Below are 137,869 nucleotides of genomic sequence, written 5' to 3'. Positions count from 1 at the left end.
CCATAACAAAACAAATTTGAGTTCCTGGCATTTAATGCAAAGCAAAGGCCATTTAATGCTTTTCTTCTCCATCAAGATAAATCTTGGCATGGCGGCTTCTTTTAGTCTTCACCTGCTTCTTAAGTTTTTCATTTTTTGGTCACAGGCCAGGATTAAGATGAAGGGAAGCCTACTGTACATTAGGTTCAATTCTTACCCCCGGTTCTGGCTCTTAAGTGTTTGGAATCGAAACCTAACGGTTCCCAAAAATTGGAATCGGAACCTACCTAAGGTAGGTCAATTCCGGTTCTTACCCGGAACTGAAATCCAGGTACCCAATGGTTTCGGTTTCAATTCAGTCATTTCGCTCATCCCTAATGTTAACTAATATTCTTTCTTGCTACAAGCTCTTTTCCAAGAAGCTAACAAGTAAAACCATTAATGCAAGATATTTTCTATATGGTAATGTTATATATACATACTTTTATACATAATTTGAATGCATAAATAATATATCATCATATGATTAGATGTTATTTTATCTTTAATTCAAAATAGTTTAATCATACAACGACACATTATCTATGTATCTAAATTATATATAAAAAAATATGTACACATAATTTAATTGTTTTTTATTATATATGAATTAGTTGAAGTTTTCCACTTAAAGAAGCTAAAACTATTTATAAAAATATTTATGAAGTAATAAATATTATATTGCCATTTAAGATTTAAAATGTGTCCAATATATAACTGACTATATTCTAAATATTAAGGCGATAATGTCTGTCCGCGGTGGGTATAAAAGTATTTTGCTGCATTGCACTGAGATAAAAAAAAAAATCATTAGAGTAAAAGAACTTTTAATTAAGCGGAGGATTTTGGGACTGAAAAATTATTAAGATACTCTGGATTAAATGCATATATTTAAATACAAAAAATTCTAAAAATAAAAAATAAAAAATCTCCTCATATAAAGGATTTCCTAAAGACTTGGTTCTCAGCACTCATTTTTTATTTCTACCCTAACAACATACTTTGCACGCTAGAGGATTTATCAGCAGCCCATGTTAACATAATGTTAGAACTGCTTAAGTGTATAAGTGTTTATTTATTTATGTATTTAAAATAAGTATATATAGTATTATTTAAAATGATATGAGTAAGGAAAGTAAACGCGGGGAAAATGCATGGGCAAAGTCCTTAAAATTACTTAGTATTGCTTGACACGTTTGCATGCGTTGCCTGCACTGCAAGATAGAATGAGCTTGTCCAGGGAAAGAGCACTGACACTTTCAGATTTCAGAACCTTCTCCTTGTTTGAGAATAGGGTCCATTTAGTTCATCAACAAAATATAATGACCAAGAAATTAAGTCTCAGTCTACATATGTCTACGAGGAAGGTTTACTGGAATATCTTAGAAATTTTTTATCCAAATCCTGTGTAATAAGATTGATGCATATTTAAGAGTAAACATTCCTTGTAAAAACATTTTGTCTTGAATTGGCACTTTGCATCCCAATCCAACAAGAGACGACTTGCCTTCAACTTTCTTAATCAATTCAAACATAGATTTCAACTTTGAGATTGGCAAGTGCCCTAATCCAGTGCTCTTCTTTAACTTCCGGAATCATGCATGTTTATTTTTAAGGGTAGCAATGTCTCTGGAGTAAAGAGAAATTTCCCCATTGATGTTTTTGGTTTAGAGTTGGAAGTGGGCCGTGCTCACTTTTTCTTGGATAGGTCCAGCCTTGGCACGGCCTACAAATTTACAAGTCGTGCTAAAGCCTGCAAACATAACAAGCACTAAAAAATACACAAGTCCATAAATACATTTTTGCAAGTCAATCTATCAAAAAGCCCATAAATGCACAAGTTCCCATGTTTTGAGTTGTGTTAGAGTATTTATGAGTCTTGATCTGAGATAACTCTTGACATATTGGGCTTAGCCATTTTTGACTTGACTTGGCCTAACATGGCGCACATTGGTGGTTTATTTACAAATTAAAATAGGCCTTTTCAATATCAAAAATTATTTTCATTCTTCGAAGTCACTTATTACAATTTTAGATGTATTTACAGAGTCAGTGTGAAATTTTAAATATGGAAGAATGACCACTTTGACTTTAAAAAAATATTTTAGTATACGAAAATTATAACACAACCCATTAAATTTTTTTTTCATCCTTGAATTTTATTATGTCTTTATTGATCTCATATATTTGACTTTTATTTAACTAAGCCTCTCTAAATTTTGTTTCCCGGTTCAAAATTGTGCAGAGTTAGAGAAACCAAATTTGACTCCACACCCCCACAAATAGATTTAAATACACAAACTAGCACCTTTTGATATGTTTGCATTGAAGTTGAATGATCATGCTCTACCAAATATGGTTCCTAGTTAAAAAAGAGTGATTACAAAGGATTATAATTGATAAAATTATATCAATTAGAAACTCAAAAACAACTACTTCGGAATCAAGTCTTCTAAAAGTCACATACCCAAAAAAAAAAAAAAGGTCTCCTCAAAGTCTTGAAATTTGAAAATTCTACAATATATAAAATGTTAGAAGTTTAGTCTTTTGTTTAGGGTTTAGAGTGCATTAGATAAACTCGATGCCTACATGTCTCTGGTGTGTGCTAATGTTTCACTGCAATGAGTGGTGCCTAACGTGGGTTGTGCCTGCTCAGGGTGGAACAAATGTCTTTCTAGGGAGTGTCGATGCAAAGGGAATATTTGATCGTGTTGCCCGGCATAAGATAACCCGCTTAGGCAGTGCTTCTACAATTCTGTCAATGCACCAGCTAGTGAAAGAAGGCCTCGCCCTGGGAAGGTAGTAGTGATGACAGGAGATGCCCCTCCTCCTCCACAAATACTATTTAGTATGGAAGAGCTTGATTTTATGGTGAAACACTTGTATGGTTTAACAGAAGCCTACGGTCTTGCAACAGTTAGTACCAAGAAACTAAGAATGACAACAAGGAAGGGCAGGGAGGGGATTGATATCCTTGTCCCCATCTCCATAAGGAATATCAATCCCAGTCTCTAACCCATTCTCGTTGCAGAGATAACAAGGATTCTTCGTCTTCTCCTTACGAAGAAAAATTCTCTCTCCATTCTCTCCCCGTCCTTGCAGGGAAAAATCTTTTCCTCGTATCCTTTAGACACACTATATATATATTAAATAACAAAATTAAGTAAAATTAAAATCAACTCACTATTTCAAATGTCATAAATATCATATATTAACCACCTTAATATGTATAACAAAAATATAAATAAATTTGAAAAACGTATAGAATCTAAAACTATAAAAATATATTAATATTATAAGCAAAGTTATTAATATAAAAGGAACATAAATATATTAAATAATAAAATTAAGTAAAATTAAAATCAATTCGTTATTTCAATTGTCACAAATATCATATATTAACCACTTTAATATACATAATAAAAACATAAATAAATTTGAAAAACATATATAATCTAAAATTATAAAGATATGTCAATTTTTTAAATAAAATATTAATACAAAAGGATGGAAATGAAGACAGGGATGGGGACGGTGCGAGGACAAGGTAGGGTGGGGAGAAGAGGGGGCATATATATCCTTGTCTCTAATTGCGGAGATTTTTTTTATCTATATTCTAGTCTCTTTTTCTGTTTTTATTAGAGAATCTCGTCCCGTTAAAGCTGAGGGCCTAAAATTTAGTCTAAAATTATCATCTCTACTGGAAACCTAAATGGGATTAATTGCCTCTGGATGCACTGGCCAAGGTCATGGCCCGTCAAGGATTGCATCATCTTGGAGTGGAAGAAGTGGATATCAAAGATCCTGTAACCATGAAGAGTGTGCCGCCAGATGCTAAAACAATAGGTGACGTCATGTTTAGAGGCAACACTGTGATGAAAGGTTATTTGCAAAACTCCGAAGCACCAAAGGATGCCTTTAAAGGTGGATGGCACGAAGTGGGGACTTGGGGGTGAAACATCCTGACGGTTATACGGAATTAAAAGACAGGTCAAAAGACATTATTATTTCCAGGGGAGAAAATATTAGCACAACTGAGGTGGAATCTGTGCTTCTTTAGTCATCCATCAGTGCTTTAAGCAACTGTGGTAGGACGCCCAGAAGACCATTGAGGGGAGACGCCATGCGCTTTTGTGAAGTTAATGGATGGCTCTGATGCTAGCTCTGAGGAACTTATAAAGTATTTCGGGACTTGTTTGCCTCATTTCATGGCACCTCGCACAGTCGTTTTCCAAGATCTTCCGAAGACTTCCACAGGAAAAAGACGAAAATTTGTTCTGAGGGAGAAGTCCAAGGCCATGGGGAGCATATCAAAACAGAGAAGCAGCAAACTGTAAATCAACTTTGATTGTGTTGCGTATAAAATAATTACATGGCTAGGCGAAGCTATGAATGGTATCATTGTGCTGTGAATAAAAACTGGCTATCATCATCTCATGAAAATGTTTTATAGCTTTACAATTCCCAGCAAACTTATCACCCTACAGAGGTACCAATACCAATTTTTGGAGAACTATACTTCAAAAGGTTAAAATTTGAGAGCAGAAGGTTATACTTTCTTATGTGGTTCTGATACTGAATGATATAAACCATTAGAAAACCAAACCCTTAAAGCTAGTTGATGAGATTGGACCGCATAAACTCATATAAATCTTATACCAAAAGTTTATACTTTCTAATATGAAATACAAATCCCATACATTGTAATTAGTATATTAACAATTAACTACATTAGTGTCAAAAACAATAACGGGTATTGACTGCTATTTACTACTATAAAATCACTCTCCCTTATCAAAAATAGGAATACAAAGTTTTACAAAGTGTTTTGTGGTAGATTTAATTTCGGAGAATATCCTAAGGAGGAAACTTTCTCCTTTGTTGTTTAGTTTCAGTTAATTGATTGGGCACATGATTTCATAGCTGAAAATTACTATATTATATATTGAACTAAAAAGTGATACAACGTAAAAATCAAATAAATAAAGTTTCTTATTACAAAGAATGGATTGAATTTAGGTTCTAATTACAAGAATGGAATAATGATTGACACCTATGTGGATATAGGATATCTATTTCTTCCACTTGAGATAGCTGAAAAATGGTCTCTCTGGAACAGGTATGCACTTGATAAGCCAACCTATCGGCCAAGATGTAGCCGCAAGACTAATACAAACACCCCATTGGCCCCAATTTAGCCTCTCTGTATCTGCAAACTTCTTCAGAAATTCTACCATTAATACTTGAAGAATGACAGTTATAGCGATGATCCCCAAAAACAACTTGCTCTTATGTATCCCTTTAAACACATTTTTCTTTTCAAGCTTCCTTGCATTGAATTCATTGAAGACTTGGCAAAGGACAAATGTGTTGAAGATCAAGGTATCCTTCACCTTCTCATTGACACCAAAAATTGATTCACCTCTGAACTGTAAGATCAGCAAGATGGCTATCTGATACAAAGCTTGAGCTAGAAGATTTCTCCACATAACATTGGTGATAAGTGGCTTAGTACGACCCACAGGTGGTTTATCCATAAGCTCCCCCGTTGGCTTCTCTGTGGCTAGAGCCAAGGCGCCTAATGTGTCCATGATCAAATTCACCCACAGCAACTGAACTGCTGTTAGAGGCACTTCACCTGCAGAAACTGCTGCTACAAAGTTTATTACAAGAGCAGCAACATTTACTGTAAGCTGAAATTGAATGAATTTTTGGATATTGGTGTAAACACACCTTCCCCATTTTACAACTGTGGCTACAGAAGCAAAATTATCATCCATGATAACAATATCTGAGCTCTCCTTAGCCACTTCAGTGCCTTGAATTCCCATAGAAAGTCCTATATCTGCTTCCTTTAGAGCCGGTGCATCGTTTGTACCATCCCCGGTGACTGCAACTACATGACCTTTCTGTTTCAAGCACTGCACCATGAGCAATTTATCAAAAGGAGAAGATCTTGCCATCACACATATTTTATCAACTTTCTCCATTCTCTGCTCTGGTGTGTAGTTTCTAAACTCCCCACCTTCCACGACTAATCCGTTTGGCCTAAGGATTCCACATTCAGTGGCTATGGCTTTTGCAGTGAAAACATTGTCACCAGTGATCATCTTGATATTCACACCAGCATGTTGGCAATCATCCACAGCATTCTTTACCCCTGGACGACATGGGTCCTTAATACCCACCAGTCCTACTAGGCTCAAGCTGTCTTCAGTTAACATTTTATCATCTTCTTGCACTTCTTCAGAAATACTTTTATGTGCAAAAGCAATGCATCGAAGGCTGCTAGCTGCCATACCTTCAATAATGTGCTCAAATATTTCCCTTGCATCATGATCCAGATTCTTGACAGTTCCAGAAGCATCATAGTAACTCGAACACTTTGCTAAAATCATCTCTGCTGCTCCTTTCCAGTGCACATTGATTGTGTTGTCTATCTTCTTCCTCATCATAACCCCACTCCTTTTTTTTTTTGAATTGAAGGCATCAACTTGGAGAATAATGCAGCTCTGTTTTATCTTCTCCATATCCATGCTGAGATCTTGAGCAGCCCAAGAAAGAATAGCTTTTTCAGTGGGACTGCCCGAGATTTCAAATTCAGATCCTGTAGTAGCCTTGTAGACAGTACCAGTTGTATTTAAAGCAACTCCTTCATGAAGCAATTCAACAACCCTGGGAGAAATTGAAGAAGGTGAACCCTCTTTGATATATTCCTGGCCAAGCCAAAACTTTGTTACCTTCATCTGGTTAAGAGTTAGAGTCCCCGTTTTATCAGTACAAATGACAGTGGCAGAGCCCATTGTTTCACAGGCAGAGAGCTTTCTCACCATAGCTTGATCCATCATCATTCTCTTCATCGAATAAGCAAGAGTTAGCGTAACTGCTAATGGAAGACCTTCTGGTATTGCAACTACAACAATTGTAACTGCAGAAGCTACAATCGCCACCACAGCATTGACAATTTTGTCAACCTTAGTTTTGCTTCCAATGAATTCTTGGTTTCCGTTCTCGTCTGTTGTATTTCCAGTGAAGTAGCGAGTCAGCAAGACTATAAGAACCAAGAAAGCAACTGTCAATCCAACCTTGCCTATTGATGAAGTTAGCTTATTGAGCCTTGCTTGCAAAGGCGTCTGTTCGCCATTGTCCCGGCTTATTTGACTCATCATTTGGCCCCATAGAGTATTCATACCAACTGAGGTGACAATCATATGACCATACCCGTCAGCAACTTTTGTGCCGGAAAACAAGAATGGATTCTGGCTGCTGTTTATCTCCACATGATCACTCTCCCCTGTCATGCTTGATTCATCTACTTGTAAGGATTGGCCGTTCAGGAACAACCCATCAGCAGGAACTTGATCACCAATTTTTAAACAAACAACATCTCCAACAACTATTTCAAAAATTGAAATTTGTTGCCGTCGACCATTCCTGATGACTTCAATTTGGATATTGTTGCTCACTTTAGATAGCTTGTCAAATTGTCTGCTTTGCCTGTAATTACTCACAGCTGAAACCCCGATGACAAGAAAGACAGCCACAAAAATGCTTCCACCGTCATACCAACCTTCTTTGAGGCCATGCTCTTTTATTCCAAAAGCAAGAGAAAGAGCTGCACAGCCTGAAAGAATCAATATAGTAACATCTTTGAATGCTTCCACCATAAAATGAAAGAAGCTTTTTGATGGCGGTTTCTTGTAAGTGTTTGAACCAAACGTCTCACGTCGCCGAGCAAAATCTTCTTCATCGCCGCTGCATATCCCTCCATCAATATCTGTTTTAAGAGCAGAAGCTACGCCATGAACCTCATCAAACTCGTGAAGTCTGTCTAGATTTTTCTCCTTCACAAGCTCTGTAAGGCTTCTGGGATCAACCTTGAAGTATTGATCATTATTATCAAGTGGAACATCGACAATACTCAAAACAGTATATGAAGAGGAGCGGGGAACTCTTTTACTAGTATTTTTGGTGGTTGTTTTGCGCAGAGACAGAAGAGCTCTGGAGCAGTAAATTTTAGCAAACGCTGAATGCCATTTTTTGCTGAGAGGAGCATCAAGTAAAAACTCAATGCAAGGGAAGCTTGCATGGAGAATAGTAGAGACGGACATGGTGTTTTAACTAGAATCAAGAAGGGATCGAAAGTGTAATACGAAATGGTTTGTCAGCAACAAATGCTTGCTGGGATGAGATGTGAGAATATTTCCATTGTTATTGTTACATATATATAGAGCCATCCGGTGCCTATAGCGGTGCTGGGGGATTTCTAGGTTACTTCTTGTTAGAGTAACAAAAATATCATGAGAGGTCTCGAAAATTCTCCCCCAGAATGCTCCGTTTCAAACACTATACCGCGTTGACTGAAATTGGGGGATTGGATAAGAAAAATACTGATTTATTAAGACGTCGGTGTGTGTTCGGTTTTGCGTATGAAATATTATTCTAGTAATTCGATTTTACAGATAGCTTGGTAGGAATTGGATTTGTTTGAGTTCAATCTGAATTATTTAATTTTGAATTATACCGTGAGCAAATTTATCAAAATATAAGTTTAAATTTGACTCAAATTTAAAATTAAATTACTTCCAAATTTAGTTCAAATTTTAATTTATCGATTTTGCATTAACCTCTATTCAAGTGTAGATTCAAATAAAACCCCAACCCTAGTTTAATCTTTATTAAATTTTTTATTATTAAAACTAAAATATTTTAAGAGAAAAAAAAGTTATCTTAAAATTTAATGAGCATAAATTAATAATGTGTTTAAAAAAATTAGTATACATAAAATAATTATTATGTTGTGTAGTAAAAATTAGTATATATTATTTTATATATTAAACTAAATTTATTAAGTAGAGATAAAATTGTAATAAAATTTATAGCATTACTCAATTTTTTTAGAGCAATATTATGTGTATATATATTTAGTACATAATTAAATATATAAATAATGTGTTATTATGTAATTAAATATATTTTATTTTTAATTTAAAATTATTCAGTTACATTAAAATATATTACTTATATATTCAATTATATATTTAAAAGTACATATATATTATATGATAATATGTTATTATTGATGCTTAAAATTATATATATAAATTATGCACAGAATTTTAGTTTTTCTTTAAGAGTAATTAATATTTTTTTAACTCTCAGGTAACATTAATAACAATTTTTTATCCAAACACTAACTCCGTTAACGGAAAAATTAGAATTAAAGGGCAAATATGTAATTTTGTTTTGAATTAAAAACTCTATCCAAATTCTCTTTTTTCTCTCTCTCTCTCTTTCGTTGCAAACTTTTCTTCTTCTGGATTCATCTGGTTATTTCCTTGAGAATTTTTTTGTGATTTTATTCTTCTTATTTTCTTCTTCCATTTTTCTTTTTGATTTTCTTCATGTCTGGGTGTTGCTTGGTTCATAAACCCCAATCTAAGTTCTACAAAAACAAGTTGTATCCTGTCGATTCGTGGCTAATGTTACAAGTTTTCAAAGATGGCTGTGGAGGACAGTATACGATATCCAAAGAGGCCGTAACAAGCTCTTCAACGGTGACAAGAAGACATGAATATATATACATAGCCGGTTTCTAGGTGAGATTCCCTCTCTTGAATGTGGTTGAATACCTTTGCCTCTGTGTAATGTTAGCCAAAATCGACAAAGCCCCGAACGGCTATCAGGCGGTGCTAGCAAACTTAATGCATACACCATAGAATTTCCATGAGGAACAGTTGTAATTCTATGGTGTATGCACTAAGTTTGCTAGCACCACCTGCTAGCATAATAATCAGTTTTTGTTTCCTTGCCTGCAGGGTCTCACTGTGAGAAGAGGCTGCTGACGAATGACATTATGACAGGTTTACCGGATACACGAATTAAGGGTATATAAGTAATTTTATACTAATAAAAATATAGAATAATAAGAAGCCAATCCAAAAGGGTATTATAGTCATTGTATATTTTAATGTTTATTTCTGTTAACGGAGTTACTATTTAGGTGAAAAATGTTATTAATACTAATTAAAGGTGGATAATTGTTTTAGCATCAAACCTCGGGTGGGAAAATGTCAATTATTCATTTTTTAACTATATGTATAATTTTATATAGAAATAATAATGTATTATTATATAATTAAGTATTATTTTATTTATAATTTAAATTTAATCAATTACATACTGATATATTATTATTTATGTCTAAAATTATACATATAATTTTACTGTTTCATTAATACTTATGATAATTATATTTTCAACTTAATAATAAAAAAATAAAAAGGTTCCTACGCTCTTGGATTCCCTACAAAATAAACCAGATAATATCATAAATAAATTAATAAAATATTTTTTTATTAACTTATTCCACACTATCAATACGCGGCTAGTACAAAGTTGTGCCAGGTAAGCATTTTAAATTAGTACACGTGGCCACACCACTAAAATATAAACACGTGTAAATCCACCAATTTTATTTAATTTTTTAATTTTAAAATTATTCAAATCATCTCCCTTGCAGGCCAGCCGTTATATTCATCTCAGCTTGCTTCTTAAATATAATCAAATTCATACCCAACAAATTTCTGTCATTGTATTGTAAACAGAATATGAATAGTACCCAACGAAGAAATTGAAAAACAAAGTGGGAATGAAGAAATTTCTGTTCGTCTTCCTGTTTTGTGTAAATAGTTCTTTATTGGCGGTGGTGGTTGTAAGGATTACGTTGCTTGCCGGCATGGTAGACGCGTTTTGGTTGGTCGGCACCGGTGTCAGGCTGCAAAGTCCAACAGCGCTGTAGTGTTAGTAGAGCTGGTAGTTGACCTAAATATGTGTGTATCAATGAGATGTCTGAAAACATTTAATCTATTGGAAAATGCCACCTGGTCATCAGGGAAGACGTGCTGTCCCAATTTCCTGCTTATGTTTCCTGTGCAGCAGCTTCTTCGCACGGGACAAGCCTTTATCTTTGCTGCTTGGTTCACACTATCTTGGAAAGTTCTTACAGCATACTCCTTTTTGTCAAAGGCTACAGATCATTGGATGACTCTTGATCTCTTGTTTCAGACCAATCCCAGTGGCTGTCATCCACCCGTTCTTCAAGTGATCTCAATTTGTCCTAGCATTGCCAATGACGTTGTCATTTCATAGTTGTTTGGCCAAAGAACCATTTCCAACCCATAGTATGTTGTTACCTCAAATTTTCTTTCATTAACTTTGAAGATATCATTTATCTACTCATGAGTAGTTAAAATTAACAGTTTCAAAAGCAAAATTATAATTTTATCTATAATATTAAAAATAAAATAAAATTTAATCTCTTTTTTTCTCCTAAAACCCTAAAAACTAATCATTTCCCCCTAGGTCAAGTCTTAAAAAATCATGTTCCCCCTTTACGGTTTAGTTTTCAATCCCCCACTCCAAATCCTAAGTCATCACAGGCAACGAAGCTTTTTTGATGCATCACCATGCTTTGGCGGTCTCTCTCCTCTCCTTTGGAATGTCAGTCCACATGAATCTGGCCTAGAAAAATAAAGAGTTTTGTCGAGAGATAAAGCTTTTTGTCTTCCCAGAAGAAGACGATCATCTTTCCAGAAGAAGACGTTTAGGAAGAATCATCTTCCCAGAGGAAGATGAGGTCTTCATCTTCGTCTAGGAAGACAAAGAATTCCATCTCTCGACGAAGCTTTTCGTCTAGGAAGACAAAGAGTTTTATCTCCAGACAAAGTTCTTCGTCTTTCTAGGCTAAATTCATGTCAGTTGGTGTTCCAGAGGAAGGGAAAGAGACCGTCAGAGCATGGTGATGCATCAAGGAAGTTTTGTCGTTGGCGATAGCATTTGATTTGGCGTCAGGGATTGAAAACTCAACCCTAGGTGGGGAATGTCATTTTTTAAAACTTGGTCTAAAAGGAAATGATTAGTTTTTAGGGTTTAAGAGGAAAAATGGGATAAAATTTTAAGAGATTAGGGTTCCGTTAATTTTAACAGTCCATAGATGGGTATATAGGATTTTCAAAGTCAACAAGGGGAAACTTGAGATAACAATATACTTTGAGTGGGAAATGGTCCTTTGGCCTAGTTGTTTTCGCTTTGCAATATGATATAAATGATTTTTTTTATAGGTTGAGCGTGAGGAACTGGCTTAGAACCTCTTTTGGTTTTTTGATACTATTAGTTCTTGTAGGGATTCTCTCTTGAACCCTATCATTATCACAACCTTGATAGACTTTCAAGAGAAGACGTCCCTACCATTGTATAGCCTCTTATTGGGTAGTGGTGTCAGTCTTAACTTGCCTCTGTTATCTTGCTGTTAGGTAGAATGAGCTTAGTTTGTTCTCAAACATTTTTCTGTTATCTTGTTGTTCCGCAAGATGAGCTTAGTTTGTTTTCGGACCTTTTTCTGTAGGTATATTGTTTTTGTCCATGTATACATTATTTACTAAAAGAAAAAAAATTGAGTGGTAAAACTTTTAGAATTCCCAAGGGAAGAGGTTTCCAGAACTTCTGCTAACGAATTTGTGATTTGGAAACTTCCTGCATGAGTCATTGAACATGCAAATCCCACTTGACACCTTTCTTCTCCTTGGGATCTATTGGGTGTTGAATTGTTTTTGCTCGTTAATTCATACGAATGGTGTTGGCAGCTATGTACTGGAATGGGATGTGCCATTCTTTGATTAACTCCGAGGTTTTCTTGTTTTGCAGATTAAGAGCGTAAGACTGCCGATGAAGTTTTGAAATCATAGAGGTTTTGCATTTGTGGAGTTCGTTACAAAGCAAGAGGCACAAAATGCATTCCAAGCACTTTCAAGCACCCATCTTTATGGCCGGCATCTTGTATGTTATTTACCAATTTCAAAGAATATTTTCACATAGACACACATGATCAGATTACAGTTAAAGGTTCCAATCCAAAGGATGTTACCCATTTGGGTCGTTTTTGTCCAATACAACATCCACTACGATATAAGATAAGAAAAAAGTTTAGAAATGGAACTAGATTTCAATGTTAAAAAAAAAAAAACTTAAATAATACTTTAATATAACTAAGTTCAAGGATCTTTAGAAGGCAAAGGTAAAAAAGCAAGAGAAGGTAAACACTGTGAAAATGCATTGACAAAGTCCTTTGGATTACTATGAATATATAGTAATACGTGTTTGCATGCACATGCACTTCCCATGCTATAGAATGGGCATGCAATTCCCATGCAAAATGGAATGAAGTTATACAGATATTCAGAATCTTGTCTTTTTAGAATTTTTTGTAGGCCAAAACACGTATTCCCACCCAAGGTTTAATGCAAACCCAAAGTGATACCAGTTATGTATTGAAAACTCACACTCCTACCTATAAGATGTTAAAATTAATTGAAACAGTTAGTTACAAAGATAAAATTGTTATTTAGTAATATATTAAAAATAATAAAATATTATCTATTTCACACCTAAGTTTAGAAAACTAACGTTTTCCTTCAAAAATTAAACTTTGAAAAATCATATTTTTCTCCGATTAGATTTGGCAATTTCCAATGAGTTTCTCTAGCGAACTTATCTCCCTCCGACAATCGTCCCTCCATTCTCCATCTTCCCTCAAGTCTTCATCTTTGATGAAGATATTGTCTTCATCATCGATGAAGACAACGTCTTTGTCATAGTCTCTGTGCTTGTTTTGGATCAACGACGACAATCTGTGCTTGTGATATGTAGCTCGGTCCCTTGACAATATGGGTTTTCTTCATCGATCTGATTTGCTCACACCTTCATCGACTATAGATGAACAGAGTAGTCCTTGGAGTTCTTTTGATTTCTTCATCAGTCAGAGAGAAGGGGAGAAATCACCAGCGTTGTTTGTGAAATAGGTGGAAACAAGGGTATAAGTGTAATGTTTCAATTATTTATTTATTTTTTTTGGGGGGAGGTAGCTAAAGATAAAATTTTGAATGAAAATAGTAATTTCTAATTAAATTAACAAATTTAGATGATTTCAAAAGTTAGCAGGTATGAGTTTGAGGTTTCAACAAACCTTGGGTGGAAATAAGTCTTTTGGCCTTTTCTGTATTTGAGGATATATATTCAATCAAGATTATATCAATAATTTTCCTATTCTAAAATCCTTGTCTTTCTTAAAATTTGCTATTTTCGTGCAATACAACAACACTTACTAAGATATAAGATAAAAATGTTTAGAAATGAAATTAGATTTCGATATTGAAAAAAAAAAAAAAACTTATATAAGATTTTAATATAATAAAGTTTAAAGTTTTTTACAAGGCAAAAGTCATAAAGCAAGTGAAGATAAACATGGGAAAATGCATTGGCAAATTCCTTTTGGATTCCTGTGAATATATAGTAATATACGCTTGCATGCACATGCACTTCCCATGCAGACTAGATTGACCTTAGATACATTCGGAATCTTGTCCCCATCATCGTCTATTTAGAATTTTTTGCTTTTGAGGATATGTATTAAATCAAGATTATATCAATAATTTCCAAGTTCCAAAATCTTTTTTTGTAAGACCGTTAGACAAATCTCATATCAATAAAACATGAGAAAGATATTGGGTTTATCTGTATATCCCACATCATTTGGGAATGAACAGATTTGACTGGTTAAATAACTTATAAGTTTTTTAAGTTGTTAAGATGTGTTTTGGATTGTAAAGTCAAAAGCAAAACTGTAATAGACTTTGTGCCCAGAATAGACAATACTTTTGAGCGATGGTGAGGTAATCCTCATTGTTTTTTTTATATAATTTAAGGATATATATTAATTAGAAATTTTTGTCTGAATTTAAGGTTTTTGACCCTAACGGAGAGGAAATTTCTAGATAAAAATTGGAACGGGGACGAGGACAAAAAAATCCCCGCAATCGAGGATAGGCGAAAGATAGAGATATATGTATCTTTTTCCCACCCCGCCCCGCCCTCGCCCTCGCTCTCGCCCCCGCCCCCATCTCCGTCTCTTTATATTAATACATTTACTTAAAATACTAATATATTTTTATAGTTTTAGATTGTTTATATTTTTCAAGTTTATTTCGGTTTTTATTATGCATATATCAAAGTGGTTAATATATGATATTTGAAATAGTAGGCTTATTTTAATTTTATTTAATTTTACTATTTAATATACTTATATTATGTTCAGAGGGTATAAGAAGGGATAGAGAATCCTTATCATCCTCGTAACAAGAACAAGAATTGATATTTCTTATACAGACAGAGATTAAGATTAAGATCCCCTCCTGTAATCCCTAATATTAATTAATCGAGGTTATATCAATAATATTCTAGTTCCAAAATTCTAGTCTTTCTTAACAGTTCTTTGGCTGTAATAGTTTTTTGTTTTCTGTGCTGTTTCTCCGCAATACAACGAAACCAACTATTTAAAGTTTTTTAGAGGACAAAAGTCATAAAGAAGGGAAGGTAAACACGGCGAAAAGACATTTGCGAATTCCTTTAGATTCTCATGCACTTCCCATGCAAAATAGAATAAAGTTATAAGGACATTTAATGAAGAATCATGTCCTTATTTAACATTTAATTCTATTATATAAAAAAAGGCCAAACGACTATTTCCCACCCAAGGTTTGATGTTTTCTCAAATGTGCTCTCTTTAATTATAGAAACACCAAATACTCACCCATGACTGGTTAGATTTAACAAAATTCTAATGCCTAAAATTTTTATCTCTTTTTACCCCCCTAAACTTTAAAAACTAAAATTTTTCTTCAGCCTAAGTTTTAAAAAATGACAGTTTCACCTTAGGGTTTGGTTTTGAAATCTCCAACGATCGTTCTGGCTCTATTACCGATGACCTCTCCCTCCCGAAGCAGCCTCTCCTTCCGGTGAATACTTTCCTCCCATTTAGAGGCTCAATCGGCTTCGGAGACGCCTTGGGAGACGAAGAACTTCGTTGGGGAAGACGAAGTTCTTCGTCTTCCCAGGCAAAGACGAAGTCGTCGTCTTCGTCTGGGAAGACGGTCATCTTCCCAGAGGTCTTCTTCTGGGAAGACGATCGTCTTCCCAGACGAAGACGACGGCTTCGTCTTCGTCTAGGGAGACGAAGAACTTCATCTTCCCCGACGAAGTTCTTCGTCTCCCAAGACATCTCCGACGTCGATCGGGCGTTCAAATGGGAGGAAAACATTCGTCGAAAGGAAAGGCTGCTTCGGGAGAGAGAGGTCGTTTGCAATAGAGTCGGAACGGTCGTCGAAGATTTCAAAACCAAACCCTAGGGTGAAACTGCCATTTTTTAAAACTTAGGCTGGGAAAAAATTAGATTCTATTTTAGTTTATTTTTAATATTATAGCAAAAATGACGATTTTACCTTTACCACCATTAGGGTTTTGTTAAATCTAACCAGTCATAGGTGGGTGTTTGATGTTTCCATAGTTAAAGGGCAGAAACTTGAGAAAACATCAAACCTTGGGTGGGAAATAGTTGTTTGGCCTAAAATAAATGACTAAGAAAAGTCTTAGTCTATCAATATATGCACGAATCATTAGAAAAGTCCTAGTCTATCTATATATGCATGAATCATAGAAAAGTTAATATACAAAGTTTAATCTTTGAAAATTCGGCTCCAATGTTAACATACAAGAATGGAAACATTTCCCTGCAAAAACATTTTGTCTTATTTGTTTATGTGGTGCATGTTTCTACTGTTTAATTTGTGAAATTGAATCAAATTATTCAAAATTTGTAGTTTGATTTAATTTAAATTTGAAAACGGTTTAAGTTTAAAAAAAATTTTAAAATAATTTACAATTTAGGTTATAAATTTTATGATTTCGATCAAACCATAACCTATTTTTTCTATATGTATATATACATGTGTTTTTTATATATTTGATATGTATTTGTACCTCGAATTAAAATGATTGATAGCTATAATTTTGTTTTTTATGAATATTCATCTAATATGTAATACTTTAATACGGCAAAATAAGAAACTCTTATTAATAAAAACAAAATGAATTGTCAGGATGGGCTGGTTGTACATTATAGAAGGACCCAATTTGCTTGAGTTAATCTAATAATTTAATAGATAAATCAACAACATATTAACCAAAATTGAATACGAAAACTATGTCATTGTTATGCAAGATTCAAAGTTCCCATTACGTATATTAATGAATACTTCACTTTTTTTTTTCATAATTAGCAATATATTTAATTATGTAGACAACAATTAACATTTGTAATTATAGGTGCATCAAGTAGAAAATGTGATTGACAACACATAATATTATATTTTATCTATATAAATCTAAATTGTAAACTAAACCATATCAAACTATAATTTTTTAATTTGATTTGTTTTGATTTAAGATCTTGTTAAACTTTCTTAGTTTAATTTGAAAATTTTCCCGAACTAGATCAAAATGGACCATATGCACCCCTTGAAAGAATATATACATATATATATATATATATATATATAAAGTATTGTTTTTTCCGCGAAGCATCAACTTTCTGCTACATTGACTAAGACCTCCATGTTAGACGTGTCAAGCATTACTAAGGAATTCTAAGGACTTTGCCGATGCATTTTCTAAGAAGCTAGTTAAGAATCTGATTCAATTTCTAGCTACAAGCTTTTTTCCAAGAGGAATCTGATTCAATTTCTAGCTTTTGAGTCTTTTGGAAAATAAAGAAGAATATGAGACTTTGCCAATGCATTTTCTAAGAATCTGATTCAATTTCTAGCTTTTAAATCTTTTGGAAATTAAAGAAGAATCTGATTCAATTTTCAAGAGTTTAATTTTGACATATTATTAGAAGGGATTTGAACTCATATTCTCTTATATATAGAACATTCTCTTTTATCACTCAAACTATCTTTAGAATAATTATATATTACTTATTGTTATTTGGTAAAGCTTCTCCTTAACTAAGTTTGTCATGACTTATAGTGAATTATAATCAATAACTAATTATAATAATAGCAATTACGTCTCATATCTGCCGATAATTTAGAACCATTGATAAGTTTTTTACTTGGAGATAACAAGAAGAAGTTCATAAGACAGTTCATCAAATTTTTAAGCATTTATGAGATTCTTTTCTTATTTTTTTCTCATACCTACGAGGAAAAGCTATTGTTCTCTATCAAATTTGGATCATGTTGTTAATATAATATTTATGTTCACTTATAATAAGAATATATCTTAAGAATCCATTTTAAATTTGGAACATTTAGATTTGATTATTTAAATGTAATTTCTCTGGTCGTCACATATATATGCAGAGAGGCTAAGAAGGAGACCTAGAATTCTTCTAGGGCTTTTGTCATATACACACAAAGAGTGATATTATTCATCTTAAGTTTATATATTATCCTTACGGTTTTTTTTCCAAAAACTAAATCTTTCTTCAAACATACTTCATTGTATCAATGTTGACTAAAAACATGTTGTAGATATAGCTTACCGACCATCAGAGTAAACCATGTTACAAATATTTTGCATTCAAGTTTTCTTGGCATTTATTATTTATCATACTGTAGTAGATATTAGGATTTGATTATTATATCTTCAATGTCACTACCATAGTACATCTTGTGTAAGATTTTGAATTGCACATTAGCTAGTGATAATGAGAAATATCCTCAAGGATGATTTTCTTTCATGTTGTAAATTTTAGCATGTCACATCTAAAAGTGTTAAATGGGTCGGGCTAGATAAAGCACGGGAAAATGCCCTTGCCTGTAAGGGCCTAGCCTATTACTGTAGCAAGTTAGGCCCTGGGCTTAGATACAAGACCCGTGGGTTAGCCCATTACTATTTTCATATTTATTTAAAATATTAATTAATAATTATAATATAAACAATTATTTTTTATTAAAATTAACGGACCAATCCATTATTATAGGGCTCGAGCCTTTTACCATACCAACCTTAGGCCAAGCCCAACCTATAGGCCTAGTGGGCTTAGCCAGAGCCAATATGATCCACCGTCACCTCTAGTGGCAAGTTAATATATACTAATTCACCTATGATAAATATGGTAAACTATGACTCTTATTAGTGTTTAAAACTTAAAAGAGGTGTAAATTTTAGCTAATTGATGATAAATTGATCCATGAACCTGATATGAATTAAAATAAATCTACAACTAGATTTGGCTTCTAATGTGGCCTTAATGACATAACGTTTAATAATTTAAATATTTTGTTATTTATTTATTCCTATATTTTAATATAATCACATGTGATTAAATAATTTTGTATAGATTTACTCGAAAAAAAAAAAAACCACGTTAGCTTCTATTTCCGATAAAACAACACAATGATCTTTGAATTGTTATGGTGGTCCGTCAATCATACTGACTAAATGTTTTATCCAACAGTAATCATCATCTTGACGAATTCATCATAATTAACTTGGCCATCACCGTCCAAATCCGCCTGGTTGATCATCTGCTCTAGTTCTTCGTCCGTCAATTTTTCACCTAGATTGATCATGACGTGCCTCAGCTACACAGAAACCACCGAGAATAGTTACGTTCATGCATGAATACTGATGTACGGACAGCCATTTTCAGAAACATGTGAGTTTGAGATTTTTATGATAATTTCCACTCAGGAATTTATTCTTCTTTATTGGAAATGCCCAGAAAAAAAAAACAAAAAAACCCATATCTAATTATTTACAATTTAGCCTTTTGTTGGCAATAGGGCGGTCATACTTTGCGCATTAAGTTCAAGATTGTTAATCAAAATTGAATATGACAATTGTGTGGATGTTATTCAAGATTCAAAGTTCCTAACACTTCACTCTATTTATTCATACTTAACAATATATTTAATTATATAAATACTAGTTCATATGTGTAAATCGAGTTGCATTGAATAAATAGGGAAAATTATAATAAATATACAAAACTAAATAATGTTAAAAAAATTATCCAAAACTTTAAGGATTAAGCAAAAATGTCTTCCATTTAAAAAATAACTAAACTGCCCTTAATATAAACCCCACATTTTTCACATATTTATTGTTTAAATTTAGTGAAAAATTCAAATCTCCCACAGATCTCTCACAGGTGTAACGAGTTTGATCTTTTTTATCGAATTTTTGTGTTTTCTGATAACCGAAAATAACAAATAAAGATAGTACATCATCTCACTTTTTGTTTGAATCAATTTATTGTTAAGAGTATTGAGATTTAAGCGAGATTTTGAGGTTTGAATGTTTAGGGTTCCGATTTTAAACAATACATAAAATGTTTTAATTCTTGGTTGTTTTACTTGAATTTCTTAAGGGGTTTTGTGTTAAAATTAGAGGCTGAAATGACGATTTTTGACCGAAAAATAGATTAGATATGTCGGCGTTACAACAATCTCTCAGGGGCACCCGTGGAGTGAGAGAAAATTTAGCATTTTCAAAATTTTAGGGGAAGGGGGAAGAGGAGGATATCCATAGGGGTCTGTGGGAAATTTTACACTAAACCGTGAAAACCATGGGTGGGGTGAAAATTGACTTTTTTAAAACTATAGGGCTTGTAAGAGATAGACTTTGAACAGTCATAACATTTGATGCGAGAAGAGTTACGAGGCCTATAATATATCAACGCAAAGTTCGTTTCGAGTTCTATAACGACAACTATCTTTGTTGGTTGTGCCCAATTTGGAGGGCCAAATAAAACTGTTTCAGTGTGTATAATACAGTTTTTTTAAACCAAATTTAGAATTTTCGGTTTTTATGATTTTGCGCTTGTTTGTAATCGAACTAGACTTTTTTGATATGTAGTTTTCAAATTTGATATCTGTCTCTTTAGTTTTGTGCTTTTCTAAACACGTTTTACGATGTAATTACGAAATTTTAAATTGATTTTTCGGTTTTCTTGTTCCTAAGTTATTTGAACGTGTAGTTTTCAAAATTCATATCTATTTTTTTAGATTTTTTATTGTTGATATTCTAAGGTATTTCAATATATCTATTTATTCTTAACATGTTATTTAAATCATTTATATATTATGTATTATCAAAATGTCTTCCACGTTTTTCTAACATTTCATTTAACCCCTAAATTATTATCAAATATCCAAATACCCCTTTACATGACATACAAACTAAATTTAACAAATTAAATTAAATTTTTAGTTAAAATTCATATAAATACTTTTTTTCATGAATTGATTTTTTTCGATTCGAATTCAGAAATACGAACTTCTTCCTTCTGAACGAATCCATATTAATTAATATTAAGCAAAAATGAGAATGAGAGTGAGTATTTAAGTGATATAAGAAGTGTATGTAATGAGAGTGAGAGTGAGAGAGTTTATATATATGTGGTAAAAGGTAATTTTGGTATTTTAAAAAAATTAGAGCATTCTTGCTTAGGAAGAGGGAAAATAGGCATTTTTGCTTAGGAATAAGAGAAATGGGCATTTTTACTTAATAAAAAGGTAAAATAGATATTTAATATAATTTCCCAATAAAAAATATGATTGGTAACATATCATTTATTGATAATATTATATTATATTTATATAGACTTAAACTGTAAATTAAACCAAACAAAATTATAATAAACTACTTTGATTTGATTTAAGATTTTGTTAAATTTTTTTTGTTTGGTTTGAATTTTTTTTTTTTATTCAATACAAAATAGACTATATACACCCCTTTGAAAGGGAATAAAAAAATGATAAAGCTATTGTATTTTCCACGAAGCATCAACTTCCTGCTACATTAACTAAGTCAGTATGCACTACAAGAACGTTTTTATTTTAAAGAACAAAAATTTTGCCCACCTTATACGAAATTTGTTATAGTGACATCATTTAAAGTTCCCCACCTCCATGTTAGCTAATATTCTTTACAAGCTCTTTTCCAAGAAGCTAGCTAATATATGCGTGTGTGTGTGTTAAGATTTAAGATTTAACATGTTCCCACATCTTTAAAATGGGAAACCTTATCACCAGTAAATTCCAGCTAGAAATTGAATCAGATTCTTAACTAGGGAACTTGTAAAAATGAAGTCAAAACGTGTCTTGCTGGGAAAAATGATATGAGTAAAGGAAGGTAAACGTAGGGAAAATGCATTGGCAAAAGCCCTTGGAATTCTTTAGTATTGCTTGACACGTTTGCATGCGTTGCCTGCACTGCAAAATAGAATAAGTTTGTCCAGGGAAAGAGCATTGACGCATTCAGATTTCAAAACCTTCTTCTTATTTCAGATAAGGGTGTTGAGTAAGAATGGTGATTATAAAATAATAATTTTATTAAAATACAACTATTTAATGGATATTGTTGAAAATTGACTGTGGCTAAGTCAAAAAATTTAGAAAAGGATGATGCATTGTATTATAAGTTGTGCCTGAGTCTTTACATTTTGTGGACCAATTCGGTTCATTAGGATCCATACTTTAACGAGCTTTGACACAACATGACCTGTGACACTTCAGACTATTCATTTTTCATCTATGTCAGCCCTAGTCTCGCAGAGGAATATAGTCTTTAATCTTTCTCAATAGCATATAAATGGCTGCAATTAGGGTTGGACTCGAGCCAAGCCAATTCGAACTCGGCTCAATCGAGCCTGAAATGAGCCGGGCTTAGTCGAGCTCGAGCTACTCATCAGATTTTCTAATTAAAATTTTTGATACAAAACGACGTCGTTTTGATCAATATATACTAAAAACGATGTCGTTTTGATAATGAAAAACGAGTTAAACTGAATTCAAACCCGAAACGAGCCGGCCTTAGCCGAGCTCGAACTCGAGCCACCCATATATGAACCGAGTCGAGCTCGAGCTCGGCTCGGCTCGAATCTAACCCTAGTTGCAATCAAAGTATCAGGGAGTATATCAATGTTTCTTTGCTAAGGTTTATTTTCTCATTGAAATAGGTTATTTAGTATTAAAAATATTTCCATTCTCTAATGTCACTTATTACAATTTAAAAAGTGCTTATAAAGCCGATATTAGTAGAACAATTGGTTAAGAAATCGAATTTTAGAGGTGGAGTCAAAAGTGAATCCAAGAGAGTTGAAGAGAGTCCATTCACCCTTTGACAAAAAATAGTTTATTATACGTAAAATATTAATATAACCCCTAGATTTTGTTATGTCTTTATTGCCTTCCTTTGTATTGTACTTTTTATTTAACCTTGCCCTCTTTAAGTCTTATTTTTTAGTATGTCATTGCATAGAGCCAGAGAAGTTAAGTTCAACTTTTATATTTTTACAAATGAATGTGTTTGTATTGAAGTAAAAGATTTTAATGATGGATTATTAGAGTAATGCTTATTGGTCAAGTTCAACCCCAAAGCAATGGTCATGCTCTACCGAGCAAGGTTCATAGTAAGAAAAGGTGTTCACGAATGATTAAAATTGATAATATTATATTTATTAAAAAAATAAAAATAACTATTGGAATGAAGTTTTCTGAAAATTGATAATATAAAAATTCTACATTATATTAGAAGTTGGAAGTTTAGCCTTTTGACCCAAAAGATCTGGCCCAACCCAATCACAATGGGCTTGCAAATTTCCGGCGTAGGCAACATGCAAAATTTAAGCATGGCAAGATACAATATCTATAGAAATAAGGGCAAATACAAATTGAGTCAAGTTCAAACACTTTTTGGCTCGAGTTTGACTTAAATAAAAAAATATTTTGATTCGAGTTCAGTTCAAGTTTGTTGAGACAAAATTAAAGATAACTCAAGTTCAGTTTGAATTAAAATAATTCTACTCAAGTTTATCACTCAAATCTATTGTTTAGATTCATGACTCGAGTTTATAGTTCATTGATATAACAATATTATTTTATCCAATAATTGATAAAATGATATCATTTTGATAATTATTTGACATAACTCAAATCAAACCATAAGCCAAATTCGAATTGAATTGAACTGTTTGTTTGGCTTATAAGTTAGACTGAGTCAAACTCCGTCTAACTCAAACTTATTTTGGTTTAAAAAATGACCCAATCTTCTTGACTTAAGTTTGAGCTAAACGAATTTAAACTGAATTGACCTATTTGTTTGACGTCATTTTTATTAATTTAGGGTAAAATGATTAAGTGAAATAATTAAGGATATTATAGTAATTTAACTTTTAAATACTGTACCTTTTTTTTTTTGGTTAATAAAGTTTGATTTTAGATAGACAAATGTTATTCGAGTCATCAAACCTAAAATGTAATTTTCTCAATCAGATTTAAGTCTCTATGGGAAACAAACTCATATGAATAAGGTGACAAAGTGGGCTTTCAGGCCATGGAGAGATCCCTTTCTAAACCCTAGAGCCCATGGAAATTATCTTCTCTATGATCCAACCCTGAGCGGAAGTCCTGATTTCCAAGGTGAACCGAAAAAACTAAATACACAGTGAGCACAAGGAAGAACTCCATTGTAGTTTTCTCACAGTTCTGCGATAAATGACACAAAGTTCTCCTGTGCTCTCAGGAGTTAGTATAATTAGTAAAAATAGTAAAATTTTCAAGAAAATGTTTAGGTTTAAATTTCTATCAAATTTGTGAATTTTATCATTATATCTTATAATTTATCTGTTTAATTAATCCAGACAAGATTCTTCAGTTAAAAAAAAAAAATTCCGGTGTAACAATTATTAGAACATGAACATTTAGATAGTAGAATTTATCACTTTTAAAAGGGTGTTTGGTTTAGAAAATATTTTATTACTAAAATTAAATGATGATCTTTAAGATAGATTTTCTTGAGGATTATTAGATATAAATTATTACTATATTTGATAAAATTTGATAAATTGGATAGGTATAAATATTTATTGTGTTTGATTATGGGTAATAAAAAGATACTAATATATTATTTTACTTAAATATACTTGAGTATAATTATTCTAAAATATTTTTTTATGTTATTTATTATATTAATTAAAATAAGATTATTTTTACTTTAAAAAAATTAACAAATAGGGATATTGTTATAATAAAATAAAAATTATTCCAGTAATATTTTAATATTTAAGGTAAAATCTCTCATATTAAAATTAATAATAAAATATTAGTAATTAAATAAAATCTTTAATATAATTAATAAAATATTACTAAAATTTTTTATCACCTATAAATTAAATAAAATAATATAAATAATAAAATATAAATTATCAAAATAATCTTTAATTTCTTGTCACAAACCACACCTGAAGAGTATAAAGATATTGCATTTTTCTAGATAGGACTATGACATTATTTCTTGTTCCATTACTCCATAATTCAATGAACATGTAACTCCATGATTCAATGAATATATGGTTTGGAATCCAACTTTTTATCTCTTAGGATAATGTGCTTGACTTTGAATTCCAAAGGCAAGCAGTGGCCTCAGTTTACTCGGTTACTAATACTTTACCATATAGGAATTTTATTAACTTATTTATAGAAATGGTAATTATATAATTTTAAAATAATAAAAAATTAAATAATTAAATTATTTATATAATATAATTTTATTCTTAATTGGGACAATATATAAGGCAAAAATAAATAAAAACAAACTAATCATACTAAATAGAATAAACTTTAGATTTAATAATCAATCAGATAAATTAAAATTTTAATTTTAATATATCTTCTAAAAAAACTTAAATCTACATTTTTATATTAATATAAATTTTTTTAGGGATATTAGTTAAAATCGACAATAATTTTTCTGTCTAAACCCTTTTAAGTAAACGTATAGTGATTTTACTTTTATAAGTAAATTTAATTTTAGTTTCAAGAATATCCTTTTGGTTAATTACGTCACTTTCAATTATTTATGTCACTCTCAGTTAATTACGTTGAATTTGACGTAATTTTTTTTTAAGATTTGATAAGTTCTAATTTGAAGATTCAGTGAGTCATGTTTTAAGGATTCAAAACATATTTGAAAACTGATAAATTTTTGTTGAAATGCAAATAGGAACGAAAAGATTAGCACAAGCAAGGAAAATGGTGAATGCAATAGGTAGTGCGTAGGGTTTGTAAAGTATGTAAAGGGTGCGTAAAGTACGTAAAGAGTAAGTAGGATGCGTAAAATGTGTAAAGGGTGCGTAAGAATTATATATAATATATATATAACAAAAAAACAGAGGGTGCGTAAGGGTGCGATCACTTTCGCAACTCACACACCCCCTATATATATACATAATTATTATTTATATATTATATTAAATATTATAATATATATAAATATGGGGCTACATACGGTGCAAAAGTGCGCGCACCCTTATGCACCCTTTGTTTTATTTTTTTTTATATTTATATATTATATATAATTTTTACACACCATTTATGCATTTTATGCACTCTACGCACCTTTTATGTACTTTACACACATTATGCACCCGTTTCTCACCCTATGCACCATTTACGTATTCTATGCACTCTACACACCATCTGCTCGCACTCACCATTTTCCTTGCTTATGCTAATCTTTTCATTTTCATCTGTATTTCAATAAAAATTTATCAATTTTTAAATATGTTTTGAATCCTTAAAATATGACTCACTGAATCTTCGAATCAGAATTTATAAAATCTTTGAAAAAAATTTCATTAAATTTAACATAATTAACCGAAAGTAACGTAAATAACCGAAAGTGACGTAATTAGGCGAGAGGATATTATTAGAATTAAAATTAAATTTATTTATAAAAGTAAAACTGTTATACGTTTACTTAAAAATGTTTAAACGAAAAAATTATTGGCGATTTTAACCAATATCCTTTTTTTTTTTCCTTAAATTATCTTATAAGTTAGACACGGTTGTCATAAAGCATTTTGACTTGTTCGCTAAATTTATTAAACCTAATTTGGAATAGGTGGGAATATTACCACAATTGGCTTAAATTAAGAAACAGCACTGTCTACCTTCATTTTACAGTTCTCCTAATCATCTCCGTGATTTTCAGTGCATAAATTTATGTCAAATCAAACTATTCATCAAGTTATTTCCATGTGGTCACATTCAAATCTAAAATCTTATATAAGATATGTTACAATAATAATATTGATTATTAAATGATGAATCATGATACACATTATAATTATTCAAAGTAAATGCAAAGAAAAAAAAAGTTAGATACAAAGTGGTTTTTTAATACGAGTCAATTTGTTGTTTAAGAGTTTATATTAATAGTTATGATATTAATGACTCAAATAAAATAGTTTAACAGAAAATTTATAGAGAAATTTTTAAAGAAATATTTTAAAAAGACTCAATTTCGAACAAAAGTCTGAGAGAAAATTGTTGAATTTTATAAGAATCTTTTGTGACGAAGTTTTATTTATTTCTAAATATCATATATCTAATTTCTTATGTTTTTCTCTCTAATTTCTACTCATTCATGCCACCCTCAATAATTTTTTTTGGTTTAAAGGATATAAGAGTGGTTACAATCCTATGGATTACATTCGAAATTCCAATTTAGATATTAATCGGTTACATTTAGAAGATAAGATAACAATTATGTAAAAGAGAGAAATATGTATTTCTATGATACTCTATATATCAAAATTCTTAGTTTTTTATGTAAAATTTATATAAACAATAATTTTAAGGAGAAAATGCCAAAAATAAATTTTTTCTCTCAACAACAAATTCAAAGTAAACATAAAATTCATGATAATTCAACAATAAAGCAAGACAGAGCCCATAGAAGGCTATAATACCAAATGAAAGAGATAAATACGTGTTTTTATCTATGCATAAACATAAATATGCAAGATAACAACGAGAATAAATTTAGCAGAATATAAAATCTACTAACCTCTCGTCATTGTTTGATGATTTGTTGTAGAATGAACCACTGAAATCTTTGAATGTTATGGCTTATAGGTGATCTTATCTTACAGTATATGGTGTATGTGTGCCTTTTTAAAAATCATTCACCTAGGGACTTTGAAGATAACTTAAATACATCTTATCATAAATGATGAAAAACTAAAGCTTTTATGGATGAGTTACAATATGGGAGTTACAAACCATTAAGACATGAGAGTTATTACAGACCATCAATATTCATAACAGTTTTCTCATTTACTATTTGAAGCAGTTACTAGGAAGAAGAAACTGACACTATGAGTTAATAAGATAGAAATTATTGTTTTTTATCATGGGTAGATGATATGAAATGAACACTAAATAATCAATTATAAATGATGTATATCCTAGCATGATACACTGATAGTAGTTTCTATAAATGATCACTTCTTTGAAAATTATTTTGTAAATAGGAAACTATCATACAATCGATTATAGAATTATGAGAGATGTTTATCATAACTTGAACCACGGGTTATCGCTTCTATAAAAAGTCAGTTTCTTAAGAGAATTTCATTGGGAGAGAAGGAGTTGGTCTTTCATGCAAAAAGAGCGAGGTTATTTCTTTGTGTGTGAAACGAAATTCTATATGGTCATACATTTATAATAAAGTCTTATGTTTTTGCCAATTGAATCTTCCTTACCGACCATTTCTCTAAGTCAAAGTCTTAAATTGGACCCAAAAGTTGGAGAAATTCCACATCGACACGACAACTTTGAGTTGGTCTTTTTGAAATTATATATTAATTATTATTCTCCTTCTCTTTCTTATCCTTGTAAAGGAAAACTATTGTTACTTAAAAAAAAAAATTATTGTTTTCAATCAAACGTTTCGATAATTTTTCTGTTTCATTTTACTTATACGAATAATCTTAAAAGCCATTTTAAATTAAGAATATTTAAATTTGATTGTTTAATCGTAACGTTTCTTGTCATCATATGTATAAGAGGAGGGGTAAAAAAGTAATTAGACATAGATACATACACGTAAAATGGGTGATATTATTCGTCTTAAGTTTATATATCATACTTAAGGCTCTTGTCCAATAATTAAATCATTCTCTGGACATATTTTATTGTATAAACATTGATTTTATATATCATACTTAGGGTTTCTGTCCAATAATTGAATCATTCTCTGAACATATTTTATCGTATAAACATCGATTAAAAACTTATTGTGAACGTAAGTTTTCGACTATTAAACCTCATCATGTCAAAAATCTTTTGTATTGAAATTTTCTTTGCACTTATTATTTCTCATACCATAGTGGATATTAAGATTAATTATTTGTTCCTCAGCATCACTATTATAGTTTATTTTATTTAATATTTTAAATTGTATATATTAATTGATGACGAGAAATCTTATAAATAATTATTTTATTTTATACCATAAATTTTTCATATGTCATAAGTTAAATATTCTAATCCACTTGTGATAAATATAGTAAATTAATGAGTCTTGTCGATATTCAAAACTTAATATATTATATTTTTAACACTAAAATAAATACTGAATTAGATAATATTGGTAACATATTATTATATAATTAATTAATTTTAAATTAAAGATAAATTAATATTCAATCATATGATTAAAAATTAAACATATGTAACAAAAATGAAATATTTTAACTTCTAATTCCAATTAAATAACACAATGATATTAGAAATGTCCACCTAGAAATGAAGTAAAACAATTTAGAAATAATAATAAAAATAATAACACAGGTGCTTGGCTTATTAATTTCTTGGGTGAACCAATTAATATTGAATGTTATGGTGGTCCGTCAATCAGACTGACTAAAAGGCCTTATCCAGCGGTCATCATCATCTTGACGAATTCTTCGTAATTAACTTGGCCATCACCGTCCAAATCCGCCTCCTTGATCATCTGATCTACTTCTTCGTCCGTCAACTTTTCACCTAGATTGATCATGACGTGCCTCAGCTACACAGAAACCAGAGAGAATAGTTACGTTCATGCATGAGTACGGATATACGTACAGCCATTTTCAGAAATTTAATTCTTATTTCCATTCAAAGATTTATTCTTCTTTATTCAAAATACCCAGAAAAATATTCACTTTAAACCACTTCCAATTCCAATTTGGGAAAAGGCCGCACCCAAATTGAGCTGATTCAGTCTCAAATATTGGTTTAATTCAATTATACTTGATTCAAATCCATTTAAATTAAACTCAAATCAACTTAAAGTAAAAAAGGGAGACTCATTTCTGAAATTGAACCAAACTTAAGTTAACGTTTGATTCAATCTAACTCATGGCTCAATTCAATTTAAGCTTAATTTACGGTTCGATTTGAATCATATTATATATTTATCAAAACGATATTATTTTACTCATTATTAAATAAAACAATATTTTTTTATCAAAAAACCTAAAGATTAATAAAACTAATAGAGTATCAAAACTTTTAGATTAAAGATTTAGATTCGAACTTCTATCACATTTATAAAACTTTGAAAAAACTAATTTAAAAAAAATATTTTTTTATCTATGAATTATGAATTCGAGAGATTTGTAACTTGAATTTAAGTCATGAACTCAAACTAATGTTCACACTACAAAACTTAAAGACCAACCAAACTCAATATAATGTTAGCTTTGGGTTGACAAATTCAAACCGTCTAATTTTTTATTTGATTAAACTCAAACTAGAAAATATTTGAACAGGACTCTGTTCTTATCTCCCTAATTAGGAATCCATGTTCTGAGTTTCAACTCAACTCAAGTTCTGTTCGTACCCAAGACAACCCTTTAAACTACATTATTATAGAAGTTTTAGGATCAAACTTGAATTTTGTGAAGGAAAAACAAGATAAATTAGAAAAATACCTCATTAGCTGATATGTATCCATTTTGATCTTTATCAAATACTTTAAAAGCTTCTTTAAGCTCCTCCTCTGCGTCAGTTTCCTTCATTTTTTTGGCCATTAAGCTCAAAAACTCTGCAAACTCAATCGTCCCATTTCCATCAGCGTCCACTTCGTCGATCATGTCCTGCAGTTCATCTTCTGTTGGATTTTGATCCAGAGATCGAATCACAGTCGCCAATTCTTCAACAGTGATACAACCTTCACGTTCAAATCATATATATCAAACAAAATACATCATGATGATGAACACATACCAGATCAAAAACATTGACAGATATAATAATTAAGAACTCACCGTCCCCATCTTTATCGAAGAGACAAAAGGCTTCTTTAAACTCAACAATCTGTTCATCAGTCAGTGCATTTGCCATACTGCGAGAGAGAGAAAGAAACAGAGCGAGAGAGAAAGAGAAGGATTAGCTCAAGCTGAGCCGGGTTTATGTACAACTCCAATCTGGTAAATACAAATATATTTATAGAGGAATTGGGTTTTTATTTTTTTGACAAATCAAATTTTCATATTAAATTAATCAAAATTTGATTTTTTTCTTTAGGGTAAACTTTCACTATTTTAAATATAATAAACTAATCAGCTTGTTTCACCAAACAAAACAAATAATTTTTAATTATATTTATTTAATATCTTTTATAAAAAATACAAAAAATTTGATATAAATTCGAATTGAGCTCAACTTTGATAAATTTATGCTCGAATCTAAGAATTTTGTATTATCAAGCTCAAACTCAAATTAAAGTTTAAAGGGTTTTCAGCTTGCGAATCTAAAAATTCAATTCGAGTGAACTATAACAACATTATTTTAATTAATACACATCAAATAATATTATTTTAGTTAATTTTTTAACTCAACTACAATGTCCAATCAAGCTTCACTTAGTACTATAATCAAACTTAAGCTCGACTACCCTTAGATCGAATTGATTTGGGAAGAGCTCATTGAGTTTGATTTTTTCAAATCGAATTGAATTTGAGTTGATCTAAGCTCAAGTTCAACTCAACAAAAATCCACCCTTACCTTCTTATAAAAAGTCTAAAAGTTTAACGTTTTTGATAAAAATATTGAAAATTCAATCTGTTCGATAAAAAACAAAATTAGGATAAATGTGATTATTAGACACCTTCAACTTCAATTATTGTTATCACCATTTATAAATATCTCTGGTATAAAAAGTAAAGAAATAAGTAAAATAATAAGAGGCAAATGCAGCTTATGACTAGAGTTGGGTGTTATTCTAATGGCTTTCTAGCAAAGAAAGAGTCATATTGAACCCTTCCTCTCCTTATAATGGACTTTTTTTGCAAGCAACATCCATAAATTATGGAAATTCAATTTTGAGTATTAATTAGACACTTAAATGGTATATAATCTTATAATTTTTTTTTTTTTTTTACAACGAGAGAGGAACTCCATCAAAGTAAAACTGTCATATAAAACCAAACATTTCAAGAGTTTACTCATAATATATCGTTAAAGAAGACTTGAACTCAAGCTACTTCTTAAGGGTATTTCTTTAAAATTTTTATTTTACATTAATTTACAACCCATGCATAAATGAGTAGTGTTATATATACAAATAATATACGTAATTTTACACACAAATAATAACATGTCATTATATGATTGAACAATTTAAAATTAAAAATAAAATAATATTTATTCATATGATAATATGTTATTATTTGTATATAAAATTATGTTTATTATTTATATACATATTTTTATTTATTGCTAATGAAATCTTTTAATATAAATGAAAGACAGCTGTAAGGCTTGTAAGCTTGGGAGACACAGCATTGAGAAAGAAAGACCAAATGGGTATGCGGAGTACAGGGGAATGTGTAGTCTGTTTCTAAATTTTCAAACCCAGGAAGCACGCTGCGTCCCTTGCACGAGCGAGCTCACATATTACATTATTATTACTAGCAATTTTCTTAACATCAAGTTCATGAAGAGAAATTACAAAAGGCCAAAGGACTATTTTCCACCCAAGATGTGTTGTTTTCCCAATATTTTCTCTGTTAATTTTGAAAATTTTATGTACCTATCCGTAAACGGTTAAAACTAACGGTTTCAAGGGTAAAATCATTATTTTATATGTATTATAAAAAATAAACTTAAATTTGATTTAATTTTTTCTCCTTAAACTCTAGAAACTAATAATTTTTTCCGACCTAAGTTTTAAAAAACAGTATTTTCCCCTATAGGGTTTTCAATTTTTCAGATTCAATTTTCTGACGCCGTTTCTTCCTTTCTGATGACCTCCAAGCGATGTCTCTTCCTCTCCAGTATGGTCTCCTTCCGAAAACTCTCCTGAGAGTGCTCGTCGATGGAGACAACTCATATTTTTACAAACATGAATTCGTAAAAATTATTAACTACTCTGATTTAATAACTATAGGATCAACAAAAAATTCTTATTTTTCCCTACTGAAACTAAAGGAAAGGCCTCCTTGTATGGGAGAGGAGTGCCCCTGATTACATCACTGGATCCAACGTTTTACTTTGTTGAGCTGGTCGGTCTCCATAATAAAAAAATTTATGAATGAAAAATGAAACTAAGTGAGAAAGCTGATTCATAAATGTAATGTAGACAGGAATTAATGCGCTTGGCTGACTACGCGGTTTTATTTGCTAAGGCGGTCAGCTCTGCATTTCTGCTTTCCCCGTCCAGTAATTAATACGGAGGGTTCGTTGCCTAACATTTGGAATTCTTTCAGTCCAAAGGGTCATTTTCCTCCGCCACCCCAAGTTTTAGTCTAATCACAACATACCTATAACAGTTTAAAAACTTAAATATCTATTTATAGACTAACTTTTATTAAAAGTTTTTATTAAAAATAAAAGTAAAATCATTATTTTATCACTAAATTCTAAAAATCTATATTATTTTCTTTTTATAATTTAATAAATTAATAATTACACTCTAAGATAAAGTTTTAAAAAGTTATATTTCCCCTCCTTTACTAACTTATGATATTTGGTAAGGCAGTCAGCTCTACATTTCTGCTTTCCTCATCCACTAATTAATACGGAGGATTCGTTGCCTAACATTTGGAATTCTTTTAGGCCAGAGGGTTATTTTCCTTCGCCACCCTAAGTTTTAGTTTAATCTTTAAGCATACCCATAACAGTTTAAAAACTTAAATATCTCCCTATAGACTAACTTTTATTAAAAAAATTTATTAGAAATAAGGGTAAAATCATCATTTTATCACTAAATCCTAAAAATCTATATTATTTTTTTTCTATAATTTAAAAAACTAATAATTATACTTTAAGATTAAGTTTTAAAAAGTTATCTTTTCCCCTTCTGGGACTACTAAAAACTAACTTCTAATACTTGGTAAGGCAGTCAACTCTGCATTTCTGCTTTCCTCATCCAGTAATTAATATGTACGATTCGTTGCCTAAGATTTGGAATTTTTTTAGGCCAAAGGACTACTTCCCACTCAAATTTTAATCCAATTTAAAAAACACACTTATAATAATTAAAAAACTCAAATATACACTTATAAACTAACCTCTGTTAAAATTTTTTATTAAAAATAAAGATAAAATCATCATTTTACTATAAAATCCTAAAAATCTATATCATTTTATCCTTATAGTTTAAAAAATTAACAATTTCAGCCTAAGATTAAGTTTTAAAAAGTTACCATTTCTCTATAGGGTTTGAAAATCGTTTCTAGCCAAATAATCCGATGAACGGACGATGGTTAGAATGACAGCAAGATAACATCTGGACGACGAAACGTCATCTATCTAGTTGACCTTTTGTCATCGAGAAGCATTATCTAGATTGATGATGCTTCCTCGTCGATCTAAAGATGACAAACAACATTTCGTCGTCCTACAGTCATTCTCGCCACTATTCATTTGCTGGATTACTTAGCTGAAAACGATTTTCAACCTAGGGGGAAAATGGTAATTTTTATATAACTTAATATTAGGGAAAAAATTATTAGTTTTTCAAACTATAAGGGAAAATAATTAGATTTTTAAGGTTTTAGAGTTTAGTAATAAAATGACAATTTTACTCTTGTCTTTAATAGACAATTTTAAGAGAAGTTAGTTTATGAAAGAAATTTGAGTTTTTAAACTGTTATTAATATATTTTTAAAATCAGATTAAAACCTTGGTGGGAAATCATCGTTTGGCCATATTTTTATGTTTTATTCATTTAACATGTTAATATAATTTAGGAATTGGGAGTGGGTACGGACTTGGTATTCAATAAGGTGTTTACACGAGAATTAGTATCCCAAATAGAAGTACATAACACTTGGTCTTGCGCAAACGCTATATAAAGTGATGAGTAATGCTAGGGAGAGTGTTGATGTATTATAAAGGCCAAAAGACTTATTCCCACTCAAGGTTTAGTATATTCTCAAATTCTTATCTGTAAAATTTTAAAAATCCAAATACCCATTTATAGATTATTAAAGTAAAAAAAAAAATAAAAGTTTATCTCATTTTCTCTCCTAAAACCCAAAAATTAACAATTTTCCCTAGAATTAAATTTTAAAAAATTGTATTACCACTCCTCCCTTTCAATTTTTTAGGGAAATTTTTCAGTAAAGGGTCAGCTTCTTCGGTGCTCTATATGCCTCCTAGTAATGCCCCTTCCTCTTTGGTAACTTGAAACTCGTCTCTCTTGGCACGATTCATCCAGATGAAGACTCGTATTCTGTGACAAAGATGAGTCCAAAAAAAGGGAGAGAGAAGGCTGGAGGGTGCCAAATGTCGAAAAAGGAGAGGTTTTGTCAAAAAATTGAAACCCTATAAGGGAATACAACTTTTTAAAACTTAATTTTAGAAAAAAATTATTAGTTTCCCAAATCAATAAGAGAAAATGATTTTTTTATTTATTTTAATATTACTTGTTAAGAACTAACAAATTTTGTTAACTTTAATTACTTATTAATAGTTATTTAGGTTTTTGAAATTTTATAAATGAAAGTTTAAAAATACACTAAACCTTTAATGAAAATAAGTATTTTGGCCTATTATAAATGGGTGATATAGACAACATATTTTTAATATAGTTTTGTATGCTAAACAGAACTCTAGTCTAAATCTATGATTATGTTATTAATGATTCTGAGAAGAAGTTTGATAGAGTATTGTGATTACAATAGAATTATTCCAAATCTCTTTTATCTCATTACAATTGTTTATAGTTATAGAACAAAGAACTATGATCACATATAAGTGCCTATTGAAAATTTATTCTTATTTTAATTCTATGAAAATAAGATAAAATATTAGATAATGAGAAGTTAAATTACATATACTGAGAAGCTCTTCTCACTACTTATATGTGTAAGTAGACATGATAGCGAATTGTATTGAATTGATTTCAATGCAACCCACTATACCAATGGGTCATGTTGGGTTAGTTTCAACATAACCCATCAAGCTTGTGGGTCATGCCAAACCCAAAGCCTGTTCAAACAAACTCGTAAAAATATATAAACCCACGACATAACCCATGTTAAAACGGGTCATACCGTGTCAGGCTCTTAACAGACAAACCTCTTAATTATATATCTTATTATTTTTTGTTATGTCTCTTAGATTTTCCATACTAATTTTTAGTTTTACCTATAAGAATAATAATAAATAATTAATAAATTTAAACTCTTCATATTACCTTTTGGTTTTCCCATAAAATTAATAATAAATTTATTATTACTTTTTAATTTTTTATAACATTAATGAATACTTTTGGATTTTTCATCTAAATTATTTGGATTTTTTATGTAATATTAATATTTTTAAAACAATTAATAAATTATTTAATAAATTGTGTAACGTATCATGTCAAACCGGGCTGAACTTCATAGCTCATAGGTTGTTACAATGCATACCGAGACCTGTGGGTTGTGCCAAAAACAAGAGAGCTTGCCGAGCCCCTTGACATGTTTACATGTAAAGGACTTCTATATACATGCTAGATGATTTGTGTGTAAATAGATGCATGTGCCCCTACGAAAACTTGCCTCCTCTTAGGAGTTGTTCGTAAATTTGACCAAAAGATAAGTCTTGTCACAGAAGTATTTCAGACCACAGGCTACGCTTTATCTGGTCTCATATATTCAACAAGCATGGATGGAAATGAAGACACAATTTAGTCTTGATTGGTCAGAGATTTTCCTTCTGGTCACCGTCAGCACGTAACAGCAACTGAAGACTACGAAAATTTGACTGGAATTTTTGAAGGAACGACTTGTTACTGTGAGAAGCCATGGACATGTTGACTGTCAGCCATATTTTTTTTTCTTTTTTAATTAATAAATTTCATGTGGGTTTTTGAAATTTCTTTAGATTTCTCTTGAAATTGTCAAAGATCTTTTCGACATGTTTGATTCTTGATAATATTAAAAAAAAAAAAGGAGAGTCGGTGATACACAAGGGAAACTCAAATTTTTGCCCCTTTTTGGAGCCGCTTATACATATTTACTATACTTTTTATATTTGTAAAACTACCATTTAATCATACAAAAACTCCAACATTTTTGTCATATCCTACAAATATATATTTTTTTTTTCACGTAAAGATATCAAGAATGAACTCAAATTTTAAAGTGTTGATTGTGTCTAAAGTTTGGTGAATGATAATAAAGAGTTTTTGATTAAAAAAATCAAAAATAAACTCAAATTATAAATTGTATATCTGTAAAAGAATAAATTGATGAACGACATTACCAAGGGTTGGCATTTGCCCAGCCTACACTTACCCAAGATTGACGGTAATGATAGTTTAGGTATTATGTTTTTATTGTGGTTAAATATTGAACATCTAAAAAATATGGTAAATTTGTATTACGGTAAAAATTTCAATTTTTAAAAAGTGCCCTACGAGGTTGGGCCTAACTATGGGCCAGTCGTTTAAAGCCTATCACCAGCCCAATATCTTGACTGAGCCTGACATTCCCATTTATTTCTTTAATCCAATCACTTCACAAAACCCAATTTCATTCCTTTCTTTATTGGACTTCTCCCTCTTTCTTGTTTTTGTGATCCATTATGACGCATTTTCACTGTGACTTTACAATGCTCCTCCATCAAACACTGGATTTGATTTGAACTTACTCCAACTTAAATCAAATTAGATAAGTTCAAATCAAAGATTAAGCTTGTTTATGTTAGTTCAAGTAAATTCGAATATTCAAATTTAAATCAATTTAAAATTAAATTATTTTCGAATTAGTTCAAACATCAATTCATCAGTCTTGATTCGAATTGAATTCATCCCTAGTTCCACCTGTAACACCTCCCTTTTTTTCAGTCTTATGAATGTAATATGGGTTTAAGGCAGATAATTTGTTTTGTTTAATTGGTGTAGAATAGGGGTAAACACAATCAAAGTTGGCTTAAGTTCAGCTCTACATTCAGTTTGAATTATCTGAGCTCAAATAAGGATAGTCTCAATTCAAGATCGAGTCAAGTTGAGCTAACTTGACTCAATCAAGTTGCTAGAAGTCATTGACAAATTCTTCTTCTCTTATGATTTTTTATCTTATTTTTAGTGATTCTTCTTCTTCGACAATTTCTCAATGACTTTTATAATAAACATATCACTAATCGAGCAAACTAAACTCAATCTCAAACTAATCATTATAAATTTAAGTTAAGCTGAAACTGACTCTTACTTAGGCTTGATTCAGTTTGAATTCACCCCTAATGTGGAAAATAAAGAAATGATATGAAGTTAACCAAATTTTGGATTCTTAGTTCTTGCTGATTTTGTTTTATGAAACAGTGAAAAGAAAGTAGCTAAATTTATACATGCAATAAAGCTGTAGTTATAAACCGAGTTGCTAACAGTAGGAACATACTGTTACATTTTACCTCACGAACACTGTCAGTTGCAGCCATAACAGCTGAGCTTTGCAGCGTTGCTACTTCAGCCAAAGAAATAGAACAGCATGTCTCATCAGGCTGGCTTCAAAAGGAAATCGAATGACAAATTAACCATAATCTGAGGCAGACCCTCGAATCCTCCTCTTGATTCATATAGGTTGACCCTTTGGGACGATTTTATCTTTGATCCACATGTAGATGGGAACCAGTACAAAGTAGGTTGCTGCAATGGTCCCAAGAAGAAACCTTAGGAGGAACACAAATGGATTCACAGGCTTCTTTACATCCTCTGCCTTAGGACCAAGCTGCTTTAAGACACATCATAAACCTCGAATAAGAAAAAGAAATGAATTTCAATAAAACTATATACACCCAATTTTGATTCCCAATAAAGTGTTTAAATAATGTATTATCATATAGTAATTAGATGATTTTGAATAAATAATAAAATAATACTGAATTACATGATGGGGTATCCAACTAGATACTCAAAGTGTGGTGTACATAGCATTGCTCAATGAATTTACATTAAGTCAAGCTATAATTTGTACAAGATTCATTATATTTCTAGCTATGAATAAATTGAATGTCTAGATAAGAATTTATTCACACAAACTAAAGTGATAATACATGATTGGATGATGCAATTTTTTTCTCACTTCAAAATCACTCAATGTCTTAATTACGTGTTGTCACATCAAGTTGTATGAATAAATTAGTAAAAATTGTTAATGTACAATTACTCTCCATATAACACATGGCAATGACTAAAGAAAAGCAATTCCATTTCAGTGGTCAACATTAAAGGATACGAAGCCCCTAAAAGCTAAATTGTCTCAGCACAATCTAAACTCCAGCCTGCAAATCTTAACACGAGAAAAGGTCGAACAGCATGACTATGACTATTGCAATACTATCAGCTCCTCACAAGGATTCATAAACTTCAGAAACCATGACAGAAACAGCATATATGAGCCATGACAGATCGCCCTTCTTACAAATGCACCAACACAAGTCTCAAGTTTCAATCTCAAAGTTGTTACCTGTAGGGGGGAGTCTCCTGATAAAGGCTTTACACCTGTCACAGAGCAACCCATGATCAATCCATGCCGACGGACTCCACGGTACCATTTTGGACCAATCCTCTTCAGCTTAACATCCTTGAAACCAGCTTTCGTAAACCATTCAATATACTCTTCCTCCTTTGGAAAGAGCATCCACATATCTGCAAAGAATTGAGACAACCAAAAGGTTGGATACACAGGACCTATGACACAGGCTTTACCTCCTATTTTTAGTACCCTGTATGCTTCTTTGATGCCACGTTGTGGGTCTGGCCAGTACTCAATACTGAAGAACAATATCAATTTATCAGATAAGAATGAAGAATTAGACTCACATATGAAAATCACAATATGGTTTAGAGTTAAAAGCCTCAAAAGAGCTTATTTCATTCATGACTGATATTACCACTTACAAATCGGAGCCATCAAATTCCTATATAAATTTCAAGTTAAAACATAAATATTACCTTCCAGCTGACACATAGCGATCTGCGTAATCAGTCGGGAATGGGAGATCCTCTGCATCACCTTCAATTATGGTGCATTCCTTCAAGGGCTCCTTCTTTTTCGCCTTGGCAAGCTGATGTGGTGACTGATCAAGAATTGTAACATTTTTGGCATCCACATGCTTAACTATACCAAGAGTTGTAAATCCAGTCCCGCCGCCAACATCTACCACTCTCATATTCCTATCATAGAGATCAGCAGGCTCTAACGCCTCATCTCTCATGTCCTCAGTCCAGTGACCAGGATTTATGATATGGTCATACACTATAGATAAGAACCTGTAAAACCAAAATGCCTCTTTCTTGTGTTGTATGAACCTCGGCTGAGAAGCAGGCCTTGAAGATGATATACTGCATCTGGTTCTAAACATCAGAGCATTTTGTTTCCTATTGTAAGACACTAACCTGATCTTTGGGAAGCACAAGCACCTACCATGAAAATCTGAGCCCGCAAATCCTAACCCAGTTGGGGCAATTGAAGCCATGAAATGGCAAAAGAAAATAAACAATAAAGAGTCAAATTTTCGCAAGCAAATCGCATGGGTTGTGACAATACAAGAAGGGAAAACTCAAGAAATTCATTAGCAAATATATGATAGAAAAAGTGGAAGAAAATAAACAGTGGGAGGAAGAGAAAAGGACAAGATTAAAGAGCTTCAAGTCTTTGGTAGAATAAGCACCACATGTAAATAAATGGTGGTTGTATTCTGCTAATAACTGACTACTCAGAAGATGGGGTCAGGGCACCTACTAAGGGTGGCCCAGTGGGGATGCCTCTGGACACTTCTCGTAGTCGCCATTCTTCAATATATCACAAACTATTTGTAATTATCTGTCAAGGGCATCAAGTGCCAACACATTTCTTTTTGTTCTCTTCTTCCTTCTGTTCTTTGTTCTTGAAGGAGGCTTTGAATTTGGGTTTTGAGCACGGCGCCACCTGCCAAGTTTGCAAAAGAATTTTCTGCACTAGAGCTTGAAAAATTATAAGGGCACAACGCATTACATTATACTGATAAAAAAGGAGAGAATAAAGAAATCTGTTCATAAGTTAATCCAAAAAGTGCGAAAAACACTAATAGTACAAAAAAAAAAAACCTGTTATTCATGTGTAATACTATTTTCTTAGCAAGGAACTATTGATTCTTTATTACATATGACTTCCTTTATATTTCCTTTCCACCTGAAGACATGAGAAATTATGGCTCAACAAACTCGGATGGCTTCCGAACTTCCCGGAGCTGGACTGAGTTGTCGAAGCAGTGATAAAAGCCATAATGTGGAAATCTCTCGTACCATGTCTCTTGCTGCTGATTTGTGTCCCAGTGCTCCCCGCTGCTGCTCTTTCCATACTTGTGAACCCATCCGGAACCATTGTGACGCTCACCCCAAGTACGATTCCAGCGGTCTCCATGCCTACCTTGCCACCATGTCTCTCCCTGCTTGACTCCATGACCATTTGGATCAAAATTTTCATCCCATTTGTCACCCCACTTCGCCCAGCCATCATCTTCCCACCGCTCAGCCCATTTGTCAGTGTACTTAATGCTACCACCATGTCCATCATATTTTTCACCCCACCTGCCAAAGATGAAAAAAATGTGAATGAACACAGGACAAAAAGAAAGAAAATTGCATCATAGAACCCTCATAGCTTGAAAAATGATACCAATTTCTGCAGATTTATGTATCATTATTGCATAACCTAGTCAGCATTGCTAGATTATTAGAAAAAGGACTGCACAGAGGTACATACAGAGTAATTACAGTCATCATATTGTAGTTCTCACCAGCACGTCGTAATTGAGAAATAAATTCTTGGATGACTCTGATTAATTAAGACCAATAGACATGTTTATTTCCAAGTCAGACATATCAAAGACAGGAATTCTAAAAATGTCTGATGATTGAACAGTCAAAACCTTCTTGAGTGTTCCAACTAATCCAAAAAACTATGAACAAACATCACACAACTTGTTAAATATTTATCTACCTAGTGTCAATTAATCAAAAAAGGATGGACTTTTTAAGATTGTAATGATAACTAATTCCAACAGGTACAAGAAGAAGAGCAAAATTCTTAATCCTATCTACACAAGATTCCGTACCTTTCATGCCAAACATGAGCATGACCAATGTCCAGGGGTGTGTGAGGGTCAAGGCTACACCACTTGTGGGCCCATTTTTCCGATTGACCTGAGGCATCATAATGTTCCCACCACTTCTCTTGCCACTCTTCACCTTTTCCATTCTTTCCCCACTTATCTGCAGTTTTCTCAAGATGCATAATGCCACACTCCTGCATGAACAGAAACAACAGATTAGTTTGTTTTTATACATTTGTCACGCATTCATAAAAATCCATAAGCATTATAACAACTTCTCCCCTTTTCTCCATTAGTATATGCATTAACTCAATAAGCAAAAACTCACACGAGACATTTTTATAAAGAGCCACTTTTGGTAAATGCATAAGGTAATTTGATAGATTTCTTAAAGCTACAAAGTAAGCCTAATATTTTGCAGTTTACATTAAATAATCCTTCTTACCAGCCTCATTGATTCCCTCCAAAACTCACTCCAGATATTACCCGTTGCATCACGTCCTGACTTCTCTGAACCAAGTTCCTTGTAACCAAACTCATCAGCCGCCTCCCAGAATTTCTCTTGCCACTCAACATCTTGATCGGCACTAACACCCCTGGTCATTGTCCACCGGCAGATCACACCATCAGGTCTTTTCTCGATTCCAGTCTCCTTCCACCACCTTGAACCATCTGGATTATATCCCTGAGTAAATAATTCATCAACCTTGTCAAGAGCATCTGCCGCTTCTGCTGCGTGGGCTGAAAACAGAGCACCAAGTTCGCGTTCTTCTTCTAAGGAAGGCGCTGCTTGACTCGCCTCAGAAACATTTTCTTTCAGAACCTCAACTAAAGACTGAAACGGGGGAAGTGCGATGTGGTTGGTGTCGGAAAGTTTACTCTCAAATGGAATTGGGAGAATATCCATGGATTGTGTTTTCTCCATCACTGGGTGAGTAGAAGGATAGACAGGAGACTTCATAGCCATTTGCAAGTCATATTCATCATCCAAACTTCCATCATTCTCTTGAGGGGGCCTCCAGGTCCAAAAATCTGGACCTGGCGTTCCATTTCCAGAAGTTTCTGACCGAGGTACAAAAATGCTAACATTCTGCGTTCCTAATAAAATCAAATAATCAAAAAATAAAGAATTTCAGCAGAACATTCCTAATAACATCATAAGGTTAGGATATATAATTTGCACCAACAGAAATTATGAGGAAATAGAAAACGGAATTTCTGAGACACTACATTTGAAACATGGAATGTGCATTTGTTACATTAAACAAATAAGTTACAATAAAATATAACTTCTAAAATGTTACACGCTACACATTTCATATAAAAAGTATTGTGTTTTATCTGTCAAAAGAAGTTCCTCTACAGTAGCAATCCCATAATTTCCATTATCAAAGATCCAAGTTTTTTACGACTAAAGCAGACAATCATTTCAAAACACAAAGAAGCGTCACATTTTAAGAATATAATATAAACAGAAAAACAGCATGAAAACATAAATAAATAAATTTTACCTCCTTGAGGAACCCCAACAGCTCCACCATTCTCATTCTTCACCACAGAACTTGCTCCACTACTCTCGCTCTTCACAACAGAATTAGCATCACCACTCCCACTCTTCACTAAAGACTCTGACTCCTTTCTCTGCTCGAGGAGCGAGCGAGCCTCCGCGATGGCCGCAGCAGCACGATCAATCACCTGCATGCGCTGAATACGGTCACGCTCCTCCTTTGAAACTTCCAGAAGCTTCTGAAACTCCTCATTCTTCTTATCGAGTTCCTCTCCGCCAACATTATCATCACCATCAGAACCATCAATCTCCGCCAACGTATCGGCGATCTTTAGAAACTCAATGTCCTTCCCCTCGCGCTCTTTGGCCTTCCTCCACATGTCCAAGTACGAATCTCCTCCATTCAAAGCCTTAATCCTCACTCTGTTTCGTCCATTTCGAGGATCGATTTGGCGGCGTGTTAGCAAGGTAGTGGTGAAAAGTAACTGGTGGTTGGTCCGGTGCGCGGTAGCGCGTGGAAAATGAAGGAGTTGAGAAGCCATAGTTGTTTGAGAGAGAAGAACGTGAAGAGAGTAATGTGAGTGTCGTAGGCGGTGGATTTAATTTTAAAAATATTGTTTTGAAGTTAGCGCGTGAAGTTGAAGATTGATTTAGATTTGATTTTGATTCTGTTTAATTTCGTGGATGTGAAGGAAAGGTGTGATCCCATAACTGTTTTCTTTTTTTTTTTTTTTCACTTTAACTTTGATTATGGTGATCATTCACGTGGACTGACAGATGGGTGATGGGTTGTCTGACACGTGTCGGATTGTGAAAGATGCGAAGTTTCGACCAGAAGAGAGCAAAAGTGAATGCCTTTGTATTATTAAAGTCAACCGTAAATGCGAGCTGGCTGGAGATTTTTAGCCATTGGGCTTAGAGGCGTCAATTGGGTCGAATGAAATGAAGGTTTGGCCGGAACCGAGGGCTCATTATAGGAGTATCTACAATGCCTAATTGATATCAAACATTATAGAATTATTTTTGTTTTATTATCAACAAAATTATATATATAATTTATATGTATAATTTTATACATAATTAATAATATATTACTACATAATTGGATATTATTTTATATTAGAAGAAGGATAATTTTCCATCAAAGTTTTGATAAAATAAAAAATATATACCCATAATAGATGAAAAACTCAAATATTTATCTAAGTTTTAATTTGTTAAGATCGTTATTTTATCAGTAATATTAAAATAATTAAAATTATATCTAATTTTTTTTCTTGATTTTGAAAAATAACATTTCCCTTTTATTAAATTTTAAAAAATTCATTTTCCTCATCTAAGATACCAAACCTAAAATTCAGTCACTTTCTCTGTCAAATGATGGACCAACGGTGGAGGAATATATCCAAGGACAACAAGCGTCGTCCAACGTCATCCATTAAAGACAATGCTCATCATTTAGCAATGTGTCACATCAATGGCCAGTGATCGGAAGGAGGAGTCAAGAAAAAACTTAGGAATTTTTTTTTTGGGGGGGTGGGGCTCAAAGTTTAGGTATAGACTTTAAATGTTAACTTTTAAAACCTAAAAGAAAAAATTAAAATAAAATTATATATTTTTAATATTATTATTAAATAACTATTTTACCATTATATTTAACGAAAAATTTAACGACAATTTAAAAATGGGTAAGTGTTTGAATTTTTCATCTATTGTGGGTGTATTATTGAGATTGAGCTAAAACTTGGATGAAAAATAATCCTTTGCTCTTGTTTTATCGTTAATTTCAAACTATTCAATCATATGGTGATATATTAATAAACCTTAAACCCTTAATTATACATAAAATTATATATTATTTATACACATAATATTACTCTTTTATTATTTTAGATAGTGGACTCATTATCATTTGAGCAATACTATGTGTACCCACTTTGGGTACACAAATGTATACACACTCATATGTGTCATCATATGATTGGTTATTGTTTTATTCTTAATTCAAAATCATTCAATCACATGATGACACATATAAATGTGTACACATTTGTATACCCAAAGTGGGTACACATAGTTTTATTGTTATCATTTTCTTATCATCACTTTTCTGAGAAATTTTATAATTTATTTTTAAACTAACAGAATATGCTAATTGAGTTATCTGATAGAAAGATATTTAATTTTTTCAAAATTAACGGGTGAAAATGTATCATTTCACAAATCTGTGGGTGCGAAAGCGTCTTTTGACCTGTTTTAATATCAAACTTTTCATTATTAACCATGATAAACTCAAACTAAATAATATTGTAACAAAATTTTAAATTTTAAAATTTAAGATTAACGAAATTAAACTCATATTTTTTTAATTATGACCAACTCCCACTTCACACAATCACAATTACAAACCAAAAGTTCAACATCCTTTCGTAATTTTGTTCAAATTTAATTCATTCCTCCACACATGTTCTATTTTTGTTTCTCCTCTTACTTTTTCTTAGGGTTGGACTCGAACAGAGTTCATTCAAGCTCAAGTTTGACTCAAACGAGCCCTAAACAAGCTTGGTCAAGCTCAAACTACTCATCAAAATTTTGATATAAAACAACATCTTTTTTATTAATATGTATTAAAATAACGTCATTTTAATAACGAAAAATAAGTCGAATTGAGTTTGAGCTTGACTTTCACGAGTTCGAGCTCAGCTATATGTAAACCAAGTCAAATTCGAGTTTGGTTTAACTCGAATCCAGTCCTACTTCTTCCAATTGGTTTCCTCCAAAAAAAAAAAACTAAAATTATCAAAAATTGAAAATTGCCACCCCCAGTTTAGGGGTGGATGCGATCAAAGTTGGCTCAATATAAACAAATCAATCTTGAATTGAAAACTATAACTTAATAATACAACTTAAAACAACACATTTATCATGTAATGATACTTTTCATTCAATTAGTAACAATATTCATCTTTTTTATGATACCATTCACTTCAATAACAACAATTTAATAACATCATAAATTAATTCGAATAACTTTGAACTCAAACCGAACATTATAAATTCAACTCTTCGATGATATTATTTTCTCCGTTGACAACACATCAATAACATCATACATTAACTCGAATAACTCTGAGCTCGAAAGTGATCCGACATTAGGCCTAACATTTGGCTTCAGTATGCGGAGATAAGCATAGCAAACAAAATATGTTCCATTAATGGATTTGGGGCCCAAAAAAGAAACAATTTAGATTATGCGTTTCTAAGACATTGCAACTATCCAAATCTTGAATCGGATGACTTTTTAGCTTATCGTCGTATTTTAGTACCAACGTTTACAACTCAAATATTTTATGTAATCTGTTAAAAAAAAAACCAGAGATATAGGATGCGATTACTTTGGATAATATTTTATTTAAAAATAAAATAATACTGTAAAATAAATTATTTAAAAGATTAATAAGTATAAATTATTATTATATTTAATAAAATTTAATAAAAATTGATAAATATAAATAATTATTATATTTAATTAAATGTAATAAAAGAATATCAAGATATTATTTTATTTAAATATCTTTAGATATAATTTTATAAAATATTTTTTACATTACTTATTATATTAATTAAAAAATAAGAATATTTTTACTTTAAAAAATTAATAAAGATATAATTATAATAAATTTAACGTTATTTTGTAATTTTGAAGTTAATTGTAAGATTATAACTTATATTATTTATTATATTATTATTATTATTAAAAAATTATTATAATATTTTATTATTTATAAATTAAATAAAATAATCTTCATAGCACAAAAATAAATTAATTAAGTAACCTTTATCCTGCCCCACTTAAGAGGTGAAAGAAAATCCAGCTCAAAATACCCAATAGGCTATGAAACTGCCAGGTGTTGAATGTCGACCATGACGCATTATTTTTAAACCGACTTTCACTCCCTACAGAACAGCTCGACCGAAGAGTCCCCTAGGTGGCAGAATATTTGGTTATTCGATGGACTGGAAGGCGGTGGGCAAATATCCAAAGGCGCGTCAGGTGGAAGTTATCCGGTGACGGTGTGCCTGGCGGAGGCAAAGGATTATGAGGAGGCGTACGGAATTGATTAATCTGAACAAGTGATCCACTAGACTCGTGGGTCACTCGTAATTTTTTTCTTATTTATTTTATTTTATCTTTCTAACATTAAATTTATAATATATTAAATATAAATTTTATATTTTTTAATATAAAATAAACTCAAATTCATCCTAAAATTAAAAAAATTGTTATGTTAAAAATAAATTTAAAAAATATGAATATTAAATACTTTTTATAATCATTATTCCATATTTAATATTAAATTTCTTCAAAATATTTTTATTTTTTTATTTAGATTTTCATTTCTTCACATGATAGTTTTATAATTGAAGAGATTGAAAATTACTACAGAACACGTGAAAATAACATAAATAAATAAGAAATAATAAGAAATTAATATTATTGTATAACTCACGGATCAACCTATACCCGTAAAATCAGGTATAAATTTTAGAAATTATTATTCATATAAATTAATTTGTTTTTAATCTGCATCCATTTTTTTGGTAATGACTAACTCTATCTGAATCAAATTATCTTTTACATTAAATTAATTGTACTAAATAAAGTAAATCTTAATCTAATAATTAATTTATAATTATTAAATAAAATAAATTAAAATTTTAAACACATAATTAATTATATATAAAATCTCATTTTTTTTATTTAAACTTCCTTTTAAAAGCACTACCACCCCTTTTTCTCTGTCCACCCCCCGTCAACCGTCGGACCTTCCCATTTACCAGGTCTAACGACGAGGAAATCAATCTGGAAATAAAAGCACACGCTTCAGTGAATGGGTCATAACAGAGTAGGGCTGGATTCGAGCCGAGCCAGCTCGAGCTCGAACTCGGCTCGGCTCGGTTCGAGCCCGAAACGAGTCGGGCTCAGTTCGACTCAATTGAGCTCGAGCTGGCTCGGTATATTTTTTTAAAAATTTTTTTATACAAAACGACGTCGTTCTGATCTATATATATACAAAATGGTATCGTTTTGATATAAAAACGAGTCGAACTGAACTGAAAACGAGCCGAACTCGAACCGAACCGAATTCGGCTCGAGCTCGACTCGAATCGAACTCGAACCGACTATTAAAAAGCTGAGCCGAGCCCGAGCTGGCTGCGAGCCGAGCTCAACTCGGCTCGAATGCAGCCCTATAAGTGCCCCCAAAATGACAGGGCGACAACAGAATGACAAGAAGGTATCCACGCGTCTTCACAAGGACTGGTGTGGAAGGCAACTGGACTGGGAAAAAACAAGGTCAGAGTTGGAAACAGAAACAGGAACAGAGGAGAGCCACCTTAGGAAACATCACAATCACAGCCCAAACGGAAAAGACGCCACACGGCACCAAAGACAAGACTACGACGTGCCACCTCCCTCCATAGTGGACTTCCATGTGTCAAGCAATGTAGCGCCACTGCTTCCAGACACTTCTGGCCATCGACTAGACACCTCTGCTCATGGTTGGTCCTTCGTATCATTATCGAAATCTTAATTTTTTAATTATATATTTGTATTATTTTAAATAAATTAATATATTAATAAATTGAACCTAATTATATAAAAGAAAGTTACCTATTATGTTATCATAATGATATCATAATTTTTATATGTGGTTTTAAATTTTTTACTTTTATTTTAACTCTATATATATATATATATATATATATATCACTCATCATAAATCTTAAATAAAAATATCATAATAATAATATATTTTTTTAAAATATCCTTATTAATGTAACTTATACAGAAAGAGATAATACACAATAGTAATTTTTATTTTTTCTCAATCTTCCAACAAGAGAAAAAATCTCTGTAACATGAAAAAAATCTTCAATAGAGAAAACATATGTGATTGAATAATAAAATTGGTGAGAAAAATCATTATAAAGGATTCAATTTGGACCCGTAATTTCATGTTGTTAAGGTGTTTGATATTATGATTTCATATTATTGTATTGTTTAGCGTTATTATAATGTTGTATTGATGATTAAAAAATACAAAAATTTAGGTTTAGATAAAAAACCAGACGGTGACGTTAATGTCAACCTGTTATTTGTTTGGTTTTTTATCTATACTTAAATTTTCATATTTTTTAATCATCAATACAACATTATAATAATATTAAACAATACAACAACATGAAAATCACAATATTAAACAATCTACCAATATGAAATCACGGGTCCAAATTGAATCTTTTATAACAGTTTCTCTCACTGGTTTTATTATTCAATTACAAGTATCTTCTCTATTGAAGAATTTTTTTCATATTACAAAAATTTTTTTTCTTACTAATAAACTAAGTAAAAAGAAAAAAATTACTGTTATATATATATTTTTTTTGTGTGAGTCATATTATTAGGGTATTTTAAAATAATAAATTATTATTATAATATTTTTATTTGGATTTAAAATGAGTTGCTATATATATAGAGTTAAAAAAATAGTAAAAAATTTAGTAGCCCTCTTGTTATTTTGTGTCTGTCCAAGATGAGGATGAAAGTTGATTCAGTGCTTCACATAATTGCAAAGATTCAAATTCCTGGCGTTCTTGGGTGAAAAAGTTTTTATCTGCCCTTTGAGTTAATCCGCATGTAAATGACAAATTTGGTCACAACATGTTGCTTGAACACGGAGCCAATCGAAGACAAAAAAAAATGGAAGACAAAGATAACGAGAGGCTGCTGTGATGAAACAGCCAAACAAGAAAGAATAAAAAAGTACTTCTTTTAGCTTTCAAAAGCCCCAAAAATGAAACCCCACCTTTCTTCCTTCTGTATCTCTGCTTGTCTGTCTCTGTCTGTCTGTGACTGTGTACTTTGGAAAAACAGCTGAATAGATACATATACAGTTATAGATAGTGTGTAGATCCGTCTCTTTGTAAAAGGTTTTTTGTTTTTCCTTTAATACAGCACACTTCTTACTTCATGGGGTCCATCAAGATTTCATCTGGGTCATCCTTGTTTTCTTCTCCCATGCCTTCTTTTTCTTGATACATATCAGTTTCATCATACTTTCAAGCTTTTTGTTCCTTTTCCTTGAATAAAGATAGGGCTTTTGTTTGTTTTTGTTTTCTTTCCTTTTTCTTGATTAATATATTGAGAGATGCAATCGGATAGGTCCAATTCTGTTTTCGTGGTAACTCAGAGAAGTCAGTCTTTGGCCGCTAGTGATGCTCGAGGCAAGCACAGATTACAAGCTGAACTTAAACGCGTCGAGCAAGAAGCTAAATTCTTAGAGGTTAGTTCTTCTTTAATGTTCCATGGAGCAAGAAGCTCGATGGATTTCATTTTGATTATAAAATATTATCTATTGGTTTTCATTGATTGAAAAAGAGTCCTGAGCTAGGCAAACTGAGTAGTGTTTAGCTTGTTCCTAAGATTATTTTTGTTTAATGGATTGTTATTTATCATGTATTTGCATGAGAATAGGGGATTTTTATATGGAACTTGACTGCAGGTATTTTTCATGTAATCTTGTGCCGCTTAGTAGCATATTGTTCATTAGGTAGTTTAAGGAAATTTTCATGTATGCGACTTGAATCTTTCCAGAGGTGAAATTTTAAAGCTTGAATCTCTTGATTGTGACAAATTTGTTTGAAGTATATGTAAAAATACTTCTGGTTAGGTTTGGTAATACAAATTCAAAGGCTTGGTTCTGTAGTATGCAGGGAGCAATAAAGCAAGTATCTTATTTCTGAGGTCATCATGGTTCATTGCTCTTCACCCAATATGAGGCAGCTCAGTTGGTTTTGCTTTATTTACAACAGAATCCTTATTTCAATTAGAATTGATTTCTTTGACACACCCAAATTGATAATTGAAGTACCCCTTTTATCTCCTAGAATCAAGCAAAGAATTTAACGAGCTCACATGTATTAGTCTCCACAGAGATGGGGTAACTGCTGCTTGCCAGAGATGAGAAAGAATAATTATGATGTTTTTCTCATGGATTTTCTGCTTTAACTGTAAATAGAAAAAATCATATTCTTGCATGAGTGAAGCCAACTGTCTTTCACTATAAAACCTGTCTGCTTAACATTGAATAGGTTGGATTTTTCCTTCGAAAAGTCTTTTCTCTATTTTGAGGTCAGCTTATAAGATATTGTTTCATTATACTGAGAAAATTATTGAGTAAAGTAAATCAGTAGGCTAGGTATCCGCAAAGAGAAATTTCAAGGGAAGGGTAACAATTCTATCTTCAAAGAGGTAAAAAATAAGTGATTATGTTAATAATTGGGTGAGAATGGTATGGGCTCCCGGGGTGTGAAATTAAGAGAACGAAGTGTTGCATAAGATCAATAAAATGAAATGTTCATCAAGTTGTCTTTTGTAGGTTTAGTGTTTTCAAAAAATGGAAAAGTTATTAAGGGACTATCAATGGACATGAATGTGTAACTTCATTTGCTGAGGAATATCGAATCATGGAAGCATACTTTCAGTTCTGTGCCTCAACAGGGCTTCACCAGCATGTGAAATTATTGTTCTCTTCTATGTACTGTTTTTTGTGCCGGCATTATATTGATATTTTTGTGCACCATGTAGATTAGCCTGAAGTGCACTGTCATCCACATTCATCTTTCTAGTTGTAAACGAAAACTGGAACAGTATTTTATATCTTTATGAACGGGTAATTTGGGATAATGAATGCCTTCTCCTTTCTTTTCTGATTTCATGCGTTTCTTTTCCAGAAAGGTTTTTAATTCTATTGATTGGTTATCCCATCTTTTACAAGACTATGTTCTGTTAACTAGAGTAGTGTTTAGCCATAGAGATTCTTCAGTAATTTCGTGTAGGTATTGGCGTTCAGCAAAAGATCTTCCTACACTTGAATTTCTTGAGACAGTTGCCCTCTGCCTCATATTTTATATCTTCATTGTTGAGAGCATTCGAGGATTCCACTGAATCTTCTGCTGAGAGCAGGGGGTTTAGGTTACCATATACCATGGAGAAGAATATTAGAGGCTTGTGACTCAATTTCCTTCCAGGGAAGGTGAGCAAGTCACCTCATTGAGAAAAGGAGGCTACCGCTTCATGTTGCTCGCAGAGCTCATTCTAAATGAAACTGGGTGACTATTGAAGTTACCTTGGAAGTGAATGGGTACAGCAGCTCTGCTAAAACCTTTTTCTTTCTAATAACAGGTTTGATATCATTGCTACTGAAAAACAAGGGATTTATCTGTACATCAAGAAAACACTGGAAATCTGTATTTTCATATTGGTGGCATCTGTTGCATTTTAACTTCTTTGAGCGACATCGAATCCAGAAATTAATTAAAATAATTGTTGCTTTCCATGTCTGTGGAACTCTGGCTCCCACTGATTGTTGTTTTACCATTTCTTGTTCTGCTATTTTATTATGTGTTTTTCAATGATAAAAATTCAATTGCTATAGATAGTCTCCTTGAATAGTTTTCAGCTCCTTTACCTCCTATGTTGTATACAGTTTTAGAGGTTTAAGGCAGACTAAATGATTAAGTTCTTGTCTTTGAAAAGAGCTGTTTGTGGCTCTTGCCATAAGGAATCTGGCATGTGTGGTAGAACAAAAATCTCAGTGATTTGTGTAGAGATATCGAATTGTTTCTATGTGGTCTTCAGTAACTACTTACATAAGTTCTATGTTTGCTATACTTATACAGTTATGCTAGCATATCATAAGCAACTCTGTCATCTTATTAACTGATATACTGCTCAGTTTTGAAATAACAATTTTAAACACCATTATGATGCAGGAAGAGCTGGAAGAACTTGACCAAATGGAGAAGGCCTCAATGGCATGCAAGGAGTAAGTATGTTAATAAAATCATTTTTATTGGATAACTGAACTGTTGTTCAAGAACTCTGCAAGCTAATTTTAATTTTTTTGTACCAGAACACTGAGTGACGTCAAAGCTAGACCTGATCCTCTTCTCCCAGTGTAATATAAGATTTCAGAATGTTGCTTTTGTTGTCTGTTGTTTCTTTGACAATTCCTGACATTGCTGTTTATCCTGGCTTGACAGAACAACCGGTCCTTCAAATCCATCATGGGATCGGTGGTTTGAAGGACCTCAAGAGTCGAGAGGTTGCAGATGCTGGATTCTGTGAAACTATCTTCCGATTTCATGCCCTTTTAATCATTCGTGCTTGCTCATACCCTGGGGATTCTGATGATATTTTACTCTTATAAATCTATACTTTGTCATTGATTAATGTTTAATCAAAGGCTTCATTGTGCAGAGGATTACAATTTTTAGAATCTCATTCTTCAATGGCATGCTTTCATGGTAATACTTCATTGTGTAAAAGATAGCTGTCTTATAGCATCTCTTTATTTGGGCATGATAATATTTTCAGGCAAATCACGATGAAGAAGAGAATGTATACAAATTTTGAACAAAGGGTAACTAATACAATAAGTTTACAAAAAGATTCTCCTCTTTTGTAGAACGTGACAAATTTTCAATGTCAAATCAAGAAAACGATCTGCAGAGTTATCAGGAAAGGCAGTCTTAGAGTTATATGGTACAAAAAACAAGCTTCTTGCCTATCCTTGAACCCCTGCTTATGTGAATGATGAACCTTCTCCTCTTTGATTAATTTCTTCCCCTTTTCAACTTGGGGATTTTCCCGTAACCCGCTGGCTAATCCACTCTAGACCATCATATAACCCATCTCCGGTAAGTGCACTGCATGCTTGAATGTGCCAATCATGATTCTTGATGCTGTGAAGCGAAAGAGCGTCCGTGATTTCAGCTGGGGTCATGGCATCCTTGAGGTCTTGTTTATTTGCAAAGATAAGGACAACTGATTGTTGTAAGTCATCGTGCCCAAGAAGCCTAAAGAGTTCATCTTTCATGATGGAAATTCTGGCTCTATCAGTGCTGTCTATAACCACAATTACAGCATGAGTACCACGATAGTAAGTTGCCCATGATGTTCTTAGTCTCTCCTGTCCACCAACATCCCAAGCCTGGCACAAACAACATTAGCATATAAGCAATTCTTCAGCATCGAGTTTTAAACAAATACAAGGTTTCAAAATAATTATGCCTGATTGAAAGACAAACATAGTTTCTGCCAAATGCATTATACACATTAAATTTTATTGATTTCAATAAAACCCCCATGTATGCAAAACCTAAAATGTGTTACTTGAATGTCTTAGATTTTTCCTCCTAATATCATAGAGTTGCTAACATATTAAATCCGTTAATCAGCCTATTAATGTTTATGTTCATGCAATCAATGTTACAAGCATAATTCAAGAATGTTGCTTTTATAAATACAGATTAAAGTAATATCTAGATTATTACATTTGAAAAAAAGATTCACATTATTGGCAAATCACCCACTGGTGATCTGTATTTGCATTTTGAGAGGAGGATACACTATCTATAGAGGCAGATATGACATACATAAAATCCCATCCTGTGTTTGGCTCATCATCATCTGTGTAGACAAGACTCGACTAATCAAGCAGCAGTTGAACACTGTCCCCAGTTGACAGCTAAAAGTTCTTGTAACCATCTAGAACTCCTCCCCCCAACCCACCTTTTTTGGGGAGTTTGAAGTATAAAACCAAAGGAAACAAGGATAGCTAGCACTAAGTCAACAGCATGTTTAAATATACCTTACACTACACTTGATCTTGGTAAACATATTCTCTGTGTCACATATTTAACTAAAATACACACTCCCTCAACAGCTTATTTAAACCTTTACCAAATCCAAATAGCAATATTGATTTCCAGTGATACTTCTTATTATATGATGAGCAATTCATGTATTATGTAGAGGATGCGGAAGGAAACACACAAACTCATTCAATATGTATTACAATCACAGAGACAAAGTTAGAAATAACAGTAATAATGCCATCTCTGACAAGTTACAATTGTGTTTTTAGGTGGGCCTAGCACAGCATAGTTAGCAGCCATACATTATGAAGAGTCAAATACTCTCCTTCAGTGAAACAAATCAACCTCTGGAACAAAGGCATTTGAGGCTAAATTACCTAAGCTAGTTAACTGCATAAACTCCATGGGGAAGGGTTCAGTGATAAAAACCATTCATTTCAATAACAAGGTTCCCTTCACCTTTGGACTGGGTCATGCCAGAGATCCTGCCATTGACTACGGAATCTCCGGATTTGGCAATTGAATCACTAACCGCAGTTGCGGCACCAGTGTCCTGACTGGCAATGGATACCAAAAGTAGCACTCAATTTAGAACTTGGTGAACATGAAGGGAAGGTCAATGGATTTCTAGGTATCCAAAAAAGAAAACAAACCATTCAACTCTTCTTTTCAATAACAAAAAAAACCCAACCTTTTGAGTGAGGTAAGATTTGTATAGTAATGTCACACATGGAAGAACTTTCAAAAATTGGTACTTCAAATAAACGTTTTCAGCTTTGTTAAATAATTGGTACACATAATGGCAACTTCAAACTTCTCACATGGGAAACAATGCAACAGGAGACAAGAAACTGAGAATCAATGGGGTAGGATAAATTATGACAATTGTTGACACTGGTTCAATTACATTATAAGATTCGCGTCTAACAATAAAAATTTGCCAAGAACGCACAAAAGGAAGCATGAAGTAGCTACAGGAAGAAAAACAAAATTCCTTTATGGAATCTCTACAAAATATGTCCAAATTACAAAGCCGTCTAAAGTATTGATTATTTTAGCCTGTCAGATATTAATCCTACACCTCAGTTAACTACCATATCAATCTGCATCCAAAATTACCCTTATCTTCAATGACTTTCAAGTATAATTGTCCAAGAACAATATTGCAATTAAATTTATTCAATCCCTAGCAAAGAAGCTCTCTGTCTTGAAAAAAGGCACTGGCATGAAGACTTGGTATGCTTACCCTCAGCCAAAACTACAGCATAAATCACAAGCATTGACAAGTAATCTTTGGCATAAAGAACCTCAGACAATCTCAGCTCGTTTGAAGAATTAAAGTAAGCCAAACTTCGCTTTGAGGGATCATTTCAACAATCAAGGAACTGAACGAATGTTCTCAAACACAAGATTACTGAAAAAGACATATTCAAATTTTCCATTCGTGTATCCACCTTTTTTGAATTTCCTTTAAAATATCTATAGCCCTATGCAATTCAGGCAAACAGGATCAACCAAATTCACTTCTTTCCATTCATTTACACGCGAATAATAAGCCTGAAATTTCTGAAACCTAAACTTGTCGTCAAAGCTCATAAAAACATATTTATACACACAATAACAAATCATTTCATCCCAATAAATTCAAAATCTAATGAGAATTAACGCACCTCAAACCGAATGTTCTTATAAACAAGCTCTTCAACGTTGCTTCCAACAGTAGGGTGGGTGGTAACAACTTCACCCAAGTGCAACTTGTAAAGCGTCGTCGTTTTCCCGGCATTATCCAACCCTACAATCACGATCTTGTAATCCTTTCCCGGAAAAAGCATAAACCAGAACTTGGATATTAGCGCTCCCATAATTTCCCCTGAAAAATCAGATTATTTGAACATTGAATTCCAAAAATTAAATAACTGAAATATAATTTTCTTGAGGAACTGAAGTCGACTTGCAGAAGGATCTAGAAGAGATGATTGACAGATGAAAATATTTAAACGGAGGGTTGTGATGGAACCTGGACGGACAGATTTGGAGACGATGATACGGACGGCGGTGATAGGTTGGAGAAGATCGAAACACGATTCAGAGAATTGCGACGGAGATCCGTGTGCTTCTTCGCGTTGGGAATTTATTTATATAAAATAAATTTATAATTTGCGACGTAAAAGTGGAAATTCAAAAGAGTGTGGATTTCCTTTGCGTCCGTGCGTGCCACCCTGGTGGATTACGTGTCAGTGGGGTAACTTTTATTTATTTACTTTAATTTTAACGATAATTCACATTTAATATTTTAGCTGAGAAAATGTTTAAAATTAAATTGGAATTAAATTTACTCAAACTCGATTACAAAAACTTAATTTGAAAAATACATATTAAATATATATATCTATTTATAATTAAAATTAGATATATATATATATATATATATATATATATATATATATATATATATAATATTTTTTAATAAAAAACTTATTTGTGTTTAATTATTATTTTTAGGGGAATTATAAAAAATGGCCAAAATACCCTCCCACTAAGCAAAAATGCCCAAAGTCACTATTTTCAAGCAAAAATGCTCAAATTCACTATTCCTAAGCAAAAATGCGCATTACTTTTTCTAAAATACTAAAATTACCCTTTTCCTCATTTATATAAACCCTCCTCACTCATTATGAGGAGTTAAATGAAATGTTATTAAAATTGGGGGTATTTTGATATTAAACATTGTAAGAGCATTATAAATTTCTCAATGAAATTTTCGGAATAGATAATTGAGGGGTCAAATGAAATGTTATTAAAATTGGAGAGCATTTTGATATTAAACATTATAGGAACATTATAAATGAAATTTTAGATTTTTTCGAATTTTACCGTTTTATGATATATTGATTCGTATTTTCTAGATTTCTGAAGAATTTTTCGATTGTTTTCATTCAAGGGTATTTCAACTTTTAGAATTCGAATTTCAGTTCCGTTTTTTCGAATTTCACCATTTTAGGATATATTGACTCGTATTTTCCAGATTTCTGAAGAATTTTTCGATTGTTGCCATTCTAGAGTATTTCAACTTTTAGAATTCGAATTTTAGTTTCATTTTTTCGAATTTCACCGTTTTACGATATATCGACTCGTATTTTCTAGATTTCTGAAGAATTTTTCGATTGTTACCATTCTAGGGTATTTCAACTTTTAGAATTCGAATTTCAGTTCTGTTTTTTTGAATTTCATCGTTTTAGGATATATAGACTCGTATTTTTCAGATTTCTGAATAATTTTTCGATTGTTGCCATTCTAGGGTATTTCAATTTTTAGAATTCGAATTTCAGTTCTGTTTTTTCAAATTTCACCGTTTTACGATATATTGACTCGTATTTTCCAGATTTTCGAAGAATTTTTTGATTATTGTCATTCTAGGGTATTTCAACTTTTAGAATTCGAATTTCAGTTTCGTTTTTTTGAATTGCACCGTTTTACTATATATCGATTCGTATTTTTCAAATTTTCGAAGAATTTTTCGATTGTTGCCATTTTAGGGTATTTCAATTTTTAGAATTTGAATTTGAATTTCATTTTTCGAATTTCACCGTTTTACTATATATTGATTCGTATTTTCCAAATTTTCGAAGAATTTTTCGATTATTACCATTCTGAGGTATTTCAACTTTTAGAATTCGAATTGCAGTTCTATTTTTTCAAATTTTACCGTTTTACGATATATCGACTCGTATTTTTCAGATTTTTGAAGAATTTTTTTATTGTTGCTGGATAGTAACATCACTCAAATCACATATAAAATGAAATTAAATACATATCTATATGTAATGACAGATAAAATATATCGTACACATACGCACATACAATAAATATATACATACGAACATATGAAGAACGATAAATAAATAATGAGCTAACTAAATATATATCCGTGAACTACTCAATATAGTGAAAATACAACTGCGATGCTAAACGTCGACACATAGAGGTAGACAACTCTCGGGGAAAATCGACGCTCCGTGACAACGCCAAAGACTAAAAAAAGACGTAACATAAACACGCCACAGTCACCGGAGTCCAATCCCTACTAAGGGATATCCGTCGCTCGATATAAAGCGAGAGAATCACGTCGTGGAGTCTGTCCAGAAGCGGTCCAAAAACTCGTCGCCGTTAATAACGCGGGTATGAATGTCATATATGGTCGCATGCGCTGCTCAAGAGACCTCATACTCCCCGAATATGATACATCCGAATCGTATACTGTAATCGATCACTCACGAAAATCTATAACTCCGGCCACCCAATGTGCACAGTCGAAGTTTATAGGGATGTAAACCTATAAACAGTGACAAATTTTAGTTAATTATAGACTAATTCAACTAATTCAATGTAATGAAAATACATATATACTATACCTGATCGACTATCCCCCATGGTTTGTACAACAATCCTGGGGTGTACGCTGTCTCAACCATCCTCGTGAAGAGCCCCGAAAACTCAAACTTCTCAAACGGTATGGTCTGCCAACTCTTTCAAGCCATCTCAATATGACCTCCGAAGAATGTGTGGGCAGTCATCCAACGCTGTGAAATAGTCATATGGTGGTTGTCCTGGTGCCGACGTAATAAAGCCAAAAAAGAATCCACATGCTAAAATGGTATAAACAAGTTCACATGTGTTAGTTATTGATAAATATATCAAACCTTTTCCTGAATTATATAGTATAGACAACTTATATCGTCGGTCAGCCACTCGCGCAACTCTACCACAAACCGCCAAAAACTGTTTTTTGACTTCGATCCGATGAAGTAGACATCATGTTCGTCGAAAGCTGCAACTCTGGTGTACCATGTGAGGAAAGATTCCTCATGCTCTGAGGCAGAGGATGGAATGGTCCTAAGTTGTCGTTTCGCCCTCCCTTTGAGTGGATTTGTATACGGGGTGCGAACCAGTGGACCCTTCCGAACGATCCGACCACGTGCTATACGAATCAGCTGCATGATCCCAAAAAATAATTAATTCATCATTCCATAGAGATCAACAAGGTCAATCCAATCGTATAACATGTCCAAAGTCTCATATATCCAATACTGCAATATAATCATTTACGATTTAAATAAATCAATTCATATTTTTTTCAATTAATATATATAATCAATAAATTAAAACTAACCTGAAATGTGAAAGGAAATCCATAGAGGTCGTATCTACGCATCTTAGGCATCCATCCGGAGCACACTCTATCACTCGCCTGTGACATAGACTTGTATGTCATCTGCCACACGGGGACACCCTAGAGGTAGGAATTAAACCCGTTCAGATGATCAACCAACTATAAATATTCTGAAGACACCTTATTTCGTTGATCATTCCCCAACAAAACTATGTGAAGAACATATAATAAGGCCATCTTGACAGCGTCAATATCGTCATCACCCCATGGCCTCGACAAGAAAACACGTTCTAGATTATGATACTACACCTTCAGACAATCTCGAAAGTACGTATCTTTAATCCTATGTCTTGAAGAGTGAGGAATATATGAAAAGATATCAATGCGTCGGCTAAACGAAAGACCCGTCACCAAAGCAAACTCAAACGGGCTAAAATGAACATCAACCTCGCTAATCCTAAAACAAAACTCGTCTCTAACAGAGAATCGATGTAGCTGTCGTAATAGAAATGAATGAACCAATATCCCAGAGAATTTGGTCTCGGGTAAACGAAGAAGATACCCAAAACATGTCTTCTCAAATAGTCGTAGTTGATCCGGGGTCAGTGTAGACGCAATCCTAAATAATGTTGTGTGCTATGCACGACATATCAGATTTGTCCGAAAGTGTTTGGACTCATCAGGGATTCGTAGCTCGCCTTCAACACGTTTTCTTTTGCGAGAAATATCCTACGAAAATTTACAAAATTCGTTAGTCATTCATAAATAGCAAATATGTAAACAAATGTCTTCATGAAAAAATCATAAAAAGATAAAAAATACAAAACAATAAAAAAGATTATCACAAAATTTTAAAAATAAGATTTCAAGATCGTAAAACAGTTAAAATAAAAAAACAAAACTAAAATTCAAATTTTATACATTGAAATACCCTAGAATTTCAACAAACAAAAAATCATTTGAAAATCTGAATAATACGAGTCGATATATCCTAAAATGGTGAAATTCGAAAAAACGAAAATGAAATTCAAATTTTATACGTTAAAATACCATAGAATGTTAACAATCGAAAAATCAGTCGAAATTCTGAAAAATAAGAGTCGATATATCCTAAAACGGTAAAATTTGAAAAAACGAAACTGAAAATCAAAACGTTGAAATACCTTAAAATGACAACAATCGAAAAATCATTCCAAAATCTGGAAAATATGAGTCGATATATTCTAAAACGGTGAAATTCAAAAAAACGAAAATGAAATTCGAATTCTATACGTTGAAATACCATAGAATGTTAACAATTGAAAAATCAATCGAAATTTTGAAAAATACGAGTCGATATATCCTAAAACTGTGAAATTCGAAAAAACAAAACTGAAATTCGAATTCTAAACGTTGAAATACCCTAGAACAGCAACAATCGAAAAATTGTTCTAAAATCTGGAAAATACGAGTCGATATATCCTAAAACGGTGAAATTGAAAAAAATGAAATTCAAATTGAAATTCTAAACGTTGAAATAACCTAGAATGACAACAATCAAAAAATCGTTTCAAAATCTGAAAAATAAGAGTCGATATATCATAAAACGGTGAAATTGGAAAAAAACGAAAATGAAATTCGAATTCTATACGTTGATATACCCTAGAATGTGAATAATTGAAAAAACGGAATTGAAATTTGAACTCTATCAGTTAAAATACATAAGAATATCACTAATCGAAAAAATCGTTCAGAAATCTGGAAAATATGAATCGATATATCATAAAACGGTAAAATTCAGAAAAACGAAATTGAAATTCAAAAGTACAAGTCGATATATCCTATAAATGAAAAAACTGAAATATTGAGTGAAATTAGGTCATTACATCGTAAAATGTGTCTGAAAGGCACAAAAATCGAAAAACTTAATCTCAAATTCGAAAACTACACATCGAGAAACCCTAGATGTGAAAAATATCAATTTTCCCCCTAAAAAAATTTCTATTACAAACATGTCCAATGTTGATCCCTTGCCCCCTCAGAAATTTTTGAATCTATTACCGCCCCTGGTGTTAAAAAAAGTAAATTTTCACCCCAACCCACACTATTCACCAGTAGCCCACTGTCACATGGCAAATTTCAGAAACGCCTACAGTGGACTAATTTATGACGACCAGATTCCTAATGTTTTAAAAAAACCACTTAACCCCCCTAACCCACTGTCACAGTGGGAGTGTTCGTCATGATAGTGGGAAACACTGTTCCCACTGTCAGACCGTCGAATGCTTCAGAAGTATTTTCGATCAAAAATCGGTCATTTTGACCTCCAATTTCAACACAAATCAAATCTACATAAGCTATAACACAAAACCCTTCAACAAATTCAACGAAAACAACCAAAAATCAAAACATATTAAGCATTGTTCAAAATCGAAACCCTAAAGTTTCAAACCGTAAAATCTCACTCAAATTTCAATAATATGAACAATAACTTGATTCAAATAAGATTACGGAAGATATACTAACCTTCTTAACTATTTTCGATGGTCGGAAAGCAAGAAAATCGTTGGAAATCGGCTTGACAGTGAGACGACAATGGAACAGTAGGCGATTTTTCTTTGGATTTGTACAGTGACAATGAAAGTTTTACAGAGAAAAATATAAAAATTTGCCTTGTTTATATATAGGGGTAGTTTCAACATTTCACAAAAGTTGGACATTTTTGTTTTAATCTGAATTTTTTAGATAATTTCGTTTAAACCCTCTTACTTTTACCTATTTTTTATAATTTCCTTTATTTTTTAAACCCAACCAACTATGCTAACCATATGAATTTTGTTACTAATGATTGATTCTATTAGCTATTATGAAGGATATTCCCTTCCCGCGCTAAAAATCTTTACCCAGCTAATATCAAAACACCAATCCCGAATTCACCGAGTTCATCCACCAGTCAAATGCCGTCAAAATGAGCATCGCTGTCCCATCAAATCACGTCTCTAATTTTAACCAATATACACAAACACGTAATCAGAATAGAATAAAACCGAGTGCATAGTATAATAATTCCCCTTTGAGCAAACTAGACTGGAATCTGTCTGTCGTCCCTGCTTACTTTACCTTAGTGTGGCGGCATCTTCGAAGCGCAGCAAAGCAAAAAATTCGTGTGCTTCCTTCGTTATCTTCGTTCGCCTCCGTGTCTTTGAAACCTATAAAATTCTTCATTTCTCTCTTCTTCAAACCCTAACCGGTAAAAAGTTCCGTTATCGATCGCCATGTCGCAATCTCTTCAATTCTTCAGTCCTTCCTCCAACGTTACTCTCTTTAATCCCAAACAGAATCAGGCTCTCTTTACGACCTCCACACGCCGCTTCCACGTCACCACCACCACCACAACCGCTAAGCAACGGTTTGTTGCGATTAGAGCTTCCGCTTCATCGTCTTCAGATCCGAAAGTTGTACTCACTACTCACAATGGAACGCCCGAGGCTGAGCCACACGTGGCGGAATCCCAACCGGTTTCTTCTGATTCCTCGTCGATCGATGTGGATGCTGTGACAGAAGCGGAATTGAAGGAGAACGGTTTCAGGAGCACAAGGCGAACGAAACTGGTCTGCACGATTGGGCCGGCCTCGTGCGGGTCTGAGCAGCTGGAGGCCTTGGCGGTTGGGGGGATGAACGTGGCGAGAATTAATATGTGCCACGGCACGCGCGAGTGGCACAGGCGAGTGATCGCACGCGTTAGGAAGTTGAATGAAGAGAAAGGTTATGCGGTGGCGATTATGATGGACACTGAAGGTAGTGAGATTCACATGGATGATCTTGGCGGCGCTCCTTCCGCTAAAGCCGAGGTAAGTCTATTAGGTTCCAAACGTCATCGTTTTCATACTTACTAGTATTTATTACCATGAATGAGAGCGAGCTTGAAAAAGATTTGGGAAAACCTATAGCTTCACTTGACTAGTTTAGGTAATGAGCCTGTTTAAACTTGAATTCATAGCCTCAGCTGAAAATTATACTGTTTAAGTGCTTAATACAATTATAAAAGTAATGCATTTTTATGGTGATAGGCTGTGATATGTTCTTTGGAGATATTGTGTTGATTCCTTTACTTCTTGAAGATCGTGGACTTCAAGTGGTGCCTCTTAGTATGTTTGAGGGATTTAGGATTAATAAAGGAAATAACATTTTAATGAAGCTAAATTTGTGTTCATGTCCACTTGTTGATTAGCCAGTTAAGCCGAGCTCAGACAATTTGATACAAGCTCAGTTTGGTTGGTCACAGTTTATGTGGCTTGTTACTTATGGTCGTTAGTATAATTTAATCTGCAGGATGGCGAGATCTGGACTTTTAGTGTCAGAGCTTTTGATGCAGCTCTCCCAGAACGCACTATCAATGTCAATTATGATGGATTTGCTGAGGGTAATTATTCTTGTGTTCAAAATGTCTTAACAATATTTTTTAAAATTATTTCTGTTCTGTTTCAATTATATTATATGTGTGTTGATCTTGATTGTTCAATTAAGTTACAACAAAGTTGAATGTGATACAGATGTGAGGGTTGGAGATGAACTCCTTGTGGATGGTGGAATGGTGAGGTTTGAGGTAATTGAGAAGATCGGTCCAGATGTCAAATGTCGTTGCACTGATCCAGGGCTGTTGCTACCACGAGCTAATTTAACATTTTGGAGGGATGGGAGCCTTGTACGAGAGCGTAATGCAATGCTTCCCACAATTTCATCTAAGGTGGGATGATTTTTCTGTGCTTGAGATTTGCCTCCTAGAAGATTCTTTTTATCTGTGCAAATAGAAGGGACAGTCGGTGCAAATATTTGATGATTTTATCTAACTAGAAAATCTGTAGAGCAGAGATGCCTTTGACTTCCCAAAGCCCTCAGTTGCATCATAAGGAACTTGACATGTGAAAGCTTAAAGTGGCAAACAACACCCACTGTGGAGCATATTTTTAGCTTTTTGTACTTATGAAGCAACCATATTCCAGCCTTCTAATCAAATTTATCATGCTTCAACTTCCTTTATAGGTGACCTGTTATCTTGGGAGAAAGGATGATCTGAGTTTTGGTCATTTCTGTTAGCTTGTAGAAATCATTTTAATTTTAAGGAGTTCATAGCAGAACTAAAATTTGACAAGTTAGACTTTTTCATGGTTTAAGCTCTTCAAGGAGAAAATGTTAAGCTGAGTTAGCCCTTGGTAGTTTAATTTGCATCAGACTCGTATCTACAAAATTCCAAATGAATAGCTAATATAAAAATTTATAGAAATTCTATAAGTGTTTGCTATGTATTTGCAGGTGTGTTAATAACATTCTCTTTGCATGTATGCCAATGTTCAGCATGTCTTGTGTAGTGATCTTCACTCAAATTAAAGATGTTCTGTATGACCTCTTGATCAGGATTCTTTATTCCACAGGATTGGTTAGACATTGATTTTGGAATTGCAGAGGGTGTTGACTTCATTGCCATTTCATTTGTCAAGTCAGCTGAAGTGATTAATCATCTTAAGAGCTATATCGCTGCACGATCTCATGATAGGTATTATTTTGATACACTTACATCATAGCTTCTGTGCAATTACCATAATGTCTTCTTAGATGCATCACTTCTGTTTCTGGTATGAACTATAAAAAGGTTGATATAATTGAATCACTTTCTGCACTCTACGTTAGACTGACAGAAATTGATTTTATTTTATTGTATTTTTGACCATGGCTCTGCTCTGATTTCCAGAATCTTCATAATGATTATGTGCTATATGTGTCAGTATTTATGGCTGATAAATGTTTAATGCTATGATGCAGTGATATCGCTGTAATTGCAAAGATTGAGAGCATTGATTCATTGAACAACTTGGAAGAGATTATTCGGGCATCTGATGGAGCTATGGTTGCAAGAGGAGATATGGGTGCCCAGATACCACTGGAACAGGTTCCATCGGCACAGCAAAGGATTGTTCAAGTGTGCAGGCAGCTGAATAAGCCAGTTATTGTTGCCTCTCAGTTACTTGAATCTATGATTGAGTACCCTACACCAACCAGAGCTGAAGTAGCTGATGTTTCTGAAGCAGTTCGGCAGAGGGCAGATGCTCTGATGCTCTCTGGTGAGTCAGCTATGGGCCATTTCCCAGATAAGGCATTGACTGTTCTTAGAAGTGTCAGTCTAAGAATTGAGAAGTGGTGGAGGGAAGAGAAACGGCATGAAGCTATGGAACTCCCAGATATTGGATCCTCATTTGCAGACAGTATTTCACAAGAAATTTGTAGTTCTGCTGCCAAGATGGGTAAGTACAATTAATTTTTTATTTGTTGTTTAATTCAGTATGTTTTTTCCTATCAATCTCATGGTAATGTGTTATTTAAGCAATTTTGTTGGGCGTTTTCTAGTTATGAAAACTTTTATAAGTCCAGATTCTTGTGTTGACTCTTAATGTGGGTTTTGGTTTTGATTTACAGCCAATAATCTAGAGGTAGATGCGCTTTTTGTGTACACAAAGACCGGCCGCATGGCATCTCTTTTGTCACGTTGCCGCCCCGACTGTCCGATCTTCGCATTTACTATGACAACGTCTGTGCGAAGGCGCCTGAACCTACAATGGGGTTTGATACCATTCCGCTTGAGCTTCTCTGATGATATGGAAAGCAACCTAAATAAAACTTTCTTTCTGCTCAAGGCCAGGGGTATGATCAAATCAGGTGATCTTGTTATTGCTGTTTCAGACGTGTTGCAGTCAATCCAAGTTATGAATGTTCCTTGAATCTAACTTCCATCAAGGTTGAAAGTGTTCTTCAATGCTTTTCATCTAGATTAGACTATATATTTGACTATCATATGCATCCTTTGCTCAATATCTTGGTTATTGGTAGAGAGAAATTATTGCAATAGAGAATTTGCGGTGAGGTTGTGCAGCAGTCTATTCTATATAAATATAAATATGGGCTTCTGGATTTACTTCACAGTGACGAAATTTATAGCCTCTGTTTTTATCTTGGTTAGGGTGAGAGTGACATGTGCATTATGTACCACATGAAATCAGAGCCGTAATTTCTTCCATTTATTTTATTTCATATGTTGCGTAATGTAAAAGCACTTGTATTGTGATATTGTTATGTTCACTTAAAATATAAACTAATCTCGATAGAGAAGTATCATCTACAGTTATGGGCAATGCACCACTTGGTGGAGCTAGAGGTGGATTCAATCCAGAGTCCTTGGGTATGTTCAAGCTCGGATTTAATTCATAATGTATAATTTGAGCTTTTAAGTTGATTTACAATATTATTGAAGTGATGTTGATAGGGTGAACAGAAAGTGAACACTGTCATTAAATGAACAAATGGGTTAAACTTCAGCTTGATATTGAATGGTTGGAGCTGAGTGGTGAGTTCAAATCGAGTCAGTTTGGATCAGATCTTTTGCTACAGCCAGTCAATTTGGTAATGACATTTTCATTTTGCAATACATAAAACTTTAGTTTTATATGATAGACCACAGTTATTTGATTGCATCTTTTGAAAAAGAAAATAATATTTGGGTTCATTAGATACTAAACTATGTCTAGAACAATAAAATTATGTGTATTTAAAATGGGTATTAAATTAGGTTTTAATAAGTCATTATGTGATTGATTGATTTTGAATTAAATATAAAGTAACATCTAATCACATAATGTCATATTATTGTAAGTATGTAAATTGGCATTTATTGTAAGGCTGAAGGACTATTTCCCACCCAAGTTTAGGTGCGATCTCAAAATCACATTCACGCGGTTTAAAAAGCTTGAAATTTCATTCAAGACGTAATTGTCGTTAAAATTTTCTGTTAGTAGCAGGGATAAAATCGTTATTTTATTAAAATATTAAAAAAATATAAAATTTATTATATTTTCTCTTTTAAGTTTTAAAATTTAATAACTTCAATTCTATTTAAAGTTTTCTAATTTTCAAAAGTCACATTTTCTTCTTATATTTTTTTTTTTCACTCTCTAGCCACTATCTTCGGTGTCAACGACCTCCTTTCTCTACCGTAAACTTTTGGTTGACTCACATAAACAAATTTGGAACTAATCTCTTTGTCCCTAACAAAGAGATCCGACGAGATCTAAGCGAAGAAATTCTAGATCTCTTCATCGACGAAAAGATCTAGAATCTTTTCGCTAACGAAAATACTTTGTCATCATCTTTTCCAGATCATTGGAGAAAGTGGTCAGAGGGGAAGAAGAAAATTGTAAGATTTTGGGGGAGAAAATATGATTTTTCAAAATTAAAAAACTTTAAGAGAGGTGAAATGTTAGTTTTAAAAAATTAAGAGAGAAAAATGTAAAAAAAATTATATTTTTTTAATATTATTAGTAAAATGATGATTTTATCTCTGCTTCTAACAAAAAAAATTTAACCCTAGTTGTGTAGGATTTCAAATTTTTCAAACTCCACGGATGTGACTTTGGGAATGCTCCTAAACTTAGGTGGGAAATAGTTCTAAACTTTTGTGTGTGTGTGGTTGTTATATCGTCGTAGGCAATCCCATTTTGAGCCACACTCATCAACTATTGTATGTAGGGGTATGTACGTTTTGGTTTAAAAGTTTTTTCAAGCCAAACTGAAAAAAATAGTTTGAAAAATTTTCAAACCAAACTAAAAAAATATGTTTGGATCCATTTTGGATTACAGTTTAAATCACAATTATTAATATTTTACAATACGATATAATATACGTAAAAAATTATACATATAATAAAATACATCAAATTAATTCGATACAATAAATATATTTTACGATACTATATTTATTATGATATAGTTTAAATCAAATTATTCACCCCTCTGATGGTATGCTCAAATTCACCTACTTCATCTTTCGAAATTCACGTTTATTAAGGAGTGATTACCGATTAACATTTTCCAACCCATGGTGCTGTCTAAAAACCTTTTCACCTCCTGAGCACTTAAATCATACGAAAATTTTAATTTCGTTAACTGAAAAACTATGGTAAAAAGACAAAATTGTTACTTTTTATTTTCTAAATTAAAAAAATAAATAAAATTAGGACAGAAAAATTGGCTTCACTACCCAAAATTGAACGAAACCGAATGTTAATTTTTTTAAAAATTTTATGAATACTGAGAGTCATGCAGTGGAGCAGGGCTTCAGGGTATTTATGTAATTTCATTCAAGTATTATATTGTATTTTATTATTAATAAAATTGGTATTTACCCTTACTGTTGTATATATGTATTTATGTATATGTATGATGAATGCCCTAAAATTGGTATAATCATGATGAAAGTATCAATGTGTGATTTGATCGGAAAAATCATATGTGCACGTATGATGATCAATCTAAAAATATTTATAATCTCAATATTATTTTAAACTCAAATTTAATTTAATTAAACTCAATTCGAATCTACCTAGAGATATCATTCAATATAGTTTTGATATGGCATCACTATCAGGTATCAACTAATCAATTGACCATTGGATTGTTGACACGTGTGAGAATCATGTTCAATTATTAAATTTCTTTGCTGCCCTCCTACTTCATAATAATAATACTAGTAAAATGGATTCGATATTTGATGACATATCGGTTTCATCATAATGGGCCCCAACACCCAGGCCCACAATTGATTGGACTTATTCAAACCCAATAATTATACATGACCTCACCTCTTCAACCAACATTATAATATTTTCAAACCTACTTCATCTTTTTTCAATAAACTAGTTTATTTTTTTTAAATTATAATTATTAATATATATAATAAAATTATGTATATTCAGTTTTAAATATCTAAAAATGAAGTTTGGCTAGCTCAAATATATTTAACTTTAATTTGAGTCCAATTTGAGTTACGAGAGTCTATTTATTTTTATAAAGTTAAGTCAAACTTTAATTGAAAAGAGTTTGATTTTAATTTACGAACAAAGAATGATTCGATTCAGTTTAAATTTGAGTCAAAACTCAGTTCAAATTTTTATCAAAATATTGTTATTTTATTTATTAATGAGTAAAACAATGTCACTCAATCAAGTAATCATAAATTTGGATCAAATTTAAATTAAATTAAATTTAAATTAAGAAATGTTAAAACCTAATTCATTTCACATGAACCCTTATTAAATTAATTGGTTTGGTGGTTTCCCGTGACCTTTTTTCAAGGTCGCATTGCTTTGTTTATTTACACTTAAATAAAAAATATAAAAAGGACAAAGACATACGCCATCATATCAAATTAAAAATTTCTTAACCTCATCTTCCAATTATAATAATAAGTTTTATCCATTTTTATACATTCATTTTTTTTTTTAATCCAAGCGTGTACACCTAACAAGTCTATAGACATTAAATAATAGGTAATATTATATGTATTTATTTTAGATATATAATTTTATATATATATATATATATATATATATATATATATATATATAAATTTATTATTATATAATTAGATGTTATTTTATTCTTAATTTAAAATTACTCAATCATGTGATAACACATATAAATGTGTATATATTTGTATATCTAAAATAGATATATATAGTTTTGTGATTAAATAATTATAGAACTTTTAAACATTAGCGATAATTTTGAATTATAGATTAATTAAATAATTAAATAGAACTCAATCATGTGATAACACATATAAATAATTAGATAATTTTAATTAAACAGATTAATTAAAAAATTGGTAAAATCTTCATTTTATTACTAAACCCTAAAAATTTATATCATTTTCTCCCCTTAATTTAGAAAACTAACAATTTCTTCTATGATTAAACTTTAAAAAGATGGATTCCCCCCCTCCCCCCTCCCCCATTTCAATTTTTCATAACCTACCCCTCTCTAGTAATTTGCAACCTTTGGTCATGTCTCTCATTTCTTCTAGTCTCATTCTCATTGGAAAAAACGAATATTTTTTTGAAAAAAGATAAATCGTCTTCATTTAAATGAATCGACAAATATGATTCTCGTCTTCGCCCAAACGAATTGACGAAGACGATTCTTGTCTTTATAAATTCATCTGAAATGGACAAAGATGAGAAATCATCTTCATTGCTCAATGATTTCGGTCTCATTGTCGATTCCATCCCGTTGCTTGTTGAAATAATGCATTTTTATTTTTTAAATTTTAAAAAACCAAATTTCTAACAATTTTTATATGTAATATTAAATATGACAGAGAGCCGGACCAACCCACAACCCAACTTGGGTACAGTGTCATGCATACCAATATTATACTTTTGACTGAAAACGGAAATATGGAATCACTAAAATACATATTGGTAGTACATTATTAATTGATGCAAGTCTGGGAACGTTAGAGTGATATGAATTATTTGCTTTGGATTCGTACCCTCCTTGTCATTTTGTGCTCATTTTTTCCTCTAAAACTGAACAACTTTATCATTAATGGACCATCCTGCTTCAATGAAATGCATAAACGAATCTAAGAAACAGAAACTATAAAATAGAAAACAGAAGCAGAGGGTCCGTTGAGGCTATGAATTTGGTTGAAAATGTGGACATAAGAGACATTGATAATTAATATTGTAACGTTAAGAGAGAAGTGAGGTCAGGAAAGATGCCCCACTCCTCCCTCTGTGATGGAGATACTAGGTTTTATCTGCAGTTAAGGAAATGGCAAGTGGGAAAAAGAAATGCCAGTGATGTGATTTTTATACGAACATGAAATGAAAGCACTGTCACCGACTTATTCGCAGGAAATGGATTTGACTCTTCATCTACCAAGAAATTAAATAGGCCTAATTACTTTTTCCTACCCAAAGTTTGGTGTAAACTTAATCAACATCCATTCTTAAGTATTGAAAACTTAAATACTTAAAAACCAATAGAACTAGTTAATATTATCTATTTCTTTCTAAAATTTAGAAAACTAATAATTTTTCTGTAGATTAAACTTTAAAATATTACATTTACCTCCTAAGTTTTCTTTTTTTTTTTTTTCACCCTCCCTTTCCAGTATCGTCATAGGCTAGCTTCCCTCTCCTTGACAATGCCAACAACCATAACAAAGTGATATTCATCATTGGATCTTCGTCTTCGTCTCTAGACAAAGACAACTTTATTATGGTTTTCAACCTCGACAAGGGGAGGGAGAGGGAAGCTAGCCTACAATAGCATGGAAAGTGAGATTAAAAAAAAAAAAACCTTAGGAGAAAATGTAATATTTCAAAGTTTAATTTATTAGAAAATTGTTAGTTTTTTAAACCTAAGGAGAAATGGATAATATTTTATTATTTTTAATATTTTTTCACCTAAAAAGATAATTTTATCTCTAAAACTTAACTGATTTTAGATTTAACTGTCCACATATGAGTGTTTGAGTTTTTAATGTTTAACAGATTTTGATTTAAGAATATAACAAACTTAGGGGGGTCCGTTGGCCAAATAAAAAATATATGTGTGTATGTATATGTATATTAAAGAGAGAAACAGCCCCACTTTCTTCAACCTCTCATTTAAATTTCCCTTCATCTGTAATGACTTTGATGGAAAATGACACTCTCCCACTTCTACATATGTATTTCTCTTTTTCTTTCATCTATCAACAAACCCACTTTTCTCACTTTTCTATCAATCTAACGTTCAAATATTTTCATTTCCCTTTCTATCTCAATTTCGCCGAAATTTAAGATGATCAATTCATCCATGAATAGTATATTGTATGCTTCTCAACTCTCTTATGTAGGGGTGTAAATTGAGTCAAGACAACTGCGAGATACTTGTGGCTTACCTTAACTGATATTAACCTAAGCGTAAGTTTCGTGTTAGTCGGTTTGGTGAGTTTGTAATCTTACAGTTTAAATTAAGTAAAATATTAATAAACTCTTAAAAATTTCAAATCTTACACTTATACCCTAAAATTTTACTCTTTAATTTTGAACATCAAAGATAATTTACAAATATATAAATAATGAGATTTAAATAATTTGTTGAAAGTTAAGATGTTTATTATGTTTTTTGAGTCTAGAACTTACCAACTTGGGTAGCTCAAACTCAACTTTAATGCATGCCATCAAGCTAAGCATTATTTAGCGCGGCTTAATAACACCCCTACTCATAAGTTAAACATCTTATATGTTAAATCTCAACTGAAATTAGAGCTTGTTTGATTGGTGTAAAGAAAATTACAACATATACAACAAATGGGTAAAAATGGTGGGGGATTTGGGAGTAAGATAAGGATGAAAATTAAGATTAGGGTTTGAAGGTACTAAAATCAATGCTTATATGAAATTATGAAAGTAGGGCATCTCAAAAGTGTTGCCAACTTTTCTTCATTTCACAAAAAAAAAGCAAAATTTATTGTGAATTTAAAGCATTTCATGATTCTCCAAAAGCCCCATGTTTCCCAAAAACCAAAAATAAAAAGTTGTAAAGAGATTGAATGATTTCAATAGACATTATCAAAAGAAGTTTTAAAAAGTGGCATCAATGGATTATTGACAAATGTGTAATGGATTAAACATGATTATGTTTGTTAAGTATTAGTTAACATTTGGCTGTCATCATTTAAAGCATATTAAAGGTAGAAACTATTTTTGACAATGGAGATTAGGCCCCATTTCACCTTTTGAAAAAAATAGATTCTTGTTCATTTGCTCTTACCCCATTCACATTCACGGTAAATATTTTCAGTTTATATGTTAGTCATCAAAATTAAACAAATAATACCCATAGAATAGTTGGTTTAAGATGTAAAAGTTCAACTCTACATTTTCGTAAATAGATTTAAGTGTACACATTAATACTTTCTGATATGTTCATATTAAAGTATGAAATCTTGATGTTGGGTAGACTAATCCCTTTACAGACGTTTGATTTAGATAATACTTTATTAACAAAATTAAAAGATTATCTTAAAGATAAATTATTTAAAAGATTATTAGATATAAATGATTACTATATTTGACAAAATTTAATAGATATAAATAATTATTGTATTTAATTAGAAGTAATAAAAGAATATTAGTATATTATTTTACTTAAATGTTCTTAAGTATAATTATTCTAAAATATTTTTTATATTATTTGTTATATTAATTAAAAATGAAGTTATTTTTATCTTAAAAAACAAATAAATAAAAATATAATTATAATAAAATCAAGATTACTTTGATAATTTTTTTATATATATAATTATATTATTAATTTTTGACGATATATTGTTGGACTAATATTCTTTTGACTTCTTTGTAATCACAATAAATAAATAAATTATATTATTCAATTGTAAATAATAATTTTCAAAAGAAATTTATGTGAACATACACGTAATAAAATTATCAATAAAATTATATATACTTATTTTGAGTACACAAATATATACATATTTATATATATTATTACGTGATTTGATAATTTTAAATTAAAAATAACGTAGCACCTAATCATATGATGATACATATAAATATATATGTATTTATATATTTAAAATAGATATGTATAATATTATTCTAAAATTATATGATTTAGTTTTAAATATTTAATTAGAATTTTATATATATATATATATATATATATATATATATATATATATATATATGAATTTGTTTTAATATATTAAAATAATTACAATAAAATGACAAATTTATCCAAACAAATGTTAATTAAATAATAATTTCTTCTTTGTCCTTTTATTGTATAGAACAATTATTGTGGACAAGTGTACAAATGAAGACTCATGCCCACTGTAAAAAAAGAATTGTAATTTATTATTATTTTTAACTTTAACCATCATGTTCATGGCCCATTTTTAATTTTACTGATTGTTTCTTTTGTGGGCATATTTGGATTTAATGTGGGCAATGGTCCAATAGTTTTATTATATTATATGATGCCATTATTACTATTCACATTCACTTTATCAGAGTAATTATTATTGTTAGGGTTTCTTTCTTTCCATCCAGCTTTTCTTCTGGCTTAATTTTGGACTATGTTGAACCAGTCAAAGTGTTGACCAACTAAACTATTCCACTTTTGAAGGGTTTTTGATTTAAGTACTATTTTATTATTAAAATTTAGAAAATTATTTTAAAAATCATTTGATTTGTGTTATATAAAAATTATTTTGATAATTTATCTTTTACTATTTATATTATTTTATTTAATTTATTAATAACAAAATATTACAATAATCTTATATTACCGATAATGATATAATAGATAATATAAGTGGTATTCAGATTTTATTATAATTTTATTTTTATTTGTTATTCTTTTAGAACTAAAATACCTTCACTTTTAATTAATATAATATTTTAGTATTGTTTTATAATTTTAATTAAAAATATTTAAATAAAATAATATTTTAATATTATTTATACTTATCAATTTTTACTAAATTTATCAAATATAATAATCATTTATACTTACTAATCTTCTGAGTAATATATTTTCAAAGTAATATTTTATTTTTTATAATAAAACATTACTCAAACCAAATGCTCCCTAAAGGTAGAATATCTAGAAGATTATTGAGTATAAATTATTATTATATTTGACAAATTTTGATAAATATAAATAATTATTATATTTTATTATATGTAATAAAATAATACTAGTATATTATTTTACTTAAATATTTTTAGGTATAATTATTTTAAAATTTGTTTAAATTACTTGTCATATTAATTGAAAATTAGATTATTTTTATTCTAAAAAATTAATAAATAAATATATAATTATAATAAAATTAAAACTGTTTTAATAATCTTTTAATTCTGGAGTAGATAATAAAATTACTTTTTATATTACTTATTACAATATCATTGATAATAAAAAATTATCAAAATTTTTAATTACTAATAAATCAAATAAATTAATATTAAAATACTCTTTGATTATTTCTAGGCAAACGCCCCATTAAAGTGCACTATTCATAATAAATATTTTTGTTGAAGATTCATTTTTCATAATGTAGAATTTTTCATAGCCTAGATTGTTTGCTTTGTCTATAGTTGTATCGAAGAATATTAGTTGAATTTTCTGATCATCAACTTATCTTTCTAATTTAAAATCTTACACAAAATAGGTTAAAATAATAATAGTAAAGATTAGAGTATTAATTGTGATTTCTAATATAACGAGATAAATTAAATGTGGAGAGATTGAATATATGATAATTTTTAATATAGTTCAATCTGTTACTCAAATGTTTACACCTAATTAGTAAAAATGTGAATTATTCGTGTTCTCATTTAATTCGTGTTTTAACATATTGTTTCAAATTTTTAAACCCAAAACGTATTTTTGCTATTTTTATATTTTCTTTTTTAATGAATTTTTTAAGTACAATAATATCTTTTATATTTTTAATTAATTACTATAATGTTATAATTATATTAAAAAAAAAAACTAATTTTTTGTCATCCAAATCTCAAACCTCAATAATTTTTTTTATGATTGAATTTTGATTATATATTATGTTATATTAGATTTAATCGTCAATTAGATACTTTACATTTAAATTATTAACTAGAACATCTATAAAAAGTATTAAAATTATGATTGATTTTGTTGTATTTTTAGAAATTTATTATGGATAATGTGTTATATTAAACCTATATATACATGTTTCATAACTTTTTCGTATCCAAATTTTATAGTTTTTTTATAAATATATTTTTTATTATTTATCATATTATACCTATAAAATTTTTGTATTATTTTTTTTTATTCTCATATTTACTAACTAACCGTTAGTAAGTTTAAGAAAATGTTAATAAGATATCGATCTATTATTAATAAGATATGAATTTAATATTTTTGATCATGAATATGTGACATAAAAAGAATATTAATTAAAAACATGATAATTAAATTATGTATTATATTGTATATCAAAATTTTAATTTTTTATATTAAATATTATAGTGTATCATATGATTCAATTTTAAAATAATAAAATAATAAAAAATCTAATTAGTATGTCATTATTTAAAAAAAAAATTATGAATACCTTTAAAATTTAAAGATTTTTCATATATATTAATATTATATTTTTTTAAAAAAAACGTATCAATAATATATATTATATTATATAATATATCCACTGTATGACATTAATTTAATATATTTTATAATATATATCATTTATATATATATATATATATATATATATATTATATTATATTGTATTGTGTAATAGATATTATATATTATAAACAATAATTTTAAAACCGGATCAGATTTGATTAATATAAAAAACTAATTTTTTATTGATTTGATCAAATCTGATAAAAAATCATGTTTGATTAGATGAACTAGTCAAAAACTAGATTTAATCAAAATTTTGAATTTTTTTAAATTTTAATTTGATAATAAATTGAGTCAATTAATTCTTTAATTAAATCAATTAAATTATAAATTAATGAGATAACTATTTTGATTATCGACCGGAGTTTAAAAACATTGATGATAATAAGGTTGGAGACTCGAATAAGTTCGAAGCAAGTCAACTCTATAGGAGTTCGATTGAGCTTAAACTACTCATCAAATTTTTTTATTAAAAATTTTGATACAATCGATATCGTTTTGATTAATATATCTTAAAACGACGTTATTTTTATAACGAAAAATAAATTGAGTCGAATTCGAATCGAATTTAAATTTAGTTTTCACGAACTCAATAAATTCAAATTCAAACTCAAATTTAGCTATATATAAATTGAACTAAGTTTAAACTCAAATCTAATTTGATTCAAATTTAACCCTAAATGATAAGGTGTTAATGCCTTCTAGATGAGTGAAGTCTCTCGCATATTGAAATATGAGTTGTTCTTTCCATGTCATGTCGCCTTTCGAAAAGATGTTTCATGGGTTACATGGTTGTATTTTGTCCTATACACATGTAATAATTTCCAAAATCGATTGGAATTATTCAAGTGTCATGATGCAGCCACGAACATTTTCCAACAATTTCTTTGAATCTCACCTAAAATCAGTTGTCTTTTTTCAATTAATTCATTTTCTCGTGATTTGCCAGGAAACATTTTATTAGATTTTGTTCTAACGTCAATGATTTTGTTCCTTTCATAATTCAATTATGTACAAATTTTTTATATATAATAATTAAATAAAATAAATATTAAAAAAATATCATAATAGTTAAATTTATATTATATTATATTATACATCAAAATTTTAATTTTTATATCATATTAAATATAATATGATATAATTTTTAAAAAATAAAATAATTTAATTGATATAAAATATTATAAAGATTCTTAAACATTTAAAATTTTCTTATATATTGATATATATTTATATTATATTATTATTTTATCTATAATATATATTAATTTATATCAATAATATGTATTATATCGTATGATATATCTACTGTATTATATTAATATGATATATCTTATAATATATATATATATATTATATCATATGATACTGATAAATCGTAACAAATATAACCACCACAAAAAATAATTAATATATAATATTTGTATGTATGTATTATATTACTCACCCGTTTCAATGCCCTTTTCCGTCATTTTCATAAAATCTTATTTCTACTTTAATAAGCTACATTATAAAATATAAAAGTAAAACTTTTCACTTCAAAGAATTAAGAAATGAGCCAGCGATATGTCTATATAAACTATATTATTTATGTCATATCAAATCCATGAGTCCAAATGATTATTTTTCATATGAATTTTGATAAAATGATAATTTTTTATTATTATATTTGAAAATTTTATTATTTTACCTATTTATTAAATTTATTAATAAAATTTGTAAAGCTTTTTATAAAATTGATATACAGATATAAATACTTTGAAGTAAATAACAGTTTTCTCTTACTTCAACTCAATCAGCTCCGAACTCTAAATCACCACTATCTCTTCTATAAACATTGACAAAAAGATTATCATTTTCGTCACCTCGTCTCATTTTGTATAAAAAAATAACTTGTGAAGAGAGTAGAGGCAATAAAATCATCGTGTCCTTGGCCTCATTTAGTTTATACTAATAGAGGTATAAATGATATTACTCCGAATTATATATTTTTACGAAAGTAGCAAAATTACTTTTTGATTGATATAATTATAAGTGAGAGGCTAAATTTTTCAAATTTAAATGATGAAAAATATTAGTGTCAAAGTTCGATTGGGAAATTATCATTTGACTAAAATTGATGATGACCTTCATCTTACCATGTGTTGCACTCCATCATAGTAGTCAAATTTTGTATAGTATCATGTATTGAAAACTTGATTTTACGTATCCTGTGTTTTATAATATAATTTTTAAGAAATAAAATAATGAAATATTAATAAAATAGATACATCATTATTTTTAAAAATATAATGAACATTTATAAAAATTTAAAATTTCTTATACACACTTTTACTATATCATTATTTTTTCTAAAAAATGTATTGATTTGTATCGGTAATACATATCATATTATACAATATCTTTATTATATCGTATTAATTATGATACAATTCATGATATATATCATTTTTTATCTATATCATATCGTATCATAAAATAAATGTTATATATCATAAGATATTGATAATTATACGCTCTACACCACATCTTTGTCTATCTAACATGGTATCCATAGTCATAGATCATATTTCCATTATTTTTAAATTTGACTTATTATATAAAATTTAAATAATATTATATATACTTAATTTTTAATATTTAATTAAATATGATTTTATATTTTTATTTAAAATTATTTAATCAAATAATTATATAATAGCAATACTATATGTACCCACTTTAAGTACACAAATGTATACACACTCATATGTGTCATCATATGATTGGTTATTGTTTTATTCTTAATTCAAAATCATCTAATCACATGATGACACATATAAATATACATATATTTATGTACCTAAAGTGGGTACACATAATTTTATTGATACCTTAATATATAAATAAATAATTAAAACTGAATATAGATAAAATTATACTAACATACATATATATATATATATGTTAGAAGAAACTTGTGACCAAATCCAGGGCCATTTGTCTGTCGTTTTACTCATTTACCCCAGGCAAATGCTAATCATGATCACAGATGAGTTACGCATCCGATCTCCACGTGTCGCAAGATGTTACGTTCAGATTTTATTATCACATCTGAGCGATAAACTGTGTAATCTAATCCATTTCTCACCCTTAAACTTGGGGCCGATTCGAGAATTTGCCCCACCATCATCACGGTTGAGGGACCGCTCTGTTAAAGGAGTGGCAAGGATAATTATGTAATTCTCTATCCAAAGGGCCCAATCACAACTAAACTCTGTCGGATACTGCCACGTCAAGACCTAGAGCTTGGTATGCAAATTCCACGTAGGATTCTACATGGCCCTACAAATCCAAGTCAGCAACCGGACTTTCCCTATAAAAGCTTAACCATTCTTCACCAAAACGACAAAACAAACCAAGAAGAAAATTTAACAAAAACTCTATTCTATTCCTCTCCTCCATTTTAGTTACAATCGCCGGTGAGGAGAATACCATCGGAGAATGAATATTCCGGTTGCCGTATTCTCTTCTATATTCACACGCAATGTCCTTATCTCCGATGATCGCCGCCACTTATTCCACGAAGAGCCTTAACGCTTGTTCCATATAGTCGTGAAGTTATTCCTTTCTTTCTCACCGAAAGGTATTCGTTTTTGGCCTTTTTTTGATTCTTAGATAGATTTACTTGAACAACCGGCTGAGCTTGAGGTTTTCATTTTTGAGAGTTTTGCATAGTTTGAAACTACGCAATACGTATACATAAAGAAGATAAACACTGTTTAGTTAGTACTCACTGTAGAACAGCGTAATCTTTTATATTTAAGCTAGGTTAGGCCTTTTCCGATGAAGATTCAACCGATTGATGCCGATTCTGATGCACTCAAAGAAGCAATAATTAGACCAGAGTCAACTAAACCTGTCCTGAAATCGCGGCTAAAGAGGCTGTTCGACCGCCAGTTTCCAGGTGTTTTGAGAATTTCATCTACTGAGAGACAGCCTCCTTCTACAGCTGGTGTCATCGGTGAGCCGCAACTTACCAAAGATGCGCCGAATGGAACCGAGTTCGAGCCTAGCTCGCTTTGTTTGGCCAAAATGGTTCAGAATTTCATCGAAGAAACCAACGAGAAACAATCCAATGCCAAATGCGGCCGTAATCGCTGCAATTGCTTTAACGGAAACAGTAATGACAGCTCCGATGATGAATTCGACGTCTTCAACGGCGGATCGTTTAGCCACTCCCTTGATACACTCAAGGTAATTAAAAAAATTTTAAAAACTAATTTTCAGAAATTATCTTTTTTTCCTAAAAAATAACATCAGGCAGTAAAAGGTTTCCTATTTTTATTTTTTCAAATATAGAAACTAGCTTCTTTGATCTAAATAGTTTTGGTTTTTGCTTTTTTTAATTATACAGAGCTTGATACCTTGCGCAAGTGTAGCGGAGAGAAATCTGTTGGCAGAGACGACACTGATTGTCGACAAAAACAGCAAAAATCACAAAACGAAAGACGATTTGAGAAAACTCGTATGCGAAGGACTATCATCTCTCGGCTACAATTGTTCAATCTGCAAATCAAAATGGGACAAATGTCCCTCGTTTCCCGCCGGTACTACTCGAACTTCTAGATATTTCTAATTTTCTAAACCAATTTTTTGTTTTTAAAAAAAAATTAAAATTTGTTTCTGATTCAGGTGAATATGAGTATATCGATGTAATCGTAGATGGCGAGAGGATGTTGGTTGATATTGACTTTAGACCGGAGTTTGAAATTGCGAGATCGACTAGTGCTTATAAGGTGATCCTGCAAACTTTGCCATACATTTTCGTCGGTAAACCGGATAGGATCGGACAAATTGTGTCCATTGTATCGGAGGCGGCCAAGCAGAGCTTGAAGAAGAAAGACATGCACTTTCCACCTTGGAGGAAAGCGGAGTACATGCGTGCCAAGTGGCTCTCTCCCTTCGAGAAAACCTCCTGTCGAATCGACTCAGTTTCGCAAAGCAAAACAGACACGGAGAGTCACCAATGTTTGTTTGCAACACAGAGCGATGATTGTTGTGGAGAATTGGAGTTGATTTTTGGTGTGAAAACGGTGCCGCCGTTAGAGTCATCGACCGAAAAATCAAAAGAGGTAACGATGACATGGCATCCGCCGACGATGAAACAAAATATTGTAGAGAGAAGACCCAAGATGGTGACCGGATTAGCTTCTCTGTTGAAAGAGAAGCCATGAAAAAAAAAAAAAAGGATGAATTTCTTTTTTAATTCTAGAGGCATTAAAAAAATAGATATATAATATAAAATCGGATAATGGTATATATATATATATATATATATATATATATATATATATATATATATATATATATATATATATATATATATATATATATATATTTTATCTTTTGTCCCTCTTCTTTTTTGTTTGTAGGAAGAGGCAGAAATTCTACCAGCCATGTAATAAACAAAGGTTAAATATAAAAATATGTTTATAAAAAAAATCGTAAAATTTAGATACGAAACATGTATATATATATTTAATATGATATATCATTAATAATACGTTTTTAAAAATATGACAATAGTAAAATAATTTTAATATTTTTTATAAATATTTTTGGTTAACAATTAAAATGTAAAATATTTAATTTACTATTAAATTAAATATAACATAATATATAATAAAAATACAATCATCATAAATAATTATTGAAAGAGATTGGAGATTTGAAAGACAAAAATTAAGTTTTTTGTTTTATATAGTTACGACAATATGGTTGTTAATTGAAAATGTAAGGGGTATTTTCGTATTTTAAAAAATTCATAAAAACTAGAAAACATAAAAAAAGAGCAAAAATATGTATTTAATATGGGAAATGTATAAAATATGTATTTAATATGTTTTGAATTCAAAAATTCTAAATAATACATTTAAAACACGAGTTAAACAGAAATAATTTTTATTTTTACTAACTAGAAAATTAAGATGTAATCACCTTTAATTAATACATGATTTAGAAAACAGATACGACTATACAAGAATTAGAGAAAAAATAAAATTATACCTAAAAATCAATTTGTATTAACTAGTATTAATGATTAATATGTCATCATATAATTAATTATTTTAATTATTTAATTTCTATATAATTTAAAATCTATATTTACAGAATAATACGTAAAATATTAAATATCCGTTGATACTTAATACTCATTTATTATTATGTAATGTATAACTCGCAAAGAATATAGAAAAAATAGAAAATAAAATTACAACTAATATTTTAACCTTTATCAATCGGCGTTCAAATCACAAACCCAAATTATTCTAATAATTCAATTATGACTTACCCTGATCTAATAACTTAAATTGAAATAGAGGTAAATCTGAATTAAGTCTATCTTTGAATTTGAATCAAACCGGTTGATCTTATTTGATTTTTAAACCCTTGGGTATAACATTTGGTTGGATGTTGTTTCTTGAGGGGGAACAAAGTAACTTTTCTTGGTTAATTTCTCTTCTTTATATGGGATTTTATTTACTTTTAACTAGTAACTTTTTAATTTTTAGTTTTTCTTGACTATGGCAGAGAAAAAGGCTCGTGGAGTCCGTGTCTTTTTTTATAAAAGTCTAAAAAAAAAATTACTTAAATTGCGTGATATTCTCTTTTTAAGTTTTTTTTTTTTTAACTGTTGAACACGACATCGTTTAACGAGATAGGGTGTTTATTTTACACTGATTAATTACCAAGGTTTAAATGTTCAATAAAATAAGTTTGAATCTTAATCAACATGTTGGGGCTTTTGGGCACACACCCACTTTCCCATTTGTGGTTCATATACAAATTATTTTATATAATGAGGGCATTTATGTCTATTATTGTGTTTAAAATTAGGAAAATTAAACTAAATACCCAAAATATAACCACACAAAACAAAAATGTCCATCATTATCAATACAAAGCAAAAATACACAAGTTATGTAAATTGATTAAAATGCCCTCATTTTGTGATAAATTGCTTCCATGAGGCATACAAGATTGGCGATTTTTTAATTCTTTTTTTTATTTTTTCGATGACAAAAATAATAAAAGAGGTTTATACATCGTCTTTTGTCATATTTTAATTATTTTGGTATTGAGATTTTACTGATTAGATAAAAATTTTGGATATTTTTAACTAAAATTTTCGATTTTAAACAATTGATTTTGTAAATCAATTTTTACTTATTTTCGATGAATTAATTAAGGGTTATTATGTTAAAATAGGTGTAAATTTGATTTTTATTGAAAGGTACTCTAAAAATAATATTTTAATCGAAAAATATAGATCTCAAAACTCTAAAAATAATATTTTAGTAAAAAAATATAGATATCGAGAGCCAACACTCTACCTGATGAGAAAATAATTGGACATTTTTGCTTTAATCCTTTTAAAATTAAAGACTTTTACTTTAAACACATTTTACTTGAACAGTTAATTTAATTTCTCTTAAAATTATGGGCCCTCTCTAAAGCAAGATAAATAATAAAGCAAAAATTTCACAAAGTTTGACAATACATCAATAATAATACCTTCGTGAAAGTAACCTCCTACCTGCTCTTCTCTTTTGTCTTTGTCTTTCCCTTTCCCCTTTATTGGTTGTCTTGTGAGCAGGGCTGAATTCGAGCCGAGCTAAGCTCGAGCTCACGTGAGCTCAAACTCAGCTTGATTCATATATACTTGGCTCGAGTTCGAGTTTAAACTCGTGAAAGCCAAGTTCAAATTTGATTTGAATTCGATTCGATTTATTTTTCGTTATCAAAACGACGTCATTTTAATACATATTGATCAAAATGATATCATTTTGTATTAAAAATTTTAATTAGAAAATCTGACAAGCAGCTTGAGCTCGAGCTCGACTAAGCTCTACTAAGGTCGGCTCGTTTCAGACTCAACCGAATCGAGCTCAAACTCGAACTGGCTCGGTTTGAATTTAACCCTACTTGTGAGTTATAAATTTTACTAAGTTTCCCTACACCCAAGATTATCACTTTGCCTATTATTACAAATATTTAAGGTGTGTTCGGGTTAACGAAATTTTTTATTACTTAAATTGAAATATTTACATAAAAATAAATTATCTTAAAATTTAATGTGTTTGATTAAATTGATATATATAAATAATTATTGTGTTTAATTTATAGTAGAATAAAAATCTTGTCATATTATTGTACTTAAATACCCTTAATATGTTAAATTATATTAAACAACGGTAAAATCGTAATAAAATTAAAATTATCTTAGTAATTTTTTAATATTTAAGATGAATATAATAGTTAGATTACTACTTATATTACCTGTCATTTCAACTTGAAAATAAAATATTAACGTAATCTTTTATTATTTAGTGAATCAAATAAGTTAATGTTAATAATATATAATGAATTAATAGAGTAATCTTTTATTCATTTGAACCAAACGCATCTTTATTGTCTTATTTGGATTGTCTAATAATAAAATATCTAATACTTTTTTTATTACTACGTTCGCGTGACAAATAAAATAAAAGGCAATTTAATAACTCCACCTTGATATTAAAAAATTATCGGGTTAATATTAATTTTGTTCCAATTTCACCTCCACTTAATAAAAGTTTTTTAGACATAACAACCCTAATTTTTAATTAAAATAATAAACAACCAATCTAATAATTCATTCAATTTTATTATTTGATAATATAACAACTTAAAAAACAATTTAATTAATTAATTTTTTTCATTTGACAACATTAAAAATCATAATATATTATTATCATGAAAAATATTTTACAATATACACAAAAAGTGTTTCAAGCTAAGATATATACTAATTTATATCTAATAATTTTTAAGTGCATTTAAATAAAATAATACTTCAATAGTTACGAGCCCGAAGAGATATTAACTTTGTTCACTATCTGCTTTGGTTCTCGGGGCATATTTCACGCCACTCATTCATCCTTTGGCTTACCACTTTGAGTCATATGCATACCATGGATTGACTTTAACATCATAGGCTTTTGTAATTTGTCATCCGTGTTCAGTGTGGGTCAACCATGAAGACCCATGATCACCTTTTCTTTAGTTGCGATTTCTATACCTCTGTTTGGGGAGAAATCAAAGTTATGATTCTTATGATTTGATTGAGTTTGTCATAGTCCTCTCTGATTTATTGGGTATCTTTACACCTTGAGTGAAGGAGGGGTTTTTGACAATTCTTTTCTAGGTTATCTTTATCTATCACGGTATATTATCTATAGTATGAGAGAAATAATCGGGTGTTCTATCAACATTGTAGACACCATCATGAGATTGTATCTGATATTTATAATTTAGTTCGTGCCAAGATTGCTGCCTTAGAGGCAAGGTATGAAATCTCTCCTCAGTTTTGAGCTATTTGACATTTACTTAGTTTTTTTTTTTTTTTTTGTGTTTATTTGAATTTGTGCGCTCTTTCTATCATTTATGACTTTTTTTAATTTGTTTTCAGAAGTCTGTGTACCCATTTTATTTTATTTTATGAATCTTTTGTGAATTTGCCTGGTTATGCCCCTTGCATTTTTGTATCTTATTTTATTGGTTTTATAAATTTTCTTAATTTTTCAAAAAAAATCTCAATAGTTTTTACTACTATTAACTATTTTGTGTTAATTTTTATTTTTAATAATAAAAGATAATCCAAATTACACACACCCTACTAATAATAAAAAATAAATTACTAAACTAATTACATATTATTTCAGGCCAAAAGCTATCAACCTTTTATTTTCGATGTCAAGATTCTATAAACAAGAAAAAAAAAAAAATAATAATATTTATTGATACGGGATTGAGAGAAACAAAAACAGAGGAGCTCCGAGTCTGAGGGAAAGTCTAGGGACCTTTGCCTCTTGCCCAGTCAACTTTTGACACATGTTTCCCCTTTCTGCCTCCTCTTTTATTTTAAGCTAACACATTCACACCTTTCTCTCTCCCTCTCTCTTTTTTTTTTTTTTTCCTCAAAAGACTTATTACCAACCAAGGGAGTGTAAACTTACGTTCATAATCTTTAAATTTTTAAAAATTTAAAAATTTATTTATTATTTAAATTTTATTAAAATTGTTTATTAATAAAAAATATAAAAATTTATTTAATAAATAATATTAAAAATAAAATTTATTTTATTTTAATCCCCTTAGTTTTAGAAATAAGTTTTTTTTTCCAAAAACTTAAGTTTTAAAAAATTATTGACTCCTCCTTAGGTTTTTTTTTTTTAATTTTCATATCTGTCGACGATTAGAATCTATTGGTATCTTCGTCACTCCAGTAAAGATCAACTCCATCTATCCCTCCTAGCACTCTCTCCGTCATTCATTAGCATTTTTATTTTCGTCGTTTAATTCTCAACAGGTCAACAAAATCGAAGATGGGTTCAATGTCGATTTGATCTTTTGCCCTCTCCGTCATTCAACAACGAACTCTCTCCATCTCTTGTTTCATTTTGATAACCGACGACTAACAAGGTTTGGCTGAGAAGTCGTCTGATTGTGGTCAAAGATGATATTCATTTTTGTCCTACGAGATTCAGTCGATTCCATCAATCCTTTTATCGTTGAGAGTGACAGTGTACACCAGAGAAAAGTGGCAGATCTCAAAGAAGACTATTGGAGTGGATTTCATCAACAAAAAATGGGATGGTTTTTGAGTTAACCCTAGTAAAGAGAAAATTGTTACTTTTCAAACTTTAGGTGGGAGAAAAATTATTAGATTTTCAAACTAAGGGGAAAAAATATGATAAAACTTTAATTTTTTAAAATTTTATCTTTAACTTTAACTGAGAATTTTAATAGAATTTTATTTATGAATGAAAGTTTAGATTTTTGAAAGTTGAAGGTATGAGTTTGAGATTACACCTAACCTTAGGTGAGAACAAGTCTTTTGGCCCTTTTTTTTTTCTTGAGAATTAGAAACAGTCCGGTGTTAAAGGGCTCAATTTCTAAATTTGTGTTGAAAAAATTAACTGAAATTCCCCATCTTTGTCTATCAAATTTTGGTAAGAAATTATAAATCAAGTTTAAGGTGGGAGAAATCATTAATGGATGTTTTTGAAATTATATTTATGAGTCGATCAAAGTTGACTCAGATCAAATCTACAGTTAAGTTAAAATAAGTCAATTTTGAATTTGAGCTCCAATTCGATAGTTCAATGTAAAAAAAGTTTGTTTGTTCATTATTAACCTCACTAATGATATTTCTCATCCTTGTAACGATATTGCTCACTCAATTGGCAATGCTCCAATAATACTATACACTGATTAAAATTAGCTTAAACTCAAATTGGATATTTTGATTTTGATTCAAGGTCAAATTGGTTCAAGACTACACTTGATTTAGATTGAATCCACCCATAGTTTGGTTTCTATAAGACAAACACAAGATCAAAAGCTCAAGGCCATTTCAACAATCAAAAAACTATATTTACACAATTTTGAATATATAATCAAATAAACATACGATGTATCATCATACAAATGAGTAATTTTAAATTAAGAATAAATTAACATTCATTCACGTAAAGATATATCATTTGTATTCAATGTTGTGTTTTCATACCATTGCTCTTCAATTTATTACTCTTCAACAAAATCGAAGAAAAAAACTGTCTTGAGGAAAGACACAGAATTTACCGAGTCAACACTTGAAGAAAATAGATAAAAGATGGATCACTTGATTCAATTGTAATATGGATAGCTAAAATTATTTCTGAACAATATATTGAACCCATATGTAAGGCTAGGTTTGAACCGAACTAGCTCACATTCGAAAACTGATTTGACTTGATTTGAATTCGTTTACATTGAATATTAATTGAATTTGAATTAAAAGGTTTGCCTCATTTTAACACTGAACTGAACTCAAGTTATAGAGAGTTCAGCTCAATTTGGCTCACGAATTGGATAAGTGGCTTTATTTGATTCGAACTTGGCTTATAACTCGATTTAAATTATATTAAATAATTGTTAAACGACATCATTTTGTTAATGAGTCACGAATTCAAACCATGATTTTGAGTCATAAATTTGAATCATAAATTCAAGTCAAACTTAAATCAAACTATTTTTATTCGAACTGAATTCAAACCACTTTTAATGTTAACTCAATGAATTTGAATCAAACTATATCTTATTTGAACTAAACTCAAATTAAAATATGTTCAAATTTAATTCGGTTTGTATCCACCCCTGCCCATATGGAATATGCAGATTGGATTTCCACCTTGGCCACCATTATCATAAGCTTTACGAGTTCAAAGCCAATGAACCATGATCAGATTCTCTGTAACTGAATCTTACCATTAGATGATGATTAGGCTATGTTTGATCTTAATTACTAGTTCCTATAAACCACTAATGATCCTGGCAATGAGGATCCACTAAACCTTGAAACCAGGGTTGGGGTTGGGCCTGGCCCTCTCTCAGAGTAGGCCCAGGCCCACAAAAGTTATTCAAGTTCGTGCTTGAATTTAAAAAAATTAAAGATGCAGTTGTTAGACCCAAATTATTTCAATATCACTGCTAGGTCCACCCTCAAATATCAGATTTATTTTAAACCCCAAAACTTATGTCAATTGAAATCAAAAAAAATAAATGTGATGTTTGAAACCTAGAACTCGTGTCAATTAAATATAGTTTAGTTCGAGTTTGTCAACCTAAAGTCGAGATTGGTTCGAGTTGAATACGAATAAAAATAATTCAATTTGAGTTCGATTCGATTTTAGTTTGAATTAATGACTTAGATTTGTTGTTCAAATTCGTGATTTATAGACAAAATGATATTATTTTATCTAATAATTGACAAAATAATATTGTTTTGATAATTTTTTAACATAATTCAAATCGAGTCACAAGTCGAGTTAAAACTAAATCAAACCATTCATTCAACTTGCAAGTTAAACTCTCTCTAACTCGAATTTGTCTTGGTTTAAGAATGATCCAAACCTTCTAACTTGAATTTTGCTTGAATTTCAGCTAAACAAATTTGAGCTGAGTCGAACTAAGTGAATTTGACTTTTGAGTCTAAGCTAACTCGGTTCAGGTTTAGCCTTGGTTATGTATTATTTCTCTCATATTTTTTCATTTACTCATGATTTGATATTTTTTTTTCATTAGTTGATTGTCAAATAATAGTGGAGTGTGGAGGTCTCCCTCAATAAAAATCATGGGTCCATCATTACTCACAGGTAAATAAAAAAATATAATATTAAAATATTATTAAAAAAGATTTAATATATTTTTTTATTTAAAATTTTATTTATCGTTCAAACTATTCTGTGATATAATGAGTATGATTAACAAAGAAAGTCAAGATACGGAAAGGTTGATTATTCTAATAAATATTTTAGTATTCAAAGGAGATTAATTGTTAAAGAATCTTTTATTGCTATGTATTAATAGTTTTGAAAGTTCAACAACCCAATTCAACAATCCCTCTTCCTAGATGATCTTTTGTGTCAAGTATTCGTTTTACTGTAGCATATCGTTAAACAGTCTCAAACTATTTATAATATGACCTTTTATATATAAAAAATTATACCATTCAAACCCTGACATTTTATAAAGAAATATTTTCTCTTCACTACTTAAGTTAACCTTTTGAGTCTCCTTATTTCTTATCTTATTAAACTCGATTCTTAAATTCAAACCACTAGATAGTAATACTAATATTTGTAAAAGAATTTAACTCTTATTTCTAATGTGCCACGATTTATTTATTTAAACTTTCTTCTTCTTGAAAAACAAAGTAGCTTAAGGAAAATTATGAAGCACCCATCAATTTTTTTTTTTTTTCTGGAAGTAATAAAATTTGTTATTGAAAAATGGCAATAAGGGTTTCACAACCTAATAGCTAAGGGGCAAATAGCATCACTCTTTTACAATAATAGTCTTATGAAAGTGAGAATGAACAATAAATTGATATAACTTGCAAGTGTACCAGGATATAATCTTGTTGGAGAACGCTCTGAAAAATATGATTTTGTTGTTTATTATAACAAAAGTGATTCACTAACTTATATAGCCCAACCCCCTCTTAAAAAAACATAGAAAAAAACAAAAAAACAATTGATAAAATAGAATAGAAAGCTTACTAATTATTGGAATTTAGAGGCAAATGTTAATAGTAAGTTCAAGTGAGTAATGAACATCTTTGTATGTAGATAGTAAGAGGTAGTGACTTTTCAACATCTACCTTGATGTGAATGGTATATAATTAATTAAGGTGAGGGTCTTTTCACATGTTAAAAAGGATTTATTAGAAGAATTAAATTTTGTTTCATTTCTTTTTTCAAATGTATTTAAAAACCAAATATATCTCACGAAAAGTCTTTTACACTCATAAGTTTTAGTAAAGTCGAAAGATTAAAATCAAACAAATATGATTTAATAAAAATTTTACAGATTTATTCACTAAGACATTATTGACATCGATATTTGAAAAGTTAGTAAATAATATTAGTATGTAACAACTCAATAAGCAACTAAATTGATTTTACTACAATTAGGGAAAACATTCATCAGAAGGAACACTTATCAGGGGGAGCAAATTGTTTAATTTTATCAAATATTGGGTAAAATATGCATTGTACTCTTTTTTTCTTCACTAAGTTTTGTCTTACTGGGTCTTCTTAGTAAGGTTTTTAATGAGTCAGTTTAAATACATTTAACTCCATTTTATAGAACATTAAATAATGAGGTTCCTTTGCTTTGGTTTTTATCCCCTTAAATTTTTTCTTAGCAAAGTTAATGTAATTATCTATAGTGGTAGAAATTTAAGGAGTGTTGTGAGATGACTTTCCACCTGTAAAGATTGTCAACACATAAATAAAGGAAGACTTGGATTTGGATTGGAAAATGGCTTGTTGCATTAAACGATCTTAGAAAATGTGTATGGGAAATCATTAAATGAAAGGCTATGTAATCCAATATTTGTGGGTTGAGAGTCATTTTTCATTTGTTATGGGAAACATGGCCGCACCACCCCCCCACCCCAACGCCATAGTTAAGTCCATGCAATTGTAATTTGATAGCCTTCATTTTGAGAGCATTCTGCTTCTTCACTGTAACGAAGTTCCAAATCCTCGTTATCTTTCTTTCGTTTTTTTTTTTCAATAATTAATAATATTTAGACCCACATTATTTCAATACATGCTGCTAGGTCCACCCTCAAACATCACATTTTTTTAAAACCCCAAAACTTATGTCAATTGAAATAAAAATAAATAAATGTGATATTTAAAACCCCAAAACTCATGTCAATTAAAATATAGTTTAGCTCAAGTTTGTCGACTCAAAGTTGAGGTTGGTTCGAGTTGGATTCTAATAAAAATAGTTTAATTTGAATTTGATTCGATTTTAGCTTGAGTTTATGGTTTGAATTTATGGCTCTAATTTGTTGTTCAAATTCATAATTTATTGACAAAATGATATTATTTTATCTAATGATAGATAAAATAATATCGTTTTGACAATTTTTTAACATAATTCAAATCGAATCATGAGTCCAATTAAAACTAAATCAAATAATTTATTTAACTCGCAAGTTGAACTCTTTCTAACTCGAATTTGCTTTAGTTTAAAAAATGATCAAACCTTCTAATTTGAACTTTGCTTGAATTTGAGCAATACAAATTTGATTTGAGTGACCCAAGTGAATTCAACTTTTGAGTCTAAGCCAACTCGGTTTAGGTCTAGTCTTAGTTGTGCATTCTTTCTTTCATATCTTTTCATTTACTCGTGGTTTGATAATCTTTTTTTCACTAATTGATTGTCAAATAATGATGGAGTTGTAGAGGGATCCCTCAATAAAAATCATGGATATGTAACTATTTATAGGTTAATTAAAAATATAATTTTAAAATATCATTAAAAAAAGATTTGATTTATTTCTTTCATATTTAAAATCTCATTTATCATTCATACTATTCTCCAGACCAATATAATAAAATTTGAATTAAGTTTGTGTAGCACTTCTGTGATATAATCAGTATGATTGACAAAGAAAGTCAGGATACAGAAAGGTTGATTATTCTGGTAAATATTTTAGTATTCAAAGGAGATTAATTGTTGAAGAATCTTTCATTGCTATGTATTAATAGTTTTAAAAGCTCAACTACCCAATTCAACAATCTCTTTTCCCAGATGACTTTTTGTGTCAAGTGTTTATTTTATTATAGTATATCGTTAGACAGTCTTAAGCTATTCATAATCTGATCTTTTATGTATAAAAGTTATATTATTCAGACCCTAACCTTTTACAAAGAAATTCTTTCTCTTCACCACTTAGCTAAACTTTGAGTCTCCTTATTTCTTATCTTATTAAACTTGATTCTTAAATTCAAACTCCTAGATATTAATACTAATATTTGTAAAAGAATTTGACTCTTATTTCTATTGTGCCATGATTTATTTTTTTGAACTTTCTTCTAGAAAAACAAAGTAGTTTAAGTAATATTATGAAGCACCCATCAATTCTTTTTTTTTTTTTAAAGTAATAAAATTTGTTATTGAAAAATGGCAATCATGTTTCACAAACCGATAGCTAAGGGACAAATAGCATCACTCTTTTACAATACAATAAAACTACGTGTACCCACTTTGGGTACACAAATGTATATACATTTATATATGTCATCATGTGATTGGATGATTTTGAATTAAGAATAAAACAATAACCAATCATATGATGACACATATGAATGTGTATATATTTATGTACTCAAAGTGGATACACATAGTATTGCTTTTTACAATAATAGTCTCATGAAAGTGAGAATACGCAATAAATTAATATGACTTGTAGGTGCACTAGAATATGATCTTATTGGAGAATGCTTTGAAAAATATGATTTTATCATTTATTACGGCAAAAGTAATCCGCTAGCTAATCTACCCCAACCTTACTGATTATTGGAATTTAGGGGCTAATGCTAATAGCAAGTTCAAGTGAGTAATGAACATCTTTGTATGTAGACAGTAAGAGATATGAATGGGATATAATTAATTAAGTTGAGGGTCTTTTCATAAGTCAAGGAGGATTCATTAGAAAATTAAAATTTGTATAGTTTTTTTTTTTAAATGTATTTAAAATTTCCAGTATTTTATTTTATAAGATATAAGTGATTATGGCTAAAATGATTGGGACAAAACATGGCTGGGATAGGCATCTCTGGTGGACGAACATGCAAAGGATTTGCACGATCGTTCATGGTCTATACGAGAAATTTAAGACATCATGTACGCTCATGCATCAAATTATCTGACTGGAAAATTATAAAAGAGCCATTTGGTTTACGTAAAAAATATTATTTTGATAACTTATATTTTATTATTTAAATTATTTTATTTGATTTTTTAATAATAAAATATTAAAATAAAAGTATATTATCAATAGTGATATGACAGATAATATAGGTAGTAATCTAATTATCACCTCTATCTTAATTATAAAAGATTATCATAATAATTTTAATTTAATTATAATTTTATTTTTATTTATTAATTTTTTACAAACCCAGAACTTGACAGAGAAAATCAAAAGCATTAGAGTTCATATGATTTGCCACAGCACTTGGTAATCAATGACATAATAGTAGAAAACTAGATATCTGCTGTCAAACAAAATGGATGATTCAAAGTAATAACTTGGCTTTTGTTATAATATCAGCTTCTGTTACTAGATTTTCTGAGTAAAATTGGAACTAACTATAACTGCATGCTAAGTAAACATCTTAACATAAATTGTGCACATTTAGAAAAGGCCAAAGGACTATTTCGGTATGCTGCAATCTCTAATTTTCACTTTTTATTTTTGATAATATCAAATACCCACCCATAAGCAGTTAAAATTAACAGAACCCTAACCCCTTGAAATATAATCTCTTTTTGCCCCCCTAAACTTTAAAAACTAAAAGTTTCCATCAGCCTAAGTTTTAAAAAATAATAATTTCACCTTAGAGTTTTGTTTTGAAATCTCCGAGAACATCTCCGGCTCCATTGCCGACGGTCTCACCCTCCCGAAGCATCCTCTCCTTTTAGTGGTCTCTTTCCTCCTATTTGGATGTTCGGTCGACATTTTTTCTAAATATTTTTTTTTTGGGAAGTCAAAATTCTTGGATAAAAAATGGATTCTATGCATAAGAGGGTAAATATTTAAATCTCTTCTAACATCTTTTCAAAATTAGTGGTGTGAATTTAACATCTTGGTATATGTTTATGAGTTCAAAAACACTTGAAATGATAAAATTAAGATATAATAATTGTGGACTAATACAAGGTTTAGGGAAAAATTGATACCAAATGAACAACATCAACCGATTAATATTTGTTAGTATTAATCCATTAGTATATGAAATATTACTTTAAAAAAAGGGAGATAGTAACAACAGAAAATGAATTTCTAAAGAAAAATCCTGAGTACGAATTCTTATCATACTTGTGAAACCATCTAATTAATTATTTACAAAAAAAAAATGAAATTATAGTCAATATTTTTACACTTAGATTGAGCATTGATCTTATGAAGGGATTGGTGTAGTTCAACCGGTGATCAAACTATAAAGCAAGATGGTTCTAATAGTTTAATTATGGTTTATTTAATAGTTTAAGCTAGAACTTGGATAAACTTAAACCAAATTTACTCCTGAGTTTCAATTAGACCAATTGAAACGGTTCAACCAACCCGTTGATCAAATCTTTAAACCCATTTGGAGTATCGATACCCTTGTAGGAGATCTTAAAAAAAAAATATCACTTGAATTGCGTGATGTTCTCTTTGTGGGGTGGAGGTGCCTGGGCATGACTCACGTTCTTGACAATCTCCAGGGAAATTTAAGGGTTTTTTCTTTTTTAAACTGTTGAAGACGATGACGTTTAACAAGACATGGTTTGAATTGTTGGACGGTACTAAGGACTGATTAATTAGCAAGGTTTATTTGTTCAATAATAAATTTGAATATTTATCCTTTAATTATTAAAATTGAGTCATTCAAGGCAAACTGTTGGGATTTTTGGGGAACACACCCAGTTTCCCATTTGTGGTTCATATACAATCTATGTAAATAAATCTTTTATTCATGTACTACTGTTTTGTTTTTATGCGGGGGTATATTTAAATTTAAGAGGATCAAAAGTTTGATATTAATATGATATTATCAATTAACCCTTAACTTTACATATATTAATTAGTAGGGTGCCATAAAAAAGAATGTAAGATTTAGTTTAGTGCGATTTAAAAAATTTCCAAACTAAAATGAAAAAAAAAGGTATGGAAAAATTTCAAACTAAATCAAATCATTTTAGATTTAAAATCAAACAGAAAAATACGATTTGAATTACAATTTGAACCTGGTAAAAATCTTTTACTACTAAATATATTGGTATTTAATAAATAATAATTAAATTATAATTTTTTAGAATATAAATTAAGTATGCAAAATAATTATAAAATATATATAAAAAATGATAAAATAAATATTAAAAAAATTAACACACTTAATCATTTATCAAAGAATTCTGTTAAATACAATTTTATATGCATGCATTTTTAGTGGCAAAGGGAGACTGACTTAAAAAAAACCATGTATATATCGATACACACACAAAAAAAAATTGTGTCCCTTATATTATGTACGATGCTATGATATAAAATGTATTTCTAATTTTTGAACAAGTAAGGTTGGATCCGATTCAAGTTTGTTTAAATTCGAAAATGAGTTTAACTTAAACGAGTTTGATTTAAACGAATTCTAGCTCGAATTCAAGCCTGAGAGTTATAAATTTTGAGTTCGAATCTGTGGAGTGTTTAACTTGTTAAACTTACAACTTTAAAAAATTTTGATACAAGTCTACTAAAACAATATTGTTTTAACTAATATATATATATAAAAGACATCGTTTTAATCATTTTTTGCTTGGTTATAGTATCGAATCGAACTCAAAGCTATGCTCAGTTCAAACTCGAGCTCAGCTCTCTTCAAGTGAGCCAAGCTCAAACAAGTTTGAGAGAAGCTCAATGAACACGATTTAGCTCAAATCAAACTCTGTAAACAAGCGACATAAGTAAACTAAGTGAGGGAAACTCATTTGTACTTCTCATTTGCTAACCCTTTTCTCCCTAACATTGTCAACCCTTCACCTTCATATTATTGTTCGGTTATTCCTTCTAGTTTTAAAACATTATCAACCTTTTCTCCACAACATTCTTAACTTGATGTTTATATTTTGGATATACACTCTAATATCAAATTTATGGAATTAAACGATATTGAAAATCTTACAAAAGTAATGGTTGAAATTAAAAAAGATAAAGTATTTCTATTATTTTTTTATTAATGAAATTAATATTAATTTTACCGATTGTCACTACTAATATATAATGAACATTTTTAGCAATGAGTTTTGTGAAATATCGTTTACAGAATAAAACGAATGATCAATGTTTGAATAATAATTTAGTTGTGCATAAAGAGAAAGAGATATTTGATAGTATTGATAATAAATTTATTATACAATACTTTCAAAAGATGAAATAACATTGAGAGTAATTATAAATGTTTTAGTTAATGAATAATTTACTAATACAAATATTTATTTTTATTTTAATTTAAAATTTATTTATGTTATTGTTACAGTGACCCCCGAAGTTTCATTTTTGGGTTTGTCACTCTACATTTTAAGAAAGTATAGTTTATAATTTGATTCAGTTTGAAAACCATCCAAACTATAATTTAAACCCTAAATTATTTTTCTAAAATTTATCCATCCAAATGCTGATTACCCATGCCGTGTTAAAGAAAAAACCTTTAAGATGAGGACGAAGTCGTAATAGGTGTTAGCTTTGGCACCTGAACTGGAAACTCTTCAATCTCATCCATCCACGGATTAATTTTCTCCTTGGCGGGATGAATACTCCTCAACGCCTTCCACACAGCACTATTACATTTGAATCCAGAACCAAATGCAATCTGCCATGTCCGATCACCTTTCTTCATCCTCCCCTTCGCCTCTGTGTACGCCAATTCATACCACAACGTGCTACTCGAAGTATTCCCAAACCTGTAAAGGGTCATTCTTGAAGGCTCCATATGCGAATCACTCAGCTCCAGATTCTTCTCTAGCTCATCCAACACCCCTCTCCCTCCTGCATGAATGCAGAAATGCTCGAAAGCCAGCTTGAAGTCAGGAATGTATGGCTTTATTTTCATATGGAAAATTTTTCTGGCTATCAATGTTGTGAAAAACAGGAGCTGCTCAGACACTGGGAGGACTAAAGGACCCAAGGTGGTGATGTTTGTTTTTAAGGCTTCTCCGGCTACAGCCATCAGGTCTTTTGAGAGTGAGACGCCGATTTTTCCGTTTGAGTCTTCTTTTTGGAAGACACAGTTGTAGCATTTGTCGTCGGCTCCCTTGTGAGTCCGCACGGTGTGAATGAGTTGATACTTTGAACGGCGGCGATCGGATGATCTGTTAGAGAGGAGGATGGCGGCTCCGCCAACTCGGAAGAGACAGTTTGATACAAGCATCGATCGGTCATTGCCGAAATACCAGTTCAGAGTTATGTTCTCCATGCTCACTACTAAGGCATACGAATTTGGGTTCACCTGTTACAAGACAAAATAAATGAAGGGCTCATATGGAGCCTGTCGCCTTAACTATTCAAAGGCAGATTTTAGGCCAAAAGACTGTTTCCCACCCAAGGTTTGTATAAATGACAAAAAACCAAATATATTCTCATCGTCATCCACTTCCATTAGTAAATTTTGTTAAGTGAAAATGCAAGAATTTTTTTCTATTTTCTATTTTCTATTTTCTCTTTTATCTTTCTTCTCTCTATTTGTTTTAATTTTTCCCTTGATTTTTCTATTTTCCCTTTTCAAAACTTAGGGGCAAACTATGATTTTTAAAAATATTAGGGATGGTAATAAGATTTTCAAGGGGTTTTTGAAAATTCAAAAAAAGTTTCGTGTTTATGAAAAATTAAAAGTTTCACTATATCCCTCAATAGTTTTAAAAATAAAAATTACACCTCAAAAGAATCAACCAAAATATAATACTTAAGCTCATTAGAGTTTTGATATTTTACCGTATATATTAAGTGTTAATTTTAATTTTATAATTAATAAAGAATTAAAATAATAATTTTAAAAAAAAGAGTTTTTTTATTTTTTAAGGATGTAAGTTATAAATCTTTCAACTATTAAGATATATATATATATATATATATATATAGAAAGAGAGTGTTAAAGACAATTTTATAATTTTAATAAAAGAATAAAACAATTATTTTCAAAAAAATTAGTAAATTCACTAATAAAAGTGGGTGATTGTCGTAAATTTATTTTTTTAAAACTTGAACATGGGAACTGCTTTTTCATCAAACTGTGGGTCGGAAATTGTGATTTGGCCTAAATTTACATCATTATTATCACTAAATGAAGAAGCTAACCTGCAGGAGCTGTTTGGCGAGGTCAATACAAATGAGTCCAGCACTGCAACCCATACCACCTAAATTATAGCTCAAGATGTTCCCTCTAAGCTTATAGTGATTAACGATCATGGCGGACAGAGATGGAGTTGGATTAAACAAGCTGCAATTCACCATAAGAATCCCAATATCCTTAGCCTTAACGCCAGTTTTCGCCAACAGCTGATCAATAGCTCCAAACATCACCACCTCAGCCTCCTTCCTGGCCTCCGCCATGCACGGGTTTGGCGGCTCTCGCAACATTAAGGCCTCAGGAAAGTACGTCTTCTGCCCTAAACCAGAACGTTCAATAATCTTCTTCTGAAAAACCAAGTTTTCCTCCGAGAAACACCCAATATTAGTGGATTTTTCAACAAATGTTTCTCTACTGCAAATAAGTTCCGAATCGGGCTTGTAACAAGCGAAATCAACCAAATAGATCTTTCTGGGGCGGCTCATGAAGTACAGTGCGGCCAAGAAAACCATGAGACTTGAACCTAGAGTGACTGTAACAAGATTGAACTGTAGCTGCCTCCATAGCTGAACACAATCTTGGATTGTGAGCGTTGAAAGGTGAGCTGAGGCAATGGCTAGAAGTGGCAAAAGCAACAAATACATAGCATTTGAGATTAAGTAATGATAACCCAGCTTTACATATTTGAGTCTGACAGACAAGAGAAAGTTTGGGAGCTTATTTTCTCTTCTTTCATGGGGAGCTTGAGCTTCAGTACTCGCCATCTTTGATTAATTAATTCAGCACGAAGCACAAAGGAAAAAAAACTGAAAAATGGCAATGGAAGAGTAAGATGGAGTGAAAAGGGAAACAGAAACAGAAATGAAGAGAGAAAAGGGAATAGTTAGAAAATGTGAGAGAGAAAAGAGGTGTGAAAATGGCGAAGGATAAGGGAGAATTTAAAGGGTGAAAAAGAGTGTGAAAATAGAGAGTAGGTTTAGGGTATGGCCATGGGGAGAGGATGGAACCACCCCAACGAACTTTTAATTGTTAGCGTACGCCTTTTTACTTTTTTTTTTTTCGATTCACAATTGTTTCACGCATTTTGCCTTACTCAATTTCCAATTTGCCCCTCTTAATCAGGTCAAATTTGAACACCTTTTGATTTGAGTTTGATTCAAACAAAAAATAGTTAATTTGAGTTCAGTTTAAGTTTAACGATTCAAAATGAAAAGTAATTCGAGTTTAATTCCAATAAAAAATGTTCGATTCAATAAAACTCAACTTAAGTTCGAGTTTTAGGCTTGAATCAATGGCTTAGATTTGTAGAGCAAGTTTGTGATTCAATGACAAACTCATATCATTTTACTTAATAACGAACAAAATGACGCCGTAATGACAATTACTTAGTATAATTCAAATCAAGTGGTATGTCAAATTCAAATCCAATCAAACTACCCCTAGATCACTAGCCAGACCGAATTGAACCCTCTCTAGCTAGGTTCAACTCAATTTTAAAACTAAAAACTGACTCTCTCAACTCAAACTTGACTCAGTTTGAGTTAAACAAATTCGAATTGACTTAAATTGGTTTTTAAGACATAACCAATTTGATTGGAACACACCTGCAATTACTTGCCTTTGGTACACAAGTGACTTGTTACTACACCATTAGTATAGGTGAATCCGATCCAAGTTCATGGTTCAAACTCATATAATAATGTTTAAAAAGATGGAAAACCCTCACGAAACAACTTACTTACGAATTAACATGAAATATAAGTAGAATTATTTCCTAAGAGACAAAATAGGATTTAAATTTGAACTTAATGCATTGAATGTAACATTTAGAAGTGTAACCCCATCTCTCATTTTTTTAAAATAGATCTAAAAATATCTTGTTTTCATCATTTACTTATATAGTGAACATTAAATTATTTTGCTGATTCTGATCGTTACTATCATCTTCTTGCATAAGGTTCAACCTTACGAATTTCTTCGTTGATTCAAATTTTTGTATCATCAATACCCACAGTAAAAATCTTTTCGGGACATCATGATATTTTTCTTTGAGTTAGAGAGTTATGATCTTGCAAACATCAATACATAAAAACCCTAGTCGGAGTAGCTTACCACCATCGAAAGGATGGGCAGGAGCAGAAATGTGGGCGCCAATGTGCTGTCCCCGTCTAATGCACTGCAAAATGCGGGCACCCATTAAATAATATTTATGGCTTTGGCGGCTGTTGAGCATATAATATATATGTCCTTAAATTTTGGAAATTAACATGTATTTATTACAAACTAACACAGAACATAAAGACTTTAATCTAAGTTTGATGTTTCAATGTTTTTTATCAAAAGAATTCCTTGTAATTCTGTTGGTGGATTTTGATAAAATATTAATTTATTAGATGAATCTAAAACAAATTTAGATATCTAATCAATATCATTATTTGCTTCTCGAAATGCATACACAAATTTCAATTATTAATTCCTATGACACAGATTATTGATATCGCTAATGAGTTTAGCAAGAGGGTTTCTACTTCGATGTATAAAATGCATCGGATGAATTGCCACTCTAGAGTCGGATTCAATTTGAACATTTGATGTTTTATGCTCTCTAGCAACTTCAAGTCCAAGTTTAACCGCTCATAATTTATATATTTATCAATTATAGTTAAACTCATACAATTTATATATTTATTAATTATTCATACGTTCAAAGTTAATAAATAAAATTATTAGGTCATAATCTTGCAAACTCATTGAACTAACCAACATAAAATTGGAGCTCAACTTAAGAATCAAATTCAAACGGTTCAAGCTTGATAGTCAAGTCAAGCTGTGAGTTCCAAATGAATAGCTTGACTCATAGTTGACCGTAACGGTGCGTTTGGTTAGGGGGTATTAAATATTACTGTAGTAATCTATTTTTTATTACTTATATTATTTTGTTTGATTTATAAGTAATAAAAGATTTCAATAATATTCTATTACCAATGGTGATATAACAGGTAATATAAGATGTAATTTGATTACTACCTCCACCTTAGGTATTAAAAGATTACTTATCCTTATTATTTTTTTTTTAGAGCAAAAATAATCTTATTTTCAATTAATATAACAAATAACATAAAAAATATTTTAGAATAATTATACCTAAGGATATTTAAGTAAAATAATATATTAGTATTCTTTTATTAACCTAACTAAACATAATAATTATTTATACCTACTTAGTTTATCAAATATAGTAATAATTTACATCTAGTAATATTCAAAATACTCTATATTTAAAGTATTCTTCTAATTTTAGTAATCATTTAATACCTACTGCAATTTAAATGGCCGCCCCCACCCGCCCGCACCACCACCCCCGGGGGGAATAATAACGTTTTGTCATATAATTGTATTTGATTAAGCCCTTTTTACTGTTTGATATTAAATTTTTTACGTCAACATAACTTCCAGTAAAAGAGTTTACCACAAAAAGGACTATAGTTAATATTGTCTCAATATGCACATTGTAGGTCACTTAATACTAAGGTTTTGAAAATCGAATCAAACTAGTTGGTTCACCCGATTGAACATAACACCAATTCCAAGTCTAGTCTATTTCACATTAAAAATTGGTTTATCTATTGACTCAATCAAAACTTATGAATCGATAAAACTGGATTTAACCAAAATTTGATTATTTTTAGAAAATTTGATTTTTTTGAATAATTTAATTATTTTATATTAGAGTAAATCAATTTCTAAAGGTCTATAAAGAAAACATAAAACCAAAAATAAAATAAAAAAGAAGAAAAAAATAACATCTCATATCCATTGTTTCATAAAGGGTGAAAGAACTTTGATTTAAACCTTTGGTAACGCAATAAGCCAACTTATAAAATTTTGAAATATCATGTGGCAATGATATTTGATAGTTTGTAAAAAGACATCTCGTATCTATTTAAATATCTTTTGTGGGTAATGACTTATAAAATTATGTTTTTTTAATCCATATCATAAGATGAAAACATTTTTTGCATCTAATTGTTTCATTGAAATCAGGTAAATAATTATCATTCATTGAAAAAGATATGTTCTAATCACCATAGATCTGGGTGTCTTAATTAATTTTTTTAATAAATTTTTAAACAATTTAAACTCTTTATTCTGATTCTTCTATCCAAGTGCAAAATCTATCGGTTATTATGATATTATTTAAAACATTTATTATAATTTGATAATAGGCTAAATCGATAAAATTATAAACTAATTAATCAACCGGTTTGATCATCAATTCAATTTTAAAAATATTGTTTAATATTATGAAATATTATTTGTTTTGATCTTCGTTAACCTCTTGATTTTACTCTAAAAAGTTGTCAAAAGAGAGAGAGAGGGAAAATTTATATTATTCAAAGCCTTCAACCTCTATATCGATATTGTTTTGTTTGATTAATTTGTTTAATATATTTTTAAATTATTATAAATTTTTTAAATAATATCAACTATTGAATATTTTTTAAATATAAATCATATAAAATTTATTAAAAATAATTTTGTATAATTATTAATAATAATCAAATATATTTATTTATTTGAAACATAAATTTTAATTCAGTATGATAAAAAAAAATCGAAAAAATTAATAATAACTTTAAATATGATAATTAAGCTAATTTTACTTTAATCTGAGTTCCACAACTTCCTTTTAAAATAGAATAGAATTAAAGTGGTGATGATAAAGAATACATTAAGTTTATATATTAAATTGATATTTTAAGTTTGAATTTTGACTTTTTAAACTTTTATGTAGGACAAATTAATATTTCCATATTTATATGAGACAAAATTATATAAAAAAATAACAAAAAAAACGAAGGGTCAAAATTCAAGATCGAGATCGAGAGAGAGATGATGTATTAATCAAGTAATGGGTCAAATTTTTTATTCCCTATTGTTTAAAAAACTAATTCATCTAATTCACTGATTTTGATCAGATTTGATCAAATATTAAATTAATTTGTTTACTTATAAAAATTGGATTGGATTGTGAACTAGTTCTTGGGTAAATCAATCCTTTCGGTCTGATTTTAAAAATATTAACAAAAATATTGTTATTTTTACATATTATATTTAATGTTTTCAAAATCAGATCAAATATTAATTGACTTAACTTAGTGGAGGGATAGTCCAATAAGTCAGTTTAACCGGTGGTTGAATGTTTACATGTAATATTTAGAATAATTTTGTAAGATTTATCTATAAATATTTATATATGTTCAAAATTGACTTATTCAAACTTGATTTTACTCAATCTAATCATTCAAACCCTTTGGTTCAAGCTAGTCAAACTTTAAAAATAGTTTTCAAATGAATCGAAATTATTTTTACTAATGGATAACTGTAAACCAGTTTGGGTAATCGATTTAATCCAACTTTTAAAACCATGTTTATCACCTTTCATCTCGCCTTCAAATCAATTTAAATATTTAAATACGAATTGATTTCAAATTGAACATTATTCGGGGATAGATCCTCGATAATCCAGCCCCACTTTATTGTTTCATAATATCTGTCACATCAACTTTGCAAATGAAAAATTATGGGTGAAATAATTTAATTTTGCTTGACCATATAAACACGTATCGCCATAGAAAGTGGACAGAACGCTAAAAATTGTCAAACAATGAGTTGAAGTTAAGAGGAAAGTGAAAGGAAAGGAATTGATTGAAACACATCAACAATTTCTATCAAAATTTATTATATTACAACTATTGACACTCAGTTTAACCACCTCTCTGTAAAATGCCCTGCTCAAGGAAAAAGAAACAAGTAATGGTCAACATATTACTTTCAAACAATCAATTCTTTGCTAATTTTTCACCTGCAATTTGTTAAAATGATTGAAACCCCACTTGCATTCCCTGGAATATGCTTGTTTAACAAATGATTTCCAGGTTTAATCATGAAATTGACAAGTTCCAAGGATAAGGTTAGGACAAAATCCTAGGCACACTTAAGTTCATAGCAACAGAGAATGGAAAATGGAAATTGTTTAACATTTGGAAAGAAGAAATTGAATAGCACTGTCATATGATATCTCAATATACTAGAATCATAGTCTATTTAACAGTATTTAAGTATATTTGAACCTGATAATTCAATTATTTACATGAATAGTCCTGGAAGAAGAGACGTTGATGATCTTGAATAGCGCTCAATAAGTGACAGGATCTTTGTAGCCTTCCTGCCAAGACAACCGTCATCGTGAATGTTCCTGCCTGTCAGACTAACTAGAAGTAATCTAGCCATTGATCCATAGATTTCAACCATATCCCGGGACGTGAAAACCTTTTCCAAGAGTCCCAAAGCCTCTTCTTTGAGAGGGTCAGTTCCCCAGTTCAGAATCTCCAATGTAGGTTTTATGGCATCAGCTTCATGCAAGACATTGACTCCTCTTTGAGGACTGGCTTCCGGAATAAGAGTGGAGAGAGTCTGAATTGCTTCATAAGCTGTGGCATGAACCTTCTCGTGTATGAGTTTTACCAAATCTAGTAAAGCATTTGCCTGCAAGAGACAAAATGTAGTGTTCTCACTGCATATGCCACCATGAACTGAGCATAGATCGACACGCGAGGGCCAGAAACACCAGCAGCTCGATGTTTTTGTCATGACCGTGAGCTTTGGAGTGCTTGTCGAAAGTGTACCAATTAGAGCTGCAGCTCTCGCCTTTGCTGTTGGTGAACCAACCCTTAGAAGGTTAACAAGCAAAGGGTATACTCCTTGTTCAACCACAATCTTCTGTGACTCAAGATTTGAGGGATCAGTGAACCTAAAGAGTGCACTTAGAGCATTTTCTTTTGCTTCCATTGTCCCAGATCTTAAAATTTTTATGATTGCATCATGTCCTTCCAGTTCAATTAGTTTCATGGTTAGAGGTAGTTCAGATTTTGGAAGGTTCGCTAATAAACCAGCTGCAGCCATCTGCACATCACTATTATCATTTTTCTCAAGAAATGCTACCAAAGCTTCCAATCTTTTTGGCTTAAGAAGATACTCCACAACTCCTTCAGGTTCATGATGAGAAAAAAGGAAAAGAATATTTATGGCCGTTTCTCGAATTTCTGAGTCAGAGTCATCAAGCAGAGGAAGGACCAGAGATACACCATCAGCCTTGAGAACTGCAGTCTTCACCAACTCAGCTTCAGACTTGCAAATTCTGAAAAGAGCACGCAAAGCAGGCTTTCTAACAATGTGGGAAGAATTGGAATTCTGTTGCAAAGCTAACAGATTGGTGATGATCCATTCCAAGTCAAGTTGGAACCCTTTTTCATCAAGAAGGAATTTGATTCCATCATTATCAGAAGAAAGTTTCTCAAGGATTTCAGAGCACTTAATGATAATAACCTTGTGCACATGGGAAGAGAACATTCTTTCCAAAATAAGAGGAACGCCACCAGCAGCAGCAAAAAGATCTTTATTGGCATGACAACTCGATAGTTTAACTAAGACAGATAAGGACAATTCTCGCGACTGTAAATTGCCAAACTTCACCATTTCAAGCAAAGAAGGTATAATCCCTTCCTTTCCAAGGAGTTCTAAATTTGAATCAACCAGTTCCATATTAACTAGTGCAGTCACCATCAATATCCTTGAAGACTCTGGCCCTGAAAATATTAAGAATGATCAATGTACAATACTACATATTCAATTGAAATCGGAAATTGGTCTGAAGACAGCCTTCTGATTTTCTTTCAAACAAAATATGGCATTTCAATTTTTATTAACAGAATTAAATTAATTGATAATTTAAGATGACAAAGGAGCAAAGGGAAGAGTTTTCAAAACCTTGAATGATGCGGTCAATTAGTGGGTTATACCAGCCTGACTTAGCAGCACAGGAAATGTTCTCTTCATCAAGATCAAAAAGCTTCTGCAAGATCTTTTCTGCATACTCTGCCGACTCCTTTACTGGGCCCTTTAATAGAGTCACGAGGAAAAGAATGCTACTGCATTGTTGAGAGAGTTTCCTGCAAGCAGACACATTCCACCCAGATCTGTCTTGCAACAACTCATACAGCAATTCAACTGCAGCCCTTGAGATACTAGAGTCACGCCCTAAGCAACGAACAATGTGATCCCATCCCTGATATTCAATCACTTCTTCCTGAAAGATGAATCCACTTTTCCTTAGAAAAAAAGATACATAATTAACATTTATAGTTCAGTAATCGCAAAGAATATATATCCACATATAAGTGCAGGTCATAGGTTCTTTGCCAAAGATATATCGATTTGCCATTGACCTCAACTTAAAATTAGATGTCTGGCCATTGTCCCAATTAATAAGGTTCTCCTTTTATCTCCACACGTGATATAAAATATATGATGAAATCAATACAATACATACTGAATATCATAAATTATGACCATGAATTACTTCAGAAAATTTGTGCACATCCCAGAACTTTTATAGCATTGAAGGCACTATAAAGAAACATTTTATAACAATTAACAATATGTAGTAAACAGACAACCAAAGCATGCAAAATTAAACAATTCCCTTCCCCGCCTGCCAGACCCCCAAAACAACCCCCAACATACAGACACCTTAATAAAATAAAAGACCAGCATTCCATAAATGTCAGAGTAGCATACCTTATTTCTTGCATTCCCTTCAACAAGATCTTTTAAGGTAATTAAAATCTTCCTTTTTATGTCTTTGTTGTGTGAACTCCCCAGGATCGTTACTATAATATCAGTAAGCCCTCCTATCAAAATCCAGTCCTTGTTAATGGAACTTTCTCTCATAAGATCCTGCATTTGTCTAAGGGCTTCCTCCTCGTATGAATCCAAACCTGATAGCAACTTTACCCTGCAACATCTGATTTTAAGACAATAATTTAGTTCCCTCCACTCCTCTATTGATTGTCTCAAAGGTAGGTTAGACCTCAATGAAGTGTCTTCAAGAACTTCACCCGTTTCTGGGTCAGTTTTTTCTCCACTATCAAGCCAAGCTTCAATGGCAGCTCTCTCACAGGTAGTACCAGTGCAAAGGCTGACAGGGTCAACCATAACTGTCCCAGATTTACAACAAATGAAAGAATTAAGCGGAGGGATATAATCTTCCCCTGCATCATAACGTTCTATAACCTGAAGCCTTTGATAATACTGCTTTTTGATTTCTACGTAGTCTCTTGCAGCATCAGCCTGAGAGAGAAGTTCAATTACCTGCTCTAAGAATAGAACTTCAGCTCTTTCTTTCCGGTTGGCTGCTTCTTCTTTTTCCTTTCTAAAGCTTGCCAGCTCCTTGCTTATCTCTGAGGGCTCAACAGGTACCCCCACTGCCGTTGCTATCTGCTCAAGCATGTCATTTGCAAAACCCTGATCAAGTTTCTGATCTCTAAGACCCTGGTTTAATTTGTCAAGAATTTGGAGCTGAGACTGTGATGTCTCAAATTCCACTCTTTGCATCTCATTTTGTAGTCTATTCACCTGGTCAGATATTTCTGCAAGGACTTCAGTACTCGCAAGGGATAATGAAGCCAAAGACCTTCCAATATCCCTCGTGACTTCTTGTACCTCATTGACAATGTGCCGGCATTTGACCAGTAAGTAGAATCGGGCTCTATTCTTGTATTTCTCAACCAAGTTATTTGCCTTCTCAACGTCAGTTTCAAGCCTATCAAGTGCGAGCCTCACAGCTGGGGAATCATTCAAGTTTTTAAGTTGCAATTCATCTAACACTTTTTCAATGTCAAAGAGGTGCTTTGACAGGACCTTGAAACTTTCCTTCTCAATTACAATATTTTTTGCAGCCTGAGCTGTTTTAATGACCTGGTTTGTTAGCACAGCCAATATAGTCCCTATAGGAATGAGCTCAGCCATTACGAGATTTCAATGCCAAATCTTTATTGAGACCAAAGGAATCAAGTTCAATTCATAGCCTGAATAAATTATTTGAGCTGTAACTCATACTTTTGTTCATTCAAAATGTTTCCTCAACTACACTCTTTTACAGACTTTACCAAATTTCAGTCACCATGACCTAGAAGAAGCGTCACCCTGAAAACAAAACCAAAACGCATAAATGCTGAATTTGACAGAAAAGATATACATATATGGCTTATAAAGAAAAAACAAAGGATATGAATGACAGGCCAGAACAATTATGTGATGGACAGAAAAGAATCTTGCTTTGATATACCTATTTCAACATAAGAGATCAATCATCAAAGATAAAGATGAAAACCAGTTGGAAATAAAAAGTTGGCAAAGATGTTATACAAATCTAAATTCAGTTATCAGCTTGGCAAAGATAAAAACCAACATCCAAATTTCTTTTTTCACACCTTTGTACGGGAGCATTGTTTAGAACAGATAGAGAACAAAATCATAATCAAACATACACAAAACAATTATACCCACCAAAATTCGCATTACCTTTTACTGCGTTAATATTAGAGAATAAATGATTCAATGCAAACGCAACAAGACATCCTGGGAATCAATTTGATTTCCAGAAACTATAATTTGACATCAAGCTTCTCCCAGATAAAAAGTCTAAATACGCAAGCCAAAACAACATTAACTCTTAACACTCAAAAACCCATCACCTCAGCAAGATACCTCAAATCAAGCGGGAGAGAAAATTAAACATTATGCAAAGCAGAAACTTAAATGGACTGAGAATATCACCTCTTGAAAGAGCTTGAAAACAGAGCGAAAGCACCAAGTAGTTCCTTGACTTGATCGCTAAAGTGTCCCTTTGCAAAACATTTTCTTTCATTCACAGTGTAATGTAGAAGAAAAGACATAAAAGTTCAGTAAAAGTTAAGGCGTCTGGTTCCTAAGACAAGAAAGACTAAATATTGAAGTCAATGTTTCCATTAGTTTACGCGGCAGAGTCAAATCGCGTCAATGTTAAAAACTTTCAAAAGACTGATTTTCCGGGAAATTCGGTGACAGATATTTCGCCGTTTATTTTTCAATAAATCTACAGTGCAAGATTATAAAAATATTATTATATGGGTGAAACATTAATAATTATTTCTTATAACTTGATTAAGACGGCAATAATCCCCATAAAGTAGTTGTATGGTCTGTGATTGGAGAGCTGAATCCATGTCCATGGGGTTGCGGCAGAGTGCTTCAGCCATTAATGTCACTTTCGTGAAGCTGGCATGCAGAATGGTCAAGGGTGGTTGCTGGTTAGGGCTTGGGAGGGTTAAGGACGGCCACTCCAGCTCATATTTGAGCCCCAGCAAATGTAAAATTCGGATTGGCTCTCTGGCTCTCTGTGGAAACACATCCAGAGCATTTAAGTTACCAAACAGAGAATTCAGTCTCCTTTGATTAAATATCAAGATTTTCTATTGAACACTGAATTTGAGCTTTGCTCATTCAAGTTTGTTTGTCAGTTTCACTGATTCAAGCTCAAAACAAGTCTTTTTTAGATGTGTTCAAGCTTAAGTTTAGAGGATATAATTTTTTAAGTTTAAACTCGAGTTTAAAAGTGCTTAACTTTCAAACTTAGAAAATTCAATTCAAAATGGTTAAAACGATATCAATTTTATCAATATATACCAAGACAATATAATTATAATAGTCTATAATATCAAGTCAAACCAATCTTGAATTTAATTTAAAGAAAGTTCAGTTCGAACTTAAACCCTAAATCCATTCATGTTTTGATTTGGGGTAGACGATTGATGATGAAGACTGCCAAAACTTTATATAATCTTTCTCTGAGGATTGTTATCTTGGTCAATTAGGACCCATATGTGCACTTACCCTTGTGAAAAAGAAACATATTGATTCTATACTAAAAAGGCCAAATCGACCGTTAAACAAGACCAAACACTTAAGGCCAGAAGAATTATTCCCACCAAGGGTATAGTATATTTTTAAACTCTCTTTTTTCAAATTTTAAAAATTTTAAAAATTATTATTTTATTAAAATTCTCTTTTCTATTAAAATTCTTTGTTAGAGTTAAAGATAAAAATATTATTTAATTAAAAATATTTTTAAAAAAAACTAAGATTTTATCATATTTTCACCGTTTAGTTTTAAAAATTAACATTTTTCTCTTAAGGTTTCAATTATTTCCTTCTTCTCCAACGATCGAAATCTAATCGAAAATTGACGACGCTCTCTCTTCTTTCTTTGTCAGTGATATCTCTCAGTCCTCAAAGACAATGAATCAATGGAAACAATGAAGAAGACAAAGGGCATTCGATGAAGACAACAAATCGGCGCATGTTCTTTGTTGCATCGAATCAACTTCGTCACAATCTTTGTCACATCAACAAAGGAAGATGATCTTCATTGCATTCCAAAGATGTCATCCGTCCAAGCATCATCTCGTCATTGTCTGAACATGACGAAATGAGATGTCGATAGAAGAGAGCGCAGCCTGACAGGTTGCAAACGAGATCTATGGATTTATTGCCCTTCCTTCTTTTTTAGTTGCTAACAAAAGATGGGTGGGAAGATCGACTTCAGTTGTTGGAGAAGAAATTGGAAAAGATGCAAACTCTAAAGGGAAAATTGTCACTTTTCAAACTTTGGATAAAAGATATTATTAGATTTTTAAACCAACAGGAGAAATGTGATTAAATTTTAGTTTTTTTAACTGAAAATTTTAACGAAAGAATGGATGTTTGAGTTTTTAAAACTTTACAGGTGACAGTTGGGAGTACATTAAACCTTGGGAGGGAATAAGTCTTTTGGCCAAAACTTAAACTTTGATCACAGTGTTACAAGTTCACTCTAGTTCAGAGTGTTTCCCATATCTCCAAAAAAAACAAGATAATATCATGTTCTTTAGTGCCCAAAATAATTGGATTAAATACTTAAATAATATGTTATTACTTAATCAGTAACTTTGTCTAATAGTTATAAAAATAATTACTGGACTCGATTTTATAGTTGATTCGCTCTTAAAAAAACGATTTAACTCAAATAAGATTCCTCGTGCCCAAAAAAATCACATAGTAACACATAAATATCTAACTCAAAGTGTGTGAAATAACATTGCTTTTATAAACAACAAATGGATATTCAATAGTAAATGAAAAAGGATAGACTTGAAGAGGGCGTTCAGTTAAAAATTTATAAAAATTATTCTGATAATTTATTTTTATTATTAATATTACTTTAATTGATTTATAAGTAACAAAAAATTCATATAATCTTTTATTACTAATACTGATATGACATGTAATATAAGAGATAATTTATCATTTATACCTTAGGTATTAAAAAATTATTAAAGTAATTTTGATTTTATTGTAACTATAACCTTATTTATTAATTTTTTAAAATAAAAATAATCTTATTTTTAATTAATTTAACAAAAAAATAAAAAATATTTTAAAATAATTAAATCTAAAGACGTTTAAGTAAAATAATATATTAATATTTTTTTACTATATTTAATTAAACACAATAATTATTTATACTTACCTATTTTTATTAAATATAGTAATAATTTATATCTAGTGACCTTCAAGATAATATTCTCATTTTAATAAATAAAATATTTTTTAAATCAGATGCCCTTGAATTGATATTAACCTTGTAGTGAAAATACTTTCAGCTTTAAAACTAGATCTAAATTTCAAATGGTCAGTAAAAAGGTGAAAAATTGTCAATGATGTAAATTTTGAATGGGAGACACTAGGGTTGGACTTAAACCAAGCGCATTCGAGCTCAAGCTCGACTTTAACAAGCTCAAAATGAGTCAGTCCTATATGAGCTTGATCGAGCTCAAGCTATTCACCAAATTTTTTAATTAAAAATTTTGATACAAAATGACGTCATTTTGACTAATATGTATTAAAACGATGTCGTTTTAATAACAAAAAATAAGTTGAATTAAATTCAAATCGAGTTTAAGTTTGGCTTTGACGAGCTCGAGCTCAACTATATGTATACCGAAGGCTCGGCTCAAATCCAGCCCTAAGAGACAGTGTCATTTTTGTCCTTTTATTTTATTTTATTTTCAAATTTTTACATTTTGTCCTAACTCCTAATGGCCTATGAAATTTAAAAACTTTTATAAAGTGAAATAATTTATTTTAATGATAATTAATCAATTTCTTAAAGTTTTTAGGCATGAATAATATTATATGTATATATAAATTGTATATAAACTTTTTTTTTTCAAACTAATATTGTAATATTTGATCGATAATTTTGAAATGGGAAAAAAAAAATCGTATAACTCAATCACAAGAAATCTCTTCTGACATATAAATAAGTTTGTATGATTTGTTTATATTTATAAATTTATTCTTTATATATATACAATAAAACAATTCATACTTTCTTTACGTTAGGGATGACAATAGGGAGAGGATCTCAATTCTTATCCCCTTGCTGTAAAGAAAAATCTTCTCCTCATCCTGTCCTTATAGGAAAAACTTATCTCTCTGTACTTTTTAAACACAACATAAATATATTAAATAATAAAAGTAATTAAAATTAAAACAAATTTACTATTTCAAACGTCATAAATATCATATAGTAACAATCTTAATATATACAATAAAAGTATAAATAAATTTGAAAAATATAAATAATCTAAAAGTATAAGAATATATTAATATTTTAAACAAAAATATTAATATAAATAGGTAAAGATAGGGACGCGACGGGGATAGGACAAGGCGAGGTGGAGACAGGACTATATATCTTTGTCCTTGTCTCCTTCCTTGGTAGGGTCAAAAATCATAAATTTAAGTGAAATTAACATCTCTACTTTAAGTATATAAGTATATACATATTTATGTGTGTTATTATATAATTGAATAATTTTAAATTAAAAATAAAATAATATCTAATTATGTGATAATATATATAAATATCTTTCGATTTATGTATTTAAGATAGATTTCTTATGCTACATCTTGATTTATGGTCAACTTTCCAGAACGCCACGTGGACCGTGAATGGCACCTGACGTGTCTTTAGGTAGTTCAAAACCACCCAGGTGAAGCCAAAATCGGCAAAAAAGATTTTTAAAAATATCTAAAAACCAAAAAGCTGATCGCAGACGAGAAAGTTCTTTCTTCTCGAATTGTCTGTGTATAATTTCGATTCAATCTGTAAATTTAGGCTCAAATTGGTTTCAGTTCTATTTTACCTTTGAAGAAATGGTTTGGAGATTTGTTGGGCGGAAAATTGATTTTTTTTTCAATTTGAAGAAACGCGGTTTGGAATTTGTGGATTTTCCGAAACGGCCCCGACACTTCTGGTTCCGGTGTCGAGACGTTTCCTTTTCCGAAACGGACCCGAGCCTTCTCCTCCAGCTGTCGGAGCGTTTCCATTTCCGAAACGTCTCCTTCAGGTGTCGGAGCGTTTCCGTTTCAGAAACGTACCCGAGAAGTCTCCTGCAGTTGTCGGAGCGTTTCCGTTTCGAAATGTACCCGTGACGTCTTTACTTTATTATTTACCAAAAACGAAAACATTGTTTATTTTATTAATGATATTATTCATCTTACCAATAACTTTTTGAATATTTTTTTTATTAATTTAAACTAATCATTTAAGATTTAAATCAAATTCTAATCAACTTATATTTGAGTTCGGCTTAATTCAAAGCTAACCCGTGTTCTATCATGCCACATCCTATTTGAGTTTGAAAATCCACATCTCAAATCTCTATTTTCTGAATTCGAATAATCCCTGCTCGAAATTTACTGTTATACAAACAAAAAAAAATTTTCACAGATACAAATCCATGATGCTTATCACATATTACATATTGATTTTGGAAATGCCAGAAAATTCAACCGGAAAATACTTGGGTAACTTGCAACACCAAGGAGAATTTAATGATTGTTGTTCCCACAAGCCAGTTCTCAAGCCATCTCCCTCAGTTCCTCTGGTGATGAAGGCCATGGTCCCTCCAGAGGATACACCTTGTAAGGGTGCTTCACATCGAAAGAAGCAAAGGTGATTTAAAATTAAAACAACAAAATTAGCAGTATGAGAAATTAAATAAAATTGGCAAAGCGTACACCTTTTAGGCCAAATAAGTTTAATTTTATTTTTTCAAGCAAATGAGATATGCAAAATTCATTGTAAACAGTATTTTACGTTTGTGTAACTGTATTTTTACACGTTTGTATATAGTTTACATCTCCATCGATAACGATTTTTTTTAGACAAAATTCAATCAAATCATAAATATTAAATGACAAAATATGTTAAATAAATCATCACAAGACTATTTTTAACATTTTACAACCAAAATATGAGATCGTTGAGAAAGAATGTGCAAGGTGAGAATCTGGTGTTTTTGAATAGCAAAGATTCAAAGATTGAGACAGATGGTGTTGTTCATTTCATTGTGATTGGAAGGCAGGATGAGACTTTTAGGCATGAGTGTCATTCATTTCATTGTGCTTGTGACTGGACTGAGAAGTCCAAATGTTTAGCCTTAAGGTTGAACAAAATTCAGGCCTAAACTGGGTTTGAGTTCAAAATCATTTTTGGGTTGAACAAAAAGTGTATTGGGTTTAAACTTATTCTCTTCCCCTTTCTCAGCATGAACGAAAACATAGAAACCAACTGACAGGCAGACCAGGCTGCTTTCCTTATGAGTTGATCTTCCTTAGTCTGGTTAGGGAAGATTTAGTGATTATTACTTTTCTTTCAATAATCCCAATTGTCATATGATACATAAGTTCTTGAGGCTATTCTAATATAATTTATAGGGCTAGATTTGAATCAATCAGCTTAGTTTGATATTTAGCTTAATTCAATTCTAATGTAAATTAGAGTTTTAGTTCAGGAGTTTGATTTGAGTTTGGTTCAAATAAGTTTAACTCAAATTTCTCTATAGTAAAATTATTTATTTTATTATTTATCTAAAAAGAAAATATTATTTATTTTATTAATAATATTATTTATTTTATCGATAACTCTTTAATGATATTTTTTATTAATTTAAACTGATCATTTAAAATTTAAATCAAATTTTAATCAACTTATATTTGGGTTCGACTTAATTCAAAGCTAACCTTTGTTTATATATAGTTTACATCTCCATCAACAATGACTTTTTCAGACAAAATCTAATCAAATCATAAATATTGAATTATAAAATATGTTGAATAAATCATCACAAGACTATTTTTAACATTTTACAACCAAAATATGAGATAGTTGAGAAAAGAACGACGGAAAGAGAAAATAAATGCAATAAAATTGTAATTATTAACATAAAATAAAACTAATATTTTTGGAAAAGTAAAACTAATATTTTTGGTTGAAAAAAGTATAAATGAGAGTTTTTCTTTTACCTACTTTATTTAATTTCCCTTGAAATCTGGATCAGCAAGGTAAATAATAGAGAAAATCTCCAGGCCTTCAGAGGAAGTTTGAAAATTAGAAAAATCCATATTCATGTTTGAATTTCAACAGTTAGTAAAAAGGTGAAAAATGTCAATGAAGTGTAAATTTTGGATGAAACGAAATGTCTTTTTTGTCCTTCTATTTTATTTGATTTGCTGATATTAACGTTTGTGCTGAATCCTAATGGCCTATGAAATTTAAAAGGGTTAGTTACCGATAAATATTTACTACTTTTACCAGTTGAAATTATTTATTTAAATGATGACCAAACAAATTTATTAAGTTTTTACATTAATATATGCTACTAAAAGCCACGTGGATCTTGATCGTCACAAGATGTGTGTTTAGTTAGTTTAAGCGTTAGTTAGTAAAAATACGAATTATTCATATTTTAAATATGTTATTTTGAATTTTTAAATCCAAAATATATAAAACGGGTATTTTATACTTTTTTGTATTAAACATGTAATTTTTGTTTTTTTTATATTTTTTGCTTTTTATAAACTTTTTAAATTTAGTTATATTTTCAATTAATTATTATAATATTATAATTATATAAAACAAAAAACTTAATTTTTATTATTTAAAAGTTTAATCTCTTTTAATTATTTTTTTATAATTAAATCTTAATTATATATATATATATTATATTATGTTTAATAATTAATTACATATTTTATATTTAAATTATTAATAAAAAAGTTATAAAAAATATTAAAATTATTATTAATATTATTGTATTTTTAGAACGTATTAATAACGATTTCATCTCCAACGGGGCTTGATACGTCTCGTTCAGGTGTCTGAGCATTTCCATTTCTGAAACAAACCTAAGATCTCCCTCATGTGTCGAAGCGTTTCCATTTTCGAAATGGACCGGTATGTCTTCTTCAGGCGTAGGAGCGTTTTCGTTTCCAAGACGTACCCGACAAATCTCCTTCAGGTGTCAGAGCGTTTTCGTTTTCGAAACATATCTGGTACGTCTCCTTCAAGTGTGGGAGAGTTTCCGTTTCCGAAATGTACCTGGTATGTCTCCTTCAGGTGTTGGAGCGTTTCTGTTTCCAAAACGTACCTGGTACGACTCCTTCAAGTGTCGGAGCGTTTCCATTTCCGAAATGTACTCAGTACGTCTCCTTCAGGTGTCGGAGCGTTTCCATTTCCAAAACGTTTCGGAAACTTGGAAACTCTCCCCTCCCGACGTTTCCGTGCATCCTAGTCGTACTTTCAACAATGGCTGGCACTCCCGAGCTGTTCAATCATCTTTTGAACTGTCACTCCCGAGTGAGAATCCGGAAGTGCCAGCTAGATAGAGAGAGTTGAAGCTGAAACGACAAGGATTCATCGTGTTGGGTTAGTCTAAAGATTTTTTAATTTTTTTTGAGAATGGGTTTTATGAGGTGCAAGGTGACAATGTCCAATGTGGAATGTGTAAGGTTACTGTTTTGGCTGGAATTTTGGTTACATTGTGGATCAAGGGGATCCTTCATTTTTTAAAATTTGTTCTCATTCTTACGCACTCAAGAGAGTGGAAGCTTTGTTAACAGGACCATGAGTTCTCATTCCTAGGCAAAGGTCCGTAGTTCTGTGTCTATTGGAAGAATTTTCATGCAAAAAGGCCACAACAGATCTGACAACATTGGAGAGCACAGGTGGGAGATAACCTTGCTGGCAGGGTACATCAGCTCGATCAAGCTGGGTAGCATGAAACTTACCCTTATTTGAATTCAACTCAGCTCTGAGTCCATCTCTAATCACGGAGCACAGGATCAGTTAGACAGAACACAGGAGATGTGCTAAAACATGGGTTTTCCCGGATACGTGGACCAATTGAAAATGTTCATCTCTCAAATGCCAAAATGCCAGACTAAAGGTATGTGCAAGGTGAGAATCCGGTGTTTTTGAGTGACAAACATTCAAAGATTGAGAAAGATGGTGTTGTTCATTTCATTGTGGTTAGAACGCAGAATGAGAATTCAAGGCATTAGTGAGTTTAGAAGGCGATTATCTAGGACAAGTTCCTTAGTGAATCTCCTTTATTTTGTGAATCACTTCCTCCTGTTGTTTTCTTGTATTAAATACAACCCCATTCTTTCTTCCGTGTGTCTTTTCGAGAGATTATTATCTTAATACATATTTATGTATATCTTCATGTGATTAAGTATTATTTAATCTTTAATTTAAAATTATCTACTCAAATATATATTTATTTATGTATTTAAAATAAATATGCATAGTTTACTAATTGAATTGGATAATTACCCCCAAATTTTATCCGGCCTATTCATTTTACCCTAAGCACCCTTCTTCTCAATCACATTGTCACCACACATCTTAGTCACTAGTCACCATCTTTAGAACTTGGGCACAAACAGGCATATTTTTTTTCTCTAAAGTCTAGCCACCAACTTTCTTCCCGTCTCAGCATAAACCAAAACATAGATGGTTACTTTTGTTCCTTCAAAAAAAAATTGCTCTATGCTTTGGCTGGCCTCGGTATGACTATGCCTTCTCTTTCCTTCTTTATCGGATTGATAGAAAATGAAAGAAGTTGAGGAATCTTTGTCTTCGATTTTGCTCAATCATCTTATTCGACAGTGGGAACCAACTGACGGGCAGACTGGGCTGCTTTTTATGAGTTGATCTTCCCAAGTTTGATTAGGACAGAACAAAGGTTGGCGTCTCAATGGCTATCATACCGAAAAAAGAAGCCAATTATTTTTGTTTCGGGTTTGGTGTAGACTCGAACATTTGTTCAAAGTTCAAATCTTCTAAATAAATCAAGTTTAAACATCACAATCGAACTTTGAATATTCTGTCAAAAATCTAAACCCGAAAAAAGGTTAACCCTAGGTTAGAGTAAGTTGAGACTAATTTATTAGGTCGGATTTATAGACTTAATCATGAATCTGGGGGCAAAGTCGGGCCCATAATTATTCCATGACACTCTAAATAGTTTAATCAATGGTTATAAAAGAGTTTTATTATCCAGATTTGAGTTCTAATAAAATAATTTATAATTATATAATTAAATATTATTTTATCAATAATTTAAAATTATTAAATTTTATAATAATATATAACTTAATAATTCAATTAAATAATTAAAATTAGACGTTTTATTAGATTTTAAAATGATTAAAATATTATACCAAATAATTTTTTTTCTTTGTAATTTAATAATTATTACTTTTCCTTCATTAACTATAGGCCAAAACACTATTTTTCACCCAAAGTATGCGTTTTCCTCAAGTTTTCTCTCATTAATTTTAAAAATATCATTTATCCACTCATGGACTGTTAAATTTAATGGAACTCTAACCCCTGAAAAATTTATCTCATTTTCCCCCCTAAAATTTTAAAAACTAATAATTTTCTTTAATCCAAGTTTTAAAAAACAGTGTTTTCCCCTTTAGGGTTTTCAATTTTTCAGAGTTAGTTTTCTAACGCTATTTCTTTCTCTCCGACGACCTCTAAGCGACTCCTCTTCCTCTCCGATGTGGCCTCCTTTCGGCGATTATGCTAGGCAAGATCGTCGACTCGTCTTCGTTGACGATAGTTCCTAGGACAACCATCGGAAGGAGGCCACGCTAGAGAGGAAGAGGAGTTGTCTGGAGGTCGCCGGAGAGAAAGAAATGGCGTTGAAATACTAACTCAGAAAATTGAAAACCCTAGGGGGAAAATTGTAGTTTTTTAAAACTTGGGTTGGGGGAAATTGTTAGTTTTTAGGGTTTATGGGAGAAAATAAAATCAAATTTAAATTTATTTTTAATAATACAGACAAAATAACGATTTTACCTTTGAAACCGTTAATTTTAACCGATCATGGGTGAGTAAATAATATTTTCGAAGTTAATAGGTGAAAACTTGAGAAAAGCGCATACTTTGGGTGGGAAATAGTCCTCTGGCCTTAACTATATAATCAATAAAATTATGTGTATAAAAAATTATGTATTATCTTGTAATTGAGTATTGGTTTATCTTTAATTTTTAATTATTCAATTACATAGTAACACATCATTTTTTATACACAAAGTTGCACACATAATATTACACACATAATTTCTTGAAGCTATTATTAAGATTTGAGGCAACATCTTTATGCAAATGGGAAATTAGTAACCATGGGCTAGTGACGTTTACGCTAAGTATTCTATCTAAGGTTGGATTCGAACTTAGACAATTTAATTTGATGTTTGATTTGATTCAAGGTGAATTTGAGTTAGAGTTTTTTTTATTTTGATTCAAGCCTCTCTCTAGTGACATTATTCATTTTATCAATAATATTATTTATCTCATCAATAACTCTTCAATGATATTTTTAACCAACTTAAATTGATAATTTAAGATTTGAGTTAAACTCTACTCAACTTATATTCGAATTCGACTTAACTCAAATATATTCTTAGTTATTTCATGTCAAACACTTATAGTAGATAACCCTGCCAACTTAACCTTTTCCTCAAAATATCTAACTTTCTTTTGTTTGTAGTCAAGAAGATCAATTCAATTATGGAGTCCATATAATATGCCCACTATATATAATTTATATAATATATTTTTAAAGAATTAATTGATAAAGAAAATAGATAACTTATTCACTATATCTATGTATTCTAAAATAGCCATCTAAATATAAAAAAAAAATACAATAATTAAAAAATATTTGAAATGTTCCCTAAAAATTGTTATTAAAACAAAAGTTGAGAGCTCTTGATCATGTTCAACTTAGTCATTATATTTCATAGTTAAAAGAACATAAGATTTATATAAAAGATTTGTTATAAAGAAAAACTACACGTTGAAATTGAAGAAAAGTCTCCTATGAATGAAGAAAAAATTATAAAATGGAAAAAAAATTATTTATTTTCTCTATTTTTTTTGTGCACACTCACTATCACTCACACTCTAGTTACAGTTTAATACAATTTTTATGTACAAACCTTAGTTAACCAAAATTTAACATATATACTCATAAGTCTCATTTCCATAATCAGTCACACATTTTTATCTGTAGATCACACCACTTTTAATATAAATCGTTATTATTTTACTCATTATCTATTGCATTTACTCAAATGTAATAAGAAATTTGTTTGTTGAGTCATGTAGTTCATATTGCAAGAGCAAAACCTTACACCCCAATTGGTGGAAATTCATGTCACTATTATATCAACAAAGAAGTTTGGCTAATAATTTGAATTTTGGAGCAATAGGCCTCAAAAGAATCTTTGGTTGCTTTATTAACATTGCTTAGGGGTTAAATCTTGGTGGGTTATGAGGGCCATTAAGAGAGATTCAAAATTGAGAAGTAGCTATCTTGAGGTTAAATAATTTTAGTGGTAAATTCAAGCTTCCTTTTCAAAATGTTTAATAATGTTCTTGTTGAACATGAACTTAAGAAATTTGTTGGCTTAGAATCACTCACAATATATAATAATTTACATAATGACAATGATAGGGCATTTCTAACCCTGAATTTGTAGTAGTTCAGCAAGACACTATGTCAATAGTTGTGTTGTCATTGGCCCACATGGATAAAGCCATCCAATAATGCTAACTATTGTGACAACCCTTATGCTTATTCATATAATTAAGCTCCTTTTTAAAATCAACTAAAACCTCAAGTTACAAATCTTCTTGCCTCTTCCAATTGGCCTTTAGTGAACAAGAATAATGTGTTTACCTATAATGAAAATCATTTTCCAACTTACATGAAGAAGATTGACTAAAAATTGAATTGTTCGTTTATTCATGAAACTTTGAAAATATGATATTAGTTGCATTGGATGTTTTATGTTAGTCTCGTACGTACAAAAGATATTTTTTAGAATTGATCATTTCCAAAAAGAATAGTTTGTGTTTTGATCAACTGTTAGACATCTCTTATTTAGAGAATACAATTTGTCATTTGACATTTAATCTATGTCATTTGTTTATGATGGAAAACAATAACTTTATATTTTATCAATTTCTCACCATTATCTTATAATTTAAATTTTTGATAAAATTGCATCTTTTCTCACCGTGAAGATTATATAAGTCTCATCCTTGGTGAGGAGACTTTTGTAAAATCCAACAACTCTTCTTAAGACTCTTTTCCTAAACCACGCATTCCTTTCCAAGAGTCATTTATATTATAATCGTAGATGTCAACTTTTGAATAGCAAGTCGAACCTTATTAAAAAGTTACTTCATGTCCAATTATATTTTTGTAATTATTTTACAGCACCACAATGGATATCAAGATTTATTAACGGATCCTCAATATCACAATAGCATATTTAGTACATTAGAGAATCTTTTTGCCTAAAAGACAATACATGCTCTAAATGGGCACATTTGGTTGAAGATAAAATTAAGATTACCTTAATAATCTTTTAATACCTAAGACAAAAATGGTAATTAAATTACTATTAATATTATTTGTCATATCATCATTAATAATATAATATTATTATAATTTTTTATTATTGATAAATTGAATAAAATAATATAAATAATAAACAAATAAATAACACTGAGCTAAGAGACATAGAGAAAACCTTATAAATTACTATCATGTAGGTCCATCTACAATAATTAATCTTACTAAAGACAATTTATAATCTAAATTATGAGGATGGGACATTTTGTTTGACACATCCAAAATTTTTATGGTTAAAAATAATGTCAACTTGATATTTTTTTTATTTAGACTAAAGGCGAATTAAAGCCCAATTAGTTTGAATTTAAACTGATATTTAACTCTAATATATTGAAGTCAAGCTAAATTTTTAGTTCAATAACTTAGCTCAATTTAGAGGAGTTATCGATGTCATTACGCTAAAACTCTTTTTGTAAGATGACTTTTCTTTGTTTTGAATAATTTTTTTTTATATTAAAATTCACTATTCAAACTTGCATTAGGATGAGTTTTTTTTTTATTAATCTTTTTTATATCGATTATGCTAATCAAATAAAATTTCAAGTCTAATGATCGAATCATACTCAATATATCAAATAAATTAAAATTTTAATTTTAATTTTAATATACAATCAATCAATTTCGATACCAAACTCATATTTTCTTGATTATATAGAGTCACTTTTGTTACTCAAAACCTCTTTACTGGATTAATTAATGTAAGTGAAGACACAATATTTATTAGGCCAAAAGACTTATTCCCATTAAGGATTGTTGAAACTTTACATTGGTATTAGCTAAATATGAAAAATTTAAACTCTCACTCATAGATTGTTAAAATTAACAGATTTAATTAGTTTTGAAAGTAAAATCGTTATTTATCTATAATATATTAAAAATAATAAAATTTTATCATATTTTTCCTCTTAATTTAGAAAACTAACAATTTTTCTCCTAAATTAAATTTTGAAAGGTTGTATTTTTTTTCCACCTGGGGTTTCATTTTCAATCAAACTTCTCTGATGCTAGAATTTAATCGTCATCTCTCTTTCTCTAATACCGATAAACACCCTTTCGATGGAATCTCTCTCTCTCTCCAGTGACATCACAACGAAGACGATGTCTTTGTCATTGACATGTCTTTATTGTGAGGTCTCTGGAGAAAGAGACATTCAATTGAAAGGGTGTTCGTTGATGATAGAGAAAGAGAGATGGTAGCTGGATTCCAACGTCAGAAAAGTTAGGTCGAAAATGAAACTTTAGAAGGAAAATTGTTAATTTTTTAAATTAAAGGAGCAATGAAATAAAGTTTTATTAGTTCTAATTTATTATAGTTAAATGATAATTTTACCCTTAGAGTAAACTAAATTTGTTAATATATTATAGTTAAAGACACTTGTATAAATATATTTAATTATATATTATAGTTAAAGACACTTGTATAAATATATTTAATTATGAGTTGTCAATCACACCCCTTTCTTTGGTTTTTTTCTTTAAGAGAAAAAAATCTCAAAAACTCAAAGTAAACTTAGACTACAGTTATCAATATCTTATGATATATAATATATATTATATCACATGATATAATATAAGTAAAAAATAATATAGATTATAAAATATATCAAATTAATATGATATAATGAACATATTATATAATACAATACATATTATTGATATAGAACGATATACCTTGTTAGAGAAAATAATGAAACAAAAAGGCTATATAAGAAAATTTTTAAAATTTTAAAGGTCATTGTGATATTTTTTAAAATAATGACGCATTAATTATAATTTTTTATTTTTTAAAAACATATCATGTAATATAATATACAATATATAATATAAAAAAAATATATTTTTAATATATAATTCGACTATCATAGTTAAAATAATAAAAAAAATAAGAGATCATATGTTATATATAAAAATACGAGTTCAAAGATTTTATATAATATATTAAAATTAAACTTTTTGTGAATATAGTTACCAAATTTGAATTTTATCTCCCTAGGCTAATTAGTTTAATTAATTAATTTAATCTCGAAATGATGGTACACGATATAAAACCTCGAAAATAATATCCATAGACAACAAAGGGAACTTTTTATCTTGTAATCATTAACCTAGTATGATATTATTATATATTCATTGTCAAACAACATCACCCTTTTATTAATTTATTTTAATATTTAAATATAATAAAATTATGTATATATATTTTTAATGTATAATTTTGGTATATAAATAATATATTATTATGAAATTAAATATTTTTAAATTAAAAATAAAATAATATTCAATTATTCAATCATATAATAATATCATTTATATATTTAAATTGTGTAAAAAAGATAAGCTGTGCCAAACCCATGTTTTAGTTTAATAATGAAAAAACCAAAAGACTTATTCCCACACCCAAGATTTGTTATATTCTCAAATTAATATCTGTTAAATATTAAAAATTTAAATATATACTCATGAGTTGTTAAAATTAATATTATCAATTAAATTCTAAGGATAAAATCGTTATTCAATGAGTAATATATTTAAAATAATAAAATATTATTTATTTTTTCATGAGTTTAGAAAATTAATAATTTTTTTTCAAAATTAAACTTTGAAATATTACATTTCTCTCTTATGGTTTTTTTGTTTTTTTTTTCTTTTTCTAACATTGTCTTTGATTGACTTCTCTCTCTCTCCTCTTTATGGACATTATCTTTAAATGAAGATGTCTTCTTCATCTAGAGACGACACTGAAAAGGGGATAAAGAGAGAAGTCGATCGAAGAGAACATTGAAAAAGGAAAGGAGAAAGAAAATAAAAAAAATCCTAGTTAGGAAATTATAATATTTTAATATTAATTATAAGGGAAAATTATTGATTTTATAAATTTAGATGAAAAATAAATAATATTAATTGATTTTATTAATTTTAATAACTTACATATGAAATTTTAAATTTTCAATATTTAACGGATATCAATTGAAAATTCAACAAACTTTGGGTGGGAATAAGTTCTTTGGCCTAATGGAAATAAAGCATATGCTACAGTACAAAACAAGTGTACAATAGCAGCCGGCATAACTACTGATTCTTGGACGTTTTAATTAATCTTTTTTCCGAAATGACTATTTTCCACCCAAGGTTTGAGGAAACTTCATTTGAAAGAGTCATTCTCCCCTCATCTTTAAAATATGAAAAATAATTTTTTTCACATTTGGTCAAAAATAAACATTACTTTTAATAGTTAAAAGTTATTTATACTATTTTATAAAATATATAAATATTATATAATTAATTTACCATACCCCTAAATATGAATAAATTCTTTTTTTAAAACCCACTTAACAAATTATCATTTAGACCCATTTAACATTCATCACAATGGCCTTCAATTACAGTGAATTGGTTTGATTTCAGTCAAAATTACACTAAAATTTACATGATTTTAACTAGAATTGCATTGGTCTAGTGCAATTAAATCGAATCACACTATCTTACATGATTCTGATTGAAATGACACTATTTAAAGGCGAATCTAATTCTGATTATCTAAAAATTTACAAATTCTACTGACTGTATTTGCTAGAAGGTGAAAAAAATCATTTTTTTATTTCAAGGGTGGGAATTGTGATTATTACATACTTCGGGTGGAAAAGAATCTGCTCTTACAATACTCAGTTGTCGTTGTCCTACCTCTCATTCTTTCTCCAATTCGTTGGCTTGACAGATTTCCTGTATACTTATAGCTTCTGTTTCAGAGGGCCCCACAGTATAAAATATATATATATATAGTCCTACCAGTTTGCTTACGTGGCACGTATTGTTACGGGGATATTAGGACTCGTGAGGCGTGACATTATATTGTAGGTCACGGGTCACCACTCACGCCTTCTCTGTCACCCGCCAGTGGCAAAACCCCATAACAGCGTATTTTAATCGAAATTACTTAAATGCCCCTACTTCGCGTGGGCTCGTGAAGTTTGACTTTGTCCATGCAATTTGCAGCCTGCGAACCAACCCATCCCCAGCCGTGAATAAAAGTTACTGGCAATTTTCGAATTGGGTTGTCGCGATTACTTATTAAAGCGATGTATTTTATTTTTTAATCAATTTTTAAATAAATAAATAATTAATTAAATAATTATTTTTTATTTATATCATATTATATTATAAAATATATATATATAAATAAAATATTATAAGATATTAATAATTATATTAAAATGTTCGGAAGGATGATTAATTAGATGTTTTACGTATTTTATTTTTATCTACAGGATTCTTTAAGAAGTTTCTTTCAGCTGCTCTAATTAATATCTTGGCATTATCATCTTAATTGTTAGTGGCAGGGGTTGGGGGGTTGTTTTCTTTTTGACGGGACATGGTTCTCGTATTTTCTTCGTGCCCAGCTTTCTGCAAGCTGATGTCTAGACCGACAAATCTCAGCAACTTACTTTATCAAATTCTAAATCAGAGTTGATCTGGCCTCCACACGCCTCACTTTCTTCAACGTTAATAGTAACTTGGGTGACATACGAAACTAACAGATTTAATTATTTATAGTTAAATATTTAAAATTTTTAAAATTTAAAGAAAATTCAGAAAAAAATACAGTGTAATTGGGGTGGGAATAACTCCTTCAACCACAAAAGTTATAGGCAAATGATTTATTTTATTTTTTAATTAATTTCTAAATATATATATTCTATAGATAAATAAAGAATTATTTTTTAGTGATTAAAAAATAATTACATATTTATCAAAGGCCCCCCAGCCACCTTTTGACTGAGGAGCAGCCGAACGGGACATCTATTTGCTTGTCAGACTGTTGATGGTAATGTTTTTAAAGCTGCGTCACATTCAAATTGGTTATTTTATTTATTTATAATTAAATTAAATTAATTTATTATCAAATTATTATATAAAATAGTATTCGAAAATATAAATAAATATTTATAAATTAAATAAAAATATAAAACTAAATTAAATTATAAATGGTAATCAAATCGATCACCCTAATTCAGTTTTGAAAACACTGGGCGATTGTGAGGGAGTGACGGCCAGCTAATTGTTGAAGAAGATGATCAGGTGCTCCGCATATTCTTCTTGTCGACAGAATTCTTCAAGAAGTTTCAGCCGCAGCTTTCGAAGGAAGAATTGATGTGTCGGCGGAAAGCCAGTGATTAATATCTTGGCATTATAATCATAGTTGTTGATCAATATTTTATTCATGCCGAGCTTTCTGCAAGTCGATATCCAGCGCCAAATATCTTATCGATTTACTGTATCAGATGGTGATCGTATCAACTTGCCCAACATCAAACCCTACGTCAGTTTGATCTGCGGCCTCCATACGGCGGGTTTGCTTCAATTCCATCATGAAGATGTTGACAAAATAGCACCCACAGGATGGCTATAGTGGTAACGCGATTATAAAGTGAGTTATTAAATTAAAAGTCTAATTTATTTGACATAATTGGTTTCACTCTAAAAAAACTTATTCGGATGAGATTTTTTTTTATTAAAATAAAAAATATTTACAAAATATTTGTATATTCTTTGTATATACATATTTATATATTATTAATTTTATATTTAATTTATTTATTAGTATGTATTAGTTAATCGGGATGGTTTCGAATTAAACTGGATAATTTTGTATTATCAATTCTATTATGAAGATGTTGACAAAATAGCACCCACAGGATGGGTAAGTGGTAACGGGATGGAGTTCAAAGCAAGGGGTTTGTATTTAAGTTTTTTTTTTTTTATTGTATATCAAAATAATATTTTTGATTTATCTGATTTAATGAGTATGAGAGTAATAATTAAGGGTTTGATTTATTTGATATTGTTCATTTTATTCTAAAAAAACCGATTCAGATAAAATTGCTTATTATCAAAACAAGATATTGACAAAATATCTACGTATTCTCCATTCATACATATTTATGTATTATTAATTTTATATTGAATATATTTACTAGTATGTATTAGTCATTGGGGATGGGTTCGAGTTAAATTCGGTAGTTTTGTATTATTAATTTTATATTGAATATGTTTACTAGTATATATTAGTTATTTGGGATGGGTTCGAATTAAACCGGTTAATTTGAGTTTGATTTGATTCATGAACGGTTAGTTTAAGATCGAGTTTATTTCTTTCGATAAAAAATGAGTTCATTAAAAAAAAAAAAAAAGAATTGTTAAAGAAGTTAAGAAGTCAATAAAAAAGATCAAACATCGTAAGAGAAAATGATATTTGAGTGACTTAACTTGACCTCCAATTGAGGTTACTTATACTTATATTCAGATCTATCAATTTGAGTTGTTATCCTACCCTGAGTTTGCTAGGATTAGAGATATCTAATCGGTAAAGTTAATCCGTTGGAAAAAACTCAACTCACCGGGGGTATAACTCACCTCAAGCAAGAATTTTATTTTTAAATTAATAATATAAAATTATTTTTATAAACGATTTATTTTTTTAAAAATCATGTGTTCACGAGTTCCATATGTAATGTGTTTTCAAAATAAATTTTAGAGGTACTATCATCGTTTTAGTTAAATTAAAATGGTTACATTTATAAATGATTAATTCAAAAACTATAAAAATAAATATATAAATTAATAAGTCGATCAGAATGACACTTATATAAGATGGATCTCGAGGCTTTGAATGATACGCTTTTTAAGTCTTACCATATCACAAATCAAAATGATTTTAAGTACAATAGATCCTATTAAATAGGACATGATATAATGTATAAATTATATCTAGACATTAGTTATTAATTAGAGAGAAATGATTAGATTTAATTATTTAGATTTGATGTATTTTACGATTATAATTTTAAATAAAAAATTTTAAATTAAAATTTTTATCACGTTTATAAATTTTTAATTTAATTTATATAATAATTATAAATTTAATTATTATATAAAAAACTTCAAATGAGTTATGACAAATTGTAAATATTTCTAAAATATTTTTTAGGAAGGGCAAAAAAGTAAATAAACACTCATACAATGACAGGCACAGCACAACTGGAAGCCGGGGAAAACTCCAAACAGTTTTCCCAAACTCCATGTATAAAAGAGAAGTCCTTTTGCTTCTGTAACTCCCCGTCTTTGAGTCGTCTCGTACTTCACTCGCGCGACTCATGGGACTTGGGGCTCAATCCATCTGGCCTCTAGAATCACCGCCTAAAACCACCACCACCACCACCACCACACCAACTATCCTCAACAGATACCAACTGGGTCGCCTTCTGGGCCGCGGCAGTTTCGCCAAGGTCCACCAGGCCCGTTCCATCGTCGACGACAGTGTCGTGGCCATTAAAATCATTAGCAAGAATGCGAATCTTGATCCCAACATGGAGGCTAGAATCGTCCGGGAAGTCGCCGCCATGCGCTGTCTTCAGCAGCACCCGAATGTTCTCAAAATCCATGAAGTCATGGCTACCAAGACTAAGATTTACCTCGTCATGGAGTACGCCTCCGGTGGTGAACTTTTCAACAAGGTTTTGCGCTGTGGTCGGCTTACTGAATCCGCCGCCCGCCGCTACTTTCAGCAGCTTGTGTCGGCTCTCCATTTCTGCCACCAAAACGGAATTTCTCACCGTGATGTGAAGCCGCAGAATCTCCTCCTTGATCAGAACGGAAACTTGAAAGTTTCCGACTTTGGTTTGTCGGCTTTACCGGAGCAGCTGAAAAACGGACTGCTGCATACGGCTTGTGGTACCCCGGCTTACGCCGCACCCGAGGTTATGTCTCGGCGTGGCTATGACGGTGCCAAAGCCGATGCATGGTCCTGTGGAGTTATATTATATGTATTGCTTGCCGGCTATCTGCCGTTTGATTATAGTAATTTGTTAACTATGTATAAGAAGATCCACAGAAAAGATTATCAATTTCCATCTTGGATCTCGAGACAAGCTAGATCGGTTATATATCAGCTTCTTGATCCGAATCCCAAATCAAGAATGAGTCTTGAGGCGTTAATGAATCTTTCTTGGTTCAAGAAATCGATGCAGCTGAGGGGTGAACAAGAAAGAAGTTTGTTTGAGTCAGTGTTGGATAATAAAGATAGTAAAAGTGACATTTTGTCAATGAATGCGTTTGACATAATATCCTTGTCATCTGGGTTGGATTTGTCCGGGCTTTTTGAGGTGAAGAAAAGGAAGGAGAAGAGGTTTACGACGGTGGAGAAGGCGGAGAGAGTGGTGGAGAAAGTTAAGGAGGTTGGTGAGAAGTTGGGTTACAGAGTTGCGAGAGGAAAGAGTGGTGGCGTTATTGGGTTGGGGAAACTTGGGTGGGTGGTTTTGGTGGCTCAAGTGTTGGAAATTGCACCAGAAATGTTGCTGGTGGAAATGAAGGTGGCTGATCATGGCTGTGGTGCGGCGGACTTTGAGGAGGCTCATTGGAGCGATTTGCAAGTGGGACTTGAGGATATTGTTCTTTCCTGGCATAACAACAATGATGTGATATTTATGTGAAGAAATTATGATCTTTGTTCATGGATGTAGATTATCTTCTTTTAAGGATTCTGTTTTTGTTTATTGTAAATCATGAAATTATGGATTAGTAGTTTAGTTCAATAAAAGCTGCAGTTTGTTTCTTCATCATTTTGCTTGTCTGCTCTGAATCCTGCTAAGATTCCAGGTGTTGCTGAAATGGGAAAATTTCCAGAAGTAGAAAAAGATTGAAAATTGTAGTATATTGTAAAAATGGTATCCATTACTTTATTCCTATACATAAAGAAATAAACCAGTATGCCATTTTTTAACATGAAATTTTCTTTCTCAGTTTGCTAAGTGATGGCAATACTGATGCTGCAGCAGCCTAAGCATGAAAAAGATGAACTTAAACCCTGTTTGAACTTACGAATGAAGTTGCTCATCTGCAGTTTATATTCAGAAAGCTTTCACAATTAGAAATCCCATTGCATAGATCGCGATGCTCGGATGCCTTGTGAAATAGATGACCTTTGAACTCATCACTGCGTGCTGTCATATAAAACTAAGAACAATGAGGTATTGGCAATTTCACATTCTATTTCCTACCATTTACAGTTCAGCAAGCCATTCACGGACTGCAAAACATTCCAGAAATGAATCATAAACGAAGATGTGAAGTGCAGGTCCCAATCACAAGTAAAATGTTGTAAATCTTGTCTTCCAAACTCACGATACCACATTAATCAAGGGTGATATTTTGAAAGAACGGAGACCTCATAATATGAGATTCATGTATATATGTGTCAGCTGTGAGCTTAAGCAGTAAAGAGATTCCGGAAGCTTTGAGAAAAGAACATTCATTATAGCCATAAATGAAGGGATACATCTACATACAGTGTTGTTCACATGATCAGACTACTGATACAAATTGATTTACGTGATCCATACTATAATTTACAAAGCCTGAATCCTACAACCTTTTATCAGGAGCCTCTAGAACTGGCAATCAGCTTTCTATGGTCTCTAATCCAACTGTTTTCAAATGGAAATATATTAGGCAAACTGTTAAATACCATATTATTGAGTAGATCACTCATTGCCTTGCTGCTATACAAGTGAGAGGAGTTTCGACCCAAATTGTATACAAGCTCATTGTTTGAAGTTCATTGATTCAACGATGAATTGTCACATCAAAACAGGAATTTCATACTAAGGAAAACTTGTTGCAGAGAAAGCCTAAGGATCGTCAGTATCATCATCGTCTACTCCAGCCACACATGAAAGTGTTGACATCCATGCCTGCAGACCACTTTGAGCATCCTTCTTCCTTGTTAATTCCAGCTTGTTAACAGCTCGCTTTGGAACTCCACATTTCATGAGAACCGCACCAAGCGATTTGAATGTATAATCATTAGGTTGAACAGCTGAATTAATCATTTCCTTAAAAGTTGCAACCGCCTCTTTGAATCTCCCATCCAATGCATACAACTCGAGCACAGTATTGTAACTCAATAACTCAGTTATAAGTCCCAATTCTTCCATCTGTTTTGCAATGCCAGTGGCCTCTTCAAATCTACCATTTCGCTTGTACATAATCAACATCATCGCAAATGTAAACTCGTTGGCATCCCCAGTTATCTTCAAGTTCTCAAAAAGCTCTTCTGCTTGTCTAACCATAGATCGTTCAGTGTAGAGGTCAATCATACAATTTGAAGTGTATACATCTGGATGCTCCTCTAGCGATTTAAGCATTTGGTAAATTTCTTGTGCTTCTTTCAGATAACCAACTTTGGTATAAAGCTTAATCAAGGAGTTATATATAACAGTATTTGCAGGCAATCCAGCACTTCTCATAGCATCAAAATAACTGACAGCTTCTTTAACATTTCCAGCATCTGCAAAAGCATTTATCAATACACCAAAGACAACAACATCGGGCTTGACATTAAATTGAATCATCTCCTCATATAGTCTCTCTGCCATTTCCAACTGCCCTACATTCACAAAGCTTGAAATCACAGCGCAATATGGGATGCAATCACTGACAAGTCCTGCCTCCTGCATCTTTCTCAGGTAGGGTTTTGCCGTGTGAGGCAAGTCAGCACCAGCTAAAATTTGTATGAGGGAATTATAACTACATTTGTCGGGAGCTACACCATGAATCTCCATGCTATCAAATAACTGGCATGCTTTATCATAATTATTCCCCATTCCGTATGCCTTTAACATCACATTGAACTCAAGAACAGTCAGTTTCCTCCTTTCTTGGCAACAATTAAAAGCTCTCTCAGCTTCCAAAATATGTCCCCGCTCCCCATAGGCATCAATGTTAGCAGAATAGCCCTCAGAACTCATATTCCCTGCAAGATGAAACCGTCTAAACCATAACCATGACTTCTCCAACATCCCAGCTTCAATATACATTCGGGTCAAAGCTGATTGGGTGTATTCATCAATCTCAAGATCGTTTCTGTCCATCTCCGCTATGAGTTCTTCAGCTTCAGAAACCATATGCCTTATTGAGTAGGCATACAAAAGGGTGCGGTAGCTCACAATATCTGGTTCAAGGCAAGCCTCCTTCATCTTTGAAAAGTAGCTAGCGGCCTTATTTATATTATCATGCTTAGCATGAAGGAAAATGAGAATATTATATGTTCTGGTGTCAGGTGGACACTTCAGTTCCTCCATCTTCTTCATCAATGAAGCCACTTCTCCTAGCTGGTCATTGTTGCCGTAAATGTGTATCAGTGTATTGAAAGTCACAGTGTTTGGAACAACCCCTTCTCTGAGCATCTGTGCAAAAGTTTCAGATACCTCTTTAAGTTGCCCCGCTTTCCCGTATGTATCAATCAAAGTATTATAGGTGTATGAGCTTAAACAACTATGTGTCTCTGACCCATTTTTCACTCTACCAATCATTGGTTTAGCTATTCCTTCTCCCCTCATAGATTCTCTAGATGACCACTTCTTGAAAAACTCCTCTGCCCTTTGGAATTCCCCTGCCTTCTTATACATTTGCACAACGGTCCCCATCGTCACCTCATCGGGCCCCACCCCTCGTTCATTCATCCTTTCAAGCCAACAGACTGCCTCTTTCTTAAGCCCTCCTTTGCTATAAACATCAATCAAAGTACCATAGGTAGAATTAATCAGCTCAATCCCTTTACTACCCATCTCGTCCAACAAACTCTGAATATAACTCCACTTATGAGCTTTGCCTAAAATTCTGAGCATGATGTTATAATGAATCACATTCATCTCATAACATCCCTTTCTCTTAAACCACTCAAAAATCTCTAAAGCTCTCTCCCAACTTGACTGCTCCTTCAAAATAATGCTTCTTTCTTTCTTACTAATCTTCTCTTCCCACGGCTTTAAAGCCTCGTCTATATCGTTAACAGTCTCCAAAGCCTGCAACATTAACGGAATGCAACCTCCATAAGAAGCCCATTTCATCGAACACTTGGCCTGCACTTTACCATTAGTGTTAACATCTCCTAATCTAGTTCCGATATTTCTTTTCCTTAAAATTCCAGCATCAACCCTTCCGTTTTCTCCCTCCTCTCCAACTGGGCATCGCTCAAAACTTCGTTTTTCTAATTCGGTTTCACGGGCCACAAAATTTGGACTGTCGAAGTTGTTATACTTACGAATTCTGCTGAACTTCCTGTTGACTCCTATATTAGAACTTTGAAGCAATTTTTTATCTCTGCTTTTGTTAATCGGTTCTTTACGTGTTTCCAGAGAAGGAACTGAAACAGAAACTCCAATATTGTTGGGTGGCGAGACTTTGGCGGTACCCAAAATTTGAAAACAGCTGGTTTCTAACTGGGGCTTAACGAACATGTTTCTCTCTTTCGGAGAATAGATAGTAAAACTGATTCCCACATATAAAAGTTTCAGTTTCAGAACTATGAACTCTTAGTATGGTACCTCTTCTGACTCCTTCCAAAGCTCGCCTATATCAATGGTGGTGATGGAAGAGTTGGTCATTTTAAATGTCGGCTAAGGATTGCTGCCGGGTTGGGTTCATGTTAAATGGGCAGCCCGTATTTCTTAATATATCAATGTGTAGGCATGTTAAAAGGCCCAGCGGGCCAGTAGCGTGATCCGATGCCCTCTCTTATGTTACAGCCCACAAACCGTGTTGGGGGCTTTAAGGCCCAATGTGCAAACTGACCAGATAAAATAATTTAAAAAATAAAAAAATTTAAACATTTAAAATATATATAATGATGAGTCAACTCGTAAAAACACGTACACTAGCTTTTTAAGAGTCCGCAGAGGCATGACCTAATAGGCCCTAGCACATACCTCGACATTGTCGTGCCTATAGATCAGTACAATGCAATAAGGCCTATGAACAAGCAGGCCATGTTAAATTCACCCCGACACAACCCAATGTCGAGTTGGTCAATGGAGATGGTTTATAAATGCAAAGTTTCAAAATATTTATTCTTATGATAAAACTATATGTATTTATCAAAAATATCGATTTAATAATAATTATCGTTAAGTACATAAAACTTTTAAAACAACTTTATAAATGTCAACTCCTGCATACGCATGCAATGCACCACAAAACCATAAGTTTGGTTGGTCATATATTTTAAATATATAATAAATAATACTAATGTTTCGATCCAATTAGTCTAAACGGATAAAACTTGGACCGGGTCAATGCTATACACTTCATTGATGAGTTGCTCTTGTTATATTATGTATACATTTTACGTTATAAGAGATGAAAGAAAACACGAAACTATTCTACAATATGATCTTTTATCTATTTTATTAATTAGTTCAAAATATTGTTATAATTATACTTGAAAAAACCCACGAGCTACTAGTATTACTTGTAGGCATTTGCTTATAAAACAAGTACAGGTTGTAGGTTTTTGAACTCGTACCTATATAATATTATTTTTCAGGGGGAGTCCCCTCGAAAAAATTAAACATAAAAAAAAGTTTAGAAAAAAGTGAAAGTGTTTTGGTATAAGAATAATACTTTATTTCAAACAAAAAAGTCAACACTCACCTTTAGGGGTGGATACGGATTAGGTTGAGTTCGAATACGCTTTGGCTTAAGTTTCACTTGAATAAAAAATAGTCCGACTCTAGTTTGTCAAGTCAAAATTAAGTTATTCCAAGTTTGATTCAGATGAAAAATGACTCAACTCAATTCGGTTCTAATTTAGCTCGATTTTATAGCTTAAATTAATAGTTTGAATTTATAGTTTGGTTCGACTCAAATTAATTATTCAAATATATAACTCAAATTCGCTACTTGAGTTTGTGATTTATTAACAAAACGAGATTGTTTTACTCAAATAATATTCAAAATTTTTTATTTGAACTGAATGGAACAACCAATTTAAATTATAAATTCAAACTACTAATTCGAGTTAGAAATTCAAGTCAAACTAA

At 31.0% G+C, this 137,869-nt stretch overlaps 12 protein-coding genes, 1 long non-coding RNA gene and 1 pseudogene across 16 annotated transcripts; 5 read left to right on the top strand and 9 right to left on the bottom strand.

The window, feature by feature from the left end:
• The first annotated feature begins 764 nt into the window (after positions 1–764).
• Positions 765–4,550, top strand: LOC123211630 (annotated as a pseudogene).
• Positions 4,551–4,992: 442 nt separating this feature from the next.
• On the bottom strand, positions 4,993–8,221 carry LOC123210273 (putative calcium-transporting ATPase 13, plasma membrane-type). Its single transcript, XM_044628532.1, has one exon. The coding sequence runs from the start codon at positions 8,127–8,129 to the stop codon at positions 5,091–5,093; it is 3,039 nt and encodes a 1,012-aa protein (XP_044484467.1). The 5' UTR covers positions 8,130–8,221; the 3' UTR covers positions 4,993–5,090.
• A 21,222-nt stretch (positions 8,222–29,443) lies between these two features.
• LOC123212154 (calmodulin-like protein 11) lies at positions 29,444–31,168 on the bottom strand. Its single transcript, XM_044631214.1, has 3 exons — positions 31,025–31,168; positions 30,689–30,927; positions 29,444–29,781 (listed from the first exon to the last, which is right to left on the bottom strand). Exons 1-3 carry the CDS (start codon positions 31,098–31,100, stop codon positions 29,644–29,646), a joined length of 453 nt encoding a protein of 150 aa, XP_044487149.1. The 5' UTR covers positions 31,101–31,168; the 3' UTR covers positions 29,444–29,643.
• Positions 31,169–38,458: 7,290 nt separating this feature from the next.
• LOC123211534 (2-methyl-6-phytyl-1,4-hydroquinone methyltransferase, chloroplastic-like) lies at positions 38,459–40,824 on the bottom strand. 2 transcript variants are annotated; one of them, XM_044630322.1, is made up of 3 exons: positions 40,147–40,824; positions 39,659–39,965; positions 38,459–38,923 (listed from the first exon to the last, which is right to left on the bottom strand). In XM_044630322.1, exons 1-3 carry the CDS (start codon positions 40,668–40,670, stop codon positions 38,765–38,767), a joined length of 990 nt encoding a protein of 329 aa, XP_044486257.1. In that variant the 5' UTR covers positions 40,671–40,824; the 3' UTR covers positions 38,459–38,764. The 2 variants fall into 2 exon arrangements, with proteins under 2 accessions (XP_044486257.1, XP_044486258.1); XM_044630323.1 differs by having other exon boundaries at positions 38,459–38,920.
• A 334-nt stretch (positions 40,825–41,158) lies between these two features.
• Positions 41,159–44,497, bottom strand: LOC123211533. Its single transcript, XM_044630321.1, has 4 exons — positions 43,799–44,497; positions 42,733–43,385; positions 42,291–42,481; positions 41,159–41,763 (listed from the first exon to the last, which is right to left on the bottom strand). Exons 1-4 carry the CDS (start codon positions 44,334–44,336, stop codon positions 41,382–41,384), a joined length of 1,764 nt encoding a protein of 587 aa, XP_044486256.1. The 5' UTR covers positions 44,337–44,497; the 3' UTR covers positions 41,159–41,381.
• A 6,027-nt stretch (positions 44,498–50,524) lies between these two features.
• Positions 50,525–54,171, top strand: LOC123211403 (guanine nucleotide-binding protein subunit gamma 1-like). Its single transcript, XM_044630103.1, has 4 exons — positions 50,525–51,140; positions 53,632–53,684; positions 53,772–53,816; positions 53,902–54,171. Exons 1-4 carry the CDS (start codon positions 51,006–51,008, stop codon positions 53,984–53,986), a joined length of 318 nt encoding a protein of 105 aa, XP_044486038.1. The 5' UTR covers positions 50,525–51,005; the 3' UTR covers positions 53,987–54,171.
• A 69-nt stretch (positions 54,172–54,240) lies between these two features.
• On the bottom strand, positions 54,241–57,693 carry LOC123211402 (ADP-ribosylation factor-like protein 5). The gene is made up of 3 exons (XM_044630102.1): positions 57,536–57,693; positions 57,189–57,388; positions 54,241–54,851 (listed from the first exon to the last, which is right to left on the bottom strand). The coding sequence occupies exons 2-3, from the start codon at positions 57,378–57,380 to the stop codon at positions 54,492–54,494; spliced, it is 552 nt and encodes a 183-aa protein (XP_044486037.1). The 5' UTR covers positions 57,381–57,388; positions 57,536–57,693; the 3' UTR covers positions 54,241–54,491.
• A 2,057-nt stretch (positions 57,694–59,750) lies between these two features.
• LOC123210404 lies at positions 59,751–59,965 on the bottom strand. Its single transcript, XR_006501260.1, has 2 exons — positions 59,931–59,965; positions 59,751–59,851 (listed from the first exon to the last, which is right to left on the bottom strand). It is a non-coding gene; the product is annotated as an uncharacterized LOC123210404 (long non-coding RNA).
• A 3,776-nt stretch (positions 59,966–63,741) lies between these two features.
• Positions 63,742–67,840, top strand: LOC123211762 (pyruvate kinase isozyme A, chloroplastic-like). The gene is made up of 6 exons (XM_044630627.1): positions 63,742–64,518; positions 65,000–65,090; positions 65,221–65,414; positions 66,100–66,221; positions 66,488–66,966; positions 67,139–67,840. The coding sequence occupies exons 1-6, from the start codon at positions 63,943–63,945 to the stop codon at positions 67,438–67,440; spliced, it is 1,764 nt and encodes a 587-aa protein (XP_044486562.1). The 5' UTR covers positions 63,742–63,942; the 3' UTR covers positions 67,441–67,840.
• Positions 67,841–81,130: 13,290 nt separating this feature from the next.
• On the top strand, positions 81,131–83,042 carry LOC123210439. Of its 2 annotated transcripts, XM_044628795.1 has the most exons (4): positions 81,131–81,374; positions 81,560–81,985; positions 82,146–82,338; positions 82,424–83,042. In XM_044628795.1, exons 2-4 carry the CDS (start codon positions 81,575–81,577, stop codon positions 82,963–82,965), a joined length of 1,146 nt encoding a protein of 381 aa, XP_044484730.1. In that variant the 5' UTR covers positions 81,131–81,374; positions 81,560–81,574; the 3' UTR covers positions 82,966–83,042. The 2 variants fall into 2 exon arrangements, with proteins under 2 accessions (XP_044484730.1, XP_044484729.1); XM_044628794.1 differs by having other exon boundaries at positions 81,131–81,985.
• A 15,487-nt stretch (positions 83,043–98,529) lies between these two features.
• LOC123210812 (3-ketoacyl-CoA synthase 20-like) lies at positions 98,530–101,181 on the bottom strand. Its single transcript, XM_044629300.1, has 2 exons — positions 100,233–101,181; positions 98,530–99,387 (listed from the first exon to the last, which is right to left on the bottom strand). Exons 1-2 carry the CDS (start codon positions 100,986–100,988, stop codon positions 98,590–98,592), a joined length of 1,554 nt encoding a protein of 517 aa, XP_044485235.1. The 5' UTR covers positions 100,989–101,181; the 3' UTR covers positions 98,530–98,589.
• A 5,063-nt stretch (positions 101,182–106,244) lies between these two features.
• LOC123212348 (U-box domain-containing protein 44-like) lies at positions 106,245–111,132 on the bottom strand. 2 transcript variants are annotated; one of them, XM_044631452.1, is made up of 4 exons: positions 110,905–111,132; positions 108,865–110,271; positions 108,055–108,373; positions 106,245–107,873 (listed from the first exon to the last, which is right to left on the bottom strand). In XM_044631452.1, exons 2-4 carry the CDS (start codon positions 110,092–110,094, stop codon positions 106,375–106,377), a joined length of 3,048 nt encoding a protein of 1,015 aa, XP_044487387.1. In that variant the 5' UTR covers positions 110,095–110,271; positions 110,905–111,132; the 3' UTR covers positions 106,245–106,374. The 2 variants fall into 2 exon arrangements, with proteins under 2 accessions (XP_044487387.1, XP_044487388.1); XM_044631453.1 differs by lacking the exon at positions 110,905–111,132 and adding an exon at positions 110,650–110,881.
• A 19,965-nt stretch (positions 111,133–131,097) lies between these two features.
• Positions 131,098–132,610, top strand: LOC123210020 (CBL-interacting serine/threonine-protein kinase 4-like). The gene has a single exon (XM_044628174.1). It carries the CDS (start codon positions 131,147–131,149, stop codon positions 132,479–132,481), a length of 1,335 nt encoding a protein of 444 aa, XP_044484109.1. The 5' UTR covers positions 131,098–131,146; the 3' UTR covers positions 132,482–132,610.
• Positions 132,611–133,283: 673 nt separating this feature from the next.
• On the bottom strand, positions 133,284–136,422 carry LOC123210018 (pentatricopeptide repeat-containing protein At3g23020-like). The gene has a single exon (XM_044628171.1). The coding sequence runs from the start codon at positions 136,286–136,288 to the stop codon at positions 133,679–133,681; it is 2,610 nt and encodes an 869-aa protein (XP_044484106.1). The 5' UTR covers positions 136,289–136,422; the 3' UTR covers positions 133,284–133,678.
• Positions 136,423–137,869: the final 1,447 nt, after the last annotated feature.

This window comes from Mangifera indica, chromosome 3 (genome assembly GCF_011075055.1).
Source record: "Mangifera indica cultivar Alphonso chromosome 3, CATAS_Mindica_2.1, whole genome shotgun sequence".
Classification (NCBI taxonomy): domain Eukaryota; kingdom Viridiplantae; phylum Streptophyta; class Magnoliopsida; order Sapindales; family Anacardiaceae; genus Mangifera; species Mangifera indica.
Note: the sequence above shows the minus strand (reverse complement) of the source record. Positions and strands in the feature narration are given on the sequence as shown.

Excerpts from the sequence above, each read along its gene's own strand:
- LOC123210273 (XM_044628532.1), bottom strand. The coding sequence starts at position 8,129 with ATGTCCGTCTCTACTATTCTCCATGCAAGCTTCCCTTGCATTGAGTTT.
- LOC123212154 (XM_044631214.1), bottom strand. The coding sequence starts at position 31,100 with ATGGCAAATGCACTGACTGATGAACAGATTGTTGAGTTTAAAGAAGCC. Across the intron at positions 30,928-31,024 it reads CTTCGATAAAGATGGGGACG|GTTGTATCACTGTTGAAGAA; the intron begins GTGAGTTCTTAA and ends TTGAACGTGAAG. Across the intron at positions 29,782-30,688 it reads GATACATATCAGCTAATGAG|CTGAGGCACGTCATGATCAA; the intron begins GTATTTTTCTAA and ends GTTTCTGTGTAG.
- LOC123211534 (XM_044630322.1), bottom strand. The coding sequence starts at position 40,670 with ATGGCTTCAATTGCCCCAACTGGGTTAGGATTTGCGGGCTCAGATTTT. Across the intron at positions 39,966-40,146 it reads CGCTATGTGTCAGCTGGAAG|TATTGAGTACTGGCCAGACC; the intron begins GTAATATTTATG and ends ATTGTTCTTCAG. Across the intron at positions 38,924-39,658 it reads CAGGAGACTCCCCCCTACAG|CAGCTTGGTCCTAAGGCAGA; the intron begins GTAACAACTTTG and ends TGTGTCTTAAAG.
- LOC123211533 (XM_044630321.1), bottom strand. The coding sequence starts at position 44,336 with ATGGCTTCTCAACTCCTTCATTTTCCACGCGCTACCGCGCACCGGACC. Across the intron at positions 43,386-43,798 it reads TGTTGGGGTTCCTCAAGGAG|GAACGCAGAATGTTAGCATT; the intron begins GTAAAATTTATT and ends TGATTTTATTAG. Across the intron at positions 42,482-42,732 it reads GGAGGGAATCAATGAGGCTG|GAGTGTGGCATTATGCATCT; the intron begins GTAAGAAGGATT and ends CTGTTCATGCAG.
- LOC123211403 (XM_044630103.1), top strand. The coding sequence starts at position 51,006 with ATGCAATCGGATAGGTCCAATTCTGTTTTCGTGGTAACTCAGAGAAGT. Across the intron at positions 51,141-53,631 it reads AAGAAGCTAAATTCTTAGAG|GAAGAGCTGGAAGAACTTGA; the intron begins GTTAGTTCTTCT and ends ATTATGATGCAG. Across the intron at positions 53,817-53,901 it reads CCTGATCCTCTTCTCCCAGT|AACAACCGGTCCTTCAAATC; the intron begins GTAATATAAGAT and ends CTGGCTTGACAG.
- LOC123211402 (XM_044630102.1), bottom strand. The coding sequence starts at position 57,380 with ATGGGAGCGCTAATATCCAAGTTCTGGTTTATGCTTTTTCCGGGAAAG. Across the intron at positions 54,852-57,188 it reads ATAAGAACATTCGGTTTGAG|GCTTGGGATGTTGGTGGACA; the intron begins GTGCGTTAATTC and ends TGTTTGTGCCAG.
- LOC123211762 (XM_044630627.1), top strand. The coding sequence starts at position 63,943 with ATGTCGCAATCTCTTCAATTCTTCAGTCCTTCCTCCAACGTTACTCTC. Across the intron at positions 66,222-66,487 it reads GCTGCACGATCTCATGATAG|TGATATCGCTGTAATTGCAA; the intron begins GTATTATTTTGA and ends GCTATGATGCAG. Across the intron at positions 66,967-67,138 it reads TAGTTCTGCTGCCAAGATGG|CCAATAATCTAGAGGTAGAT; the intron begins GTAAGTACAATT and ends TTTGATTTACAG.
- LOC123210439 (XM_044628795.1), top strand. The coding sequence starts at position 81,575 with ATGAAGATTCAACCGATTGATGCCGATTCTGATGCACTCAAAGAAGCA. Across the intron at positions 81,986-82,145 it reads ACTCCCTTGATACACTCAAG|AGCTTGATACCTTGCGCAAG; the intron begins GTAATTAAAAAA and ends TTAATTATACAG. Across the intron at positions 82,339-82,423 it reads ATGTCCCTCGTTTCCCGCCG|GTGAATATGAGTATATCGAT; the intron begins GTACTACTCGAA and ends TTTCTGATTCAG.
- LOC123210812 (XM_044629300.1), bottom strand. The coding sequence starts at position 100,988 with ATGGCGAGTACTGAAGCTCAAGCTCCCCATGAAAGAAGAGAAAATAAG. Across the intron at positions 99,388-100,232 it reads TCGCCAAACAGCTCCTGCAG|GTGAACCCAAATTCGTATGC; the intron begins GTTAGCTTCTTC and ends GTCTTGTAACAG.
- LOC123212348 (XM_044631452.1), bottom strand. The coding sequence starts at position 110,094 with ATGGCTGAGCTCATTCCTATAGGGACTATATTGGCTGTGCTAACAAAC. Across the intron at positions 108,374-108,864 it reads AAGGGAATGCAAGAAATAAG|GAAGAAGTGATTGAATATCA; the intron begins GTATGCTACTCT and ends TTCATCTTTCAG. Across the intron at positions 107,874-108,054 it reads AATTGACCGCATCATTCAAG|GGCCAGAGTCTTCAAGGATA; the intron begins GTTTTGAAAACT and ends TAATATTTTCAG.
- LOC123210020 (XM_044628174.1), top strand. The coding sequence starts at position 131,147 with ATGGGACTTGGGGCTCAATCCATCTGGCCTCTAGAATCACCGCCTAAA.
- LOC123210018 (XM_044628171.1), bottom strand. The coding sequence starts at position 136,288 with ATGTTCGTTAAGCCCCAGTTAGAAACCAGCTGTTTTCAAATTTTGGGT.